This window comes from Zonotrichia leucophrys, chromosome 14, assembly GCF_028769735.1.
Source record: "Zonotrichia leucophrys gambelii isolate GWCS_2022_RI chromosome 14, RI_Zleu_2.0, whole genome shotgun sequence".
Classification (NCBI taxonomy): Eukaryota; Metazoa; Chordata; class Aves; order Passeriformes; family Passerellidae; genus Zonotrichia; species Zonotrichia leucophrys.
The window spans coordinates 9,187,648-9,304,782 of record NC_088184.1 but is presented as its reverse complement, the minus strand read 5'-3'; the positions used below and the strand labels follow the sequence as shown (position 1 = coordinate 9,304,782).

At 42.7% G+C, this 117,135-nt stretch overlaps 6 protein-coding genes and 1 non-coding gene across 13 annotated transcripts; 2 read left to right on the top strand and 5 right to left on the bottom strand.

Moving 5' to 3' along the window:
- Positions 1 to 1,342: 1,342 nt before the first annotated feature.
- METTL9 (methyltransferase 9, His-X-His N1(pi)-histidine) lies at positions 1,343 to 18,950 on the bottom strand. Of its 2 annotated transcripts, none has more exons than XM_064725829.1 (5): positions 18,505 to 18,950; positions 14,863 to 15,053; positions 12,430 to 12,639; positions 11,814 to 11,998; positions 1,343 to 2,069 (listed from the first exon to the last, which is right to left on the bottom strand). In XM_064725829.1, exons 1-5 carry the CDS (start codon positions 18,676 to 18,678, stop codon positions 1,867 to 1,869), a joined length of 963 nt encoding a protein of 320 aa, XP_064581899.1. In that variant the 5' UTR covers positions 18,679 to 18,950; the 3' UTR covers positions 1,343 to 1,866. The 2 variants fall into 2 exon arrangements, with proteins under 2 accessions (XP_064581899.1, XP_064581898.1); XM_064725828.1 differs by having other exon boundaries at positions 1,343 to 2,072; positions 18,505 to 18,945.
- On the top strand, positions 2,761 to 9,100 carry IGSF6 (immunoglobulin superfamily member 6). 2 transcript variants are annotated; one of them, XM_064726160.1, is made up of 6 exons: positions 2,761 to 2,883; positions 4,453 to 4,797; positions 5,698 to 5,804; positions 6,813 to 6,866; positions 7,459 to 7,542; positions 8,668 to 9,100. In XM_064726160.1, the coding sequence occupies exons 1-6, from the start codon at positions 2,817 to 2,819 to the stop codon at positions 8,704 to 8,706; spliced, it is 696 nt and encodes a 231-aa protein (XP_064582230.1). In that variant the 5' UTR covers positions 2,761 to 2,816; the 3' UTR covers positions 8,707 to 9,100. The 2 variants fall into 2 exon arrangements, with proteins under 2 accessions (XP_064582230.1, XP_064582229.1); XM_064726159.1 differs by having other exon boundaries at positions 2,803 to 2,883; positions 4,450 to 4,797; positions 8,668 to 9,098.
- Positions 18,951 to 23,645: 4,695 nt separating the features above from the next.
- On the bottom strand, positions 23,646 to 42,010 carry LOC135454188 (transmembrane protein 180-like). 2 transcript variants are annotated; one of them, XM_064726102.1, is made up of 8 exons: positions 41,825 to 42,010; positions 38,567 to 38,745; positions 37,726 to 37,769; positions 35,665 to 36,355; positions 32,602 to 32,756; positions 30,365 to 30,448; positions 29,199 to 29,342; positions 23,646 to 24,549 (listed from the first exon to the last, which is right to left on the bottom strand). In XM_064726102.1, the coding sequence occupies exons 2-8, from the start codon at positions 38,717 to 38,719 to the stop codon at positions 24,417 to 24,419; spliced, it is 1,404 nt and encodes a 467-aa protein (XP_064582172.1). In that variant the 5' UTR covers positions 38,720 to 38,745; positions 41,825 to 42,010; the 3' UTR covers positions 23,646 to 24,416. The 2 variants fall into 2 exon arrangements, with proteins under 2 accessions (XP_064582172.1, XP_064582171.1); XM_064726101.1 differs by having other exon boundaries at positions 37,726 to 37,808; positions 38,567 to 38,741.
- A 275-nt stretch (positions 42,011 to 42,285) lies between these two features.
- CDR2 (cerebellar degeneration related protein 2) lies at positions 42,286 to 57,583 on the top strand. Its single transcript, XM_064725559.1, has 5 exons — positions 42,286 to 42,548; positions 47,664 to 47,776; positions 52,338 to 52,486; positions 52,648 to 52,812; positions 53,904 to 57,583. Exons 1-5 carry the CDS (start codon positions 42,470 to 42,472, stop codon positions 54,769 to 54,771), a joined length of 1,374 nt encoding a protein of 457 aa, XP_064581629.1. The 5' UTR covers positions 42,286 to 42,469; the 3' UTR covers positions 54,772 to 57,583.
- POLR3E (RNA polymerase III subunit E) lies at positions 57,099 to 84,787 on the bottom strand. Its single transcript, XM_064725558.1, has 21 exons — positions 84,633 to 84,787; positions 80,663 to 80,744; positions 79,544 to 79,594; positions 78,810 to 78,887; positions 77,198 to 77,313; positions 76,836 to 76,918; positions 76,003 to 76,110; positions 75,506 to 75,555; positions 75,083 to 75,202; positions 74,448 to 74,533; positions 73,554 to 73,598; positions 73,382 to 73,473; positions 72,555 to 72,675; positions 70,936 to 71,017; positions 68,759 to 68,818; positions 67,658 to 67,815; positions 67,321 to 67,385; positions 65,444 to 65,940; positions 61,028 to 61,105; positions 60,099 to 60,224; positions 57,099 to 57,924 (listed from the first exon to the last, which is right to left on the bottom strand). The coding sequence occupies exons 2-21, from the start codon at positions 80,696 to 80,698 to the stop codon at positions 57,868 to 57,870; spliced, it is 2,109 nt and encodes a 702-aa protein (XP_064581628.1). The 5' UTR covers positions 80,699 to 80,744; positions 84,633 to 84,787; the 3' UTR covers positions 57,099 to 57,867.
- A 52-nt stretch (positions 84,788 to 84,839) lies between these two features.
- On the bottom strand, positions 84,840 to 84,921 carry TRNAL-AAG (transfer RNA leucine (anticodon AAG)). Its single transcript has one exon. It is a non-coding gene; the product is annotated as a tRNA-Leu (tRNA).
- A 3,012-nt stretch (positions 84,922 to 87,933) lies between these two features.
- EEF2K (eukaryotic elongation factor 2 kinase) lies at positions 87,934 to 114,196 on the bottom strand. 4 transcript variants are annotated; one of them, XM_064726072.1, is made up of 19 exons: positions 114,084 to 114,196; positions 110,411 to 110,730; positions 108,524 to 108,574; positions 106,690 to 106,790; positions 105,077 to 105,137; positions 104,217 to 104,254; positions 101,899 to 102,070; positions 100,634 to 100,783; positions 99,010 to 99,142; positions 98,217 to 98,344; positions 97,630 to 97,831; positions 97,311 to 97,363; positions 96,506 to 96,583; positions 95,655 to 95,717; positions 94,267 to 94,401; positions 92,758 to 92,946; positions 92,263 to 92,387; positions 91,511 to 91,689; positions 87,934 to 90,917 (listed from the first exon to the last, which is right to left on the bottom strand). In XM_064726072.1, the coding sequence occupies exons 2-19, from the start codon at positions 110,651 to 110,653 to the stop codon at positions 90,808 to 90,810; spliced, it is 2,211 nt and encodes a 736-aa protein (XP_064582142.1). In that variant the 5' UTR covers positions 110,654 to 110,730; positions 114,084 to 114,196; the 3' UTR covers positions 87,934 to 90,807. The 4 variants fall into 4 exon arrangements, with proteins under 4 accessions (XP_064582142.1, XP_064582144.1, XP_064582143.1 ...); XM_064726074.1 differs by lacking the exon at positions 95,655 to 95,717; XM_064726073.1 differs by lacking the exon at positions 108,524 to 108,574.
- Positions 114,197 to 117,135: the final 2,939 nt, after the last annotated feature.

Genomic DNA, 117,135 nt, shown 5'->3' with positions numbered 1-117,135 from the left:
AAGTGTAAGAATACTTGGTTAAATAGAATGAACAAAGCAGAAAACCATAAGAAAGGAAAAAAAACCAAACAACCCTATTGTTTACATTGCACCTTCTGTTCCCAAACGTCTCAAAGCCATTACAAACTGAGATCCTCAGTGACAGGACTAAAAAATGTGAGACATGAAATGCAGTGTCTTGTGTGATTTTTAACATGTGGGATTAAAACACTTAAGTACGTTTAAAGAAGTTTGTCTTACTTCATATTTGCTACCTTAACCTAAATTAATGACACATTAAAAAACATCTTCCCACTACTAGATGAGTATAAAATGAAGGTAGCAGAAGATAAATTAATGGATTCAGTCCAGAGCATACACAGCTCATTTTCCCAACAGACAAATCTGATTGCACTACGTGCCAAAATGCAACAGCACACCCTGAAATGAGAATAACACTGAGTCTAAATTACTGTTGAGAAGTAATTTGAAATTTTCAGCATCCCTTGCCCTATACTACAGAATACTATACCACAAAGATGACTGACAACAAAAAGCTAATAAATTGGCAGGAGAAATCATTAACCATCAGCTTGAGGTAAAGCTAAAATGACATTGTTAAGCATCCTACCTGGCATAAAATCACCATTAATTATAAAAACCACAAAAAACCCACAACAGACAACTTTTTTAGACTTCAAAAGCAACAGAAGTCAGTTCTTACTTTACTTACCTGAGGCTTCTCTGCTCTCTCACACTTGCACAGCATGACATACACCTGCCAGGTCTACTTGTGATGTCTCTTGTTTTAAAGAGAAGTTATATCCCAACTGCCACTTTATCCACTTAAACCGTTTTTAAAACAAGACATGTTAAAATAAATAGCATTAATTTAGTGTTTTTGAAGAAAGGAAAGTGTCTCAAGCTAGCTAAAATGAAAATTATCAAGCCCCTACAGCCTGATCCTCACAGGCAGTTTGACTCAGAAAATTTGCAAGAAACCACCTGCAACTTTTTAAAGCTGAAAACATTTGGCAACAACTTGCTTAGAGGGTTTGTTTTTAAAGCCATCAGCTTAAAGTGCAGTTTTGACAAGTTCTACCATAACCCCATTAGCTGGAAAATGGCAAATGCAAAAGCAATGAGGATTTATGAGGCTGTGATAGGGAAGAACATGAAGGAAACCCAACCAAAAGTGATACATTTTTTGTGCACTGTTATCCCATTAAAGAATAATTAAATGCTGTTGAAATAAATGCAAGGTTGTATTGCTACTGAAAGCTTGATTCTCAACACAAACAGCAGTTGCTGCAGGCAAGCATGGCTATGGTTACAAAAATGAACACAAAAATTAATGCAAAAGTCATCTCAAAAAAGTTTATTAGCATGATTAAAAACGTGAAGAATGACAGTAAGAGAGAAAGTAACTTAGCATGGAAGATTATCCATTTCAACAGTTTTATTCAACAAGGCTTGAAGTGAATGGATAACTTTATTGCCAGATTTTGCTTGATTTCTTTCACAACAGTTCACACTGTCAGTTTCACCATGATCAAGACTATTGCTTTTGTTTGGATATGATCCCTGTTGCAGGTAATTATAAAAAAATATTCCCCATTGCTGCTGGATTGCAGATTGCAATGTTGGTTTAAGAGCTGGTAAAAAAGAAATACTCAGCTGAGGAGTCCATTTAAAAAACAACCTTTTCTTCCCCCCCCTAATCACACTACAAAGAAATACATTATTATTTTGGCCTTTAAATTTCTTACATGGTATTTATTTAGCATGGCAATCCCAAAATTCCCTCCCTTTAAGTAACCATACATCAAAATCCTCTTTCAGAGGCTGCTTCTTGGGTTAGATTGTGGAGCTTTACTTCACCCAGGCCTACACTGGCTTGAGGACAAAGACAGCATCATCCAGCACGTAGTAGTCATTGTACATGTCACCTTCACAGAGGTAGGGCAGTCTGGTGAAAGCCTCGATGGCAAAACCAGCTTTACTGAAAACTTCTGGCAGGCTGTTCACCTGCTCTTCCCAAGTGTGCCCTTTGATTTCCAAAACTTCTGAGGGCTTTTCCCACTTGCCACCTACTGAGAAAACAGAACAGCTTTGTTTTAATTATAAAGAAAACTTTATTGTGTGCAGCATTTTCCTACAGAAAGCATAATTACACTAATTATGTTTCATTCCACTCCACACAGGAGGTTGCCACACCACTCACAGACCTGTTGCAAGATCAGTTCCAGTTTATCCCTGCTGTTCAAAAGCAGCTTCTTTAAGGTTATCTTTTGTTACATTTTTAAACTGGAAGTGCCAGGAATGGCTAAAAGGTAACTGCCATTAGTGAGTTTGGTGTCCAGCAGACAGGCACAGAGGAAATTACAGTAATTAGAGCCAGCAAGTTGAAAACTATGATTTGCTGTGAAGCTTTCACCCCATTACAGTGGATGGCTACTTTGTGCCTTCAGTGGCCACCTACCAGCTGATCTGCTAAAGGCTGCTTGGGGTCACATACAATTAAGAAGCTGATTAAGTAGCATGCTAGAAAATGTCTTGTTATTTGTTATATCCAATGAAATAATCTGAAGGATTATAGGTACAACTCTCAGGAATTCTAAATTTAAAGTTCTTCACTCATTTTCCAAGTAATGTCATCCACAACAAACAAAAGCTTTCTGTTTGGTCTGTACCTTTAACCAGTTTGCTAAATGCAGTAGTAAACACCCTTCTAAACAGGAAGTTCTATATCTTGTGATTAAGACAGTTCTGCAAATCCAAACATTTCCTAAGTTCCTCTTCCTTCAAGAAGATTCATTTCCACAGAGATACAAGAAATGGCATCTTTCAACAAATTTAAAAACGTGCTAATGCTGGCGTTTGACTGGATCCTGTATGGTGCTGGTAAGACTTTCCAATAATTTCTTACATTTTCTCACTTAACAGCAGTTAAACAAGACTGAGAATTTTGTGGTTATGGTTTGCAGCATGGCTACAAAAGAAAAGCAGTGAAAAGTTTTGTTGAAAATCTGGTTAATTTCTGCTGTTGTCATGTAACTTCCAAGGTACACAACTGCTAGCAAATGCCTTTTTCTTCCCTGAAAAAGAGAAGAAAAAGTCTGAAACGCTGCTGTAACCTGTAATTTCTGGGTCACCTGGAACACTCCAGCAGCAGCCTGCTTTCAGAGCACTGTGTTTGTTTGGGTGGAGGGTTTGGGAAGCCCAGCAGGCAGCACCTGAGGCCATGGAGTTCTGCCCTGCAAGGACACCAGAGCCCCTGGAGAAGGTGGAAATGAAAGGGATCAGCTGCAGCAGCACAGGCTCTGCCTTTCATCACACAGGCTGCAAGTACACCCACAACTCACAATCTTCAGCTTGCTGTAGCTGCTGTGGAATGGCTCTGCTATGGACCTGACACAGAATCACTTTCACTTTATTCCTGTACAAGGCACAGCCACTGAATCTGATTTGATTTAGTGACAAAAAGGATGAAGAGACAATGCTAATTGTTCACCATAGGCAGGTTTACAAATTGTGTCTCAGCAGTACACTAAGAGATGTCAGTTTATTTATCTTCTAGTTTATTTTCTGGCAAGCAGAAAAGGATGTTATTTAGGTACTACCTTTATTCTCACTGCAATAAGCTCAATGCCACAGTTTAAATAACTACACTATTTATTTGAATAAAATTAAATATATTAACACAGAATTCACATGGATTTCAATAAAGACTTAAAAAAAATCTTCCAGACTAGTAATACTAAACCACACATTTTAGTTCCTTAATTAGAATGCTCTTCTCTGATTAACCTTCTTGTTTTCTCTGCACACAGTTTTAAATGTCAGGACTAACAAGCACTATTATTCTTAGAAACCTAGAGTCAATACATGTGATGAAGTGGAAGAATATCTAGGAACTATTGTGAATTCTAATCAATGTTATGAAGTTGCTAAATTATAAATGTCTTGATTTATGACATTTCCACTGCCTGCCCTCAGCTTGTCTGGTTTGACTCAGACCAGGAACAGTGGAGGAGAGAGAAAGCCCTGCAGAACTGCTCCCCTGAGCAACTGCACTATGTCCCACAACAGCCACCCCACTGGCCAGTACCCCCACAAACAGCCTAGAAACTGCACAAAGTATTCTTCTGCTCTTCTCCAGTGCCAAAGGAGAAGACCAGACATGCACATGGCTTTGGATCTATCAATCTTCCCTATTTTGTCAAAAAATAGAAAGCCAAGCACTTCACCCTGTAGATAAAAGTGTTAAATGAGCACATGTGCAAGCTGTAGAACTATCTAAAAACAAAGTTTGCTGAAAACAACTGTAATCATTTCAAGTTTGAAACACAGTTGTTTTCTTCCTTTCTGCCCACCTTTCCCTGAATGAACCAAAAGCAGTTGTTTTTCCTTTTCAGACTGTACCTGGCTTTCTAGCTGTCCCTGCCATCACCAACTGTTCCCTCCCAGCAGGTGTTGCAGGTCAGTGCCGCGTCACTGTGGCCCAGCCCAGGTTTCAGCAGGCTGACTCCTCCATGAACGTGTCCCTGCCCTGCTCCTTCTCTGCCTCTGGATGCTCCTCACCCCAACCTGAAGTTCTGTGGTTTCGCTTTTTAACTAACACACATCAGGGTTTGTGTACTCCTGACTGCACAGATCATCAGAAGTATAAAGTACATTCAGCAGGAAATAACATCTTACTTCAGATCAAAGATCTGGCTGAAGATGACAGCGCTGTTTATATCTGTGGAATAGCATTTTCAGACTCATCACCCCTTTCGAAACAAACAGGAGATGGAACAGTACTAACAGTAACAGGTCAGTTGATTATTCCTTTTTAATGAAGCATCTTAGAAGAAATAAATTATCTCTTCTAAATACTCTCTTTATACTTTCAAGAATGACATTTAAGATGGAAATACCAACAAACCCATTAGGAGTAGTATGGCTATATTAAGATGTTATAAGTAAAGCCAGAGGGATTCCACAAATAAGCATCTCAACCTCGTTTGCTAATTAGGCTGTTCTGTCATATGATAAAGATGACTCTAGAGTTCTACAAAAGAAAGAAGTTTTGCACTTATTGCTGTCAAACCACACTTTACATCCTCTTACAGAAAGACTTTTGTGGCTGTCAGAAAGAAGTATCTACTAGAAAATGGGAAGTAGAGAAACCAACATTTAGTAGAAGTTGCCAAGAGAGTGCAGGGCCTCAGACCTGGGGATTCACACTGGCAGCCTGAGAAAAATGCTCCAAACCTTTCTATCACTTGCCTCTAGTTAAGACAGTGATGAAACTTTAGTAACATTTCAGTTTTACATGCCTAAAACAGAAAAAGAAAAAAAAACCAGAAACACTCAGTTGGATTATTACTTTCTTTATATTCCTTCCTTTCTCTAATTCCATTTCTGAACAGAAGTCTATGAGTTTTATTCAGATATACCTTTACAGGAACAGAACACTGGATGCCATTCTCTTTCTACCCCTATAGGAAAGGTTTATAATCAAAACTAACAGGTCTCCATTGCCCTTGCAAACATATGAATGAACAAAAGGAAAATTATCTCATTTAGGAATTTAGACTGAAAATTACCCAGAAAAATATTGCTGGTAGATGGTTTTTTAATTCCTCAGAGAAAGGGGGTTGGAATGCAGAGTCTTAAAAAAATTAAGTGAATCAGAACTGCCCTTTATTCTAACACTCATTTTTAATAAAGGATCAGGAAAGCAGCTCAGCCATGGAAAACTCATCTCCATGACCATTGCTTCAACTTTACTGTTCCTGTACAGCTCTGCTGTGCTCATTTCCTTTGTGGTCTACAAGGTAGGCTCAGAGTGATTTTCTGGTTTTGTTCATTTGTAAATCAATGCAGTTTTAACATCTCCATGAGGGGAATACAAACACATTTCTAACTTTCATAACTATTATGGTTAAGTTTTAAAGAGGAGGTTGGTTGAAGTCCATGTGCTGCACACACATCTGTGAACCCCTGTGTGGCACATACCTGGACTCTCAACAGGAACCACATTTACTTTCTTCAGTAAAGTGTCTAAAATAAAAGGTATTCTGAAGTTAAAATTATCCTGAGAGTATAAATTTCCAGTAAAAGTATAATAATTTAAATTCATGTAAAAGTATTTATGAGCTGCAGTAAAGTTACTGCAGACTGACCTCCTCATACATGTACAGAAGGGAAACCTTAGTAAAATTTAAAAATATCAGAGACTTGGAAATATTTTTATGCTTACAGAAACAAACCCATTAAAATGCACATGGTTAACAGTTATGTAATTGTTGGGGTTTTTTTTAAATCTAGAACAAAATTTGTGTTTAGATAAAAACAGAGCTACAACAGGAATCTCTACATGATAATGAGACTTTGACAGGAGAATCAGGATTTCACAGTCCTTACTGGTATGATATGGTAAAATGATTCCTTCCTGTAGTGATTACTGTCTGAGCATAAAGACAGGACTGGCTTTTTCATTTTTGTTTTTCTTTAGAAGTGAAGGTACAGAGTGAAAAATACAGTGGGAAAAATTCAACAAGCCTTCTTCAGGGGAAAAACTGGATCTGTGATGCCATTGGTTTATTTTTGAGAATTAAGTAGTGTTTCAAGCAGGTCCCACCATGCTCAAAGCAAAAACACTTGCAGTATCTACTACCAGAAACTGCAAAAGGCTTCACATGTGAAAATCTCTGTTTTTTCCAATGGTATAAGCTGACCTAGTGAACACTCACCTACAAACTGACACTGCAAAAGGACAACAATTTTAACTACTCTGCTAACTTCTCATCTTGTATTTTAATTGCTTTTTTCCCTCCCTCCAGTTAAAACCAAAGCTCCAAAAGAAAAGTGGGAAAGACCAAACAACAGAGAACTGTGTATGTTACCATGTTATTTGCTTTGTCTGTGAGTCAGAGCTTCTTCTTGTCTTTTTGAAGTATATTTGGCATCAAATTTGTGATTAATTGATGATTCCATTAAAGAGACATCTGAGCTGCTAAGGCTTCACTTTAGATTTGTACAAAATTAGTTATCAATTTATATTGAACTAATTTTAACAAATCAGGTAATTTATTTTTAACACATTGGATGCATGGTAAAGTTAATCTCTGTAAAGGCCACCTCTAACACGCTGTTTCCTTCAGGTTTTAAGAAAATTTTGTTCAAACCTCTGACAATAACAGGTTTTGCTATCAATCAACAACAACCTCCACCACTACATATCCTTGTATGAAAATCAGAATCCATGCATTTAAAGAGCCATTAAAGAAGGTGTATATGTTAAGTAATGTAATAATAATGTAATTTAAAAAAAACTTTGTTTGCCAAACTGCATGTTTTTAAAATGCTACTTAGTAACAATCCCAAAGACATATCCAGGTAAAAAACCTAATTTAGGAAAGGTAGAAAAGGATGTTTTCTCCAACTCAAAATGTTGCACTGAATTAAAATATTTTAAATTATTTGCAGAAAATAAATAGCGGCCGAAAAATTTTTCAAGCAATTGCTCAAGAGCTTCAAAAGCAGAGATATGCTCAACACCAACAACAGCCTGTGAGTACCCACCCACCAATACCTAAATTTATGGGGAAAAAAGGAAACCAGAAGGTTTTAGGAGTTTACTGTATCTATTTCCTTTAAAGTTGATAGAGATGTAAAAAACGTATTCTGAGTGACAGTCAAGGACATTATAAAGCATTCTAAATGGCCAGATGCATACAATTACATATATTTATACATGTATAAATGTACACACACCCCTTTTTAAATGTATGCTTGTGCATTTAAAATTAGAACTGCCATAAATTTGCATTTTGCCAAGAAGAGGTCTGGTTCTGTTTGGTAAAATGCCTGGAGCTGTCAGGAGGTTATGTTTGCAAAGCACTCAAGTTCTGCTTCTTCAGCTCCTCTTGCTCCATTAACCCAGAGCAGGGGACACAAACATAACAAAACTATTGCAAAAGCTCTGTGATGTATTTAAAGGTATTTCCCTTCCTCCAACACACAGAGCCTAAACTAAGTATTCAGCATCACTGGGTAAAGCCACACAACTTATTTCAGCATTCTAAATTTAAGCCATTAAGTCTTATATGACAATAATTTTACACATCATGTAACTTATTAAAAAAAAAAACTCAACAAACAAAACCAAACTACACATCTTTAGAACTCACACATATTTGCAAGCAAAGAAAATTGCTTCAAAATCTTGCTTCTCTTGAGAAACAATGTTAATTCTTTCCTATTCTGAGCACAGAGATCATTCAGAGATGCAAGGAGGAACCAAATGACACACAGACCAAAGTCAAGCACTTCTCCTATATACATTTCACCTCATTTATTTCCATACAGCTCCAATCACTTTCCTGTGTAATTATCCCTTTAAAGCCTTCCAGTCCCTGCTGACATGGCCTGGTCCTTGGTTTGACCACCAGATATGAAAATATGGGCTGTGTTTTACTGCCCCCGTGCCCCCTGGAGATTAGGAAAAGCCAACAGGGTAAGAAACATGTTCTGAAGACTGTAGATACCACATGGACAAAAACAACTGGACAAGAGGGGAGAAAGGATTTTACTGAAACACTAAAGGGATGGAGCTTGCCTCAAAAAAGAAATTCTGCCTTTATTAAAAAAAAAAAAAAACAAAACAGCTCAATAACAAAACACTTCTGTCCCTAGGAGGATTTGGAAGATGACACTGTTTATCAGAACAGATGAGCACGTGCAGCACTTCAGATTTGTTCAACACTTCTCCTGCATGCAAAGGAGCAGGTGAGGAAGTCAAGCTTCTTCACAGACTTCTTTGCTTCAAAGGAAGAGGAGAAAACCTTGCAGGGCAGTGTTCTTCAGGAGTATTTTCTAAACAGATCACCAAAACCAAGTTCATTGTACCTTACATCTGTGTTACATATTCCATTTTTCATTTCCAAGAACCCTGAGAAAAGACTTCATCTTTGTAAGACAACTGCTGATGCTTTATTTTTACTTTAGATTTAATTCTTTTTTTTTTCTGTTTATATAAACTTTTATGTATTCCTGTTACACGAAACAGGATGTGAAAGATGTTTGACAATTGACAGCAACAGAAAATAAACTCGTTTCGTGGGTGAAATTCTGGATTTGCTCATGTTAATGGGGTAGTTATTGATGTAACATTTACAGACCAACAGTAAATGAGCCTTAGAAGAGTTTAAACACAGCAAAACCTGTGTATTAGACAGGCAAGCAGAAAACACTGACAATATAAACACTATCCTGGAAAAGCTCATTTGGGATGGGAGCATCTTCCAAACCTGTTTAGGAAAGTAACTGTCATTGTGCAAACACTGCTCCTCCAATACTAAAATTCACCTGCTGGGCTGACAACCCCCATCTCCCAGCCCCAGCATCCCAAGTCAGGAACACCTGGAGCACCACATCTTGCCTTTACAGACCTGTTCAACATGGACACAGCACAAAAAAGAACCACACTATCCAGTGTACTTTTAAAGTACCTTTTCCAGCAGTTACTACCTAGCCAATCTGCAAAATCAGCACTTTTACAAGGTACCTGCTGGTATCAGGCATTTTCCATTCTAAAGAACAGCTGCAGCTTTTATCATCATTTACATAAAGCAAGGCTTTGTTTAACAAATGAAGTGGCATTTCTCACTTCTGCAAGATGAGAACTGACAACTGAGACAAAGCAAGGGTCCATCTCACACACTACTGTGTTTCCAGTTCAATTAATGGTATTTCAGGAGGACAGAATACACACCTCTGCCTTCTCATCCCTGTCAATTCATTACAAGGCTATGAACACACTCAACAAGGAAATGTCACACTCCCAGGCTCCCAGTGTTCACTGCTTCTGAAGTATGGTATGACATTTTATTCTAGAGAAACTTACACCAGTCATGTATTATCCAATAATGATTTTTTCTGTCTATATTAGGAAATACAGAGGATTCTTATATGACTCTGTGAGACACCTATTAAAAATGAAGTTGTGGTAACACTTGTTCTTAGTGACTGGTCTAATACCTGATGATTCATCAGCATCTCTTGCCAGGTGAGACACCTGCAGTAACTGCATTCCTGGCTGTCCTGCATGTTGAAATAAAACTGGAAAGCCCCAGAGAGAATTTATGACTGAGCTCCTCTGGACTCTAGGTGTCACTGTCATTCCACAAACAGGGAGCACAGATCTGTATTTTAATTTCTTCTCCACCTTGCTTTGTTCTCTTAGAGCAGGATTTATGTTATTCACATAGCTTCCACCATTGCCAGCCCACTATACTGCATGTAATAACCCATATATCTCATTTTGATTAAAGTAATTTCTCCACTTCAATCTATGGAATTATCACTGGATCAAACACCTTACCTGCCCCAACACTTTTCCATTTGTTCTCCTCCTACAAAATTAAAAAGTTTCACTACATGGGTCCAAGCTGGTTTTAATGAGCTGCTACAAGAAGTTACTTGAGCTGTGGAATGTTCTCCTCTTTGAATGTTCCAAGTATAATTTTGTTATATATAAAACATATGTACATATCTATTTTTAAAATGCATCATGTAGAACAGCTGAATGAAAATACTGAAATTCTAAAATGGTTTTTGCATCATGAAGACAGTCTGGCAGCTAATTGTCTGCTTCTTTAGCCCACAGTTAAATTGATCTTTAGTGGGAAAGCTGTAACTTTTGTGTGTGCTAACCTGCACTGTTAACAGTTTATATGGGCCCATATCCATAATTGTGGCAAATAGTGGCAAAGGATTTCTACAAGGAGAAGCCATATTGTTCCATATATAGGAACAACAAGTTGTAACCAAATATGCTTGAAATACTTTACAGATGCCAAAGTCAAACACCAAATCTAATTTAAGACTCTACTTTTCAAAATAGTTACAAAATTGCAAGCTCAAATACTGTATTATAAGTAATTCTTCACCTGATGGCATTCCTTCTTATGCTTATTTTTCTCCCTTCAGTTTGATGCATTTGTGATTGCCAGAACATGATTAGTTCTGTATTTTCTGGGCATCCATGCCTCCCCACAGACAAGTCTTAACACTCAAGGAGAACCAGAACAATGCCTGATGAACATCAGCCTCCTGGAATTCAAACCACCTTCAGGGTGCTTCAACCTGAATCCACAATCACAGGCATGTAAAGAGGTTCCTAGTCTCTTTAAAAGTTTAGTCATAAGGACAGATTCATCTGAAAATCTCATATATTTCTTTAAATTCCAAGTAGGGTAAATAATTTTGGCACTTAATTTTACTTTTTTATTCCCGTTATTAGTACAATGTAAATTCATACAATATTAATAGTGGTTGATACTTTGTATTTGTAGGGGTCCATATTTTACTTTGAGACCTCATGCTGGAAAGTGAAAGTTATCCTTCTATGGATTTTCAGGTGGGATTCATCTGGAACACTTGCAACAGCTTGACCTGAAAGGCTCTACTCAGCATTAGACAGTTCTGGGGGTTTTGCTCAACTGGTCACTAGAGAGCTGGGGTAAAGGGCCCTAAGCAGGGACCAGTTTTCCCAAGTTGCTCCAACACAGCTGAAATGTGCTAACTTGCAAAACAGGATCTGTGACTTCAATATTTGAGCTTTTTGTTGGTGTCAACAATGTATTCTGTGGAGTTAAAAAAACAGCTTACATCCAGTGGCCTGTTTACCTATGATTTCATACTTCTGAACATGCCCTCTACTCGTTATTAGTAAAAAATCAAATACAAACATGTCTTTAATGAAACACTTAATCTGAGGATACTAGATCCTACAAATGTTTTCTTTACCTGCCTAAAGAGCTGTTAATCTGTGCACTTACCATTTTCCACATAGGGGTGAAAAGGCAGAACCAGTGCTAGGATGACTCTGCCTCTGGTTGGCTCCAGTACACTCCTAATGTCCTTTAATACAGTCAGTGGTTGATCACAGCGATCCAGCAAATTCAGACAGCTGATAACATCATACTGAAATCCTGTGTTCTGCCATTCATTCACACCAAGCACCCTGGGAAAGGAAAAAGAGATACAATCTGTTAAATAAAAACAAGCTGATTTCAGACACAACTACTGAAGAGAAAAATTCCCTGTGGACGTGCTGGTAGTGCAGGTAAGGTCAACCATTTAGAGAAGAGACAGACCTGATCCTTCTGCTCTTTTGGAAAAGGAAACTAAATCAATGATCAGCATGGCTGCATGTCCAGCCCTATGAACCTTTACACTGTCTGATAAACATCAGGTAATAAAGGAGACAAAAACCACACTGCTAAGAGGGATCATCACATGTGTTTGGTTTTCTGCTTTTGTACAGGCTAACCTTTTGCATAACAATCAAACAATAAAGGAATTGACTGAAAATACTGAACATTCATTAAATTACAAATAGATTGCTTGCTGTAATTTCTGATATAAAGGATGTAGGAATTATTCAGTCAATACCTGTATTTCTTCTTCTGAAGCTGCCATATCATTGTTTCAGACAATTCAGTGGCATAGATTTCTTCAAAGTGAGGACTCATAACTTTAGTGACTTCTCCATCTCCAGCCCCTAAATCAAGAAGTCTGTGGGATTTCCATTCAGGATTTATTTTAAGCAGTCTTTGAAATTGTTCTGGGGAAAACACAAACATTGAGCCTCTTCCCAGCAGCCTAAAATGTAAAACAAGAAATTATCAATTTTGTACAAACTTTAATGGACAGGCAGTGAAGAAATTTAGAATGTGCTTTGGCAGGAACCAGTCATACATAATAGTAGACAAGGTCACTGCTCAGATAAATTTTAAATCCAGTTCAACTTGCCTTGCATTTGTAAGAGATCAAACACAGAGCCACATGCAGTTACAGTGGTTAAGACTCCAGAAGGAATTTGATTAGGTAAGGAAGAGCTCATGGGGTGCAGCTCAAGAAAATGATTGCATTATAAAAAAAAAAAGGGAGAAGAGAAAGAGTAGGAAAGATAAAGACTGAACCTTATTTGTCACGTCTGCAGATTTGAATCTCTGCTACCTACCTTAAAAAAACCCAACAGGATGAAATAACAGAGGAAATAAAATGGCTGCAGACACAGAAGTATGCACAATGAATGAGGAATAGGATGTGGAATGAGGAGGGAAGACAGAAAACAGATTTAAAGAAAGCATGGGGGTAACGCTGCTGGAGGGGCAAAAGAGATTTTTAAAATTCTGTGTTACAATGGCTTTTGCTGCTGTCTGCAGATCCTGCATTCAACATGAAAAGCTGTGGAACAGAAAATAGACAACTCATTAAGGAATTGGGTAGAGGAGACAGTTGGATTCCTTATGGATCAAGTCGATGCCATACCCGCCCATAACTGTTTGAAGACTACACAGTGACACGTTCCAGCTGTCACAGCAGAATTCAATGATGAAACAGTTACAAGAGCAGGCAGAGGGAGAAGAACTGGTCACTAATAGACTGCAGGTAGATAAATACTATTCTTTAAACTCCTGTTGGATAGCAGGTTAAACTTAAAGACAATGAGCAAGGAAAAAAAGCAAACAGGAAAAAACATAAACAGAGACAAAAAGACTCAAAGAATAAAAAATGTGAAAAGGAGCTGGCCTAGGAAAGACTGAATACTAAAACCGAAAGAAACAAAAAGGACAGAGTATACAAAGTCATAGAGAAGAAACTAAGCAGGATATCAAATGTATAAAAATAAACACACTACATCCAATTTAAGTAGAGCCCCCTTGCAGCACACATGTGTCAGTCCACACTGTATAATTGGCTCATAGCTATTATTCCTAACAGCATTATGAGGTGTTATTCAAAGCCCTGAAGAGCCTTTGAAAAAAAATGGAAGAGAAAGGAAGAAGAGACCAAAGGAACCTTTATATAAAGCTACACATAACTAAGAACACCACAGGGAAGCTCATAAAGTCATCTGAGTAGAAAATAAGGAAAAAGACTATTTTTCTAACCCCAGTAGACAGCTCCTATTTTGTATCAGACTGTGCAGAAGTATGTAGCAGGTGCAGAGGTGGGGATACTGGAGAATTGGCTAAATGTAACAAAATACATTTTTCATAAGGTCAAAGCTGATAAGCTGTTAAATGTGTCTGAAGGGGGTAAGGTGAGCAAAAAAGAGCCCTGCCTTGTTTGAAAAAAATACTAAAGCACCCATGAACAGCCAAACTCCCCTGCAACTGGTGCAATAAAGAAGAAATAAATAAATAAATAAATAACAGAAGAATGCTGTTTTATCAGCTTATGTTTTCCTGCTTTGCTGATGGTTCATAAGCCAAACATGATCCATCAGAAGTCACCTGTTCCAGGGCAGCTTGCACACAAATTGAGGTGGAATTTCTTTTAGGGAAAGGACAATATTCCACATTTGTGTTACCAGGCACAGCACTTGGCCAGCTTTGCAGTGCTTAGAAATGTGCCATGATTTGCCATGGACAGCAAACACTCTCCAGCAGGAAGAGTTTTAGGTACAATAATACAGAACAGTCTGGGTACAGCCACCAGCACAATCACAACAGTAACTGATAAAAATGGCAGCAGGGAAAGGGCAAGGTGGGAGGGGGGAAGAAAGCTGAGGGAAGAGACACAAAGAACACTCTCTTAGGAGAAAATTAACACAAGTAATTGTTATAAAATGCAATCAGAATCCTCCGACTGCCTTGTATTAATTGTATTACCTCCTATGTCCCCCCATACTGGAAATGGTGTTCACCACTAAGAGGGCTGGGAATGATGAACACAAGAGGGTGTTTCACATCTGACACAGCAGCAAAAGGAAATTTCACATTTTGAAAAGCTGGCAGATCAAGGGGTAGGGCTGAACACTTGAAAACTCTAAATCCAAACTGTATTTAGCTTACCCAAGATTGACTTTTCACTTACCCATTGATAGATGTTCTAGACATAAAAAGGCTAAAAATAGAGGACACAAAAGAGTGGTAGAGCTGGATAAACAGCCAGCCTGACTTCTCAATGCTGTTGTTTAAGAAGATCTGTGTTCCTTGGTCAAGGTAACTCTGGACAAAAATAGGCTGAAGGGATTCAGACAACTGTTCAGTGTTGCAGACATACCACTAGAGAAAGAGATAAAGGATCATTTTAAAAGTTCAGCAATGTAAGCCCAGAAGCAGTCAAAATTAATACATACAAAATTATTACCAATTTTCATAAATGCAAAAATTCAGCTTTTCCTACAGTCTTTCCAACAAACTTCAGGGTTAAATTAACTTAGAATTGTAACAAAGCGAGGACTGATTGCTTGCTAAGAAACAGTGGTTTTAATTTTGTCTTAATTACTACCCTGTACTTGGAAGAGATCTACAAGGAAAATTCCCTAGAAAGCCAACATAGGCAAAAGTATTAAAAAAATTCAAATTTCTTTCTAATGAAGAATATCACTATTATTTTTCACTCTCCTACATTTACATGGAGTTGGTGCCAGTCCTCATAAAAAGCCATTGTGTCTACATTCTACCATTAAGAATTATTCTCTACAGCCAACACGCTCTCATCTCTCTCTTAAATCTTCCTTAATGTTCCTTAATCTGGCTGCATGTGCTCATTGTGCAGATAGGGAGCTTTAAGTATCCTAAAGTGAGATGTAGAGTTTTAGCAGAACCTTGTAAAACATGCACATGGAAGGACAGAAACTGTCAGCTGGGGTAACTCCCCAAAGATTTAACACACTTGTGCTCAAACCCTGATCCCATCACGTTTGTTTGCCTTGTTGGGAGTGGAACAGACACTGCAGGCAGGTTTACACAGCACTGACACAGTGGAACTTGGAATCATCACTGCACTGGGACAGGATTGTCACTGCAGTGTGTGCAGTGCCAGCAGCAGAGGGGAGCCCCTGTGCCACATTCACGACAGGGGCTCCATCAAACACTGGCCCACAGCAGAGAGGGGAGACCCCAAGGCCCCTCAGCTGAGCAGCAAACGTGCCTGCTGAGGTTTGCAAACCTCCTGCATTTCTGGCAGAATCAGGCTCTGGTCTGCACTTTCAAACACACTGCTGGGCAGAACGAGTGAGTGATCCTTTCCTCTGAAACCCAGATTCTGAGCCTGGCACAGGGATCCCCAAAACTGCTGATTCACCAGTTCAGGTCTCTTCTCACTGCAGCTCAGCACTTGTTAAATAAATCAGGATAGGCCAGTGATTCCCAAAAGGAATCCTTAGTGGCTCCTGAAAAACCACCAAAGCAGCAGCTTGTGTACTTGGTCCATTCGTTCAGAAGCCAATTCCAAGAGTGTGGCAGAGGCAAAAGATCCCAAGGAGCTGAGGAGCAGGCTGGGATGTGTCAGCTCCACTCTCAAGGCAGGTTTGGCGTGGCTCAGGTGATTTGCCTTTTGCAATGTGTTGCCAGGTTCAACCCAGAAGAAAACCTTCACAAAGCCTTGGGAAACAGAGGCTTTGTTCCATAAGCAGCATGACCACACCTGAGCTCATCCACCTCAGGGCTCTGCACTGAACTCTCACCTGCAGCTCCACTGAAAAACAACAGTCCTGCAATCCTTGTCTTTAAGACTTCTAAATATTGACACAACCACTGGCAGAAGGATGATGGTGACAACTAACAGAAGCTTGTTTCCAAAAACTGGGTGTTGTTCACAGATCTCCAATTTCTTCTTCCCAATATGGTTTAGTGGGTATGGTGGTATTTGGTCAAAGGTTGGACTTGATGATCTTAGAACTCTTTTTCAACCTTAATGATTCAATGATCTCTCATGGTTAATCTTGCCAATAAGGTTATTGACAACTACCTGTATAACACTGATGAATAACAGAAATTCTGACACATTATAAGAGAAAAAAAAAACCTCCCAAAAACCCCAATCTAAATTTCAAATTTAAAAAAAAAGGTGAAAAGAAGCTTAATTCCAGAACTTTTTCCTCAGAACAGAAACTGCTTTTGTTTTCCTACACATACAACCTAGGAAAGGCCACTAGTTACGTGACAAAGTGTGGGTCAATCTCTTATGCATTTTCAGATTGTTGTACTAAGACCTTTGTTATAGCAAAAATTACAAACATTGCAATTCTTGCCTAATATTAGTAAAAGGATGAAAAAGTCTTTTAAATAATTTACATAAAACTAGTTAAGTCAGTAAAACCACAGAGTCAAAGTACCAGCAGTCTGAACATCCAACCCTTGCTTACCCCACAAACTCAGTAACCATGAATCTTACTGAATGTACTAAATAATCAATACCTGCATTTAAAATCTAGATCAAATAAAACAGAGATGAAGATTATCCACTGCAGACCATCTACCTGTGAATGACACAGGCACCTCCACAATACATTTCCCTGACTTGTCTTTCTACTACAGCTTTTAACAACACAAAAGACTTCCAGATTTTCTTTGTTCACCAGAAGGAAGTTCTTCCTGTAAACCTGAATTCTGCTTCTCTTTGTACTTATGTCCTGAATAATCCCAACAGCAGACCACAAGCACTAAATTGCAGGGATGCATCCACCCAACAAGGTTCTGGATGCCCACCCAGAGCAGTAGGAAGGCTGCAGAAATGGATCAGCAGGAAGAATTATGGTCTCCCTTTGTACAGCAGTCCTCAAGCGCTTATACTACATCTTCGTTAGCTTGGTTCTGCATATTTAACCTAGATTAAGCTGCCAGCCTCCTTCTGCACTAAGACTTTTTATTAGCCCTTCTAACTCCTGTCAGATTTTCAGCAGCATTTCGCCAGAATATAGTGCGGATCTGAAGGTATTCCAAATGAAATCTATCATGTAACCATTGCACTGCAAGGGCACGGCCCCTAACTTCTCCACAAGGTACCGACCCATGTGGGCACACTGCCCTAACACAGCTCTAACCTTTTATCGCAGTCGGATCACACTGCAACAACTCATTCCCAGTCTGCCACCCCCTACTGCTCCAAGGCCTCTGTGGGAGTCTCAGCTTCCCACTTTTTTTTGTTTTCCTCTAGACGCACCGGTGCTAATTACAAACACCTCTGTGATTACAAACCCACCCCCGTCAGCAGCACCTGCAAACTTCCCTGGAGCGCTCTCACAGGGCTCACCGGACAAAGATCTGTGTGTGCATTGAAAAAACCGGGGTGCACATCCAGAACCCGGGGTGCCCATCCAGAACCAGGGGCGCAGGTCAAGAACCCGGGGTGCCGCTCTCCCGGGAGCAGCTCCGGCCCCGACCCGCCCGCTCCGGGTGCCGGGACAGGCTCTGCTCCCCCGCCGGGCTCTCCGCGCCTTCCCCGCGGCGCCCCCCGAGCCCGCAGCGCCGGGAGCGCTCGGCGGCGCGTTCCGCAGGGAGCAACTTTCTCACCGCAGGACAGAGCAGTTCCCTCTCTTTGTCTGCGCTGCCCGGCCCGCTGCCCCCTCAGCCCGCAGCGGGCTCCCCGCTCCTCCCGCCGATCTCCCCCGCCGGATCCCCCGCCCCTGCCCGGCGGAGCTCCCCGGGGATCGGGGGTCCCTGAGCCGCCCCCGCCGCCCAGCCCGTGAGGGAAGGGAGGGGAAGGGAGGGGCGGGCAGCGCGGCTGTACCTGGTGGTTCTCCCTGGCGTCCGGGGCTGGCTGGCGGTGGCTGCCCATCATATTCACGTAGAGGGACCTGGATAAAGGGCTCCGCAGGTACCGGGCCGGGCCAGCCCACATCGTCCTCCTGAGCACCCACAGGAGCAGGGTGTAGCAGCCCAGCCAGCACAGCCACAGTCTCATGGGGAAGGGGCGCGATCAGCCCCGCGCGCCGCCGCCGCCCCCCCGCTCCATGGCAGCGGCGGCTCCGCTCGGGGCCCGTGCACACGCTCCGGGCGGAACGCGCCGCCGCGGCAGCGGGGCCCGCCCGGACGCCTTCGCTGAGACACGCCGGGGCCTGGCGCGCACTCCCTCCCTCTCCCTCGCCAATGGCCGGGCGGGGCCGCGCTGCGTTCGAACCGGAGCGGGCCCAGACAGGGCGGGCGGGCGGCAGCTCGGTCGGGCCCCTCAGCCGGGCTCCTCCTCCGTCCCCGCCCCGGGCCGGCGGGAGGGCGGAGGCCGCCTCGGCGGTGTTGGCGCACGTGCTCGGCACCGCCCTGTCAGGCGCGCGTGCGCAGAGCGGCGCGGGCCGAGCCTCGCTGGTGAGGAGTCCTCAGAGAGCGGGGCCGGCCCTCAGAGCGGGTCTGATGGCTGAGCCCGAACATTGATGGTGAGGGGCCCTCACAGAGCCGGGCCCAGCCCTCAGAGCGGGTTTGGTGGCGGGTCCAGCCCCTTCGTGTCATGAGCAGGGTGGCACTGGCAGCCAGACCCCTCTGGGATCCTGGGTTTTACCTGGAACCTCGTCTGAACAAGCACTGATCACATCCAACCTTGCCTATCCTGGGAAATCAGCAAAACCAGAGCAACGACAGAACATTGCCAGAGCATTGTTGTGTGCAGTTCATTTTCACTGATGTTATACCCCCTTGAGGAAGGTTTTTGACTTGAGAGCTTTAGACAGTTTTCCACTGAAGATTGATTGGGGTTTTTTTCTCTCTCCAATAGCTAGATGGGCTAGAATGCCTTTTTGGTCTATTTTTATTTGGCTTGGGATCAAGACTCTCCTTTCCATGCCTGTTCTTATTTGTATAGACAGACTAGTTTATTTTTTCCCGCCAGGAATAAGACAACTTTGTAATCAAAATCTAAAACGACAAAAGATAAATTTGCTGCTTTTTAAACAGGCATCTGCTCACAATATTATAAACCAGTAAACAAAATTACTTCAGCTTGGTTACATGTTGTTCACAGGGAAATTTATCTTGGTTTTATCACATTTAAAAATACAGATAATTGATTGCATACCAAATAAATCAGGAAATTTGCTAGCTTTTGTCTTTGCATTGTTAGCATACAACATGGGTGTGTTTTAATGGAATTTTTCAAAATTCCTACCCAGTGTTACATTTGTCATTAATATTCTGATGCAGTAGTTGTATACTCAGCATATTTTTCTCTTGACAAGCCATAAAGAACTCACTATTCATGCATATTTAGGTAATAATTTTGATCTATAGTCATTTGCATATAAGCTGCTGGAGTTGTAACCAACTGCTGGACAAGCTCAGCAAACCCTTTGTGGGGTAAGCCAGCTTTGTCATTCAGTTAGTGTGCTGGGAAAATATAAATAATGGAATCACTTTTTCTGCTTTCTGCAACACTATTTGGAGAGTGTTTTTTCTTTGTCTTGGTGGAAAATTTCCATAATCAACTGAATCCCTGGAGTAGAGAAGGTCCCAATCCCAAAGGGTTGAGCCCAGCCGTTGTTGCTGTGTGCTGCCCCTCAGGGGCAGGGCTGCCTGCACAGCCTCGTCTAGTCTTTGATGTGAATCCTCAATTTTCCCAATAAAATGTGATGCCTCAGGTTTTAACTTTTATATTTTTAAGATTCTGTACTGCTTTAGTGGGTGGGTCTGGGCTTCATATGAGGGGATGGTGAGCTCTCTTCACAGAGTGGGTAGACAAACAATTCCTTCTCTAGCTGGACACCAAGGACAAATGATCCAAATCTCAGGCCCAGGAGCACAAACAACATGGACAGAAGAGAGAAAAACAAGAAGGATGGGACTTCATAAGCTAAAGCTGGAATTAGACAATTAACTCCAATATGCAAATGCACCAGAACTTATAAAATAGAGAGCTCCCATGACTGGTTGTGCATTTTGTGACCATTTTGGGTTCACCTGGGGTGAACCAGGGCTCGCCCTGGCTGAGCTCTTGTGCTGCCCAAGGTGGATTTACTGAGGCCTCCTAATAAATCCCTACTTTATTCTTTAACTCCATCCAGTCTCTGTTCTGGGTCAGCCTTCACAAGGCATCAAATGCAGTGATAAAACAACTTTCCCTTCTATTATTGAAACATTAGCAAGAAAGGGATTACCAGAAAGAGTCTTTAAGGTAAACACAGATATGTGAAATCCTCTCCCTCACAGGTAACCCAGGAATCCCAGCTGTGGATCTCCCCAGACCTTCAGGACGACTCCCCCCAGTCTCAGCTGCATGTTCCTTTACCAAACCAGCTGAAGTTTTTGCCTGCCTGCACTAGTGAGCCTTTCCCCCCCAGGCTGGCTCAGTTATGGCAGGAAGTACTTGTGGAGATGTGCCTTATCTGAAGTGTTCCTTCCCCTTCCTGCTTGTCTTCCTGACAGCACCATTAGGCTGTGGAGCTGGATCCAAATGTAAACATTCCTACCAGCCATGTCAACACAGAACATCCATGAATTACTGAGCAGTTCCAAATTCAGGGCAGCAGGAGACTGGGGAGGTCTTTTGGTACAACACCAAACCAGAAGTGAGCATGTCAGCTCCACAAAACATCATTTTTCCTCACTTAAAATTAAATATGCTTTGCTGTCATTTATTCAATATTTTCACTCTATCACTGACCATATATTATATTACCACTATATTAGACTAACATTCTTTAGTGTCTATTGGACAACATCCTTTTAGTCTAGCAGACATTTCTGCTTATTGATTTTCAATAAATAAAATTCATTCAGTGTATTAAGTTCCATATTCTCAGAATTTATAGTGAAATTCTAAGAATGGGATTCAAGCATCACATTTCTCCTCCTCTGAGCTTACCACAGCATTTCATATTTTATACTATACACACACTTATAGCCTCTTTATCAGTTATGAGACTATTTTAGACACTCTTAAATTATCCAGATTAAATTGAGGCATTTTTCCAGCAGTGGGAGTTCAAGCTCAGATACTGCTGGTTAATAAGGAGAGAAAGCAGGGAAACCAGCTGTTGTAAGACACTGAACTTTTGCCTTTGATCATCCTTTCCTTGATTCACAGCCCAAACCAATCATGTAGGTTTAGCAGAAGATAACAAAGTTTAGTGGGTGCCAGAGAAATGGAGAATAAGCAATGTCAGTCACAGCACAGTGCCAACCCTCTATTCCCAGAGGGAGATCACCTCCCAGATTTAAAGCACCCTTCCAGTCCTCTTTGGGATTGACTGTTGATGCTCTAAAAGACATTTCTCTAGCCCTTATAGCAAGGGAAATAGGACAGACAAATAGGAGAATAGTGCATAATAAATCTGGGAAATTATTAATATTTTACGTATTAAATAATTTGAATTGTATTTCTCAGATTTTTTTCTAAACTGGTTTATTCTACAGTTAGTGTCTTCTGTATTCAGGCTGTCTTGCTTAGAAACCTTTGATTATGTACATTTCCTGTAGGAATTCTAGAGATGCAGCAGATTATAGAGCATATTCCAACAGTACTTGAGTCAGATCACTCCTTACTCCTTTCTTATTTCAGCAAATTAATGGTAACTTTACCTGACATTTTCCAGAAAAAAATAATTCTGATGATTCCAATGAATTCTTGATGTAATTTTGACTCTTAAAACCACTTATTAGATTTCCTGTTGTATAGCATGGTACTCTTCCAGTTGTACACTATTTTCTAATAAGATTAGAAATAACTAACACAGTCACCTAACAAACCTTATTTGTGGTACAATAATGTTATTTTATTGTATATTTTCAAAGATATATTCTATGAAGATAGGATAAATATGGGAAATTTAGGAAATACAGAAACAATAAAGAAAAAAGAGACTATTTAATGTTATTACCATTTTAAAGGAACTGTCAGGGAGAAGACTGTTTCATATAATGAATCAAAGATTATATTAACTTAAATTCCTTTGACTTCTACTCCTGCCTTTCAGATATGAAATAAATACATCCAATGCAGGAAATCTTTTCAAATTCCAACCCCAAACACCCAGGCTGTATCTGCTCTGGTGTTTGGATTTACCCATCCCCAGAGCACACAAGTGATGCTCTCTGTGCACATAATGCTGTCAGCATGCACAATGCAAATGGACAACAGTGTCTCTGACAAGACAGATAAAAACCAGATAAGGCAACTTCAAACTTCACCACAGTTCTGGATTCTTACATTTTAACATAAATCTTCATATTTCTATCAAAGGATTCATTTGGATTTCTAAATATTTAATGATGATCTCCCTCTTTTTCATTCATCGCCTTGAAAGCACTTCACACTTCAAAAAAGGCAAGGAAATGATGTTATTTCTGCCCTGCAAATGTAAAAGCCAAGGCACAAATGAATGGTTTTTTTCAACTCTGGTTTTTCAAATCTCAAACTTCATTAAATTATGCTGGTGCCCACCAAGATGCAAAGCCATTTCTTACACTCCTTTCTGTCCCAAGTTACCTGTCACAGTAAGTGCAGAGCCTTGAAAATCAGCTTGCTCAGCCTTTTAACACTGGGATCCACACAATGCTCTTGTATTTTCAAGTGGCACTCCCTAAGAAAGTGCCACTAAAACTGTGTTTGCCCAGGCAAAACAAAATACAAAAATGCAGTGACTGTATTATGCTAAAGGTTTATCACTGCACTATTACACTGTGGATATATTGGAGGAAGAATAACATTGATTCAATGGGAGTACTGTAAATATGCTAATGTGTATTATCATTACAATGTGTGAAATGAAGAGAGGACTCAATATTTCTAAATTTTGGTCAAAACCCCTTTATTTTATAAAAATCAAAGGATTCATTGAAAAAATCAGAAATTAACTAATTTCAACTTGATGATTCAGAAATTAACTTAAATAATCACACACCAAATGAGTTAGCCAACATAACAGCAGTGAACAGGGAGAGCTTGGTTTAGTCACTGTGTGTGCCTCCATGTGTCCAAGAGCTGAACCCTACAGCCACAGACAGATGCTGTCCTTGCCACAATGACATTCTGTATGAGGCACTATCTATAGCATACCTTCAAAATTATTTTCCCATTTAAAAACTGCACTGACCTTTCACCAACCAGAGGTTCTGAAAGCCAGTGAGGACTTCCTGAGCTTTTTCCATACTGAACAACACTGAACAGCATCTGAATCCTCTTCTCCTTCAGCCTTACACAGACTTTCACAGGGTAGTTAATTCTCTTGGTAGCTGTTAGATTTGTCTTGACACTGGCCACCTAGACACCATCTAAATTTTATCTCCCTGCCATCCATGAGGGATGGATCCACTGAGATCTCCCAGATTAACTGCAGAGATCTGCCATTTCATCAGCATGGCAAAATGAATCCACCAGTAGGCTTCAGAAAAGACAGCTCCCTGGAATTCCAGGTGCTGGGTTGGGATCCCTTTCCCTGATCTGCCACATCCTTTCTTCAAGTGAGTTAACAGGAATCATTAGATACCAGAAATTACTTTAAATAAAGTAATTAAGGATAAAACCCATTAACAGAAAGCAAGTGAACCAGGAAAAACTTGTGTAGGCTCAGCATTAGGGCTGAATATGAGTCACAGTCTGTAGAGACTGAATGAAACAGCTCAGACTGTGTTTCATCTTGCAATTTTGCTCTCTCACATGAAAAACTTACTGAACTGTCTTGTGGTTCAGCAGGAGAAGCACTGACCACTGTTCCATATTTACTGTGGAGCTGCCAGGTGGCTGTTCTGGATGGAAAAGGGAGTCCAGGTGAGGATCTGTAGGAATGCAATGCAGAAGGGAACCAGACAGACCAGGTAGAACATGGCATCATGGAGATCTAAAAATGACCTGCTGGAACAGATGAGAGCACAGCTTTCAATATGAAGATTAACTGCCATGGTCACTAAACAAGTTGTTTTTAAATCATTCCCATTATAAACAAAGACATGCTACTTTACTGTCAATTCTAAGTAAAAGAAATAGAAATATCTTGTGTATTTTCTAATTCTACATACAGATATGTATTATATATTGTTTTCTCTAGGTGGGAGGAATTCAGACAATTAGCATAGAAAGAGTTAATTTTAATACAACCTAAGAAATCCTGTTCACAACTTTCCTGATTATGTAATATAGAAATCAATTAAAGCAAATTTCATCCAATTATAGAACAGAGCGTCCAAAAAGCTTTAATAAGATTGAAAAATTTGGAAGAGAAAGAAAAGTAGAAAATGGAAGCAAACATTTGAACATGAAATTAATTTATTTGAGTTGAAATCTGTGCTCTAACTATCCACAGTGTGATGTTTTAGATGCTGAATGCTAGATAGAAATAATGATAATTGCACAAAATTCAGGTGTGGTTTCAAGGGCAATTTGAAATATCATGCCTTAGTTCATTTGGTTTTAAAATAAATGATTACAAGATAATATAAGCCATAGAAAGAATAAATGTGAAATTAACACTAGTTTTCTTTTTTTGTAATGAATGCATGGCATTTCCTCATTTAAATCTTCTCTAATGAAAAATAAATAAAAGCATCAGCAAATATGAATGAGGCAAGAAAATACAGGAATTAAATGAGCTCCCTTTTATGAGCAGCATGGTTTCTGACAGCTCAAAGCATGCATTTTGGCATTCATCTAGTAGGAACCATTATCTACTTGCATTCTGTTAATTATGGGATTCTAATTACTTAAATATCAGGAAAGTCAAGTCAAGCTGAGAAACAGCCCCTAAGTGAACTTTCTCTCCATGAGGCAGTTTATGTTCTTTTCTAATTTCTCCTTAGTATTCAGGGATGAGATAAGAGACTAACAGCTATGGATATGGTCCAAAAAACCTGAAATCTGTGAAAAATCCCCCAAATCTTGAGCAGGTTTTGGAATAAAACCTAAGAGCTCCTCTGAATCATGAAAGAATCGACTCACGTCTCGCTCAGTTTAACAGAAAAAATGTTTGCAACCTCCAACAAAGCCCAGATTCTGTCCTTAGCAGCGAGCCAGGCTCAGAAACGAATCCAGTTTATCTCAAACCATGTCCATGCTGATGCTCCAGGAGAAAACAAAAGGCCCAGGCTCAGGAGTGAATCACTCAATCACTCGGGCAATTGCATTTGTGGCTGGAAATGTTCACTGGCAGCCACTGGGCCACGGCCAATGGCTATTGGCAGGGACAATCATTTCCCGTGTGGAGCTGTTTGCTGGCCTGGATCCAGGTGCATTTCCAGGGCACCTCCAGGGCAGGAGCCCACACCGTGCACAGCCCAGTCCCAGGGGCTGCAGGAGCAGTGCCACAGGAGCCCACACACACACGATTTAACCACCTCATGAGGAGAACAGGACTCAGACACAGTGAACAGCATTGGGCCTGCTCTGCACACTACAGAGGATTGCAGTTTTCAATGCTAACATTATTCCACCTTTACACACAGAACATCTGCAAAATCACTCTCACTGTGCAGGCCTGATTTGGTTTCACTGGAACAATGCTGATTTAAGAAAGTAATATTACCTGCTGTACTCTAAAACCTTAAGTTATTGCAGGAATTATGAAAAAATATAATACAGAAAACAAGGAATGGAAAAATATTTCATTAAGGGACTGGGATAAATCAAGAGCAGATCTTGGATTTTATCACAATTACAGCTGAACAAGTAACTTCAGAAATTTCCACATATACCTTTTTTTGCACACACAGGAATAAAACATACAATGCTTCCCTAAACAGCCCTAAAATCACTCTGAACAGAATGTCAGGTAGTTCAGTAATTCAATATGAAAGCGCTGACAGTTTAAAGTGCCTTCAATAAATAATGAAGAATTGCTGCCAAATAACTTCATTCTGAAGAACGAATTTGAAAAGCACTCTCAAGAGAAGCTGGTGGTAGTTGCAGTGGCTCTCCAGAAGAGGGAGGTTTTAAACTAGGCATCTTTTTCATAGCAAAGTAAAAAAATCAAGCCAAACTGAAAAAAAACCCAAACCCAAACAAGAACAAAAACCACCTCAAGCCATACAGGGCACATACTGCTTTTGCTGTGATGACAGAAGAAAGGAAAAATCAGGATATTCCATTCTGCAAAGTATTGCTCAAATTTTCAAGACATTAAAAACTGCTTTCCATGACAAAGTGCTTCACTTCTGTGCAGTGCCCACACTTCCTAAGGATGTGGCACAAGTGTGAGCAGAGGGGAAGGATCACCTTTGCCCTGCTGCAGGACTTGGTCTAATTCCAGCCCATTTCCCCAGCCTGCCAGTGTGACCCTCTGTGCCCGTGCCACAGCCCCAGCTTTGTGTCATCCCCAAACTCTCAGATCAAGAAAAAGTAATAATTATTAGTAAAATCCATTATTAAAAATAATTCAGAATGCAGCAAATAGTGTATAACTGGATACTCTGCCTTGTCCCAGTAAACAACATTGCTGGAAACTCTTCAGACATTTTTATTCAGGGCCCAAACATTTTGTTAATGCAGAATAAGGGTCCTCTGTACTATCTTCACAATTCACTGCCACTACACCTAATAAAGCAAATGCCTTCCAAAGCACATAATAGATTTTGCCAGCTTTGGAGAAGGAGGAAGGACAGAGCTGAGATTATATTGGTATGGGTCATAATACTTCATTTTATACAATTCACATGTGTGAAAAGCTTTTTTCCCCCAAAAAAAGTTTGGGTGTATTTTAAACAATCTCTTTTATTTAATTTCTGTTTGTTCTCAAACAACTTGGTCCTGAGGCAAGTGTATTTTAACTGTCTGCCTATGGCTGAAATATGAGACCAGCCAATAGGTTATATATATATAAAAAAGTAGTTTTAGCTCAGTCCATGGTCTGAGAATAGTGCCAAGGGCAAAGTGACTCCCTAGAAACAACTTTGAGCTTTCTGGTCTTCATGGATTGTGTATCAACCCTGTACTCCATTTGGAAGCAAAGGAAACCCATTCACACACCAAATGTACAGGAAACACAGGCAAACTGCTTCATATTTAAGAAATTACTTTTGAAAGGATGGGCAAGAGAAATATATATTTCAGGTGCTCAGATTCAATAATCTCAGCTTTGTATGTTTTAGGCTGTTCCTGGCCTGAGTGAAATAAATAAAATTTCAGCATGACTCAAGTGAAAACACAGGATTTATAGACTAAGCATTCCAAGTATTTCAACCTCTATATAATAAATTTATTGTTGCTATAGTCCAGGGGCTATTTACCAGGCAAAAAAGATTTATGACTACTGGGATTTAAAATCCATCCACAAAGGGATCATTTCTCTGATTGAAAGGGATCAGAACTGCAGTTTTTATGTTTCAAATCTGAATTTCTCTGAATCATCAAGATGAATATATTCAGCCCTCTCATATCCACATCCAGTTCAACCTACCAGTCTTCTGCAAAAATCACTCATCTTATTTGACATTATAATGAGGTTCATGTCCTCTTCCCATCATCTCACTGGCTATCTAAAAAATGCATTAAAATAAGCTGTTCTCACACACAGCCTCAAACTTAGGCTGCCTTTGCTTCTGTCTGGATGCATTTCTGAAGACCACCTGTTGTTCTTTTATGTCATGCTTGTCCTCATACATTTTTTTTAGAAAATTCCTCAAATATGGAATGTTCTCCTAACCTTAGGTGTCTCATAACCAGGCTTCTCTCCCTCAGGAGCTATCTCCACAAAAGTTCATATAAAATTGTGTTTATTTGTTCCTTTAGGTTTTTACTAAAGGTTTAGGAGAGCTGTGTAGCTCTCAGGATATTCATGTTGTTCCTTCAAGTAAATCCTAATCAGCCCTGAATTTTCCATTTAGCCCTGACTTCAGTTATTCCTTCTGTTGCCACTTCCTCCTGATGGTCATAAATACAGCCTGTGACCCTTTCAGTGTAGTTATTCCCTGTTAATTTATTTTTATAAAAGCCCACACATGTCCAACTAACCAGCAAGCAGAGCTTTCTGCTGTATTAAGGTCTCCAGGGGCTGCAATGGAATCATTAGCATTAGAATGGTAAGGGCTATTGGAGCCAAAATGCTCCACTCCTGCTCCAGGCAAAGTCTCTCCCTCCAGTGATTATACTGCCTTCTCTCAAAAATAAACCAAAAACCAACAACAAAAATCTGATTAACATTTTCTGTTATATATTTAAGGAAGTAGGTTTATGAGGTAAACAAAATGCAGATGCCAGGACAACATGTATCTTAATAAGAGCTATTAAGTGAGCTCAAACATTTTCTTCTTTTATTGCAAAAAGCCAGGGGATGAAAGGTATCCTTTGCTTTTCAAAATAGGTAGATATCCTCATGTACATTGTTTAATAAATTATTTACTCTTTAAAAAACATTTGTACTTCTACACAGACAAAAACAACTGATAAGTATTTTTTAAATGTTAATGTTTTTGAAGTGCAGTTGATGCAAAGTAATTGCTGATCAATTTTATTTTTAGATTACAGGAGTGTTTAATGTTATTTTCTAAGACTTAAAGTATTTCTTTTGAACCCACCTTATATCAGGACGACCAGGTACATTATTCAGGTTATAATATCCATAATGATTCAGTATTGTAAGCACAATCATTGGAGCCAAAGATTGGGCAGGCTTGGTAAATAAAGCATTGGTACCAAAAACCATAGAGGAAAGTGGTAATCTAAAAATATTTGGGAAAAAAAACCAAATTATTGCACAACATAAACTTATTAGTGTATTAATTACAATTGTGATTTTAAAAAGCTTGAATGTGCAAATGCTAAATGTCATGGTCCTTAGATTTATCTAGCTAACACATTATAGCAAACAGATCTATTCTCATAATGAAATTTAAATTTATTTGGAAATTAAGAATTACAAACTTCTACAGGGTGTGTGTATGAGTATATATATATAAAAATATATATACACACATACATAGATAGATACAGTCTGGCCCTAATTCTGAAGTGACTCATACTTAAATTCAACTTTGTACACTTTGAGTAATTATTGAAGTTAACTTAGACTGAACAGTGCATGAAGAATTAATTACAACTGAAGATTTTGCATGCATAGGCCAGAAAATGAGGTAATTTTTCCTCATGAAAGCAACAGATTTGAGGGGCAAGTTCTTCAACAGGAGTGAATCTACACTTCCCTAACAACTGACTGAACCAACAGGAAGTTCTGTGCACTTTGATAAAAATCCAAAAGATCAATGAGTTGCAATATGCTATTCTGCAGCAGGTTTTATCACTTTTATTTCAGGAGATAAAGGAACCAGTTAAGACTTTGAAACCTGCATTTTACCTAGCATAGGCAAAGCTTTCTTAACACCTTTTCCATCTTGGAAAGGCCTCATTCAGAAAAATTCTATACATGATTACAGATGTACCTGGTTACAAAGTAATTAAATTAAAGCTAGCAAAAATAAAGCTAGAAAAAGTGGAAGGACTTGGCTTACATTATAGTATAAGAAAAAAGAGAAATGAGCTAATAATCTGTTTAAATGACTCTACTGAAGGAACTGCAGGAAACTTTACTCAGGTTCTGATCTTCACTTGTGCTAAGCTGCTCTCACAAAAAGCATTTCTGTATCAAGGATCCCAGATCATTTACTGTCTTTACTTTGACATAATTTATTACCAAAGAGTAACAAGGCAAACAGCATGTTTAAAAAAACTGTAATGACTGACTTACCTCCTCTTGTGCTTTATTAAATCTGCATCAACAATATCTGCCAAAGGCAAATTGAACAAGCTAAATGAAGCTTGCACAATTACCCTAAAGAAAACCAAAATATTTTAGATGTTCATAATTCTTAAATTTACTTTATAATGAAATTGTAACTGACATTCAAACACAAACACAAATATTCTGCAAACACACAAAGCTGAGATGTTCCTTAAAACGTGGTGATCTATCTGAAAGCATTACCAGATCTGTTCTTAGTTGAGAATTAGAAACCAATATGCAAACCTAAAAGTGGGGAGGTTTTCTTCTTTTTTTTTTGCTGGACATTGGTGTAAAAGGTCATGGACTCTTTGACAATAAATTTACACTAACAGTAAATGTCATTTAAAATGATCAGGAGAAAAGAAACACCTCAGAAAAACGGGAAACTGAAAATTTGCTCTTGAAATCTGGAAAAGACATGACCATGTGGAAGATAAACTTCAAGGTGGAAGAATTAGAACAGAAAGAATAGTTTACATGCATTCCTAGATCTGAATTTATGGTGTATATAAATGTGTATGGATTTGCAACACACACATAGAAACACACACATACAAAGCTGATTGTTAACAAATAACCAAATGAAACAATAAATTAAAATGTTACAATTTCTGTGTCATTAAATTTTGTGTGTGATTAGCTTTTACTATCAAGGTACTTTGAACAACTAGCACTTTAAACATATAATCTTGAGGTACCTCAGAATTTTTTCTTGGAGAAATCAAAACACATCTTCATCATTTAAAACATGCAGATAACGAAATTCAATTTATTGTTCACACAATTCAGTGTTAGAGTAGGCCACGACTGCAATACTGAAAATAAGAAAGAAAACGGGGTGGGGAGGGAAAGATGAAGAAAAAGAGGGCAGGAAAGAACATGGAGAAAGACAACAATGAAAGAGAACATGAAGAAATAAAACCAAACTGCTGTAACAGTATTCTGATACAAACAGCTCTTTATCTTGAAATAAGGTTTCCCATGTATCATTATGTACTTATGTGAAATTACTGCAGCTTGGCATCTTCCACTGAGCACCAGAGGAACGGGCTCAGTGCTGGGCACCCAACCTGAGTTACCCAGATCTGCTGCAGTGCAGCACAACAGGGGCCTGGGACACAGGTGGGTGAGGGCTGAGCTTCCCTAGAACACAGTGAGGGCTGAGCTTTGCTAGAACACAGTGAGGGCTGAGCTTGCCTAGCACACAGTGAGGGCTGAGCTTGCCTAGCACACAGTGAGGGCTGAGCTTCGCTAGCACACAGTGAGGGCTGAGCTTTCCTAGCACACAGTGAGGGCTGAGCTCTCCTAGCACACAGTGAGGGCTGAGCTTTGCTAGCACACAGTGAGGGCTGAGCTTTGCTAGAACACAGTGAGGGCTGAGCTTTGCTAGAGCACAGTGAGGGCTGAGCTTTCCTAGCACAGTGAGGGCTGAGCTTTGCTAGCACACAGTGAGGGCTGAGCTCTCCTAGCACACAGTGAGGGCTGAGCTTTCCTAGAACACAGTGAGGGCTGAGCTTGCCTAGCACACAGTGAGGGCTGAGCTTTGCTAGAACACAGTGAGGGCTGAGCTTTGCTAGAGCACAGTGAGGGCTGAGCTTTCCTAGCACACAGTGAGGGCTGAGCTCTCCTAGCACACAGTGAGGGCTGAGCTCTCCTAGCACACAGTGAGGGCTGAGCTTTCCTAGAACACAGTGAGGGCTGAGCTCTCCTAGCACACAGTGAGGGCTGAGCTTTCCTAGAGCACAGTGAGGGCTGAGCTTTGCTAGCACACAGTGAGGGCTGAGCTTGCCTAGAACACAGTGAGGGCTGAGCTTTGCTAGCACACAGTGAGGGCTGAGCTTTCCTAGCACACAGTGAGGGCTGAGCTGTCCTAGCAAACTCCCTGGGGACAGAGGCTGATTCCTCTGCTGAGCTCTTGGTGAGATTCTCCTTCCCTTGCATCTCAGGTTAAAGTACTGGAGGCATGTGCCTGCAAATTGTAATTGCTGTTTGCATTTAAGGTATTTTTTATTTCAAGCAGAAAATAAAAGCTAAAAAAAACCAAAAAAAAGTTTTAACTGGAGTTCCAACTTTTCTGGCAAGTGAAACAGAATGAAAACCATGAAAGCAGAGGCAGAATCTTCATGGTAAATAAAAGCAAGTGTCTGCTCTGTTAGAAGTATTTCAGCTGTGTCTATGAACAGGGGAGTGAATTTACTCACATGTTTGTTGTGACATAAACTGCCAGCAGATAATGGTGTTCTTGCCCTAGAAGACACATGACAGCAGCAGCTACTCCTTCATAGTAAAAGGAAAATAAGATGATTCTGTAATAACCAAACTTCTTCAACCAAGCATGACTAAGAAGAACAAGGCACTGAAAAGATAATATACACACATATAAGATGAAAAGGTACAGTACAGTGTCTCAGCATTAGGAGAGCTATAAAACACAGACCTGACATAATTAATACCCTTTAAAGAAAAGAAAAAGCAAACAATGACCCTTTCTAAGAATTTCAACAAAATAAAAAATAGAAATTGAACAAAGACAACTCTCTACTGGCTCATTCTATGCCACTTCTACTAGGTACAGTCTCCTTTCACTGAAAAACCAGCCTGAGAACTGCTGTATCCTGAGGGAAACAGCTCCCCACAATGCCTAACTATTATTTAATGCTCATGATCTTTACTTCTGTTATTTCTTAAAGTATAAGTTCTGCAGTATGGTAACTGTAAATCAAGCATCTTGCCCCGTAACTGCTGAAAAGATGTATTTTCAGTCATTGCTTTTTCATTGATATTACTATTTTCATTGACATTTACAGAAACCAAACATGATTTTTAAGCTGTCAAAGCAAGCTCACCAGGACAGCTTTAACAAAGCAAGGTAGAGGCTTTGCTAGCAAGCACAGAAAGGCAGAGCCCAGTGCTTGTGCATGGCTGAGTTTGAATTTTGCCAATCTTGGCAAGGAGCAGATTCTGAGAATCTAATGACTGGCTAACTCATGAAAATTATATTAAGTGCTGATTAGAGTATGAACAAAATTTAAGTTCTACATTGCTCCTCACTTTTCAGTTTCAATAGGACATTCTGTAATGAATTATGTTATTTTCATTATATGGGCTTTTGTCACCATCTACATGTCCTCATCTCTGTCACAAATATACAAAAAAAATCTGTGGATCTGTATAAAGATCCACATTTTCTCCTTTCTTCTTCACAGAGATGAACTGGGTAATATTCAGATGAAAAACAGGGAAGAATTTTCCTTGTACAATTGTTCCCACACTCACTGCTTTACCATAACAAATAAAGCCAGGATGCTATGGTCAGACAAGGATTACCATGGCAAATGCTATTGTATAAAAAGCTCAAGATTTCTACTTGATCACAGAGGTAAAACAAATCTGGAAAGGTGGTGTAAGAAAAATATCTTGATATAAGAAATTTAAAACCTACTTCTCCCCCTGGCTGTTTTCAGGGATTTTGCTGAAAAGTGCCTCCTCTAGAAATACTAAGGGATCATGTAATGCCTGCTACTGTAAACACCATGTTCCTGTCTCCCTGTAATTGCAAAATAACCCTGTCTCAGGAAGTACTTATGACTTAGAAAATTCCTCACTACTTGCACATCTTAAGGACTGTGTGTTTGTAAGGAAAATACAAACAATGATGCAAATTCAGAGTTGTTTGTCTGTGTTACAGCAGCATTTTCCTTGTGGGCAGGTTGTGCTCCTCACATCCACTACCAGAAGGAACCTAAGTCAGAAGCTGAATTCTAGCAGAGGCCACTGAAGCCGAGTTCATAAAAAGGAGCTTTATTTTACAAGGGTTGGGTGTTTTTCCAGTAAGTGAAGTTCAGGACATTGCCATCAGAGAATTCTCTTATTGTATCTTGAGCTCAAAGGGACAAAACCTGAGAAAAATAAGGTCACAGCAAACCCTCCACGGTTCAGTGACCTCCTAGACAAAGAGTCTCTGGGGAGCAGAGAGGGATGCATTTTCTGAAAGATTGTTCTTTTCACACTGTCACACTGATTTTATCAATAAAAGTGATTGCTATATATTAAGTGTAAAATTATTTAAGCTTTCCTAACTTCTGTAGCTTCTGATTTGTTTCCAAAGTTCATTACCTAACTGCCTGAGGTACAGGGGGAAACTCCAAAACTATTAAAGCTGTGATAAGGACAAAAGTTGAAATTATAGATAGTTAGGAGTTATGGAACAGAAGGTATGTTCAGGATCTCTGTGTTTTATATGCAAAAGCCCAAATGGGAACTGAAATTGAGCTGTGAATTCCAGTTGCATTTTCATCTATCTTCTTATACATATTACTTATCAAAACCCATTACAATTGAATGAATATAACAGCCTGATTTTAAAAAATTCTCAACACCATCAGCACCTATGATGAATGTCAGGATACTCATATTTTGAGTATCCTATCTTTCAGCATCCAACAGGTAAAAACAGAGAAAGTTTTTAAAGATCTAGAGAAAGAAGTTAGAAGGCAATGAACAGAGGAATTTTTAATTTACTGCTGAGAAGTATGGTCAAAATTTGTGGGATATACTTTTGCTGCTTCTTTTCACACATTACTCTTTTGGTTTTCTTTCTCTTTTCAGTTCATTATTCCTCCCCTCATCCCTGACTGGGCTCTTAAAAGGATGTCTCTTCCCCATAAATACTGCTGACCAAGAGACCAATCCACAAAATAAATGGGAATGTATTTTCCTCCAAAAGCAGCTATTTAGAGTTTTGTTTGGTTTCCATGACTGAGATACCACATATTTTAACAATGCTTTTCATACTTTAAAATTTTTTCTGGTATTTTGAGCATTTTATTTCCGAAACTTCCTGAAGAAGAGCCCAGTCTTTCATTTGTAATACACAGCATTGGAAAACAAAACAAAACAAAAAGGAATTCAGAATTCTGTAGATTTTGCTTTAGAAGCATTTGATCTTGGCCATGTTTTTCATTCCTTTATGCTTATGTATTCTAAGTGCTGGAGGATACAAAACATTCATCCCTTGCCTCCTCAAGTCTCACATTGTCTTAAACACATGTTCCACCAGCCTGTCTGTCTGCTCCCTCTACCTCTTACACTTGATCAGCCTGCACTGAGATATTTTCTTCTTCTAGAGCACTGGGGAGTGAGATTTAGTACTCATTTTGTAAATGCCTTATGCCAAATACAGCATTTTTTCAAACATTAAATGGATACTGTGAACTACTAAAACAACAGGTTTTCATATTCAGAAATAAAGCATAACTACCTACCTGAGGACAAATAAAACCTGCTCCATACATGATACTTCTTACTGAGGAAGAAAGGACATCCTTAGGAATGAGATTATCCGCGAAGATCATCATGAAATTGTTGTAGAATGCTAGGTGGAAGACTTGGAAGAAGTTCATTGTTACAAAACACAGAAAGTTCTTCTCTGTCATGATCTGTTTGGTCAATGAAACCACTGAGGCCAAGGAGAAAGCTCCATTACCATTTTCCAGATTAGCACCCTCCATGTGACCTTCCCTCTGCTCATACTGACTCGTGCTGTATTTACCTGTGCAACACATACAAGCTGTGGCCAGCGCTGCGACCAAAACAACGAAAACCTGAAAATACCCAAAGTTTTCCATATTATCAGATATGAGCCCACAGAAGAGCACGCTGGTGGAGCCCAGCAGCGTGGCCACCTGGCTGTACTTGATGAGCCTGAGCCTGCTGTCGTGCCGGGGGCAGCTCTCGGCGAAGAGCGCGCACTGCGCCAGCAGCACGAAGGTCAGCAGCCCGTCAAAGGCACACAGGGCCACGATGAGGTGCAGGCTGCAGAGCCAGTCGCCCTCCCCATAGAGCCTCCAGGGGAACCAGGGCAGCAGGAAGGCCAGGCCGTACAGGGGGGCTCCGTACAGGATGGAGAACTGGCGCCGCGCGCAGCACTTCAGCCGGGAGTTGTCCTGAATGTACCTGGGCAAAATGAGGATTTTATCATTGGCTTTTCTCAAATATTAACATCAGTATTATATGTGCTGTGTTAGAAATTAATGCTGTATTAATTCCTGTCACCCTGATTTTTTAAGGTTTTCTAAGCCTTCTGATGTTTACATTCTTGTAGCAAACTTTCTCACACACTTTCTTTTTGCATTCTTTTATGGAGGAGGAAAAATTTGACAGACTGCTAGTTTGTCCAGTGTCACTGGAGAGGTGGCACTGTCACCCTCCAATCCACTGTCACTTCTGGAAAACTGAGAATGTTGGAGTCAGAAAATAAACTTCCCTTTTTCTTCACCTTGAGAGCAGCGGTGTGTGCGCTCATGTTGTTTCATGTCCTACAGCGACATATTCTCTTAAATAGTGTGTTAAATATAGTTCTAGGTTATAACAAAATGTTAAAATAGAAACTATGCTATGTAGGATACTTTCTTTCTAAAAGAAAGGACTTGCAGCAAGACAGCAGCCACAGGACACCTACATCTTTCAGATGGTGTTTGCAGGGGTCCCAGGACGAGGGAAGAGATGAGAATCTTCACTCCATGTTTCAGAAGGCTGATTTATTCTTTTATGATATATATTATATTAAAATAAAATGATATATTAGCTATTATTTTAGTTAGAATATTAGTTGTTATTATTATGGAAAATTATATATTAATCATTAATGATATATTATAAATTATATACACTAAAGAATAGAAGAAAGGATTTCATCAGAAGGCTTGAAAGGAATAGAAAGGAATGATAATAAAATCTTGTGACTGCTCACAGCCTCGACACAGGTGGCTGTCATTGGTCATCAAGTAAAAACAATTTCACATGCTGGGTAAACCATTCTCCAAATCACATTGCAAAGCAGCAAAACAAGGAGAAGATTAAGCTTCTCAGCTTCTCAGGAAAAAAGATCCTAACGAAAGGATTTTTCATAAAATACTTCCATGACAAGAAAGAGAATTTATTGCCCCATTATGAGGAGAAACAACTTCTTCCCACCTTGCTCGGGCAGGATGACACTGTTAGGATTATGAGGAAGAAGTTGATGATGACCAGACAGAATCCTGTGTTTGAATGGAATTTATGCATCATGTAGGAGCTGTATGAATATGGAACAGGCTATTGTTTTTAAGGGTTAATCCTCTGTTAACGTGTGTCCTTTTTCAGGTTCGTGCTGCCCAGAAAAAGGTACCCAGACTGTCCTTTAGTCTTTGTTTCTATTCTCATATTGTCCTAATTCAAATTGTCCAAATTATTATTACTCTAATTGTATTACTATTTTTATAACCATTTTATTACTATTAAACTTTTAAAATTTTAAAAACAAGTGATTGGCATTTTTCACATACCCAAAAAGGGGATCATTGACGGCGTTCCAGACCATAAACACGACCTGGCACAAACAAGGGAGTTTGTCACCACTGTCATTCCTCTACAGAGATCATGCAAACACAGCATATTTATTTCAAAGAAACTTCTATTCAGACAACAAATAAATATATAGAAAAGCTACTCAGAGTAGAACAGGTCTTAGAGTCTTAGTACAGCTACTGAGGTCTCAGTAACAGCTACTTGGAGTCAAAACAGACTCTAAAACAAATTCTTATGGGGATTCATAGGTTTATAGAAATTTTGAAAAAATAAGATTGAGTAAGTAGGTAGGTGACCAACTACATGTGAAATAAACTGTCTCTGAGACCATTCTTTCAAAACCTTATATATCTGGGCTTTCATCGTGCACAGCTCAGATATTACTCTCACAGTAAGTTAATTCAAAACATGAGCTGGCCCATTACTTTCAGGAGACCATTTACAATGTGAGTTACTCACATGGATAATGACTTGCAGGATAAATGCAGTATTTAAGTACTTAAACAGTTCATAGGAAAGCACTAATGTCAAACTTATCTATGGAGCTGAGGTGCAAAATCAGTTTAGAAAATTACTTCAAGCTATCAAACATAAAAATCTTTTCAGCAATTAAGTCTGGAGATTTTAACTCTACAGACTGTAAATGATGTGCTTTATGTGTAAGTTCCCTTGTTTATGGATTAACTAAAGTCAAAGATAATTTACTGTTAATTAATTGCAATGATTCCAAAATTAATCTGTCATTAAAAGGATCATTTTGTGGTAATAACACTGACACATAGCACAATATGGCAATCAAAATATTCCATTGTACAGTACCTGTGCCACATGAAATCCTGTTTCTGAAATTTTGTATCGGTTTAGGAAAAGCTTAACATAGTAGAAATTAAAAATGCTGTTCATCATTCCAGCACCTAAGGTAGTCATAGAATAGGCCAGTGCATTAGCATGAATTCCCCAAAGAATCTTCATCTTCCAGGAGTACAGTTCTCTTCTTCCTCAAGTTACAAAAGAGAATTACAACAATTAGTAGAATAATTTTGCAAATTAGAATAACATGGGGGATTTGCTTGTTTCAGAGGTGTAGAAATGTACTATTGGAGGAAAATGTTCCCATTCTTCCTTTTTTGTTCACTCAGAAACACATTTCACTGAGTGATAAGAAACTGAGCCCAGAATAATAAGCTATTGGGTGACATTTCTAAGTATAATCAGTATTTAAAAGTCAATGGAACAAGTAGACAAAAATTTGAAAGAAACCCTTCTTAACTGATGTATAGACTCCACTTAAAAATTTCCTATTGCAAACACTCATCTTGGTGTAGGGTTCAAAGTAATTGCTTACATTTTAGATCTTTCTTGCTAGTTATATATTCTTAAAATTATGGACTATGCTGGAATGAAGTGACTCAACTCCTTATGTATTTCAATGCTGTGAATGTCAAGTGCAGCATGCACGTAGATGAATATTTCTTTCAAAACAAATACCAAGTTTTGCCCTCCTATTTTAAAATACTAATTGTTAAGAAGTCATGGAAGCAATATTTTCACCTAATAAACCATAAAAAATTAAAACAAAACACCTTTAAATTGACATTTTCATGGTATGGAAGGGTGCATGTAAATAAAACATAACAAGTAGCACACACACCATTTTATGTATGCCCACATAGCAGAGATTCAGCCCAAGAATACAGATTTTTTAGATTTCTTTAATCTACCATTCAGATATTCAGCCAACAAATTTTTAAGATGCTGATCTTTTCCATTAATTATTTTAGCTTGCCTGGTGTAAACTATGCCATGAAAGGATCCAGCTCCAGGGAACCTCTACCTTTTAAAGTTGTTTAACAGCTACCTAAAAGTGGCCCTTGACCATACATCATTATACTTGATTCTATAAGCCCAATACATAATTACTCCCAGGTATCTGTTTTTTAACTGAGGCTTTATTCATTTTTACATCTGTTCAAGGAAGCTGTCTGCTATTAATTTTGATTCCTCAAGCTGAAATTTCAGCCTTACTATGCAGAGCTCCACAACCTGCTTTATGCCAACAGTTCACACTTTGCTCCTCTGCATATCAACTATTTCACCGTAAATGCAATTTTCACATATCCATCAAAACACCTGCTTTGAATATCTGCTTGATCAGCAGCTCTGGAAGCAGCTCCTCATAAAAATAACCATGGAAGAAGCAGGAAATGAAAGCCAAGGCTCCTTGCAGCCTTCCTGTGGTTTACAAGGCGGCTGAAGAGAGGCTGCTGTGCAGGAAGGGAGGAACTTCCGAATCCCTGGCAAGGACCACACAAAAGCCACACATCAGGTGGGACTGGGGATGTGGAACAGGCAGTTTTTCCATCCCCCCACCATGGGAAATGAACTCTTGAAGAGCAAATAAAGTGTGGATGCACTTTTGCATATATAAGATGCTGTGATATGAAACATGTTGCAGAGAGTAGGTGACTTCATTTTATAGCTAAGAAAAAAGTCAAGCTGACAAACAACTAGAACCCTAGGATTCATTTCATTAAAGCCAATTTATTTCTGAGAATATGACTGATTTTTTTAAATATTTGAGAATGACCATAATATCTATCTTCAAACTTATTTTTCTACACCTGTTAAGACAATACCATTTTCAGGTGACAAAATTTTGCATTTTTGTAGCAAGTTTGGTTTCACAATCTTTTACTGAGAAACCTAAAATGAAGGAAAAGGTTATTGAAAAGATGTACAATTGAAATGATTATTTTAAAAAATAAGTGTGATATTAATATCAAAGTCATTAGAATGAGTTTGTTATTGGCAAGTGCCACATTTGCTCTTTCAAACCTTCACAAATATACTTAATGAAATTATTTATATGGTGGATATTAGGGCTTTTGGAAAGGTAGACATTCCACTTCTATTTCCACCTGGAGCACCCTGCACAGGTCTTCAAAATGGAGAAATGGGAAACTTTACTTTCCTTCCAATTCCACAAGCACCAGGAATAAAAGTGCTTCACACTAACATTACCAGCAGTCATTTCTAAATTGTTTGACTTGATTCCTTCTGACACAAATAAAAAATAGTCCCCATAGAAAATCTGAAAGACATTTGAAATTCCTTCAACAAAAATCTTCTAACAATGCACAAACTGGTCTCTAGTACCATGACTAATGGTAATAAGCAGGATCTGACACAACTCTACCCTAATTGGTACATCTAGTCATGCACCTTGTTTATGAAATAGGTTCAATTAGAAGTTGAGGTACCACACTTCCTTCCCCAGATGTTCCCTTTAATAGCACTACAATGAAATCATGCATGAGCATCCCCTCCCTCTTCTTAATAGTCAGCCTTTATACTGAGCAGGTTGAAGCCCTGGTGAACATTTTGTGACTCACAGAAGGCAAATCGGTTTCAGAAATTTCTAGTGGTTACAACTGCGTTAATACTCAGAGGCTGAAAGAACAGGCTGTTGGGGCCAGTGAGATGCACTGTGACATTCCCTGCGTTTCTCCCACAGCAGGATGACAACTGCTAAAAGAAATTAGAGCAAGAGTCTAAAGAAGAAAAGTGGATTCCGAGAGATAATAGCAAACGTTGCCTGAGGCGCCCTAGCCAACATCCTGCCCTGCCGTTCTGGGTCCCAAACCGCTGTGCAATGCTCACAGCCCTGACAGACTGGTTGGACACACGGGTCTTCCTCATCCTTCTGACGTGACTGCACCACATTAAGACGGAAACCAGAATAAACGCACTGCTGGTCCCGAGGGGCAGCACCGAGGGGAGGCTCTCGGGGGTGCTCACAGAGGGAGCCGGGCTGTGGCACCGGCCGGTGCCCGCCCGCCAGGCTCGGGGCGCTCGCAGGACTGCACCTTTGCTGTGTTAACAATGGGGAAGTTACGCTCGTTTCTCTCAGCAGGTCCCTGGACAGGAAACACGGCTCCCTCCGCTTTGTGCGGTAAAGAGGCGAGAGCGAGCGGCGGATGCTCGAGCGAGGTGCGGGGATGGAGCCAGCCCTTTGCGGACTGCAGGCTCCCCATTCCGCCCTCCCCTCCCGCACGCCGGCGGAGAGGCGGCCCGCACCTGGACGCCACGCCGAGTCCTTCCTCACGGGCTCTTCCCTCAGCGTTCCCAGCGCGGGGCAACAATAAGCCCCGGCTTTTCCTACGCCAAGTCGCACTGTCCCACCCCGGCCTGTGCCAGCTCTGCTCCGCCACAAGCCGCAGCCGACATTCCTCAGCAGCCGCGCCCCGCCATCAGCACCCCTGAGCGCCGGCGACCACCGCCCCTTCCAGCGGCACCGACCCACCTCTTGTGACGGGAGGCTGCGCACCGCGGGGCGGGGCGGGGCGCGGCTGCCCCGGGCCCGCCCTCTCTTCTCTCTCATTGGCTGCTTGACATGAATTCGCCTCATGATTGGTGTAGCCTCCTTTCGATCTGTGCGGCGGGCGGCTCCCCATTGGCTGCCCGCCGGCGAGGCGAGGCGAGTGTGCTGTGTTTGAATCGCGGGAGGCGGGGGGGCGGGCGGCGGCAGCAGCTGCCACGTTGCCGCCGGCGCAGCCCGGCCAGAAGGGGGAGAGGTTCGGCAAAGTCCGGAACCGCTCGGCAATGGCCGGAGGCGGCTGCTGAGGCGGGGAGCGGCTGCCGGCTCGCTCTGCCCCGTTCGGCGCAAGGGGCATCGTGGGGTGGGCGCCGCCGGCTCAGCCGCCAGTGAGGAGAAGGGGCGCGATGCTGGCCGACAGCCTGGTGGAGGAGTTCGAAATCCGCGAGGATGAGCCCTGGTACGACCAGCAGGACCTGCAGCAAGGTGAGCCGGGGCGGCGGCGGGGGGCGTGTGAGGGAGGGTGCGGAGCGAGCCGTGGGTGTGAGGGAAGGGGCCGCGTTGAGCGGGGCGGGTGAGGCAAAGGGCTGTAGGGACCGCCGGGGTGTGTGAGGGCAGGGGCTGGGCGAGGAGGGCGGCGTGCAAGGGAAGGGGCCGCGGCGGTGCGGGGCGCCGGGCGGGGCGGCGGGAAGGGCGCTCGGGGGCCGGGGGTGGCGGGGCGGCGGCGGGCGCGTCGGTCGTGCGGGCTCGGAGCGCCGGAGCCCGAGATCCCCGCACGGCCGCGCTTCCCGCCGGCGCCGAATCGCTGTCACCGGTGAGGACTGCGGCCGTCTTTGTCTGAGGGGAGGAGGTGCGGCAGCCGAGCTGCTGGTGCCGGGTCCCTCTCCGGCCGGAGGGAGGGAAGCGGCTCTCCGGAAAGTTGCACCTTGCACGGAATATGGAGCTGCCCTGCTCGGGCTGGTGCTGGAAGCACCGGGTCGGATGCGCTATTGCGCCCTGTTGAGCTCTTTGTAAGGGCTTCCAGTCGATGAAGTTGTCGTAGCAATGCTCGATTAGTTGCAGGTCCCTTATTAGAAAGTCTTTAGGTTTTGTTTTTAAAATACCAAATAACTGCGCTACGCCTCAGATATATACATGTATAGCTTCTGTATGTCATTCCATCAGTAGGTCTTAAAACACAACATGCAAGAGGTAAATGCTGTTCATTTCACAAATGAGAAAGGAGCCGTAGGAATACAAGTATAATCGCACTGAAAATCTTTTAACAGGCATGATACGGAAAGAATGTGCCATTTCCTTAAGAGCTTAGTGCCATTTATGACTGGTATTTTCTTAAGTTACTTAGTTCTACTTTTTGTTCTTAATCCCGACTTTGTTTTGAAAGGCGAGTTCAAAGCTGTGGCTTCTGCAAACCTGCTCCAGTCTTACACGTTTTGCTTTTATGTTGAAATACATTAATTCTTGGGATTGGTGGGTGCTGCTCTACTGTAAAGCATAGAGAAAGCTAAGCAGTATTCCCACTGAGATCAGGTATCTGACCACAGAAACTCTTTTTGAGACGGGCCAGGTCTCTCTAATTGTATGCTATAAAAAATAGCTGACTGAAAGCTGTATTTAGGTACTCTTCACCCAAAATTGATGTTTTCCTGGCTCTAGGATACAAACAAATCAGTTGAAGTAAGATCCTGAAACTGCAGTATGCTGTCACAGGGAAGAGAGTGAAAAGTTTGAAGACATGATTCAGTAATGTTTTTATTATGTCAGTGTTTATGGAGTTGAAGAACCTACAAAGAGACTTCACAATGTATAACAACTGACTTCTTGATGTTTCTCTACTTTCATCTTTTAATTAAAATGAGTGAAATAATCACCAGTTGACTCTGCTGTCATCTTTTAAGAAACAGTATTCGATTCTAGAGGATTAGTGCATTTTGGGGATTTGGTTAATGTGCCCCCAACGTGTGGACACAATCTTTCTGGGCATTCTCTCTTTTTCCTAAATGGAGGCAACCAATAGCCTTGCCAAAAGGAAAAGGAGGAAAAGAAAGTGATAGGCAAGTTGAAATGTAAGGAAGAAATTCTTGACAGGAATGTTTTTTAAATGTTGTGCTGTACTTTATTTCTGGACTCGGAAGGATCCTCCTGCTGCTGCCCAGGCTAAGACACACGGGTGTGTGTGTGTAAACAGGGTAGTAAGTGCTTATCAAGGACTCGTGAAACTCTGCACAACCCAAACAATCAGTGCATGTTTAAAAACTGATCAGTATGGTTATGAGAACCTAGGTTGTAAAACATTAGAAAGCACCATGAAGCAAGCTTGAAGTCCTTGTCAGGCGGTCTTTGAGACTTTAATTTAGGGTCGGGGGTTTTGGAAAACCTTGGCAGTCTTCCTGTGTGCCAAAGATTTTTGCCTTGCCAATGGAGATGGGCTTTTCTGGCATATTGCTCATGCATAAAGTGCTCATGGAATTCCTGTAAGGTTGGGAGCAGACATCCTTCTGCAATGTTTTGCTGAAGTATGCTGACCTTTAAAGAAGAATTTTTGTGTATGGACTGCTCTTTTTCATCTTGCTGTCACTCACTTTTACAGAATAGAGGGTATTCCAAATACAGAGCAGAAATAGGAAACTAAGTAGAAAAAAAATTCATTTTACAATTAAGTAAACTTACACTAGCCTTACTTTTACCTCTTTCACAATTAGTGCCTGTTGCTGTTTAAAAGAATAGGCTAATTTTAGATTGAAAATCCTCTGAATAATTCTGTTAGGTGGGTTATGAAAAAGTAGCAGAGAAGGATTTTGGTACTGTTTTTATCTTTTTTTCGATGATGGTAATGCAGTCAGAAGAGATTGTGAAGCACTGGTAAGTGAGGGCTGTTCAGTATTACAGTATCCTTGAAGTCTTGTTTTGGAGATTTCTGATGGAGCTGTTAAACACCAGCACAGCTGATCAGATCTACTAAAACCAAGATCTTTAGATCTGCACATATGCATTTTGCATTATTAAAAACCTCTCTGCTTCCATCTTTATGGTGAAAAGGAGAAAGGCATGTCTGTCAGAATTTAGCTTTGCTTTACATAAATTTACAACAGAAAATGCAGTTTTGCTTCTAGTGTTCTACCATAACTCTCTCCAGAGGAATGTAAATTAATACTTTCCATTTTGTAGCTGGAAAACATACATGACACATTTCCCTTGTAAAATTTGCTCTTTACAGGGCTTCCAGGTACTTGACAATGTAGAAAAACGGATGCAAAAAATTTCTGAATTTTAGAAGAGATGAAATTATTTCAGTACTTGCTTCCTCCAGAGTTAAGGTTTTATTGTATGTTCCTGAGTGCTCCCACTGTATTTTCCCCCTCAGAAACAAATTACCTTAATTATAAAAGTGTTTCTGCCATAGTAACCCATTTGTGCCTCTGCCAGTCTAACAAACAGAGTGAGTGTGAAGTATGACACGAATTCCATTATTCACCTTGCACTCCAAGCACTGTGTGCTATGTGCTCTTTGATTAGTAGGTGAGGGGGCATTTAAGAATGAAGCTATAAACTCCTAAATGTACTTAAACATGAAAACAAACTTTCACTTTGGGAAGGGAAATGATAGTAATTCCATTATGCATTATGTCTTTAACATAATCCTAAATCCACTCTAAAGCTCTTTTTCTACTCTATTAAAATAAAAGAATAGACTATTTAGTCTTTGCTTTGAATGATGCTAGTATTGTTTTAAAGATGGTGGCTCCTAGTGAAGATTGTGCAGTACAAGAACTTGTGAAGCAGGGCTCCATTTTCTATAGGATAATGAATTCATTGAATTTGAAGACTACAGTATTCTGTAATGAGGTAGAACAAACAGCTTGGTGTTTGACTGGGAGTTATTCTGGCCATGGTAAACAATGTGCAATCTGTTTACCAAATGGGAAAAATTTAAGCAGGATGCCTTAAGGTTTCCTTATCCAAATACTTTAAATCCTGCTTTGTAGTGAGTAATGCTACAGTGAAAAAGTGATGTGAGGATAAACTCCTAAGTACAGACTAATATGCCTTGTGATTGTACATCTTTTAAAACTGAAGAACTCCCATGCAGTGAAATTTCTTTTAAATAATTTTATGGCATTTAAGCTCAGAATCTGACCTTAAGGTAGGAAACAATGCATTGTGCCTGTAAAGAATGAGTAAAGAATAGCACAGCTGTTGTTTTGCCAGAATTGGACTTCTACAACTTCACAGACAAATGTTTGTACTGACTTGTCCTTGTAAGTCTGGATTTGGGCTTTGGCAAATGTGTGGAGATGGAGAAATCCTTTTGGACAGGCTGCCAGCTGAAGGTTAGCACAAAACAATCTTGGAGCAGTATTGGATGTGTTACAGTTCCCAGCTGATAAGATAACTGAGGGAGCAGGAAAGAGGGAGCATAAATGTTAAAAAAGGGCATTGCAATCAAATGCAAATGGAATTAATGTGTTTGCTTCTCTGGCTGTAACCACTGATGATGCAATACATGTCTCCTGTTTATTCATTTAAGGCTTCTTGATGTGACTCAAAGTTTTTCTGGACTTTTCTTCTCTTTCTGATTAATGATACAAGTTCTGTGTGAGAACTAACTAGGTGGTATTGCATGCATGCAGGTCATGGGTCATGTGATGGGAAGGAGGTGGAAAATAAGATATTTCTAGAAATCTCTTGGATCCTTGACATGTAGTACCCTCCACAGAGTAACTGCAATTTTAGCATTAATGCCAAGATTTATTTCTTTGTCACATTATGTTAGCTTTTAAATTACACTTGTCTTTCAACATAATAATACAGAATATCGAGCATTTTGATGCTGTTGAGCAAATATCAAACTTCCCTCTAGAACAGAGCTGAGTGTTCAGATGACTTATTTCTTAATTTGCAACAGCTACAGTCACTGCACCCTGGAGGTGATTGAAGATGACTGAAGTGAAATTGAGATTAAATGCCTGAGAACAAATGACATTTAAAGTGATGTTTTGAAACACATGAAACAGTTCTTGTCACCTGAGTTTATGAGCTTGAAAAGCAGAATAGCTGCAAGTGTCCATCAATTTTATGTCATTTGATAATATTGTTTCACCATGAAAAGCATCTGAACCCTTCATTTAGCACTGTGATCCTGAGTGAGCTGAGCTCTGGTGGAGGGGTAACGGGGAGGAGCAGCCAAGTCAGTGCAGAGTCCGTCAGCTTTGGCCTGGGCTGGGCTGGTGAGCAGGCACAGCTCTGCCGGGCTCCTTGCTCTGAGCGCTGGGGAGAGGGTGAGGGCCCGGAGCCCTCGGGCAGAGCTGGTGCAGCCTGGGCACAGACTGGGAGGGGAACATGGCTGGGTGTGTCTGAAGGGCCACGGGGAACTGAGCAACCCTCATGACATAAAAGTGTCCCTGGGCCTCAGGGCTGACAGAGCTTAAACCTGAGGAGAGCATCACTAATGCAGGTCTAACTTGGTGTTGGATACTGGAGATAACTCACAGCAGTTGTAACAGCAATGAGAAAATACCTCAAGTGTTTGATAGCAGGCTTCACAATTAGATTACATCCTTGTTTCTCTCACTCACATGCAAACATGATTTCTTTGTTTAGATCTTCACCTTGCTGCTGAGCTTGGCAAGACACTACTGGACCGTAACACTGAACTAGAAGAATCCTTACAGCAAATGTATGCAACAAATCAAGAGCAACTGCAGGAGATAGAGGTAAAATATCTAAAGGCTCCTTGTGTGAAAACATCTAGAGCTGCATCATACAGTGTAGAAGTTAAGCTCTGACTTTCTTGAGATCTAATGGAAAATACTGAACAATCTTTCACCACTTCTGCTATTTTGAGAATTTGAGAATTAGCATAGGTGGCTCATACTTAGAACTGTTTCTGTGATTACCAGAAGCTTTGTGCCACTAAACGTTGGATTTGGTTTAATGACAAATGACTGGTATTTTTTAGTTTTGTACAGAGAAGATACTTCAGTTATTTTTATTGCTAAACTTTTCTGATCTTTCCAGGTAAAATAACATTAAATTATATGATGATAAAGACATTAATAATTTAAACTGTTACGTGAGAATTAATGTTTGCAGCATTGAAATTTAAATGCTAAGTGCAGAAGTGAGATTTAAGTAAAATCTGAAGATAATTACTTCCAATAAACTGATCTGTAATAAAGGGAGCTAAAGTCTATTTCAATGTAAAAGAAACCTTGTAATGACAAAAAAAAAAAATCCCAGAAAAAAAACCCCATTTAAGTAGTATCTAAATATAGGATATAGTGGATAGATTGCTCCATATTTTCCAGGGAAAAAACCCAAAAACATAACCATCCTTTCAAAACCAGTCATCTTTAGGTAACAGAGTGAAAAAACCTGGCTATTTTTGGCAATTTCTCTTTTTTTAATACTGCCTGTGTTCTTGCAGACCTAGCATTTGTCAGCATAATGAGATTTTTTTTCAGCTATTAGAGGGCAATGCATGGTCTCTAATAATTAAATTATTAAATATTCAGGACTTTGCTGACTGACAACATATTGAAAATGTAGTCAGCATTTCCATTTGGTTCTGGTGTGAATCACAGGGAACAGGCTTTGACTGGTATGTACCAGATTTTTATAAATCTGAGTTCCTTTGTGCTGCAGTACTGCAATTAGAGATGTGCATTTTGTACAGCTGCAATTTCAGACTGAAAATGCTCACTATTGTACTGGCAACAGGTAACTGAAAGAATCCTGACCTTAATAATTACAGAATTATTGGTGTCTTTAAAGTAATCAACACAAATGCAGCATTTTTAGTAAGTGAGGAGGAATTTGTGAGTGCAGGTTTGATTTGTGGGTGTGTTTTTAGAGGTTACTTTTGTTTTGTACCTCATCTGTTGGCTCTTTCTTCTGTTATGTGCTGACTGTAATCTTTGTTACCCTGTTCATTCTGAGATACACTGGTTGGAATGGCTGATGTTTATATTACTGCCACAGCATTAGAGGATGTATTTACTTCTGCAGAGACTGAAATACCTCATTGCCATGAATAGCTTTTATAAAAAGATCAGTTCTTAAGGTGTCGAGAAGACAAACACTTCCAAGGTGCTGTACAAATACTGTACACCAGGTACTTGTATGAACAGCCATGTTTAAGGAAGTGTTTAGCAGAGTTACACCATACCTTTGAAATAACACACCAGAACTTTGTGACAGACAACTAACCTGGCTGATGGAGTGTAGCTGCTTAATGAGCAGCATTTTAACACTGTCTGGAAATGTGGAAAATACATTATTGCTTGGCTACACTGATTTACAGAAACAGTGCAGTGCTGTTCAGAATGCAGTGTCCTATTGGTTCAAGCCAGTTTACTTGTTTAGCTGTTGTGGTGGTTCAGTGTTTGCAGAGGACATGAGAGAGCTGCAGCTCCAGAAGTGTCACCAGAGTCCTTGCAGCAGTGATCTACAGCTGCTGTCTGCAGGGCCAAGTACACTGCAGTCACAAACTCAGACACAACACAAGATTAATTTTTTTCTCTCAATGTCTTGCTCTACCAAGACTTTGGCAATGCTACTCTTTGAAGGCTTCATCTGATACCTCTTCAATCTCTTTCCTCCTCTCCCTCAAGGAGAGTAGCTGTGTGTTGGATGGTCCTATTAGCTCCCTGCAAGAGGAGAGGGAGAGTGGGAGAACACTTTTTGTGATTCTTCTGGTATATAAATAGTGCCTGCACCTTTTCTTTGCCCAGCTTGGTGCACCAAAGGCTGGTTTTTTATCTGCTGTAGTAACATGCTGCCTTCCCAGTCCTATCTCCTGTCTCAGTCTTTTCTCTTTCCCCAGTGCCATTTTAAAGTGTAATAGCAGCACCAAGAAGTTTCTCTTGCACCTGGATTTCTGGCAGGAAAGGGAGAATGAACCCCTTGCTCAAATATCCAGAGAGACCCTCCAGTTGAGGAACTGAATATATTGGCTTACTGGCACAAGGAATTGTTACAGGAATTCACTGAAACAAATGGGAATAAAGTTTGCAATGCACACAGTAATGTGTAAAAATATGCAAGGTATAAAGCAGTTCAGTCTATTATTTTCATACCAACATTTCTGGCTCTTGTGGGATCACAGGATACATGTCTAAATGGCATATTCAGTTTCCATGCTTGATTTTTCCCAATTTTCAAGGGCTTGTCTCTGTAACCTACCTGTGATCATTCAGCTGTTCCTGTAGCTACAGCACTGAATTTCTGTACTACCTTTTTTAGTGCAGTATATCCATGTAAATCTTTGGGACTCTCCCTATTAATTTGGATCTTATGGGTAGCAAAGTCTAGAGCTGGCTGAGAAATCATTCTGAAATACAGCATTGCCTTTACTGGAAGAGAAGGGTCAAAGGCTGTGGTCTGCTTAAGATTACATCTCATCTATTAAATACTAACACATTGAACATTTTACAGCTTTGGATCATTATATCTGACCTTTGTGCTGACACGTGTGCCACTAACTAATCACTGTAGATGTAATAAAGGCTGCATGGAAACAGCAGCTTCATTCCTGCCTGAATCTGTTCTCAGCACTCAGACCTTGGAAATCCTGACACTCTCCAGTTTTCATGTGCTAGAATGAAAGGTGCTGCTTCATGTTAGGTGCTCCATTGTAGGAGACATAGATTAAACATGAACTTCTGAAGTATTTATGACATTAAACATGAACTTCTGAAGTATTTATGACATTAAACATGAACTTCTGAAGTATTTATGACACCATCTTTGGTGGTCTGGTTGTACCAGGCCAACTGGACACCAGCCCTGAAGATGCTGGAGATGGAAGGTGGAGGAAGTTGTGCTTCCCCCCTTCCATTCATCTCAAAGGTCTGCAAAAGCCCATTGTAAAAAGTACCAGCATCTCTTCAGGCACCAAACCTTGGCTCCTGTGCTTAACCACTCCTGTATTGCAGAAGAAAGTCTGAGGATCTCCAGCTCCTTCCTTCAGCTGTAACCAATAGGGAAAGTTAATCTGAAATGGGTCACATTGAGATTCTACTGCTAATCTACCTTCTATTTCTGTGTAAATCCTCTGTCATGTGTGCACAGGCTACAAAAGGATCTAGCCAACAGCTATCATGTTGATCTTCTGGAAGTCTGTATGGAGCAGTTACTAGTCCTAGATTAACTTATTATCTGTTCTTAAATTGCCTAAAATGTAAACCCAACAATCTTCTAATGAGGTAAAAGGTTAAGTAGAATATTAGAAGTTTTGAGTATGTAACAGGCCTATGTAAAGAGAAGTAATTCTGCCTAGGAGTTTGCTGGATGTTCCTGCTCGAAGCTTAGTTTTAAGAAGGTAACATGTAGTAATACAGAATATATTGTAAAATCCAAATTCTATATAAGAACAAAATATTTCACATTTAGGGGGTTAGACTCAAACAGAAAAGCACTGTCTCATGTAAATGCTCATGTCCTGGGTGGGAGAATATAAGACACTTTTTTAAAGAGCTTTAGGTGATGGTGAACTGCTTAGACTAAGAATTCCAAGCTTTCTGACGTTATTCAGGAAACTAAACAGTGTTTGTAGTTAATTGTAAAACCCAAGAGGATTACATTGAGAATATTTTATGTGAGGCTTTATTTTTTAAAAACGGCCATGAGACCTTTGTTTGGGTATCACAGTAACTGGAATAGTTCCTTGTGAGTAATTAAAGATTGGAATTCAATAAGTTATACTGCCTAACACATACTAGCCACATACTGTCTTAAGAGTCACCACAACCTAAATTCTGCTATGCTGAACATAATGCTGCTTCAGACTGGAATAACTTGGGTCAGCTGAAAATATGTTTAATTATGGATGGTGCTACCCAATACTTCAGTTTTAATGTTGAGAAGATTGTTGGGTCATTGCAGATAAGAAATTTCTGTTGGAGCAGACTGCAACCTTTAGCACACAGGGGACAGGTAAGGGCTGTGTTGGAGCCTGAAGGCTCTGTCAGTGCTGACTGCAGCCCAGCCCCATGCAGAAGGCTTGGGCACAGATACAGACAGCTGGCACCTTCCACAGCTGCCCCATCCACCCCACTCCTGCAGGGAAGGGCTGCTCCATCAGCCTGGGGTGGCCTCCATGACAAAGGCAAGCTGCCTGGGTACTGATAGTGTCTCCTCAGCTTACCAAAGCAAACACAGGAATTCACATTTGGAAAACTCAGGAGTTTCTCTCTGAATGTGAGCAGAAATGCAGCACAGGAGCTGTGCCTTGTGTTTCAAGAGCAAACAGTAACAGCAGAACTGTTCTTGCAGTACCTCACAAAGCAAGTGGAGCTCCTGCGGCAGATGAATGACCAGCATGCCAAAGTCTATGAACAGCTGGATGTGACAGCAAGAGAACTGGAAGACACTAATCAAAAACTGGTTGCAGAGAGTAGAGCTTCACAACAAAAGATAATAAGGTAACAGATTTTTAGAGATTCCCTCCCCCCAGCTGTTAATATCAGTAGGAGCAGTCCAGGTGTATTTGTGCAGTTACTGGGTGTCTGTCTGTGCCTAGTGGTGTTCTACAATACTGGCAAATTGAAAGGTTAGTTTTATTTAAAACCTTTTCACCTTTTAGCTTGACAGAGACTATTGAAAGTCTGCAAACACACATAGATGACCTGCAGCGACAAGTGGAAGAGCTGAAGAAGCCCGGGCGAGGCCGGATGAGCCAGGAGAGATCTGAGCAGCCCAGGTCAATGCACAGCTTCTCATGCTTGAAGGAGCTCTACGACCTCCGCCAGTAAGACTTTCTACCTTACAGAGCAAAGAACACTTAACTATTTTAAGCAAAACTTTAAAACCTAAGACACAAGCTGGAGAAAAAATTCCTTGATGTTCACAACTAGCAAAGCATCTCTGCTGTATGGTACTGTCATTACTTCTGGCCTGCTTCTAGACCACACCAGTGCTGCTGCTCCACTTTGTCCCCAGAGCCAGCCATGTCAAATGCTGGCCTAGAAAGCTTACAACAATTTGCCCCCCAGTATTTCCAGTCAGATAAAAGCAAACACACAGATAATCTGAAAAACAAACTCACTAAATGCAAAATATTTCTTGTAACTTACTCTTTTCTTGGACGTCTGTGGATATTTCCTTAGCTTTTTCCAGCTGAAGCTGGGGAAGAGGACACCTAAACTGCAAAAATGGTGCTTGGGGCTGCTGGGCTGCCTTTTAAATGTGGAGCCATTTGACCCAGCTGAACTGCATTAATGGGGCCATCGGGACAATCACCTGGTGAAAGCTCAGACTAACTGCAAGCCTAGAGGGCAATTTTGTAAAGAAGGCACCTCCACAGACAGAACAGGCTCTTGTGTCTACATGGGGGTACTCTAGAATAAATCATAAATCCAAAAAGAAATTATTTTTGACAATTCAGAAGATAACTGAATCCTTCAAGCTGCCAGAGGCTTGTGAAAATACCAGCCTCCAGCATTGTCAATTATGAAGCATGTTTATATATCAATAATGACAAAAGTTATGAGAGTGGAGTGCTGTAGAAAAAAATAGTGTCAGAAAGTACTCTGTGGTAAAGGGAGGCAATGTGTATTCAAACTTAAATTATAATATAAACTTACATTATTCAGTCAGCTTGTCTGTAACATGAAACTGTTAACAAGCTGCCACTCTGCCTAAGCTGTGATCTTGGTTTGATGGCATGTAAGTCCTTACAAACCCTGCTCTGATAACTAAATTGACTGATTGGTTACTGCAATGGCCCCTGTTGTGTGTTAGCACACAGTTTAAATATGCCATTAGTTACCCAGGACAGGAAAGCTTTAGGTGTGGTCAGCTGTACTTCCTATCTCTGATAATCCTTATTTTGTTCTGCAGGTATTTCGTTTACGATCACGTCTTTGCAGAGAAGATTACTTCGATGGACAGTCAGCTAAGTCCTCTAGAAGAAGAGAATGAGAAGTTGAAGAAGGCAGTGACAGTTCTGCAAGCCCAGCTGAGTGCAGAGAAGGAGAAGAGGGTGACCATGGAGGAGGAGTACAGTCTGATGGTGAAAGAGAACTGTGAGCTGGAGCGGAGGCTGGGCGACACAGACCTGTATCGGGCTCGGGCGGAGGAGCTGGAGGCAGAAGTAGCTGAGATGCGACAGATCCTTCAGGCTGAAAACAGCCTCCATAATGCAGAGAAATTGGTGCCAGAATCCTTTTTCATTTCATTCAAGGAATCTCTGGACAGGGAGCTTGGTCAGAGCCTGGCAGATGATGGACTTGTGACAGTATCGGAGCTTGAGAAGAAGGCACTGAAACGGAGCTGCAGCGAGAGCCTGCTGAGCAGCGCGGCCGGGGCAGACATCCTCAGGGGCCACGAGGAAACCTGCATCCGGAGAGCCGAAGCTGTGAAGCAGCGAGGGATCTCTGTACTCAATGAAGTTGATGCTCAGTACAATGCTCTGAAAGTGAAGTATGAGGAACTTTTGAAGAAGTGTCAAGTGGATGAAGATTCTTTGAAACACAAGGCTGTACAAACACTGAAGCAGTATTCCAAAGACCTAAACGTGGGGAACACCCAGTATGATCTTTCAGCTAGCAATCAAGAATTCACAATTGCTGAGCTAAGTGACTCTTCCACAAATGCTCCCCCTGAATACAAAGCACTATTCAAGGAGATTTTTAGCTGTATCAGAAAAACAAAAGAAGAAATAGATGAACACAGAGCAAAGTACAAGACTCTCTCCTCTCAGCCGTAACCTTATCTGTTAGTCAAGAAAACACTTCATATGAATGTCAGAAGACCCCTTAAACTGATGTGTTTCTTAAGCACTCAAAATGAATGTTTTGGATAGGCTGGTGGCCCTGTAGTTAACAAGCTAGTTAGTTATCAGCTAGATTCCCTGTTCCTGTGTAGCAGTAGATTTAATGTTTAGCACTGTCACACAAACCGGTGGTTGGAAAGCAAACAAACATCACAGCTTTATGCTACACTACTACTTCATATTACACTTCAGCTCTGGCCAGAGCAGTGACTGGCACTTGTTTCCTTAGTCCACTTCAGAAATAACAGAGCTAAGAACTCTGAATCTCTCACAAGAACCAGACTCAAGCTCTCCTTTGGTTCACAGGGATGGTCTAGCCCTGTGACTACACTGATGGAGAAAATGAACAAAAGCAAAGCCCCGACCAGTGCCAGGGGCAGCAACTCCTCAGCTCCAGGAGGGGAGCAGTCCAGCTGATCTTGCTTTGGCAGGGTGGTGGAAAGCTGTGCTTGCTTTAAGCTAATACCATGTTTTCACAATCACTAAGTTCTCCCCCAGATTAGTATAAATGTCTTTCTACCAAGAAAGGATTTGATGTAAAGTTTGTGTGGCTTTTTAGATACGGTTTCCTTTGTAGGGCACTTTGTCTTCAGGCAAGATACTGTGAATTGACTCTATGTGTTACTTGGGACCTACGGTTCTCTGGTGGAATGTCTGCAAAGTTCATTTTTATGTGTATTTGGTGAGTTAGAGAGTTGTTATTTAGCTATTTAACTTTAGAAGTAGCATTGACATAGTGGAGTAGTTTTTAATGTTGCATACCACAAACTCTAAGTGCTTGAGGAGACAGGCCAGGTAAAACCTTACATTGTTTTGTCTCTTGCTTCCAGTGTTGGCCTCTCTTAATCTATTCCATGCTGCCTGGGGGCTGCCAGCACAAATCCTGCTGAAAATGGGACCATACTCTTGTTCTCCCTCTCCTTTTCCATTCCCTAATAGTAATTGATACAATAATTTCTGAAAAACAATGAACATGGAGAAGGTTGTTCTTCAGAACAGAGAGAAATTAGGATGAAGGAAGAAAGGCACAATGAAAGGTGACATCCTTCTCCTTGTAAAGGGTCTCATAGCTTAATGTGGCCAGCAGTTTTTGGGAAGCAGCTTCCTGCTGACTTGCTGCAAGGTACCAAAGCCTTGACCCAGAATGTTGACAGTTTCTCACCTTTAGTCCAGCTGCTGCTGCAGCTCTGCTGCCTTACACTGTTCTCTGTTCTGCTCATCCTTCAGGTGCAGTATTAACACTTCATGTTGTGGGAGTTTCTCTAAAACATGTATTGCAGTCTGAAAATTATTTAAAAATGGGAATCTGAATCTTCTGAATATTTTTCTAAGCAAATAAATAATCCAGTCAAGCTGCATGTGTAAGTAGTAATTATATCCATCTGTGCCAATCAGGAAACTGAACTTGGTTCAGCTGGCACCTGCATTATCTAGTCCTGCCATCTTTCCTACAGAACTCAGATAAGAGTTCCCACAAAATTTGTATTTTAGAAGTTATGCTACATGGAAAAGAACAGACCTGTCTAGGACAGAAATCCAGATAGAAGTAAGTAGTTTTTCCTCATTGTTGTGGTTTTTGTCAGTGCTGTTCAAAAAACAAGCCAAGGGTGGGGAAAGCAGGAAAGCAGAAAAGCTGTTGTGCTGTCACTGAGTCCCTGCCACCTACACCCATCTCACCCCAGTTCAGAGACTGGAAAGCAGCACCCTGAGAGAGACACAAAGTGATTCCCTGCCAGTTTTCCTCACCACTGCAGGGATGGGCAAACCACACCTGCTGGGCAGCAGCAGTTCCAGTGTGAGCAGTGTGCAAGGGTGAGAGTGTGCCTGAGTGTGCCTGTGGAATGCTGTAAGTATGGGGACAATATTCTTAGCCAATCTTATCTGGATTAACTATTTTAATCTTCTTATTTTGGTCAACAACTCAACTCAGCCTTTTCTGAGCATAAGTCGATGAAATCAATGGAATCCCCTTTAGCCTCTCTGTGCTGGGAGCTGCAGCAGAGAGCAGGAGCAGCAGTGCCCGCAGCAGTGCCCAGGCTGTGCTGTGCCCACAGCAGATCCTCCTGCTGCCACTGCAGGTGAGGCCAGGTCAGGATGAGCCACCAGAGCTGGGCGGCTCATCCTGACCTGGGTCCCCAGGGAGCTCAGGGACTGCACTCACTTGGCTCTCTGCCTCCATCCTTCCTCCCCAAGCCTTCAGGATGTAAAAGGAGCAGGTGCAGCTTCTATTTCTTCTTGGACAAATACAAGGCGGGGTAGAATTGACCTTTGAGATAAAATTTTATTTAAAAATTACACAAAATAGAGGTTTTACATGGTTGCTGTGTGGTAACTACAGCTGGATGCCTTCCAGAGGGTGCCCTCAGTTACTTACCTTGCTCTGTCACATACAGTAATGCACAAGGTCCCTCAAACCATCCCCACACCAGCAGAAGAAATCCAGTAGCTGTTCCCCATGTCTCAGATGTAGGTGCTTCTCCAGATAACTCATTTCACAGACAACAGGTGAGAACAATGGTTATGTAGTACAGAGTTCACAGACAGTGATTTTGTTCCCCCCTCCCAGGCCTGACATTCCCATGAACACGACTACCTGCTCTCTATGAAGAGGGCTGCAAGGGCTATGACAATGCTCACACTAAAGTATGAGCATCCAGGGATTTAACAAAAACTGGGATGTTTGTAAACAAATTTAATTTATTGGCATTACTTACAAAATAAAGTTTTAGACCATGATTTTCCATCATGTCTGTGTCACTATATGGTTTTATTTTGTCATAACGAAACAGAAGGAGAATTGCAATACATTAGAAATCCCAGATTAATCAAGCTGCAGCCAGGGTCCCACGGTGCCTTCGGGCGGCTCTGCGCCTCGAGGCCATGCAAACTGTGAGTCTGGGCTGGCAGGGGCTGCCCCCGCCCCAGGGCAGCTCAGCTCCCGCCCTGGCTGCCGAGCCGCGGCTGCTGCGCCTGTGCCGCCCGCTGGGGCTCCTCCCGCGGCCCCGAGGCCACCGACACCTGTGCCCGCTGTCAGGACTGCACCGTCCCCTTTAGATACCACATCCCTCCGTAGCTCACGCAGCAGTCCTGGGGAGAGGGAAAGGAAAGGAAGGCTCTGTTAGGCTGCTCGGCCGTGGGAGGCACCACCCTGGAGGTGTGTGAGGGGTGTGTGCGTGGGGCTGGCTGATGGCTCCTGGTCACTGTGCTGCTGCTGCATCGATGCTTGCACTGCATGGGCTCAAAGGTCTCTTCCAACCTTGAAGCCTCTATGATTCTAAAGTCCATAAAGCCTTGGGAATGACTGGCTGGCTCTGGGACAATAATCATGATCAGTGACAAGCCCTTCTGCAGGGCACAGAGAGAGTGTGACCCCAGGGCACAGGGTGTCCCCATCCCAAAGGACAGAGCCACAGCGGGACAGATGATGCCCAGGCAGTGAGGAACAGCAGAGGCTCCTGGGGGAGAACCTGGGGCTCATGGGAAGCAGCTGAGGGAGGGAAGGATGTGTGAGGGCTGGAGGAGCAGGGCAGTGAGGGGAAAGAGGGGAAAGAGGCTGAGAGGAGCAGCAGGACAGAGCAGGAGAGTGAGGGCAGTCACTGGATATGAAGCTTTTTAAGAAACCCTTTCTATGATAATGAAGTGTCAAACCTCAGCCCTGCTGTGACCACGCGTGTGCCTCAGCAAAGCAGCACAGGAATTGGGCTGTCCTGGGGCTCATTTCCTTGTTTCTATTAGGTGAGCACAAAGTCCCTGGAGTTCTGAACTAACAGCTTCCCTTTCTTTTGCTCCAACCTTCCTCTTAGGTAATTCAATGCAGGCTCAAGTACTACTCCAGAACTGAGGCTGTGGAGCTTAAATGTATCTTTGTTTCTGAAGTCTTGGGGCTCATCCTTAACAAAAACAGCAGAGGTTAGAAAGAGGGTTTGCAAAATCTATAAATGCAAAAAATACAAACCCTGTCAGTCTGTTCCTCTGTGTATAAAAATGAGCACAGGCAGGTGGGGAAATAGGAGTCAACAAAACCAATTTCACTTCAAGTGGAATCCAATCTCTTGTGGCTTAAAGAAGCCAGAGAATCTTCCCATTTCATTAAATCATACTTCTAAGTTTTATTTCAGAAACAAAGGTAATTTCCCTTAGTCCTGTGACAAATGTATTCAAGGCAATAAAGCCTGCCACAACACAAGGCTGGTCACCCACTGACTTACATAAAAACAGTGCCTGAAGACTTAGGGGAAAGTATTTTTTCTAGAAATAGGTTATCTGTAGCAACAGCATCATGAAAAACTAATGCCAGTACATTGTCTAGATGTTCCAGGAGGGCTGATACTTGAGCTCATGCAGTCACTGACAAATCCCCCAGCACAGGGAGCCAAAGGAAATATTGTCTAGCAGGCAGAAATGTCTGAGCTTATTTCACTGCTAAGACGATCAGGTTCTTTCAAGCAAGACCAGTTTGTTTATTATCACAGCAACAGATCTGTAGTTCTTCAAAGATGCTATTATTCATTTGCAGATCACAATGTAATAAAGTACTTAAGCACTTGTCTTATTGAAGTGGGTGACAGTGAGCAAAGGCCCAGCCACAATGATTAAAGTATTACATTAGTTGGCAACTTTCTGCTTGGCCATCCTGCATCTCTTTTAAAGTCATGGCCTGTGTGGTCTGTACTTTATACCTTAAATTTCTTGAGCAAGTAAATGGTGCATCTTCAAAGAGAGATGAAAGGATTTAAATAAACATTTACAATGAGATGTGTTAACTACTACTCTGGCTGCTGGTTTTGGCCAGGGTTTTGCTTTGTGCAAAGCTGCACATCCTGCTAGAGAATAAAATCCACTTCCTTCTGAACATGTGGCACTCGTGCTCTTCAGCACTAACCAGCAGCAGTCAGTTGGTAACTCAGAGCACTGGGCAGAGCCCTCCCACCTCCTTAATGTTTAATTCTGCATTATTTAAAAAGAACTCAAGTATCACATTTACTACCCTCTATTCTCTGCTGCTTCGAGATGACAGAGAGATTTGTTGCAATAATACAAAATAATGTGTGAGCCACTGCTCCTTGGAGGGAAAGAAGACAGAGTGAGACAAGTGCATTTTTAAGAAAACAAGCTGAAACAGGCTTTGTCCATATTCCAACAACAACTGTTCTACCATCCTTATCATTTGTCAGTTCAAGGTAAAATATAATCCTTTGCTTAAATCAAGCATTAAAACTGATGTATTAGTTGGCTCAAACCCAAAGTGAACAGAAGCTCACCTTCAGCACTCTATCCACCTCCTGCTTGTTGAGATCCTCCCCACACTCCTGGCTCAGCTGGCTCTGGATGACATTCCTGCGCACTCGGTAGTTCTTCGAAAAGATTTCAAGCAAAACTTGGCGATGCTTTAAAAGAAAATGCACTGTAAGTCCACAGAGACCAATTATTCCTGCTTTTCTATCAAAACTGCAGGTGCCTCAGTCTGTACTAAACATTCCCTGAACTACATCAGAGGATTCTTGCTTCATAATCCTGAAAACATCCCATATGTTCCTGCTCTCCAGCAGTGCCTTATCCTCCAAGGGGTCCCTGCAGACCCTGTGGCCACTCCTGCTCCTGTTCTGTGACCAAAGGTACAAAAACACACTGAGGAAGGCATTGCAAGGTATTCCTCTCCAATGCTTGCATGGGAGTGCACATCACTCCAGGCAAAGGTTGGCTAGTTCTTGCCTGTGTCCTATAGAAATGTGCTCAGTTCATGGAGCTGGGAATTGCACTGCCCACCCACGGGTCATCGGGCACCTGCCTTTCACCTTGATCCCTCCGTCAGAGCTGGAACTCAGCAGATGCTCACATGTGCTGCAATCAGTTCATACTCTTAAGTATAAACAGATACAACAGATACACCTGGTAATCTCTGGCTAATGTTGCATTGCCATCAAAAGGAAAAAAACCTTGCACTGGATCCTGGTCTGAGGCCTGCACTGGAGAATCCTTTCTTTTCACAGGTTCAGAAACAGCCACTGAGAGACTGACATGATTACCAACATGTTATGAGCTTCCTTTCAGCTAGAAACAGTTGGTGTTGAAAATACCAATAGAGAAAGAGAAAAACTATCTGGTGTACTAGTTCCAGAAACATAGATGCAAACAATGCCAAACACTCAATAAAAATATAGTGGGGGAATGTCATTTATTTTCTCTTTACCTGATCATAAGTGTCACCAGCTTCCCAAAGTGCATAGACCTTTAGTTCATCTGGTGAGGCAGCAGTCTGTGGAGGAAACTGAGAACAAGAGGCTGTTAAAAATAACCAGCTATTTAATGAGTTCTGCTTAATGATTCCATGATACTGTATCCCTGGACACCCATTACTGAATCAAAGCTCTGGCTGCCATGGAAAAATAACTGCTGAAAAACCCAATTGCTGTCCCACCCCACACTGGAAGGGGTGCCTTGGCTCTGGCTGCCCTGGGCCTGCTCAGCACCTCTCACAGCCCCAGTGCCAGAGCAGAATCACGGTCTGTGTCACAGCTGTGACCCAGGGAATGGCACCCTCGGGTGTCTCAACGTGCCCAGGTCTGACTGATGGCTCTGCTCAGGTGGGACACCCTGCACAGGGCACTGGTGCCACATCTGTCACACTCCAGCCACAGCTGGGCTTTCAAGGGAACAGCTGGACACACTGGAATCCCATGAACTGTGCATGGGGACAGTTTCCCACTGGTGGAGAGTTGACCACCATGTACCAGAACAATCCCAGGGCTTGGACCCTGAGGGTATCCCATGGCAAGGTATCTGTAGATTTCTCCTGTCAGCAATTTTTGCTTCCAGACCATCCAGAGCAGCTGAGAGCACCAAGTGCACTGCAGGGTCCTTCTGGCAGTTTTTACCTTTACAGTGTCAGTTTTTACAGATTCACTTCTTCCTGCACTTATCTGCTTCACCAATCCCAAATGAGCCTTACTGACAAGCTTCTGCTGTATTGCCATCTCTGGTTTGGGGCAGACTGCAGCCCCAGCACTCAGACTGAGCACTGAGGGACGCTGAACCAGCTCTTTGCTCATTTCAGGCTCCAGAAGTGACAGTGGTTTTGCATGTTTTGTTTTCCCCCCACGTGCCAAGCTAGAGAAACACTTTCATTTTTTCTGAGGCAGAAGCCTCACACCCCTGCAGACAGGAAGGAGCACAACTACCTCTCCCCCTAAAAAAATAAAACACCATCCATTTGCCTTAACATTTCCCCTTGGAGCAGTGACTAATGAGCACTGCTGGAATATGCCTTCACTCTGACATGTCTCTTCCTGTCTGTCACTAACGATTTATTCCTTGCTAACCACCCAGATGACCTAAATCAATCATCTATGAAAAGCTAACAAGCCAGTCCCAATTGTTCCAGCATCCCTCAGTCCTGGCTGCTGCTACAAACCAAACCTTTCTTCCCAGCCTCCCTCACCAGCCAGAAGACTTGTGCATCACAGAGAGAAAGGATCAGCATTCCTTTCATGCTCTGCCTCTGATCTTACTGCAAAGGGGAAGGGTTCTGTCCAGTGGGAGCTGCCTAGTGGGATTAGCAGCTTTGACTTGCAGGTTAGTCCAAATGGCTGGGATATCAGAAGGTTTTACACTTGGTTTAGAGCCAGGATTCAGGCTGACTAGGCTCACAGCACCTGACATAATTCTGCTCCCACGAGGACACTTGCTTTTGAGGAATAACCTCTCTTGTAGGTTTTCAGCAGAGATAAAATCACTTACTCAGCTTCCTTCCACACACCACAGCAGGGATGGCAAAGGGCAGCAGGGCACTGGGAGCACCCAGGCACAACGTGCTGGGCTCCACAAGTGAGCCAGCACAGCCTGGAGTGCAAACCCCTCCTGCCTCAGCCACAGCTGTGTTTATCCAGCCACTCTGGCAGGAAACGGCTCCAAACAAACACAATACTTGGGAAGAAAAACGCACAGAATCTCCTCCTCCCAGCCAGCCTCCCTCTGCAAACTGCTGCAAGCCAACACTCCCTGTCTGCTTGCTCCTGTCACACAGCCTGGAGTGGGAAATGCCACCAGGGATTCCTCAGAAACACACAGCACAGACAGTTCACTGCCTTGCCATCTGCTGTCCCTTTGCTGGTTTATGTCACCTTGATCTCCCCAGCCTCACCTTGATACAGTTCTCTGCTACCTTAAAATCCTTTCTAAAATATTTGCCCTGTGTCCCTTCCTGCTCTGAGCTCCTGGAGCAAGTGCAGGCTCTTGGGAGATGAACTCCACGCTGCCCCAGGTCCCAGGGCTGCCACGTTCAAGTGGAACCTCTCAGGGAGGAGCTCTGGGAAGTTCTCACTCAGCCCTGAGCCACTGCCAGGCAGCCTCAGTTGGAGTTACACCAGATGGAGGGGCTGAGAGTGCCAGAAAAAACCTTATCAGCTGGAGAAATCCTGAAGGTAAACTGCTGATCTCACCTCTGAGGGAGCCTGGCACTGGCACAGCCTGCAGGGCTCTCTGTGAGTGCAGGCTGCACTCCCCTCCCTCAGCCCAGCCAGGCAGGACACACACATTACACACAGTTACATCATTTCCTGAGGCCTCAAAAATATCCTCAATATCCCTGGGCAGAACCTTGCCACTGCAGGGGCCATGGGAAGGGAGCTGTGGCAGCAGCAGCCACCCCCAGGCTGCAGGAAATGGCTGTGAGGGCCCAGGAGCCAGAGCCCTGCCCAGACACCTCCATGGGGAGGGAGAGAGGCTCAGGCACCCAGTCCTGCCTGCCCAGGGCTCCTCTCCTCCGTCTGTCCCCTCTCCTATGGCTGCACCAGCTCAGGATTTGCTCTTTCCTGACCTGTGCTTCTCCCCCACACCTGATGAGGGACAAGCACAGCACCCTGCAGGCATCCCCACAGCCTCAGCTGCAGCTGAGTGGCCTCTCTGCTCCCCACAAATGCTGTTTATCTCACAGCCTGCTGGTGTGAGTTTATCTGTTGGTCAGCTCTGTAACAGATCCTGCATTTCCCTGGTAAGGTCTCAATTGCCATTTTCAGCCACACATTTTCTATAATAGGTAAGCAGTCAAACCAAGAGTGTCTTCACCCACCAAAGAACATCATTTTAATTACCTCAGATCATTGATTTTTATCACCAAAGCACTTCCAATTACAGAAAACTAATGAGTAACTATGAAATCCCACACTGAGCAACAACCCTCCAGGCTTCCCTTGAGCTCAGGCCCTTGTTGGGTTCTGACAAAATTGTCCAGGGGAACAATCAAGAAACACCAAAGTGTCTGAGCCCATGCAAAGAGGAAACCCAGCCCCAGCACCTCTGCCATGTGCACAGAGCATCAGGGCAGGCTCAGGGCAGTGATTTACATTGCTGCCAGCAGTTCAGGCTCATACACAAGAACTGCAGCAAATTCTGAGTCAGCAGAACTAAAACTTGCAGGAGTCTCCTTGAGAGACGTTCTAGGGACCACTTCTGCACCTCTGCAGGTCTCCTGTGGCAGGGTTTTCCACACAGAAGGAAGCTCCTGGCCACCTCTCCTCAGCAGGATTTTATTTTGCTTTTTGAAAAGAGAAACGATCTCACTTTCACTTCTTGTGTGGAATTCTAAAATCCTCAAATTTCCAAAGCAAACAAGCCCCAGCCCCAAGGAGCAGAGCAGGGATGATCTCAGCTGTTCACCTTTCACACATCACAGCAGGTGCAGGGGAGAGCCTGGCCAGCACTGAGACAGCTCCAGGCAGGCACCACCCCAGGACCTGGGAACTGCCAGGAGAGGAAGCAGCAAGCCCCACAGTTGGTGCTCTCCCTGTGACATTTCCAGGCTGTTGCCTGGCTCCCAGGTGCCACAACATGTACTTTGCACACGACTGAACACGTTCCTGCTGCCCCCAGCACTCCCATGCTCCAGGCTCTCCCAGCCCTCCTGCTTCCTGCTCCTTTGAGCACTTCACATGTTCCTTCTCCTCTCTCCCCAAAGGCAGCTGCTCCCAAGCTCCTTCTGCCTGTAACCCAATCAGCAGTGCCAGATGTCTTGTAAAATTAATTTCCTTTTAGGCTCTTTCCCATGATGCCAGACTCCCTTTGCTCTCCTCAGCAACGCAGAGTCTGCCAGCCCTGCTCTGTCTCACGCAATCACCCACATTGTTTCCTTGCAGACAAAGACACAGACACCTCTGCACAGCCCAGAGCAAACAGAGAGGCCAAGGGAACCTGCTGCACACGGGCTCTGTCGCTTCCCAAGGCTCTGCTGGGTGTGCCCTGCTGCTCCCAGGCAGTCAATGTCACCTTTCCCCCCCAGCTGGGTCCCTGTCCCCGAGGGAAGGAGCTTGTGCAATTCCAGGAGAGCTGATGGGAATCTGGGACTGCCCACGTTAACAGGAGCAAGCTGGGACAGCAAATCACCATGGGCCAGCACCTGGGATGAGGAAATGGAGTCCCAAGGACAACAGGGCAGAGTGCAGAGCCTGCCAGCAGCAGGAGCCCAGACAGAATTGCAGCAGCTCCAACACATCCAAGCACATCTCTCCTTCGGGTCCATCAGCACAGGACACAAATATTTCACATCTCATGTTTCACTGCCCCCCTGCTCCAATCCCTCCCCCAAAGCACACCAAGGGATAACCATACTTACAGGCACCAAAATCTGTTTGCAGCCAGTGTCCAACACCATGTCCTGTAACATTTTGTCTGAAATGCCACTGAACAAGGTATGTCCTGGAGGCAGGCTGGCTAAGTGGAGGTTAAATAACCGTTTAAGCTCACTCAGGGTGAGCACAAACTGTTTCTTAAAGGTGGAGGACACAAAGGCCTTCAGTTCCTGGGCGACCCTGTCGATGCAGCCCCCGGGCAGGTGGCCATTGACAGGGTCCAGGGGGCCCTGGGCTGGGTGCAGGCCGTTCACCAGGCCGTTGTTCAGCCCCTCGTGGGCTGAGGTGTCCATGGGCTCCTCCAGGCTCACAGGCTCCTCCTTGATGCGGATGTTGGCAACGTCCGGCCTGGCCGAGCTCTCGTTGGATTTCATCTCTGCCTTCTGCCTCTGGAGCTCCTTCTCCAGCTGCCCAAAGTTCTGCTTGACTTTTGCTTTAGCCATGTTGACCCTTTGCTCCCCAGAAACCAGCAAGGGATGAGCTGGTAAGAAACAAAAGGTACCATAAATCACAGCAGGGCTCACAATGAAATTAAACCAGGAAACATCATCTGCTTATGAAATCTAAGGAATAAACCCAGTCTGTTGATTAGATTTTACATTTTGAGGGATTTTGCTGGATTTTTGAGGGCAGTGTGTGTTTTTCTAAAGCCAAATGTTTGGGGAAGGGTGTTCCAGTCAAAGAATCCAAAGCAAAGTGTGTTTGTTCAATCACCAGGGCCTTCTCCACAATTCAGGAAACCAGGATACAAACTGCTTACACATCTCTGCTTGTGACCCAAATACTTCTTTGTCCAACATCACTTCTTTTTGTCTTTTCGATTCCCTAGTGGCTGGTGGGGGCTGGTGCAGCCCTGCCAGAGGCAGCACCACAGGCTCAGACCCTGTGCTTGGTGGTAGCACGCAGTAATGGGGAGAAAGGGACAGGAAGGAGCTCTCTCCCATGGAATCCTGCCCTTCCTCCCCTCTCCACACCCAGCCATCCAAAGGGGAAAGGAAGGGCTGTGCTGGCAGCAGAGGAGCCCAGTCCCTGCCAAAGCAAGGAGTGCAGTGTCTGAGGCAAAGGCATGCCCAGCACACATGCTGTTACCTTCCCTGCTGTCAGGCTCACTAATCCTTCTGAGCACATCAGACACAGGCTATTGAAATGGATTCATATGCTCCTTTGTCAGTTCTGCTCACACTCCTCAATTGCTCCAGTGTCTGGCACCAAGCCAAATGTCCAGCTAAAACTCTGGAATTGCAAGTTTTCACAATCTTTTAGGATTTTGGAGCAGCTACTTTAATACTCTCACTGGCAAACATAGTGGAGGAGGAAGTCAAAGGCAGACAGCTTCACACCTCCTTACAGCCTCCTGCCATTACATTCTCCAGTAATTGCTTGGCCCTCAACCACACCAGAGAGCCTCCTGCAAATCAGGGAGGTAAAAAATCACCTCACTCACATTAAGTTGCATTAACATTAAATTGAGAGGTGAGAATTATTTGTGCACTGGCTCTGTCTGTCCTCCCTTCAGGAGCTGGTTACACCCCACAAGCTGCCTTAAATGAGCAAGTGGGTAAGAGAACCAGCTGATTTTACAGTGTCAAACAGCAAGTCCCCAGGGCCACAGACTCCTCCTGGCTCTGCTACAAGGATGCCACAGTAGCTGGTGTCACCCCAACCTCAGTCACATTAGTATAGACCAAGATCTGTCTTAAATATTCCAGAGGAAAACAGTAAGAAAGAAAATACATTAAACAAAACCAGTCTCCACCACATTCAAAATCACAGAGGAACTCCAAAACACCACTCAGGAATATGGATGGGCAGATGAATACATGCAAGTGCTTCAGCAAGATCCAAGCACAATTCCATTTACCTGATTGTGCCTCCTGTTTCTTTGGTGTCAAGTGTTCCTTTAAGAGATTATAGACCTTTTCTAATCTGAAAGACAAAGACAATATTCCAGGAGAGTTTCAGGTGTTATGTCTGCATGCAGCCACGCCAGCTTTAGCCATTAGCTGGAACATTCTGTCTCTCCAGGAAGCAGGAATGACTTGAGGGATGCAGTAACACCTCCCACCACACCACTGAGCACTGTGAGGGAGGGACTTGGAGGCACTACAGATCACATTATCTATCAGTGTCTACAGAACCCTTGTACTAAACAGTTCTTTGCTTTTAGCTTTTTCCCCAAAATACAGTAAAATATTTACTTGGCCTGAATGCCCATCCACAGCATCTGTTGCCTCTGAACTATATCTGGATGCTTCTTAACAAAATCTTCATCGTAAGGGAGCATGAACTCCCAACCTTTGTTTATTCTTGCCACAGACATGTGCTCTAGGAAGTCTTTCACATCTTCTGGGCAAAGCTGAAAGAAAAAGCAAAAGCATAAATAGCATGGAAGTCAGTTTAGCCAGGACAGTGCAGCAGTGAGCACTGTGCATGGGGCAGGAGAGCTGGGCTGATCTGTGTGCACGGAGCAGCTCCCTGGGCACACACCCAGCTCAGTCAGAGATGCTCATCCTGCTCTGCAGCACAACACTTTCACACACTGTTAAAGGCCCAGGACTTCAGAGAGCCGTGGTGATTAATCACCCCAGAGTCAAATAGCTCATGGCATGTTTTACAAAGAAAAGGGAGTTTCCAAACTGAGATGAAAAAGCTCTATGGGGAAGAGAAGCATATTCTACAATGTTAATCTTATTTTAGAGCTGCAGGCCAGACATGCTGCACCTACACATGCCCAGCTTTTATGCAGCACTGGTTCTTACATTCCAAAAATAGATGGTCCGTGCATAAACTGACTCATGTTTCATCATTTTAGTGCATTTAAAGAATTTAGGGTTTGTCCTTTTGACTTAATGTTTCTCATTCATTTGCTACTTTTAACAGAATGTTCAGGTGCCTGAGTTGCTTTAAAGTTTTTACTCAGTATTGTAACTGCAAATGCCAACAAAGAGTTGCTCTTGAGACACCCAAAGCAGAGCAGCTTCTGTGGGCTGTGTGAGCACCTGCAGTCAGCTCAATTCAAACTGTGCCCAGCTTTCCACTGAAGCACAGCAGAGGACAGGATGCATTCCAGTCCCTCAGCTCCAAGGCCAGTCTGGAGTTGTGGAAGCTCGTGGGAGCTGCTCAGAATGTTTTTCTCTAGAAAGAGTCTTATCTGTACCTGTTCCAGATGGGGAGCAGAGCAGGCACTGTGAGAAGGAAGGCTCACAGCAGCACCCACCATCTACACCCACACAATGCCCAGCAACATTTGGCCAGCTTATCACCACCTTTGGATTTGGGAAGAAAAGGAATCCACTCACTTTTGTAACTGCTGCTACTTCCTTTCTCACCACCCAGCGGTCCTGTGTGAACTTCCACATCTAGAAGGGAACAAAAGAGGAAAACCTAACAACTGCATGGAGCAGTAGCTTCACTGAAGTTGTAGCAATGAGATGTTACTACAAAAATAGAACCCCCATTCCTTTCAAGAATGTAGAAGTAAGTGATTCTCAGCCAGAGGAAAAACATCTTCTGGCTCCTTCTGTCCTCCAAGGGCCATGAACACAGGTCCAAAAGCTCTGGGAGTCCATGGTGTGCCTTGGCAAACCTATGACTACAAAAGCTACAAGGAATCTCTTGAACTCAAACTCCATTCAGTTTCAAAACAAAAGAAACCCAACAAAACCACTGCAGTGATGCTGGGACCCCAGAAGTCACTTCTCACACACCTCATCATCAGCCTAGAGACTCTCTCCATGCACTCTTACACAGGGGCCTGTGCAGGCTGATGGCTGCTGCCCTTCAGCAGCACAGAGCCCCTACCAAGTGCCTGTGCCCTTCTTCCACCCCCATCACAGTCCCTTAGAGTCATGCCAAGATGTCCTGTCACTCACACACCTGTCCCAGGTAGGGCACAGCCAGGTGCTCTGCACAGCAGGCTGACAGGACTTGGGCAGAACACTGAACATGACCTTTCATTTCTTCCAGTCTCCATGAAATAAGCCACAGCCTCTTTTAGTCTGTGTGTATTAATAATGTTGTTAAGAATCCAAAATCTCATTACTGACAATTTCTTCCTGGCCTACAACACCATCCATGCCTCCTTCTCTCCCATTCAGCTTCTCTCTGCCCACAAACACACAAACCCAATCCACTCACTTGAGGGCACAGGGCATTTCTGTTTTAAAGCACAAGAAGTCCATAAATGTTTTTTAAACTTATTAATTACTTTGCACAAATACAGGGAGATAAAGTTCACTTTTTAAGCTAGAACACATTTTCTCCACAGATCCTATACAGCATTAACTACTATTTCTGAGTCTTAAAACCACACATTTCTCGCTGTCTGAAAGCCAGAAATATTGATCTTTTCTAACATTTAAACTTTTTCCTTCTTGTAGTATTAATCAGCAAATTATTTGCCTTTAAGATCAACACAGATCCATTTCTCATGGAAGGTATATTTGACATAATCCAAATGAAAATAATGTATCTTTTCATCCTAAATATTAAAACAGTATCCCTTACTTAACTGAGCACAATAATTCTGGTCCCTGAACTTTACACAAGACGTGTCACCTAATCTGCTGTGTCCTGAACACTTATGTCACTGGGTCACACCTGAATCCAGGTCTCCATCTGGCAGTGTCTTGGGCAGACATCAAGAGACGAGGAAAAGTCAGCTCCAATCACCATCAGTTTGATCTTACAGTAGTGCTGTAATACCCTTAAAGTCTCTTGCACAGCATTCTCCTGTTCAGAGCTAAACCTCAAGAACAAACTCTGCAGAAACACTCAGGCCTAAGTGAAACAAATGAGAGCTGTGCACTCAGAGCTGCTCTGCTGGGGCGGAAGCCATAAACTGATTATGAACTTAGGAACCACTTAGGACCTTAATTCTTTCCATGGTTAGTGAAAATAAACACAATGCAGAGGTTGTTCCTTTTTGCTGTGGTTATGTGTGTGTTTACAAGACCCATATTCATTTCAACTTCCATGTGCAGCAACTGCTCACAAAAGGTGCCTGGGAACACAGTCCTTTCACTGATTAGCAGCCCTAGGGAATAAAGTCCTTTTTAAAGATCAACAGTGCATGCTCAGGGAGCACAAGGCTTACCCACACTGCCCTCCTGAGCCCTCAGTCCTCAGCCCTTGGAAATAGAGCTGGAGAAACAAGCACTTCATTATCCAGTCCTGGCTGTTCTGCAAGCCCCACACTGAATGGTGGGGGCAATGTGATAGTGCTCTGCAGCATGTGCTAGAAAGGATGAATGCTGCTAATGACAGATGATCTGAACCTGCCAGGCAGACACAAAGTGAGCCTACACCAACATTCCCACAGCAGACTTGTAACAACACCTTCAGGATTAAAGCACAAACAACTTCCTTGGAGGAAACACCTCCCTGCAGAACAGCAGAAGAGTTTTGCAATGCTGTGGCCTCCCAGGCAAGCTTCACCTGTGTTTTCATTAAAAGCAACAAACACTTTTATACTTACAACAAAATCTCTCCCTCTACAGAGCACTTCTGCAGGAACTCCACTATGGGGACTAGAAGTATCTTTTGGGTAGAGAACATCACTGTTAATTAAAAAGGAAGAGAAATTAGTTACTAGGTACTCCAGAAAAATGGGCATTAGTGAAGACTAACATAACAAACATGCCCTCCCTGTTCTGCAGTTAAATTACACCTTTATGCAAAGCGTGGTTTTCATTAAAGGCATTAACATTGGTGTAATTACACTGCTGCAATTACACTAGTGCAGAAAGGCTTAGACCAGCAAAGCACAGCCTTGTGGCAAGCAGGTGTGTGCAGCACAGCTACAAGCTCTGCTTTGTTCTTGCAAAGCCTACCCTCCCTTGGATCCATGTAAACAAGACCAGAATGATCCTAAGAAGTGCTTAGGCTAACTTGGTATGCAGCCTGGAAGGCAGCATTTAGCCAAATGCTGATGTGCAGGCAAGACAGTTTTATTTCCTTCCCAGCAATCAAGGGTTTAACAGAACAATATTACAAAATGCCATACTTGAATCAACAGCCCCGAGACCAGCACTACTCTGTGTCTGTGTCCTTGTCTGCTTGCAGGGCCAGCTGATGACATGTGTTACCAGGCTCTCCAAGCCCCCACAGCACCTCAGGTTCATGATCTTGATCCTACCCAGGCCAAAGAAATGGGTCCCCACTCTTTTCAAAGCTCTGATGTGTGCTGCTCTGTGCTCAAACACCCCATGCACTACAGATCCTCACATCCTCCTCAGACTAGCAGCAAAGAATCAGCTCTAACCTAAGAACAATCTGAATGCTAACATACTGTCTTTTAAGCTGCTCCCAGCTTCCTCCTGTACCAGCTGGAGGGACAGCAGGGCTGCTGTAAAAGCTGGTCACATTGCTAATACAGGCCTGCACCACAATAGCTGAAACATCCTGCTGGCATACTTGGACTGGCAGCTGATGCCATTCATCTTAACACAGCTATTCCAGAGACTGTAAACCTCTGCATGCAGGGCCCCACCCAGGTAAAAAAAATCATACTGCATTTTAGATTTCAGTTCCCAATAGGATGCTCTATCCTAATAAACAGGATGATACAGACTCCAATTCATGTGGTACACTCAGTACCACCATGCTTGATTTACTGAGAGTAGTTTTCAGCTGACAAGAGCAGCAACAGGACTGCACAGAGATCCCTACAGGACTGAATTTTGCTAAGAAATACTATAGCTGACATTGGTTTAATTTTCTGTGTTTCTATTTGATGCTAATCTCTGGAAGAACTCAGAACAGCTCTCTCACAAAAGAACATGAGTGCAGACATCAGAAACCTGTCACAACTCAGATGCACAGATTACATCACTGCTCAGCCACAATCCCACTTGGGGACTGGTACTAAGGCATTATCCTTTCACAGCAACCCTTTGGATACGGAACAGCTGCACTGAGACACAGACAACGTGAAACCAAAGGTTCCAACTGCGAGTTGGGAGCGTGGGTGGGGGACACAAAGCCCGGGGGTCCCGAGGGCTGCCGGGGCAATGCTGGGGCGGTCCCGGGGCGATGCTGGGGCAGAACCGGGGCGGTCCCGGCGCGATGCCGGGGACAAAGGCGGGCCGGCCGTACCTCTTCACCACCCAGTTTCCCTGGACCAGCAGCGCCACCTGCTGCACGCAGCGCAGCACGGCCGTGGGGTCGGTGCCCGAGCCCAGCAGACCCAGCAGGTTGGCGAACGGCATCACCTTCACTGCAAGGCAAACGCAGAGTCACGAACAGCACCCACACACCCAGCAACGGGGATGCAGCGTGTGCACGGGCAAAGATTTATCTTGGGGAAAGAAGTAAAGCCTTAGTTTTACCCCCCTGTGCTGTAGGCATCATATATTCTAAAGTAGCTGCTAGTGTTACAGCAGAGTTGACTGGCTGAACTGGCTCACAAATTAACATATTATTAAAACAATAATTTAAAAAAACCCCAACCTATATCTCTGGCAATATCTGTAAGCAGAGATACCTGACAAGGCAGGCCACTCCTGAGGTAAAACCCTCAGGATTTGCTCTCATCAGAGAGTAACTCTGAAGAGACAAAATCAAATTCCTAGGTGACACTCATTAAGTGTGTACCATTAAAAACTTCCCAGAAAATGCCAAAGTGCAGGCTGTATATGCTCAGACCCCCACATTCCAGGAGATACTTCCTGAATGTGTATCCACGAAGCTATAATCAAATTAGAAGTTCTTCTAAGAGTAAATTTTGCAAGTGTATCAACAGTCAGATAAGCTGTCTCTGCTCTTTTTTGGGAAAGGCTTGGGATTTAGATTCTTCAGAGAATCAGAGAGCCAGACAGTCTGTCTGATGGGGTGACAGAACTGGTAATACTGGGGAAAGCACCTTATCTGAGGCAACTACAAGTCACAAAGTGAAGTGCAAATGTGTTACAAAAGCTACAAACCATTCTTCATCAGGATCTTGATCTGATCAGCAAGGGGTAAAGTCCTCAGCTGGGCCATAGAAAGCACATTGCTTGGAGCCATTGGTTTCTCACTGCAGATAAACAGATTTGCAGCCCATGAAAAAGAGAATCCAGCCAATGTGGACTTTGAACACTATGTACAAACACTTACTTCTCTTCCTCTACGTTTGGAGGCATCAGCATCATTAAATATTCACTAGAAGAAAAGGAAACACATTCTTTAAAATGCTTGTCTTGAGACTTACCAGGTTTAAGTACAATAATTTCTCACTTAGAGTAAACCTGCTTGTGTGAATCTACAAACATCAGCCTGAAAAGAGCTCTCCCTTCCACTCCCACCTCCTCAGAACTAGTAAAAGTTACTGACATTCATCTGCCCAAAGTGAGAGTATGAAGTAAATGTGAGTCAGAATCCCAGCTCTTTTGTACAGCAGAGGTGTCCAAACAGAGGATCTGCACAAGGAAATGTATTAAACACAGCTGCCCTGACAGCCATCAGCAGGGTCATGTGAAACTCCACACAGAGAGAATCAGGCCAGCAAAAAGCAAAATTTCTGTCCCACCCATGCAATTACCAGTGTCTGTGAGAAAGAATCAGATCCAAAAGCCTCTTCAGAAGAGCTATCACTGATTTACTGATTTACAAGAAAAACATGCCAACACCATTACCAGGCCCAGACTCTGCCACTTCACTATTACTTGGGCCATGGCTGTCCCAGGTGACAGAGAAGCACCCTGTTTTAATTTTGTTTTAATTTTCCTTTGCAGTATTCACAGTCCAAATAATGTAGGGCTGTGATAACATACAAGAAACTACAACCCTGAGTAAAAACAAGAGGTTTTAATCTGAAGGGTATAGGGAAACAAAGAAAGCAACCTCAGTAAGATGAAAGCTAGTTTGTTACTGTGTGTTTTAAAACAATTCAACTTTTACCATGAATAGGATTTTCAAAGAGCAGATTTTTAAAGAATATACCTGCTCATTACTCTGAAAACAATCCCAACTAATTAATGCCATTTCTGTAGGAAACCACCAAACTATTACCTGGGAGATTTAATTAATTCTGTGTTTTCAGCAAGGCCATGACCTTGGCTAAATAAATACTGGCGCTCGTGCTCAGAACGGCTATCCTGGAAACAGGGAAAAAACAAGAGTCATTGTCACACACTGAAAATACACAGAATGCCAGAGAGCTGATTTCTCATTCCAAACTATGACCACCCTGTCATCATTTCACCACTCAAATGTTCCACCTCGCTACCTGATGTTCTGCTTTCACTTCCTTGTATGATGCTCATGTGATGTGGGAACATTTCCCTTGCTGTGCCTTTGAAACCTCCTGACAGACATGCCCAAGTCAGCCAAACAGGATTTCTTACACCTGACTGAATGGGTTTCCCAAGTCTTTCACAAAGACCAGTTTATAATCCAAGACCCAAGTGATTCTTACACTCAGACACCCCCTTTATATTTGTCCAGCTCTCAGCTTTGAAATGTGGAGACTCCAAATCATTATCCAGCAGGAGATACAGAGCCCTTCAGGGTCTGTTCCAGCCTACAGAGCTCCTCTTCCTTCTTTTGATGATTCCCTGATTCCCATGGGCCCAGATTTAAAATGGTTCTGGACTTGGCTGAGCCTTCAGGCCCAGGCAGCCTCCTCAGAGCCAGCACTCCCCTACCTTCAAGCCATAATAATGCAGGTGAACCCAGTGCTCTTCTGCCTGTCTCTTCTGCAGGAACTCGTAGGACTGAACACGTCGCTGCCGAGCTTGTTCGGTCTCAGGGCGGGAGAATCGGACCTAGGAGATTTGGGCATCATTCAAAACAGCCCTAAAACCCTTGGAAAAAACCCAAAACCCATCTGCATTATTGATTTGGTGTGTCAGTACCAAGCTAAGGGCCCCAGCTCCAATGAATCACCCCTTGCTCTCAGTGCCATCTTTATGCCTGTGCAACAAGGATGAGCCCACCTGGCCTCCCCCACCCCAGCCCAGGTCAGCAGGACCAGCTGAGGTTTGCTGTCCTTTCATTTCATTCTGAACTGACAAACTTTCTTGTGAACTGTAGCCTGAACCAGCATAAAAAGGAAAATGTGGACATACAGTAATTTGCTTAACATCATCTTCAGCTTCATCCTGGGATGAATCACCACCTGCCAGAAAACACAAAAGTGAACACTCCACTGCAGTGCAAGAGCCCAAGCTGGTCTGGGGGCCCATGCAGGAAGAAAGGACACTGAGAACTCCACAGGCATGGGTTCAATCCCAGCCTGCCACACTGTGCCATGTGTGACAGCAGCACACTGCTCCTGTGATAGATATCCTGCTGCCATGGCCTTCCCAGTGGCAGTGGGGACACAGTGCCCACCACCACCCTTTGTCACTCCCCAGCACTCCCATCCCTCTGCCAATCCCTCACACTGTGCCCATAAAAGCATTTAGGTAAAAAAACGAAAATCAGTGAAACAATCTAAGAAATGGGATAATAATGACTGTGTTGTTAGAACAAACACCTTCAAAACAGAATGACTCTTACCAGCCACATTATAGAGTATTTGTATCTCACCTCCCCTCAGAAAACACAATTGTGGAGAATTTACCTTCATTAGCAGCTTCTCTTTCTCGGTGTTTTGCATCAGCCTTGTCCAAGTAGGTGAAGCTTGGCCTCAGCTGAAGAATTCCATGTAGTGGAGTCAAGTGAAGTTCACCTGAAAAAGAGAATTAATGTTGGTTAAAATTGATTTTTTCCACTGCACAAGGACACAACTTTTCATTATCTCCCTGTCTCTGTAAAGCCACAGCTTCAATTGAGCATAAATATTTAATATAGCAAAACGTAAAAAAGGATTGACGTGAAAAATTCAGCCAGTGCTCAGGATTACAAGGGAATATAAAAGATCAAGACTTGTTTCTGTAATTTTGCCTTTTGTGTTGAAACCAGATCTTGTAGAGAGCCACATTCTGGCACAGGCCTGATCCACAGTCCAGAAGACCCCTAGCAAAATAGTAATCACTGAAAACAATCTACATATTGTCATCTCAAATGACCACCAGACCAAAACTCTGTGATGGCCTGGGCAGTCAAGAGTGGGACAAAAAGTGCAGAACAGGAAAACGAGACAGACATAATTAGATTAAGAAAGCAATATAAATAATAATGATAATTTCATGCTACAAGTGCCTATTATTTCAGGCCACCATCTTGTTAAGATTCTGGAGGCATCTACAAATCCAGGGTGTTTTTACATGATATTTACAATTTTGCTAGACCTACTCAAGGACTCTTGAGACATTGATAAGGGAAAATTTTCCTTTCTTTAAAGACCCATCAGCCAATTAAAACTAGGCCAAAAAAAAGATAAACAGGTCTTATCTTAACACTGAAATGAATATGTTTCCCTTCCCCTGGGAGGGTTAAGCAAAAGAAACTTACCTTTTTTATATACAGCAGCTGCATAGCGGGAAACATTACTGGCAGCCTGGGAAGAGCAGAAAGTTTGCTTGTCCATCAGCTTCCTGCAGACAGAGGAGGGCAGTGAGATGGCATTCCACAGGCAATGTGGCATGCACGTGCCAAAAGTCTGAAAGCACCAATTCCCAAAATGGACTCTCAACAACCACAGCAGACAAATATCCATCACTTCTGTCTGCAAATCTGAATTCATGATGCACCCCAAAAATGTAGGTTACTCTCAAGAATGCTTGCTACAGAAGAGTGTACAAAGCAGCCACTGGTGGACACACAGCTGTCTGTGCTCAGCCCAGACAGGAAAGGAAGGCAAAGAGGACACCTACGAGGAATAGGTGCTGGTTTCATCTGTACAGGTGCCATCCACGTTGAGAGCGATCTGCTCTCCCTTGCTGCGACAATAGTTCGGATTCAAAGTATCGATGGCCATTTCCAGTTCAACCTAAAGAATACCAGGGAAAGACAGCTAATTACCATGGCACAACCTCAAACAGATCAATTAAAACCCAACCCCGCACTTTCTAACATTTCCAGAGGTTTACAGCAAATTTAAGTACATAAGCAGCATCATTCAAATCCACAGGGCCAATCTCACACAGAGCTGGACAGCATATAGGTGGGTTTGGTACAGTGAGGTCATTTTAACAACAAGCTGGAGATACAAAAACTCCCATGTACACAAGTGGGATCAGAAAAAGCAGAGTTCTTTAGGCAGCCCTGAAATACACATTCACTTTGCTGGATTCCTTCCATGACACTATCAGTCTAATTTACTATCAGTACAGATCAGGTGCATAAGCAACCTCATTCAAGCCTCCCCATCACCAAGGAACCATTCAGAATCCCTCATAAGATGGATCTCCTTCTAGTCTGGTACCAAGAATACAACTCTGTCCTCTTCAGAGGCAAAGGCCTCCACTCTGCTAATTTGAGACTGCAGCCCTCAGCACTGACTTCAGCTACTCCTGATTTTCACTTGTCAGAGCACTGTAAAAAGCTCCAAACCTTTAGTTATAAGAACTATTCCCCCCACTACAGCTTTACATTTTAGACCAATGTCCAAAAATAAGCATCCTGCTGCATAATAATTCTATTTATATACTATGACAATACAGAGCATATTCTTCAGGGTGTGTCAAAGCACTTATAAATTTGTGTATCACAGCTACGATCTTATTTTTTCTTTCCCTTTATGTTATTCATAAACTGAACTAGTTTCAAGTCCCTGGATGAGACAGCATATTTACAAAGGTTTGTACAGGGCTTACAGTGCAAATGTTTGCTGAATTAAATAAAAGACTTCGTGAACAAAACACGCATTCTAACTCCAAAGTTCACCAAAGCACTTCCCTTAACCATTTCCCAGAACCAAATTCAAGTAACACAGACATTTACAGCTGCAGTTTTAAAATAAGATATTGTAAAATAATAGCCAGAATTCTGGGACACATTTGCAAGCAAGTGCAATGATTGTGGCTTTGGCTATACTTTACCTGTACTGCCCCAGTGATTTCAAAAGGACTCCTGATGATTCACTGCCAGGCAAGAGAGAAATCAAGACTTGCACTGACACTGAAACAGAGGATGGCTCCAAGGCCCAATCCTTCTTCAACCCTTCTCTGAATACTGCACAGACCTTTTGATTCAAGCTCTTTTCACACAAGCATCCACAGACTGAATTATCATTAGTAACTACATTTCCCTGAGTGATTCTGTTTTCTGTTAAAATAGTGGCTTTCTCACCATGATTTATAAACTTTTATTCTAAACTCTACCTTATAGACACAGTAAAAGAGTCTTCATAGCTTCAAGCACAGAGATCTGGTCCTGCAAGTAGCTGCATGATTAGAACAGCTCAACAGCATAATGTGCTTTTCCTAAGTACATTCTGCACATCATAAAAAAACTTTTACAGACTGGACTCAAATGATGACCAACCTTTTGCTGCTTTGGTTTTATCTTCGCTGACAAATGTGTAACGTCATCGTAGGTCATGGAAGCTGGGCGAATGGGATACTGCAAAACAGATCATTTCATACACCCCTCTTCTCTTAAAGATCAAAGAATTTCACAGAAATCAACTCAAAGTCCCCTGTCCCCTCACATGCAGATCCACTTGCCAGATCTCAGAGACAAGACACCCAGAAAAAACATTAATTGATTGATTTGTGAGTCATCAGGGGATTTGGGAACACGACCTAAAAAGTCTGTTGTTTTCCTCCCAGCCCTCTGCTTTTGTCCCTTCACAGCCCCCTTCCTGCCCCTCACACACCACAATAACCTGTAACACATTAGTCCAGCACAAAAAGAAAACCTTATCCCTCAGCATTAACTCTCTGTAGAGTTAATAGAAGTAAAATATCTGTGGGTATCCAAGTAAATGTTAGTTTAGAAAGTACAGACCACATGTTGCTGATCAGGAGAGCAGAGCCAGGTTCAGCCACATGGGAATGCTGAGAGGACAGTGTGGATCCCAGGGAGATCTCCCATCCTGCCAAAGCTGCCAGGTCTGCACACCCACAGACCCCAGCACAACCAGCCTCACTCCTGCCTCCAAAATGACACCCAAACAGGTTCTCTATATCCCAGACCTTGGCAGACTAAAGCATTAAGTTATGCTCTTTGCATTTATTTTAAACAAACTATCACTGCATAAAAGTTAACAGAAATACCTGAAACAGATAGAGCTTCTCCAGTAGACTTCTGGCCAGGAACACGTCAATCTAAAAAGCAAAACAAATAACTTTCATCAGATGCCAGCTGTAATAAAAGTAGAACCCTTAGAGCTCAAATACTGACATTAGCTTTTCATTATGAACTCTAACATAAAATAGATTCGTGACTCTCCTGTCAGAAGTTTCCTCTCTGCTGAATTTGACATGAAATTCTACATTTGGCCTTTTTAAAAACCAAACCTAAAATCCCACTACAAAGAGGCAGCAGACAGTGGCTCGAGCTGTTTTTCCTCTCTAAGGAAACTTGGCAAACAAATGTGAAAGAGGAATTTTTATCCTCCAAGGATATGAAGCAAATCTGTTATCACAATTATAGAAAGAGGAGGAAGTTCTCAGTTTGGCAGCACGACTGAAAGGTAAAAGTTCCTTACTGGTATTTTATAAAATCTTTCTAAATTAGACAAGGGACACCCACATCTTCAAGCTGGTTCAACACTTGCACTTGGCCATCAGAACTGAAAATGCACAGATGTTTCATGAATAAGACATATGGAAGCTGCCATTTCAGATACACTCCTGACAACTGCCACTCCTTTTCTTGTGGCTTTTCACCCTCTATGGATTTGCCCTTCCTTGTGCTTCTGGTGTGTAAACTCAATATCAAGTGACAAGACACTGTGGCTATTTCTTGGGACTTAAAGTGGTGCTTTAAAGAAGTCCAGACCCAGAACACAACTCCTTACTTCAGCAGAAGGCATGAACACTGTAGATTCATATTTAACAGACCATCAAAGTAATTCCAATTTTTTCAGCTCCCAGACACATGCAATGGAGTTCACTGGAAGCACACAATGGTAGAAGCAAATTCCCCACCTTCTCTTCTGCCATGGACAGATTACAAAGGGTGAAAAACCTGAGCTGCATCTGCCAAGATATTCTGACAAAACAGATACCATGGTCCACACAACATAATGTACAGCCCCAGCCATTGGTTATAAGACAATCACTGATGTTGATGACACATTGTTTCAGCAGTGTAAGAATACTGGGAACTGTAGTAATAAAAATAATAACAAATTCTCATGTACAATCACTGTTACCACAATGCACTTTTACCTCTTGTATAATTGGATCATCTTCTTCATTTGCCATGCTAGGATAAAACAAAGCTTTTTCTTGGCTTATTCCTTGGCACAACCTGAAAGAAAACAGGAATGTCATATGAATCATTTCATCTGTGTCACATACCACATGCAGCCCAAAGTATTGTTCAAGTTGACTTGGTTCCTTTCAGCGATAATCTGTTTATTCTCTATTTTGAAGGAATGTATGTGTTTGCATGAACAGGTCCCTGATACTCAACAATAGGTAAACTGCTATAACTTGTGTGAAAGCTGCAGTTACTAAGACAGCCCTGAACTAGCGCCCTAAGGAGGGAAAGACAGCCTTTGGCACTTGCATAAAGTGTATCTTCTTTACACTGTGTAACAGTAACACACAGGTAGCAGCTGGTTTGCAGCCACAGCTGGCCCTGCAGGGTCCCAGTCCCAGATATTCCAGTCTGGGAATGCCCTGACTTTGATTCCAGCTCCCTGGCAAGCTGCAGCCTTGTCTCCTGACCTGCCACTCTTCAGACTGCACTGCTAAATGAGAGCTCCAGAACACCCTGCTCAGCCTTTCCTGGAGTCCTCCAAAACCAGCAGAACAGATTTTTCTTCATAACTACACCAACCCCAATGAAAATAAGATTCTGATATTAACTGAGGACTGGATACTCTGGAACAAAAGTTCATTATGTTCAATCCAGCACTGGAGTCAGTGCTGTGCCTGGTTCAGACCTCTGAATAAAAAATGATCTCTCAGCTAAATCAACAATAGTTTTTCCCTGCTGAAATCAAACAAAAGGATTTACAAATTATTCAGGATGTCACTGCAACAATGTTATGCTAATCAGCCAGTACTGGTCAAGATAGGCATAACAAAATAAGACCTCTCACAAACTGACCAAGGAAAGTTTTAGCAACAAAGATGATCAGGCAAAGAAAGAAGATCTGTGTTCAAGAACTCTCCCTTATTGTCCTCACTCCTTGAGGACAGCTTACTTCTTTCTGGATCTCCTGTGGAGGAAGAGGAGGAGAAACAAGCAGCATCCAGGATCAGCTGGGAAAGAAGGAACCCAGTATCCATTTTACATCTGGAACAATGGCATTTTTTTCAAATACTCAAGCCACCACACAATTTAGGCAGCTCAGTATATTTCAGCTGACATACAGGCTTCTCAAATATCACACTAATGTACACAGAGGTATCTAAGAAACCTTTCAGAGAGGCTAGACATTCTGGATACAAGTGTTATTAACATCCATTCAGGCTTACAGTGTTTCTGCCATTCCATCTAGAAATATAATTCCCTATTTTTCAGTTACAGACTCTCTGCTACCAAAAAAGTGCCCCTCCCAGTACTGAGCTGGCATTCTCCATTTCCTTATGCACCAGCACGTCCCAGGGTCTTTGTACCATACATTTGTATTTGAAAATTTATGCCTCAGTATTTCAGATTCCTATCTGAAGCTATTTTGTAGAAATGCAGAACACCTTCACAGCAAAAAGCCAGTACCTTAACCACAGGCTGGGCTGTGAGCAAAACCCTGAGTATGTGATATCTGACTGATATCAGTGTTTTCTGTGATCAGGCATCCAGTTCCTCCCAGAAACACACACCGATATGTTTTAGAGAAATGAGCTTTGTCAGTTCCATTTCTGCCTTCCCTGCTCATGTCCCCGGGTGTCCCAACACCTGAGAGCTCTGCAGACATGGAACAACTGCAGCCTGCACCCAGCACAGAGCTGATGGTGGGAGGATGCCCAAGGTGTGTGAGGACACGTGGAAACACCCAAAGGTGGGACACCTGGGTCCAAACCCTCCTTCCTCACACCCTGAGAGATCCGGGAACCACCCTTCCCTTCCTGACAGCCTGCATGCCAAACATCTGCTAGGCTCCTTCTCCCTCTTCTGAGAAAGGTATTGCACTTTTGAGAAGAGAAATCAATATTCCCTGGGCTAAGGAGGGACAGAGAAGCTCAGCCTGAAGGGTCTGGTCTCTGGCCCCACACTGAACACTGCCTGTGCAATTATACACAAAATCTCTTTGTGATTCCACCTGTCACTACTCAGGGGAAATGCTGTGTTACAGAAACCACATTTTTCTCTTAGTCCTGTAAAGACAAAGCATGACTACAGATCCTTTTACTGGAAAGTGAGACTGACACATCTATAAATAGGAAGCAGTGTGTCCCAGCACAACTTATAATACTCATGCAACTGGAAGAAATCCTCTGAATCAGAAGGAAGGCATGCAGACACAATCCTATGTCTGATATATGCATACATAGTGCTAATTTCCACACTTCTCATATACATATATTTATGACACCACAGGAGTTACAGAATGGAATCAAACATCAAAAGACAGCAAATATGGTCAGCAGGTTCAAACTTCTTTTGGTAGAACCTTTTTATTTTAAGGACTTTCCTTTAAGGTGCAAATCAAAGTATAATGTGAATTTTCAGCTCACAGGAGGGCAAGAGATATAAATCTTCTCCTTTCTCCTGCAAAGTGACCAATGCAAGGACCAATCCATGAAACTGCTCATTAGCTGCCCATAACACCATCAACGTAGAACCAATGAAGAAAAATGTTGAAGTTAAAGAACTGTAAAAATCAGTGATGAAGCAACTGATTCCTGCATCTCACTCTGAGCTTAGAAAGGCATTTGAGTATTAGAGATTTAATTTTATTTTACTGCCAAAGACTTAAATATATCTGTAAGAAGATAAATTGCAAATTTGCACATCATTTGACACACAGACTTTAAGTCAGGCCTGTAAGAAATGCTCCAGTATTCCATTTTTACCTAAATTTGTCAGTAATAATGGACACCAAAGTGCTAACACTGAAACCTGAAATATTCTTCATATAATCATGCAATGTGATAGAAAGGCCAAGAATTCCTGCTGGATCAGTGCCTGAAAGCATAAATGCTGAAACGGCAGCATAGAAAAAGTGCCATTTCCTGAATCACTACCACCACTACCTCTGGCACCCGGGGCTCAGCAAAGAAGGGGCTCAGAGCAGCCCTCCAGCTCAGGGTGGCCCACACAGTAAAATGGAACCTGCCAGAAGAAGCTAAAGCACCTTCCATACATTTATGGCAATTACCATTTTGACCCAATTACTTGCTTCATTTTCTCCTCGCCTGCAAGCAGCTTTGCACAGTCATCCCCTGGCAGTGAAGCCAAGAGGGCTCCTCTGCAGCAGGACCTCTCTCTGGAGGTGATGTCACCGCAGCACACCTTTGGGGTTTTACCAGGTTACGCATCAAGCACGAACCTTTCTTTACTTTGTCACCTCACCCCGTGTGCGGCACAGGCCGTGCTGCCGGAGCAGGGGTCACTGTGTGACACCACCGGGGCAGGTCGCGGTGCCCGTCCCGTGCTCCCCGCGGGCAGCGCTCCCGCCGGACGCGGCTCCGCGCCCCTGGCGCCCGCCCTGCCCTGACCCGGCAGCGCTGGGCTGGGGGAAAGGCCCCGGAGAGGGCACAGCGAACCGCCCGAGCCGCCCCTACCGCGGGGACCAGGCGAATCCCCCCGGACGGGACGGCTGGGCTGCGGCCCCGCAGAGCCGGTGCCACGCAGGGGCAGCCGCTGCCCTCCGGGGCGGGTGCGCCGAGTCCTCCCCGGTGGGAAGGCGCGGGGCTGCGGGCCCCGGTGGCATCGGCGGGGCCGCCGCTCACAGCCCCCGGAGGAGCGGCCGGCACCCCCCGGGGCTGCTGCGGGAGCCGAGGGGCCGCGGCTGCGGCCGGACCCGGCCCGGCCTCCACGCACCCCGGCCCGTGCCGGGTCCTGTCAGGGCGCTGCGGCTCCGCGTCCCCGCTGTGCCGAGTCCTCGCAGTCTCGGCTCCGCCGTCCCCCCGGGACGGGCAGAGCCCACCCCAGCCCAGGCCGCACTCCTCCCCCGCCACCGCCCGCAGGGTCCCTTGCGCCAGGGCGCCCCGGGAGGCGCAAAAACGGCGCGGCCCGGCGTACCTGTGTGCGGGCCGGGAGGGCGGCGGCGGCGCCGCTCCCCCGCTCCCCGTGTCGGTGGCGGCGGGGCAGCGGTCAGGCAGCCGCCATGTTGGTGGCCCCCGGGCCGGCACGTGGGGACGCGGCGCCTCCTCCTACCCACAATGCTCTCCCGGCCGCCGCCGCCGCTAGGGGGCGATGGCGCCGGCCTGCGCCGCAAAAAAAGATTACTGGCAGCGGTGGGATTCGAACCCACGCCCCCGAAGAGACTGGAGCCTTAATCCAGCGCCTTAGACCGCTCGGCCACGCTACCGGCGTGATTTCGCTGTGTTCTGGCAACACTTTTAATCTATACCATTTTCCCCCTGTCTCCTTCACATATCTTCATCCCCAGCAACCGCTCTTCCCGCACACCCTTTCTACCCCAAAAATAAAATGCGGGGGGTCCTTTTCAGCCCGTTCCCAAGCGGCGGCACCTGGAGCTGCACGATGCACCCAGGAACGGACGGGCAGGAGCAGCTGTGCCCGAGCCCTCCGCGCCGCGCCCGCTGCCACGTGGATGCCACGGAGCAGCACAGCCCCTGCGCGGTACGTGTGGCACCGCCCGGCCACCCCCTCTGAAAGCCTAACAAAAGTTCTGAATTCTAATTTTCTGTTGCAAAGCCGCAGCTTACTGAATTTGCAAAGTCAAAAGTCAGCAGTTTATGGCTGGGGGGCTGTTTTTTTTGCGTACAGCACAGGGACCGGCACGGCACTACTCGGTACACTTGTGCACACAGGTGGCAGCACACCTCAGCTCCATGAACGTGCCTCTGGGAATCTCTGGCTGCATTTTGCCTGAAAGTCTGAGTTCTCTTCAAGAATTAATGTTATTTTCACTACTTAACTACAACTGAAGGATAGTATTTTGAGAAAAATTCTAGCTTCTCTAGAGTAAGGTCACATAGCCTTAATGCAGCTTGATTTAATTCTGTCCTTGTGGCAGTTCATTTAAATAGGATAAAGAAAATAAACCTGCTGGAGCCCTGCTGACAGCATCATTCAACCCTTTCCCCTGGCACCTCCCACAGCCTGTCCCTGCAGCACCCGGCGGTGCCAGCTCTCTTTCCAGGGAGCTGCTGAAATGGAACCAAGGAATGATTTGGTTGGGGTTGGAAGTGTCCAAAAAAGGTCTGATAGTCGAACTCCCTGCGACATCTTCAACCAGACCAGGTAGCTGAGAGCCCTTTCCAACCTGACCTTGAATGTTTACAGGGATAAGGCATCCACCACCTCTCAGGGCAAGCTGTGCCAGCATTCCAGTTCTCTCATTGTGAGAGGCTGCAGCACTGCACAGTCTTGCCAAAAATTTCATTCACTGCCTACAAGTACTGGGGAATAACAGCACACACATGTAAACATGAATAAATTCCTACAGTGCTGCTACAGTTTCACACCCTCAGCTCGGTGCCTTTTCAGGATGTGGGTTTTTTAAGAACAGAGGGATCTGACTGCAGAGCAGCAGGAGAGGTTCAGGGAGGAGAGAAGGAAGGCAGACCTGAATTGGCTTCACACAGCAAATCACCTGTAACCTGCTCAGGCAGAAAAGTCAGCTTTAAGAGTCTCCAAGCATATGTTTGTGTGCATGTGTGGAGGAGGCTGCATGGAACACTCATTACAAACTGCTCCTTACTGAGTGGGCTGTTCAGTCCCACAGGTCCTTTTGTCCAGGCAGTGCAAGGTCCCAACACCCTCCTGAAAATTGCTTTTCAGCCCTGTCAGAGCTGAGCTCATGCTCCCTCCCTGAAATGTTTGTGTGCCTGGCCACAGAGACATTTCTCCTGAGCACCAAAGGAAGCCTGTGTACCCAAGATTATTCATCTCAGCCATGTGTGACACAGACAGGGGGCAAGAGCACAGGCTGTCCCTTGGGGGTGGCAGTTGGGTCACCAGTTTTTTCATTTCACTGTGCAACATCAGTTACAATGGCAGGACCTCCTCCAAATTAAAAAAGAATTAACATAGAGGAGAACTCCAACATAACACAAGCTACCAGACATATTAAATTGTTTTCCTTGCACAAGATTGCCAGTGAATAGCAAGGACCCAACAAATACTCCCACTCTAAGGGCCAGGCCCAATGGCTACAAAGCCCTGAGCTGTCCCCACACAGGAGTTAGGTCTATCAGCAAGAGCAACTGAGAGATATCCCTGAACTTCAACCTGAAAATACCCTGACTCACCCCTGGCAGCACTGCCCTGCATCCATCCTGAGAGGTTCAAATGAAATTCTGCCTGTCCACATTCAGATGAGAAGTCCTGACTTGACCCATGGTAACTACACTGGCTCTGTCAGCACTCATTCTACTCTGAGTGAAATTACATCTGTGGGGAAGAGAATGAGATTCAAATCAGTCCCACAGACCAGTAATTAAGAAACAGGCAATATACTTATTTACACTTCATAAGCTATAAGAGTTTGCTGTCTCCATGGTTTCTGAAGAAGGCTATTCTTACTTTGTTCCACTGGCAAACACTCCATCTCTGTGACAGCAGCTATATCTAAACCCTCCAAAGGCTATAAAGCTAGAGCAGTGCCAAATTTCACCATTTTTCATCTTACTGACTCTACAGTGCAGAGGCCCACATGATGCTTTATTGTTAGGAAATTCTGTTATTTCACAGTGCCCTTGCTAGAGGATAATTTCACATCGTTTAAATTACACAGGTATAAGAAGTTCCACCTGTCTGAATAAAGCAATAAAAAGGCAACACTAAGAGCTCCCTTTTGAACAGTTTGAAAGGGTCTGTATCAAACAGATTATTCTGGCACAAAAAGGGAAATAAATCATAGCAAGATGACAGTGTATCATTAGATTTGAGGTGGGATACAACATCTAATGATACACAGTCATTTTGCTATGATTTATTTACCACCTCAGATCACAGAGCCCAGGAATTTCCAGCCCATTCTCAGGACTAAACAAATGCTAAAGGCACAGAGAGGCCTCTGTAGCACCCTGCAAATGAGCCTTCCTGTCCTTACATTTCATCCTCCATTACAGACACCACATGTGTAATCAAATGCAAATCAGAGAGCACATCAACCATTTTGTTTTCTGGAGGAAAACGGATTTTGTTGTTGCACATCTAATAATTTCCTCCCAGTTAGTTACTTCTGACTGTTGAAAGGGAATGAAATTGGGAATGGAATAATGCAAACAACAAAGAGGATTTCTGGAAGCTTGCAATAGTAGGGTTGAATTTTGGCAATTTATAAATAAAAAACCAAACAAATAAAAGCATAAGCCCACAAGCAATGAGTAAAACTCTACTGAGAAAAGTGACAAAAAGAACAATTTTATTTACTAGCCAGAATGAACCCAGAAAAGTGAATGAGAGGACTAAGTGATGCAGGCAAGCAGTATTTGCTGCAAGTCTTCCATCTCACTGTCCTTACTCAAGAAATATTCCCACTGACATCTAGAAACACTGAACCCAGGTAAGTTCTGGCAGGCTGAGCCTCAGATTTATTTTCACATTTTTAAAAAATACAGATTTTTATTTATTCATTGTGAATAGATTAAAAATACAGCATAAAGCAATATCATTGCAAAACTCTTTAAAATATACAGTTTTTCCCTTCAAAAGAATGTCACAGAATAAGGTGTGAATATTTCTGTAAACAATTTCCATTTTCATATTATTGACAGTCCCATTTATTGTATGCTAAATCATCTGATACACCTTAGGACAGAAGGTAGTCTTCATCACCAAAATTAATATTTGCAAATAAAAAATTAATTAATTTTGCACCAAGTTGTGTGCACATTTATATACCAGATCTACACAGAGATGTCAGCAACTTTAGCAACTACTGAATTTAGCCAATTAGAATACACCAAAAAGTGTCAATAATTACACTCTACATCCTTTGCATGCACATTTTGGACACTTTCAATCTCCTCCCTACATGGTTAGTGGTGTTCTCATGCTTCCTCCTCAAGGAAAATCTCAAAGATTTGGCATCACCACCTTATGAGGGAAACAAATACTTGTGTCTGATTTATAGTTCCCACACTGTGTAGGTTCTGCACAAAACAGACAATTCAACTGTCTTCAGAGGTGAGGGGCTTCACCTTTCATTGACAGCCAATACCTTAATGCTAGGAACTGAAATAGCAAAAAAAGCCACATCCCAGAGAGGCTTCAGGCATCTAAAGCAGAACTCTGGATAGGCACTGAAAACATTCATCTGAATTGCAGTCCTCTGGTCGTATTTCAGCATGTACAAAAAATATTAGGTCCAAAAATCTGGTCATTTTAGTACCTCACTACCTAAGACCAGCTGAGATCTAGAAATGAGACATTCCTCCATTAATGGGTGAAGAGCTTTGCCCTCACTCTCAAAACAAAACAAAAACCAAAAAGGCCATGGGCACTGCTCTCCCACAACCTCTGCAATCTACAGCAAGAAGATGCTGCCACGTGTTGCAAGGCTGCTCACAGCCACAGCTGCCTGGTGGTTACAGCACCAGCCAGAAGCACAATAACCAAGGGTCACTTTCCCTTCCCTCCTAGAAAGGATTCAAATCTCCCTTAACCACCAGGAGTTCACCTCTTTCAGACAGTGGCAGTTGTTACTGACATCACCCTTGGATAATGTCTAAACAGCAATTCAAGATCCACTTGCCATAAAAAAGAGAAAATGGGAGCATAATTTGATTCCAGTGACAGGCACTTGCACAGGAAAGGAAGAACTGATTTCTGTTCCCTGAACAGTTTCTGCATTTTACAAGAAATTAATATTCCTTGGCTATGCAGGAGAGAAATCCTAATCAATTCTGCATCATCTCCTGGCCTGCTTAGCTTTACACCTGCCTGGCTGAAGAGGTGAGCACTACAGGTCATTCAGCACTTCACAGGAACTGCCCCTTGTGCACATCAATTTACACCTCAGGAGACTGCCAGGCCAAGGAGGCAGGAGCCTCCATCTTAAATCTCCTGCAAAATGACTGTCAACCACAACCCAGGAACAGGAACAGCTTCTGTACTATCCACACAGATGGCACAGCAGCTTGGGAATGAAAGACTGGATTTCAAGAAACTTATCTCTATGCAATGATAATTCAACCTCCACCAGGTATTTGTCCTCCCCTCACTGATTAGGATTAGGCAGAGAACACAAATTCCAGTGTTTTGGGGGGTAATACTGTTTTCCCTTTCTAACCAAAAACTCTTACCATTTAAAAATATACTTAAACCATGTAAATTGTTTTCTGTACATAGAAATAGGTGAATCAACATCTCCTAATCTCTTCAAACTTCCATCTGGAAATGGCGGAAAATGTGTTCTCATTTTAAGTGAGATGATCTAGCTTCACTGAGATTTGAGATGCCACTATAAAACTAACTTCAAATTACCCATATACTACAAATCTTGCTACTGCACATTATTGGACAGATATAAGATCAGTAGACTTTTATACAAATAAAACTTTATATGGTGCAAGATGTGAAAATGAGAGAGGTAGCTGGATGCTTCACCTCATCAGGAACATGAATGATTTTCTAATGGTGTAATATGCAATGCTGGTAATGAATAAAACATTCCACCCTGAAAATCCTCACTGCCAATCTGAATCATCTTCCCTACCCTTCCCCAAAATAAGGATTCCATCTGAAATTCTTTTGAGAATAAGTGTCCAATAATGTCAGCAAAATAGAATGGGACTACTTATTAACATCAGTAGCTGCATCCATAAACAGAAAATTTACGTTCATGTGCAAATTTGGTAAGATATACCAAAAATGATCAAGAAATGCTGAGAATTTAGGAAAACGTTTTTCTGTATGTGGGGAGGCGAAGAAAAATGTAAACAAACTGATCATTTGCTGTGTAAAAAACAGGACATGTAAAACCTAAACAATAAGGCCTTGTTTTCTTTGGTCAAAAAAACTAGGCCCCTCAGTTCTAACAGTAAAAAAAAGTATAAAAGGTTCAAGTGTGTGTGTGTATTACAACTTTAAAACACAAACAGAAGTATGCTATGGCACCCTACATACTACTTACATTTAGATTTCTACCCTCAAAAAAAATTATAAAACTAAAATACGAAAAAAAACCAACCTGGTAACATCACATAAAAATACATCTTTGTAGCTGCAAATGCAGCAAGTCTATAAAAAATTTATATACAAGAACTGCTTCATTTCAGTGTCATTCTTCCATCATTGCCCAAGCCTCTTCTGCTTTTTGGTAGTACTGATTTGCCAGTCTGCCCTTCATGGCTTCCATGGCTGCTTCTGCTGCTTCTGTGTAAAGCTCACCTAGAGAGGAAACAGCATCAGTTATGTTGACAGAGTAAAGAAGGAATATGGCTTTAGCCTGAAGCAAATAAAGGACAAAGGGAGAAATGGGCCGGATGTAGGGGTGTGTTTTAACAGTGTCAGGGTTACAGCAGCTGCTCTTCAAGTTACACAGCTGGCTGCTGGTGGCTCCCCAATGGATCTGGAAGGACTGCAAACAGGACCAGCCTGTAGGAGCCCCCCAGGACTCCTACAGGTTACACAGCAACTAAGAGAATGTTGTGTAGGGCCTGGGAATCATGGGTGTAGCTCAAACTACAAGCAGCAACCTGCAGCTCAGGGGAGTGACCCAGAAGAGCAACCTCAGAGGGAGTGAAGGTGCCTGGCAGTGACTCAGTGTGCCACAGATTGGACCTGGCACCACCCACTACCCTGTCTCTGCCAAGATCTCTTCCTTCACTGTTATCATCCTTGAACACAATTAAATCTGAAGGTATTGACCCTCTCTATGTTTTTTAACAGCCGAAGCAAGAAATCTATTTCTGGGGTACATGCTGAGGGAGAAGGGAAGGGAAGGAAAAGCAAGACTACAGATAACAAAAACAAGGTCTCACCTGATCTCTGGGGATCCTTATCCAGCTTGAACCCTCCCATCATTAACATCTCTGCCTCCCTGGCCAGGAGCAGGTACCGGGGCTCATCCTGAGTGCCATCATATTCACCTCCCTCGTCGTAGTCGGTCATGTTCAGTGCAGCATTGTACCAGTGAAGTGCCTCCTTCCAATCCTGGGCCCTGAAGGCAAAAATAATTTCTGAAGATGGCTCCCTTAGGAAACAAATGTATTTGGCATTGGAGATTCAGCATCCAATTTTGTACTGGCTTTTCAGAGCCTTAATGCTCTCCAATAAAAGCAAATGTTCTCATGGAGACTAACTAACTACACTATGACATTAGGTCACCACAGCAAAATAAAGCTGGGGTCACTTTATGCAGGAAATACAAGAGAAAGTATCAGACTGAAGTGTTTTCCTGAACTACAGAGTCTGAGTTTCATTATCAGCTGTATGGTTTTGGCATTTATATTTGTGGGAGCAACCAATTTAGGAAAAAACCTCAAGGTGCAGAGTTTTGTTTCATAAATACTTTAAAATCAGTTATTTTGCACACTGAGAATGCTCAGTGAAGTTCAATTAGAAGTTTAATGTTATTTGACAGTGGGAAATTTAAAGAGTATCACTGTTGTGCAAAACAGAAAACTCACATAAATAACAAAGACATGCTAAAATACAAAAGCAGAAAAATCATTGCCCCAGCCTTGCCTCAGTGAAGTACCACCAAGTTAGCTTACTCAGCCATGCACAGTACCTGTCTGCACCAAGGTTTACACCTGTATCATATGCTCTTGCTACCAGAATCATGGAAGGTCGGTCTCCAGCTTCTGCTGCTCTCAGCAAGTAATTAAATCCTTTATTTCTGTTCTCCTTTGTATCCTAGTAAAGAAAATAAAACTTTAAAATGCATGCTTCTAAAACCATCCCTTGACCATTAAATGCAGTTTCTAAAAGTCAGCAAGTATTTAGTATGTCTGAGAAATTGGCACAGCCACAAGAAACAAAGCAGCTGAACAGTAGAGGTGGCTCCAAAAGCTTCCCAAAGGCATGCAGTAATTTGCTGGCAAAACCAGAAAAAGGCAGCGTTTTTTTTGCTGCTTTGTCCAAATCCTCAATTACAAAGTAATATATTTTCTCTGAAGAGGCTACAGAACACCTAACTATGGTGTTTGTGTCATCTCCATTTCCTGCTATTCTTTGTGATATTTTTACAATGAACCACAATTCTGCTTTTTGGCATCTTCCATACCTCGAGAGTGACCTCAGACAGAATGTGGTGTGGCAGCTGAGAGCACATGAGGCCCAACCCAACGATGGCTTCCAGCTCCCCACAGTCTGCAGCGTGCTCCAGGTGGAACAGGGCTGACTCCCGATCCCATTCCTGCTCCTTCCCACAGAAGCGCCCGCCTTCGTGGTAGCGAACCATGGCCAGGTGCACCTGCACACAATGGCACAGGAGAGACAGCATGAGGGATCTGACCCTTCAAACCTGACACAGCATGAGGGATCTGACCCTTCAAACCTGACACAGCATGAGGGATCCGACCCTTCAAATCTGACACAGCATGAGGGATCTGACCCTTCAAACCTGACACAGCATGAGGGATCTGACCCTTCAAATCTGACACAGCATGAGGGATCTGACCCTTCAAATCTGACACAGCATGAGGGATCTGACCCTTCAAATCTGACACAGCATGAGGGATCTGACCCTTCAAATCTGACACGGCATGAGGGATCCGACCCTTCAAATCTGACACAGCATGAGGGATCTGATCCTTCAAATCTGACACAGCATGAGGGATCTGACCCTTCAAACCTGACACAGCATGAGGGATCTGATCCTTCCAAAGCCCTGCTCAGACTTTACCAGGTTTTAGAGCTAAGTCCTGGAGTAAGAGGAGGCTCAGGGAAACCTTAGCGCTCTCTACAATTATCTGAAAGGAGGTTCCAGCAAGATGGGGATCAGCAACTTCTCCCAAGCAGCTGGTGACAGAATGAGAGGACAAAGCCTCGAGCTGCACCAGGGGAGGTTCAGGTTGGACATCATGAAGATTTCTTCATGGGAAGGGCTGTTAAACATTGGAATGGACTGCCCAGGGAAGTGGTGGAATCACAGTTCCAGAAGGTGTTCAAGAAACAACTGGACATGGCACTTAAGTGTTATGGTCTGGTTGACAAAGTGGTCATTGGTAAGAGGCTGGACTTGATGATATTAGAGGTCTTTTCCAACCTAAAAGATCCTGTAAAAAACAGGTTTCTTCCCACATCAAAAGGTTTGAGAACACCTAAGGCTCCCAGGATGTTCAGTAAGATTTACATCATGTTTTAGGAGTGGGTTTAAGGCCATACATAACCCCAAACTTAATTAACATTTGCATTATCTGGAATACTCTGCAGTAAGAGTCAGTCCATGCTCCCAGTTTTCAGGAGCTCAGCTCTGCCTATGTGCAAGGTATGTGGGTCAGGCACAGCACACCCATCCCACTGTGTCCTCCCTGTGTGATGCCTCTGGAAATGCAGATTAACAACAGCAGGGTTCTTCCCAAAGGAGCCCAGAAGTTGCAAGGCCAAGAGCAGATGGAATTCATGGGTTCCTGAACTCAGATGTCACTTTACAACATGAGTAGGTGACAGAAAGTATACATGTGTTGTTTTCAACTGCACAAATAAATGCAAACAGGGCAAGACCTCTATGTAAGTAATAAATACAAGATATTCCTTGTTGGATAAAACAGTATCAGCAGACCAATCCCACCTTTCCAAGGACTGACTTCCCAATTTTCTTTTCAAGTTCTAGTGCATTGAGCCTCTGAATTTCTTGGGCAACACAGGACGGTCTGTGGACATGGACTCTGGAAGAGTTGTAAAGATTCCACTTCTCCACACTGACCTGAAATACAAAATACACTAGTATTTATATTCAAAATTAAAATTCCCATCCATATGAATTACCATCCAGGAATCAAAGCCTCTATTAATACTGTTACTTAGTAGTAAATACTGTATTTTAAAACACAGCTTTCAAAAGTCATGTTAGTAGCTGAACAATTGGTTATTACTTCTCATTAAAGAAATGGAGTAAACCCCTCTATTTCTAATCTGAACATCATCACTTTGAAGTATCATCTCAAAGTTCTGAATCAGAAGTTAGTTACACAAATAAGCAACTGAACAGTCACACTGCAAGCACTGAAGTTATCCATGCACAAAAAAGAAGAAACCCATATTTTTCTGCCCAGAAATTCAGTTCCCAACACTTTAAATGCAGCTTACATTCTAGAACTCTAGAAAACTGATATGTAACCATGCAGAAGATTACAGGCAGATACATGCATTGGCATTTCTCATGAAGAGCAACCCAAATGAAGAAATTTTTGAACATAACGGATCAGCGGGAAACAGTAGCTGAACATAATCCTATCACAATTAAGGCCTTTGCAGGTACACAGAGAAAACACAACAGGAAAGGCTGCTGGCACAGAACTTCAGTCTATTAAAGCTGTTTCAATTTTCTGAAATAGGAATATATAATAATTAAAAGGAAATTCTGAAAATTGTATCTAAATAAATTATTGTTGTCAAAGCTCTGCTTTTTCTTTCCTTTCAACAGTAGTTATTTGTTTAAGCTTATACTCAAGACCAATTATCACAGAAGTTGTATTTTCTAAAAGCATACAAGGTCTGGTCTTTCCTAACTCAGTTAGGTGACAGCAGCTCTCTTCACTGTGTATCTGTTTCACACACTGCGTATTTTTAAGAAATCATACAGGGTATGATTTCAACTACAGAGCAACTACATATAGGACAGAATTCCAAAACTAAATTGCAGAAAGGAAATATAATTTAGCTAGGTAGAAAATAAATCCACAGAGCTGTAATTTTTTTTGAAAGTGAGAAACCCACACATAATCACTACTTTATGACAGAGGTGACAATTTGCTTCACAGTACCTCTTTCACAAGAAAACAAAGACAAAACATAAAAGGAAGTAACAGAGTGGTAAGCTGATATTAATAAAATTCTGTAGCTGAAAAGGAAGGGGAACCAACATGTGGTTCAGTGATGTGGTTAGATGGCAGGTGAGTGGAACAAAGGACAAGCAGAGCAGCAAACTCAGTCTGTGAACATTTCTGCTTTATTTACCCTTGCAGAGCTTCCCAAACTGTCTTCATCAGACTCCTGCCTCCGGTTGTTGTTTGAGTGGCCCTACGTTGATGTAAAGATTTGCATCATTCAATTTGCAGCAATTGATGTGTGCCAGACATGCCTCTAGACTATTCCTACCTTCCAGAATTAATAGTGACAGTGAATTTATAAAGACCAAAACTGTTTCCACTGGATCCATTTCTATCAGTGATATCACAATATATTAAGACATACCAAAATGATAAAGAACTTGGCACACATGGGCTTTAATCCCATAAGCAGGAGATGCCATGACAAATACCTTGCCAAAGGAGGTGACAAAAGGAGGGGTATCTCCAGAAGCACTATTCTCTTTCCTGTCTTCTAATTAAATATCTTAAGATCTCCAGGTCAAAAAACATTTATTTAAAAATTTTAGAGGAGTAAGCAACTAACCCCTAGGAATTCTAAAGTTCCATATTATTACCTGACAACATTAAGTTCTGTAATATTTCAAGCCATACAAAGTAGAGAAGGAAATGAGTCTGAAAGCAGATCATATTCATGTATTCCAAATGGCAAGAAGATGGCTACACATCCTAAATGCAATATGTAATACTTAAAAAACCCACACAACAACATCTAATCAAATATGGTATTTGAAATTAAGCTACCCATTACAAATCATGTTTTTCCTGTAAGAGTGCCCTTCCCAATATGAACAAGTAATTTTGCAACGTGGGGGAATTTCTTTGTTTCCTCTGTTTTCAAAGTCTAGATCAGGAAGGATAAAAAAGAAGATTCTTCTACAAAAGCAGTTTAAGTAAGAATAGGCCATACCAACTCTGCTATACCAGTCAGGTTCTTACCCTCTCTCTATGATCCAGATCTTCTGTCTCACTTCTCTTTTCACTGGGATACCCACTGTCTCCACCATTTTCAAAATCCTACAGAAGTCAAGAACAGAACAGCATTAGCATTGTACTTTCTAAGGACCTCAGCTTGACATTTCTCACAGGGTAAATGGTTTGCTCTTTAAATGAAAAATACTGGATGGTTAGACTGGATGAAAGCGATTGTGCTACCTCTGTCAGAAGGAGCAGGACTTAATGATACATGAAGTGATATAAGATTGTCTTCTCACTTACATACATTTAAACAAACTGATGACTTCCATATTTTATCAAATCAAGAATCCACTATATATAGTTTTCAGCTTCAGTAACTGACAGCCCCTGGCACCAAGGCCCAGCACTGGAAAATGCCCATTGCAAACTTCCTGCACCTCCTCAGGCAAGGTTCTCTAACATTCCATGGTACCAATATTTGCAGAGACCTAATCCATAGGGATCCTTTAGCTTTAAAACCACAGCAGCTGGGCCAAGCACCCAAGACATAATATGCAGGCAGGGGAACAGGCACATGCTTTAAGTATCCATTAAAATACAGCAGATGCAAATAAATTTCTGGTGGCAAAATAATGAATACTAAAATATTAAGATAAAATGTTCTTCCTGTACTAGAAAAAGCAAATGCAGAGGTAACATGATCTGCAACAAGAGAAATAGGCAGGTACCTTTATGTGCTTTTAATGAACAAAACCTTTGAGAAGTTCTATAATGAGACATTTTATTAGGCAACTGCAGCCTCATTTTCTGTTGGAAAGACACTCACCCTTTTGTTGTCAAGCTGATCCAAGTTATCTACTTCACTGAACACAGGCCAGTCTAGGAGAAAAAAAAATACTCGCTGTTATTATAAGGATAACATGCTTGAGGAAAAATCTCTAGGTATCCTAATTTTATTGCTGTTTTTTTTCACAGAAGCATCTGTGCATTAATTATCTACATGGAAGTACGTTCAGTAAGAGGAGTACTAGAAACTGTTCTGGACTAAATCAAAGCTGTTGTGCTTAAAAACAAAGACAAAAGCAAGGTAAGACAAGCCCAGTGTTCAGGAACCCGCAGAGGTGATGTATGCGAGGCTCACTCACTAAGCACGTCCGCCTTGTGGCTGTGAGGGGTTGCAGAGGAGGGCGAGCAGGGCAGGGAGTCAAAGGCCACATCACTCAGGCTCTCATCCCCGGAGGTTTCCGACAGGCGGAAGAGCAGCGGGGGGCGGCTCCCGGACACCGTCCGCGCCCGGCGGCTGCCGCACCGCTCCTCTGTGCCACGGAGGATTGTCTGAGCAGATTCCTTGGGAAATCAACCAGAAAGTCCTGTCAGTAATCCTTCTGTGAACTCTAAGCATGCTATACAGGCCGGTGTGAATGTTTATTAGCAGTCCTCTATAAATATACACAGGTATCCAGAAGTATTTGCTTTGAGAAGTTCTACACTGCAGCAAAATATCAAACCCTGACATTTTTACTTATTTAGGACTGAGTTTCATTCCAAGTGTTACATCAAGTCCCACTGCCATCAAAATCCACTGAAACTGAGATCAGTTTGCAACAAGCATCAAATCAGGTTTGTGAGATCCAAAACATAAATTATTTCAGCATTCTAAGATCTACTTGGTCCCAAATATACACTGATTTCAAGGTTCCCTATTAATTAAACTTTTTCATCAAACACTTACAAGCAATTTTTTGTTATAATCCAAGGCATCTTTCTCTTTGGATGAAAGATCAAATGGTGCAAGCCCCATACTTTTGCAGATGTTGTTGCAGAAATGAGAATGAAAGAACAAGGCCATACCTCGAACACCTAAGGCATTAAAAAAAGAAAAGGTTGACTCAAATTTTATATTACAATTTACTTATTAGAAGCTGAAAGTCCCAAAGCTTTTCCTAAAAGTCCAGAGAGAGAAAATGCTTTGTAGCACACACCTAATCCACTTCCATTTCAACACCTGTAAGAGCTTTTTACTCTCTCTGCATGAGAGAGTGAAAGAAGTGAGAAAAATCTTGGAAAGCTACGTATGAACAAGATATAACAAAAACCTAATCCATCACTGAAAAATGTGCCTAAATTTAATCCTGCTTAAACTCGTAGTGTCCTACAAACAACTTATATATAGACACTTAGAACTTCAAAAATACACAGTGCTTATCTCTCTGCATTCAGCTGTATCCACTCCTGCAATGTGGCAAGGAAATCAAAGGCCATGATTATTGTTCTCACAATGTAAAACCTACTTAATTACATTACTTGTTTAGGAGTAGGCCAGGAGACATGAGCCAAGATCAGGTCTCATTTTAAAACTGCCCTTATATGACAGCTAACCTGTACAGGACTCCTCACAACAGGACTTCCCCAGCTGTTTGCAAGAGAAACAGAAATGTGTCAGCTCACCCAGTGCAGTGGCTACTCAGCAGAGCTGGGAAGAAAAGATAAGCACCCCTTAGTGAAACAGAATCACTGATTTTTACCTAGGTTGCCATCTCCAAAATCTGCACCACTCTCTGTATGGATCTGAGGGTCTGTGTAAAGATCTCCAACTCCCTGGATATCAACAACAATGAGCTGGTGGCCCGAGCGCTCAAAGGTGAAGTGACTGAAGGCCTGGAAAGAATTATACAAGATATCTGAGAACACTCTCCCTTCATCTACTGGAAACAGCAACACATAACACTGTGATAAATGGGAAAAGAAGTCTGATAACCCTATCAGTGAAATATAACTGGTATAAATATCATGATGAAAGCAGCAAGAGACCAAAAGCATGTATTATCCTGTCTCTCCAACCTGCTCCAACTTGCAGAGGATAAAAAAGGCAAAGTGAAAAGCAGCAGTGGGCACAGGCAGGGGAAAGGAGACTCCTTAATTCCTCATTTTTGTACTAGAGATTGTTTTCCACTATAGTCTTCACCTTAGGTAGTGGGGAGCTGGCTGGCAGCGAGAAAAACAGTGGGCTCTGAGGCCAGCACAGAATAACTTCTGTGTAAACATCCTGGCCGTGCCTGTGAATGTGCAAGCTCTGCATCTCTGGGACACTGCCTCCTTCTGCCAACAAGCAATAGCCCTGCCACAGTTTGGAGAAAGAGCCCATAAATAAATGTGAGCATCCAGACAAATTCTTCTTTCCCTTTGAGTGATCCCCCTGAGCAACTGCTCTGTGTCTACATTTGTGTATCAGATAATGAAATGTACATCTGTGCTCTTGAAAAAACACATTTCAAGAATCAGGTACAAAAAGCCCTTCTCTTCAGAATAAAGTTGAGATATTAGGAATCTTCTGGGAAGGCCTCCAAAAAAGTGTTGCCAGGCCTGGGGGAGGTGACTGGTGGTGATAGACAAACATTTTAACTGCAGCAAATACCAGGGAACATTTTGTTCCCAACCTGTGAAAGCACAGCACTGATTCAGTGCACAAACGACAGCCCAGAACACAAATTCTCTGCTTACATTAAGCCTCATGACAAATACCTTAAAAACAGTGGGAAAAAATGTAAAGAACAAAGCTCCCAGGGCCCAGTAAAATACCTCTTTTTTATGCTGACCACTTTACATTTTTCAATAATATTTAAAATTTATTTTACAAGATTCAAGAATCACTTGAAATCTGTCCTTGTATTTCTATATGCAATCTCAGATTCAGCTATTCAGAGGCTGCAGCTAGAACAACTGACATTTATATTTACAAATGGACTAGATTTATTTACATGAGTTGGATACCAGCCACCTCTTGGGTATTACGTGAGGAACCAAAAGACTACACAGTACACAGAACATGAGAGATCTCTTCACTGCCTCAATTTGAAGAAAGTTTGTAACATTTTGATGCCTACAGTTATAATTAGAGTTAAAGGGCTTAAGGTTTTCAAAGAGTATTAACCCTGTTCAACTCAACTGTAATCAACTGAAATCCAATAAAGAAACACTCAGAGTTTGAAAGAGCAGGCCCCAAGTAAGGGGCAGGCAAATAGAGAAATTAATCTGGCATTGTACTGCAGAGCCTGCAGTTTCCTTTCTTGGCAGTAATGCAAGACCTCTGGAGAGAGCCCAGAAATTCTCTGCAGCAGACTCCATGGAAAGCATTAAACAAAGCCTCACTTGTGGAGTTAGACGAATGTTGTCGTCTCGCACAAATCCAGAATTCGAGTTGTATTTGATGTATTTGCCCTCAATGTAATGTTCCAGATGAAAGAGAGGCTTTCCAGGCCTGTTCTTCATTTCTATAATACAGGTCTGCACTATATCCACCTGGGGAGGGAAAGAAGATAAACAGTGACTAACAGCATTCTGTCCTCAGATCAAAGTGTGTGTGAATCCTCCAGCTGTGAGAACTTTCCCAATGCAAGAATCTGAACAATTGCAAAGATTCTTCTGTTTAAAAAGGAGGTGAGATAAGAGTCATGTGCTTCTCGAGTTATTGGAGGAATTCCATAAATTAAAAGCAGTCACTTCAAAACAGCTCACTTCTGCAACAAACCCTCTGGAAAAATTCCTAGCAAGTGCTGGCTTTCTATTTTATCTTGTGGGTACCTTTAGAGTACTCTGCAAAGAGTCTGCACCCAGAGAGCAAAACATACAATCACTACTGCACAACTCAAAGAAATGCATTTTCAGAGAAGGGCTGAGGGTATCTGCTGTTCAGCTATCTCTGTATCCTGCCTCACCTTCTCCCTCTGTGCCCCACACATTCCTAAAGCAGAAACCATCACAACTCTCCATTATATATTTTCTCCAACATGGCATTTAAAACTTCTAGATTTGTATATTTCTCTTTGCATGCTTCACTCACTTTGCCATTAGGAGCCAGGTAGTCATTAACTAACCCCCACAGGGGAGGCAATGCAAATATCCCCCATATCAAAATCATTAATTTTGGCCATTAAAATTGCTAAGGCTTCCAGCAGGTTTCCAGCTCTTTTCAAAAATCACTGCTAGTTACATGTTTGGGTGGGTGTAGAAGATTTAAGCATCTACCCTCCTGGAGCACTAACAGTTAAGTGCTTGCTGAGACTGCTGCTGGCAAAAAATTCTGTGACATCTCTGGTTATCACAAAAGCAGCTGGGCACACATCAAAGAGAGCAATACAAAGATAATTTGATTTTGGATTTCAGTCAACAGCTAAGGACAGTCAGACATTCACAAACACACAGCCCCTAGTCTTGGAAAAAATAAAGCAATTTCTGTATTTACTCCACTCAAAATCAGCTATCATTTAACAGAAAACATAGAAGGGCAAAAGAATCTATCCAAGCATTTAAATGTGATGGAATGTGAACAAATAATTCCCTCTAAATTATGTCTGAAAACTAGCCCAACAGAAGAACAACACTGCATTTTTGTTTAACAAGATCTTTGAACGCACCTGTTTGGGTGGCTTGTGCCGGTTGTACTCTTCTCCCCAGAGCTTTGCTTCCATCTGCAGTCGGACATCCTCAAAATAAACATCCCTGCTCACACTCTCTATGTATTGCTTGGCAACATAATTATAGGCACCTTTCCAGTTCTGAGTGTGTAAGAAGTTGGACAGCTTTTTTCTGAAAGATAAATCAATTGTTGGTGAAAGGAAACCCAAGGATTTTAATTCAATCTTTCCCATTTCCTTGCCTGCATGGACAGAGCCAGGCTCCAAAATGGGAATTACCCTCACTCATTTACCAGGTATTTCACCTGAAATGTGAAGCACAGGAAAGGGACAAGGGAAAATGAAATATCCCATGGGAATGGCTGGGATGTACCAAACTGTTTGGTTTAGCTGCAGCTACTTGTGCCCTAAACTTTCTCCTTTTCTCAATCCCTTTCCCTTCCTGTTCCTCTCAAACCTGGAGTATGAAGGGTTGGTGCCTTGTCAATAACCTGTTCTAATGTCAACAATTATTTTCTGCAGAAATTACCAGGGAGTGGCCTTTCAAACATGAACTGAGAAATCTCTCCTTGGACAAAAGCAATCTGCTGCTTCCCAACACACAGCAGTGACTGCTCAGTAACCCACACACTCCCAGAAGGAAAAATGCACCTGACAGTTGTCATGATGCAGCTTTTCGCTATTGCTGATGTGCAAATCTTTCATCCACAGATCCCTCCAAAGCAGGGGGGCTGAGGCAGGGGGTGTGGTAGTGTGTAGCACAGAAAAACTTTGATAAGAAAGGATCTGCTGGCTGCCAACAAATGCATTAGGCAGGTGCTTTAATTAGTAGCAGCACCCAAACACTCAACCCTTCCCCCTGGTCCTTCTTCCTCTCCCTGCCAAGAACTTGTGCAGAGGTCTTGGTACAGGGGACACTCTAGAGGCAAAGCAAATTCATGCTGCCCAGGGATGGGCACACAGTCACAGCAACAGAGGCCTTGGAAAGAATCAACAAGGAAATGAGGTAAGAATTTCAGCCAGACCCCAAATCTTCCCAGTTCTTCAAGGAACTCACTCCTCTCCATAAAACAAGCCAGCTCATGTTTTTCTAAAGTCAATATCCTCACAGTGGTTCATTGGGCCATGGGCAGCTGTCTTAACTAAAAACTTGCAGAGTTACAAAAATCTAGGAGAGAGCTCCAGATGGGAAATATCCCTGTACCACTGACACACATGGGAAACCCAGCAGTAGAAAGCTGACATTCAAGTTATGCTTTTTTAGTACCAGAGGTTAAGGCAAAACTGCTAACAAATTTCTGTTTATGGCATTACTCAAAATATTGTGTAATGGGGAGTTTGGTTAATAACAAGCACTGAAAGCAATGTCAGCAGGCTGAGATTTGTTATTTCCTAGGCTTCATTCACCACTGTATCCAGCTGGCTTTGCAGGAACAGAGCCACCAGCATGAACTGATACTGAAATGCCAATGCCAAACTGGAGCAGTGTGGGGTTACTTTTCTTCCTTTTTGCTCAAGTTCAAAACATTGTATTTCCTTCTTTCAGGAGTGCCTGTCATTCTAGAGCTGAAACCACACATGAAGTGCAGTTTCTCTGGATTCTACATGGGGGAAGAAGGGGGAATGTTTTTAAACACACACTCCCTGACATTTTCCAGGAAACATTTATTTCCAGAGCTTGGAAGGGGTGGGGTAATCTCAGCACACACCCATTTATAGCTGGATGCTGATCCCCACAATAACATTTGATACCACTCTCCAAGGAAGGAAAAGTTCCTCCTCAGTCTTCCCCCACACTTTATCTTTCTGGGAAGCACAACTGTTAGTGCTCAAGTTCTGCCTTACTCAGAACATGATACTGGTATATGTGATCCAAAGCAAACTCTAGGAGGATAACCTTCTTTACCAAGGGAGGCTTTTCCAGTTGAGACTGCACCAAGCAGGCATTCATTCTTTCTCTTTTCTGTGCCTAACTACAGGCCTGAAGTTGGTCTCCAGGCTGCACACACCTATGACCTCATATCAAATCTCAAGATTTTTAGTACACAAGGAACACAGAAATTAAGTGGCTGTTACTATACTTTCATGAATATTTTGCCTCCCAGGGATGGTTGAAGTACAACATTCAGAGAACATTCTCCTTTCTGAACCCCACTCCTGCAGGTAGAGTCACACAAACTGGGATAAACCCCTCAGCAAAGCCTTTTAGAAAGGACTACAGCTTTACACAATTTCCACTACATTTAAGTGAAATTCCAGTCACCACAGAAAAAAATACTGCAAGGAGGCCAACAAAGATGAAGTGGGCAGATACTCACGTTCTGAAACACTCTCGCATTGCTCCACGGCCGAAAGGCTGGGAAAAGAAAAGAACAAAAACCCAGCATTGCCATTTCCACAAAGTTCATTTCTACCCAGTAAGAGACACAACCATGACTTCCTCTTTATACCATGCAGAAAGCAGTTTTCAAACAGGCTCTATAGAAATATTTCATCAAGGAAAAGTGAAAACCATTGGTAGGGTAAGCAGGTATCTGGGGAAAAGGCATTTGGATGAACTCCCCCTACCAATATCCCATGGAGAAGAAATGCTAGGTCTGTTAAATAAACTATTTAAATTCTCTCCCCAGCTGGGATTCAGCTCTGTGTGACTGCCTAGAGAAGCTTCACAGACTTCATGCCCTCTGCATTTGGGCTTCCATAGAGGATGTGCCAAAGGGAGCATCATCTCTCCAGATGCCAGATACTTGCACAGAGCAAGGCAACCCCGACACACAAACCCACCCCAGGACTTAACTGGGAAACGACAGTGCCTGCTACCCTCACATACAGAAAATTCAGTTGGTTTTCATTCTAACAACAGAAATTATTTGGGAGCACACAAAATAGCAGGACTACTGCCAGGCAGGGAAATGGTGCCAGAAGGAAATGGGAGGGGTGACATGGAAGGGAAATCACTGGGAATGGAACAAATGCCTCATGTTGCTGACAGGGAAGGTCTGACTCCATTTTCTACTCTATTCTGGAGAGAAGGATACAAAGAAAAAGAGGTAGGTGAAAAGAATTACACTGAGACTTCAAAATTTCTACAAGGAAAACATCTTGCTGCCACTATTCAGGAACAGAAAGGAAATTACACACTTGCTGTTAGTAAACATGAAGGACAGTGTGATCTTACTTGAGATGCCATCTTGATAAGGACTTCATCTTCAACCCAGTCCCCAGTAACAGCATTGTACCTGCAAAATCAGGAGATATCTCAGAAGAATGCAAAGGGAACCCAAATCCTCCCATTTCCAGCACCAATCCTTCCTTATCTGTCACTGACTCTGGAAAGTGCTGCTGCCACTCCCACACAAAAGCTTCCAGACTTCCCACTACACTCTGGCCCTCCTCATTTTGGGCAGGCAAGGAGAAACACATTTAGCTCTTTGAAGAGACACTGAACACTGCTGTCAATGAGCATTCTAAAGCAGAAACTGAACTTCTGTAACACTACAGATCAGGCTGTATCTGCTTTGAAGTTAAACCCCCTCTGTGATGCCTGGGCAGCACACTGGGGGCAGAAAAGGCCTCACCAAGCCCTGCACACTGGACAGGTTTGCCTCCCCCAGCCCTGAGCTTGCATAAGCCTGGTTCTGGCTGGATATTTGCCTTGGGGCTGTGAGGAATGTGAGCAGCACCAGCTGTGACACAGTGGGGGCAGGAGCTGCCCAACACTGTGCTGAGGGAGGAGCGAGTCCCTCTCAATCCTGTGATAACACAAAGAGTACAGCTGTGGCTGCTCCCCACCCCCTGAGCTCCCAACACAGAGAAAGCCAAACTGGGAACCACAGCAGCTGAGTCATCAACACATGATTGTTTCCAGCCTGGTTCCCCCAACCTGCACAGAGGAATTCATGCATGCAGACTCCCCATATACTCACTTACATATTATTTGTATATATACCCCAGTTTGCAGCAAAGAAAGAGGTAAAAACAAGAGTATCAGAGGCATCTCTTTTTAACAGGATATTGAGTAGCCCTCCACTAAATTATCACTTATTTGTATTTTAAAATATGCAAACTATTTCAGGACTGTGTGGCTGACCAAGGAGAGATGCAGTCCATGGGGAAGAGCAGCACTGCATGACTGGTACGGGGTTGGAAGGGGAGGCTCCCCAAACACTGATGCTAAGTGGTGATTAAGTGGCCTCTAACCCCTAACCCTTCCTCCCAGAAACCTGTGTCAGTACAGTAAATATTTTGGCAAAGCTCAAGTTAAAGCACTGAAACCAGTTCCAGGGCTAAACTCCCTTTTAGCACGTAGACCACACTGAGCTATTCTGGGCTTTATAAGGATTTAAATTCCAGCTACGTGCAACAATACTGCATGGAGTAGCAAAACTGAAACTGCTATTTTGGGAAAGTTGTGGGGGTTATTTTGCATACTTAGTTTAAATAGTTTGGGAAAGAAAGCTTCCTCTTAGTTGGGACTAATTTCCTTATTAGATTACATTTATAGCATTAACAAATCAACCAGAAAATACTTTTCAGCCTTGTTTTCTGTCTACACAGTGGAAGTCCTAGATACTCCTTAAATGGAAGAAAAAGTGTGGTGATGGTTTGCTGAAAGGTTTATTTTTGATGATGTGCAGTATTTATGTATTCCTGGGAGATTGAGTTAAAACCCACTCACTTTGGGCATTATGGAAGTTCTTCAGCCAGATACTCTGCACTACACAAACTCAGCCCTTGCACAAACCAGCAGTCCTACTGAACATCAGCACCCAAAGCAGGAGACCCACAGACCTGTAACGAGTGGCGTGCTCCGTCTCAACGTCCTCCAGATGAAATTCTGCCCAGGGGTCAGGCATGTGCTTGGCTTTCTCAATAGCATGCTTCCAGGTTTCCTGAAGAAGGTACAGATTGGCACTTTATTTATAATCAGCAGCAGCTCACAAAACCAGCACTTTCTAGAGCACATCAGGATCTCAATGCTATGGAGAGGTGCAACCACACAAGCCCCCAAAGCACTGCTCAGAGCAGGGACCAAGTAGTGGCAAAGACAACTCTGACATTTTAATAATTTCAATTCTAATGAAACCCAGCTTAGATACATAAAGCATAGATTTCAATTTCAGTTCAATTTGCACCCCTGTACAGTTACTGAGAACAGAACTGGCACTGTCTATACCAGATACAATTTACAAAACCTGTGGTAATTTACAGATATCTCTAGCATGCTCTGCAAATGGCAATAAGGCACACCCAGATGATATTAATTCACTTTTTCTGTTTTGATTTTTAGCTTTTCACATGTAGCAGCATATGCTGGTTTTGCACACATAAGAGTAAGTACAAAAAAGTCCATTAAAGATAAAATCAGTATGGATAAAGTAAGAAGTTCTGTGAACCCCAGGGTCCCAGACTGTGCTCAGTATGAGAAAGAAGAAATTAGAATGTTGTAAACATTGATTATTATAACAATTCCAGACAAGTAGCTATTTCAATGTTCACCAAGTCAAGAGTAAAATATCAAAGCAGTTTTCTGGAGTACAAACAGGCTTTCTCTACCAGCCAATTTGGATGCTTTACTCTTAACATTTTGTTCTCCCTCTCTTATATTGTATACTTCCAAGAAAACTGGAGATATGATCCTGTGATGTGCCAAATGCCTTCTGCAAAGTGAGCAGGAGAAAAACCACTCTGCACCCTGCCAATAAAGAAGTATTGAGCTCTGAGATATTATTACTGCCTCTCTGACTGAACCCCAAGTGTGCAGAAACAGTAACTTTTAAAATTTTGTGATTATTTTGTTTTTTATCTTCAGGAATTAAAATTAGTCCTTTTTATTAAAAAATAGACTTAAAATTTGTGTCAGCAATGGCATCAAGGAAGGTTTTGAAGCAGCTAAGCTTTAAATGTTCATGTTTATTTTGAATTTCAGCTTTAACCATGCATACCTTGCAAACAATTTAAATGCACCTCTTTCTGACAATAACACAAAATGAAAACAATACTACATTAAAGAAAATGACTTTAAAGGACTTGTTGAGAAAGATTTTCTACATGTTTCACAAGAAAATGAAGTTGCCTCAGGTCATGCAATGACAGCTCATATGGACCTGAGAATTTGCATACTTAAATACCTATGAGAGAAATAAGGAGAGACAGCAACAAGAACTGCTTGGTTGATCAGCTGTATCAAAATGTTCTTGGGCAGATTCCCTCCCCAAAAGGTGATTTGTGTTCATGTTAGGTGATAATTTAAATAAGTTAATTACTTGTGCTTGATCTCTTGAGGTGCTTTGTACAAAAGCTGTACCCTAATCTTCAAACAAACACCAGTTGGATTTCATGGAAATGGTGCTAACAGGGCAGTTTTTCTCCTGCTGGAGGCATATGGCTGCCACACAGTGAAATTTCAGGGCAGAGAACACAGGATGGGTTTTAGTCCATTTAACAGGTACCTCTTCTAGTTTTGACTTGATGACTCTTATGGGCTGAGGCAATCAGTCCTCCCAAACAATAAAATAATGAACAAAAAAAAAAAATCAAAGGAAATAAAAAAACCCAGCAAAACCAAACAAAAAATCAAAATGCATCTATTAGATATGGTGTTGACATTTTCTTTTGAACCTACCCGACCATGGTCAACCACAGAGCCATGCTTAGAACGATGTTGTGTGTCATTCTAAAGGATCCATGAGAGACATGAAAGCAGGAAAATACATGTGATAAGACAAATGATTGACAAAGAGTCTTGGTTCTCTTTGTTAGTAAAAAAACCCCAAAAAATTCCAGTTAAAAGCCACTCTTCCATTTATATTCCCAACTGAAGTTCCTTCTTAGAACACCTGTGAAGAAACCTATTGAGGTAAGTTGGCAATTTTTTAAATTGGAAAGTATTGCCTATTAACTAGCTAATGAAACATTGCTGAGTCCTGTTAAAGCAGAGTTAACTTAAAAAATAGAGTTTAAAACATTGAGTTAACTCTCTATCTGGCTCTGCCTTTCATTATCAGTGGCCCACACTGCCCTGCTTTAGCTTTGAGGGCTGGCAGGCAGACTCTGCTAGGCCAGGCTGTGGCTCAGGATGCCACCAGCCCTGCCTGTCTGCTTCACTGTGCTGGAAATCACCATTCCTGCAGCTTAAACACCACATGGGCACTGGCTTGCTCTCAACACAAAGCAATTTATCTGTGATAGGAGCTACAGTTCCAAACTAGACATTGTAGAGACCAAAACATGGGTACAAACATTCTGCAGAAGCACAATGACAGCTTAGGAAGGAGGAAATAATTGCAATTTCTGAAGTCCTTATCAGTTTTATCTCAGACTGCATGAGTCAGAAATTGCACTGCAGTCCCAGAGGCAAGTATTGAGTACATGTTAAAATGCACACACAAATGAAGACTAAGCTCCCTACCAAGCCTTAACTTGCTTAGTTTAGCATACACCAACATCTGTCCCATTTCTATACTAAGCTTTTGCTCCTCATCTTAGGCATATGTACCTTTTAATGTTTCTATTAACCAGCTTTGGCAAAAATGTTCCTGCAGACAAGACACCCTCACTTTCAATGTGTTACTCACTATGTTATCTGACTGAAATAATCCCCAGTATTTTTGCACAATTAAAGCATGCATTAGGCATAACCAAGATTTTAGAGTATCTGTGAAATAAATGTTAATATCTATAATAAGAAATGTGTTAATAAAACACATTAAATATAGGAAAATCTAAGAGACATGCCAGTTTAGCATGTAAACACCAATAACAAAACACAAACTGTGTTTATTTAGGATATGTAAGTTACAGAGTGGATGTCACTTGAGGCTCCATTGCCTGGCCTGATCTGTGTGAAGGGAGCAGAGTGAAAAAGGACACACTGCCAAGGAAGGACACACTGCCAAGGCAGCACCAGCACAGCCCCTCTGACCTCCCTGCAATGCTGCAGCTGCTGCTCATCCCAAAATGGTCAGACACTGCTTGTGCACACTGTCAGGAGCCACTGCCAGGGTGATGCCTCAGGCCCAGCCATGAAAGTGTCAACATGTCAAAAGCTCCCTAAGAAGGAGCTATAACATAAAAACTTACCATTACAATTTTATAATTTACAATTTTATTTGTCCAACTAAAAATATCACAGACTAGCAAAATTCATAATAAGTTATCTTCTGACAGGCCCCAATTTTTCTTACACCATCTTGTGTGCACCTTGTAATACATCTTGTATTATCTTTTGAATCTCCCAATCAACATACTGCATTGCAAATGGTTTGATCCTAATGGCAGTGAATTTTCTCCTGGACTGAGTGGAGGAAGATCCCCCACTAAACTGAAAGGGACAGTAAGCAATTCCATGGCAGTGTCAGACTATTGGCTTAATGGAATTAACTGCAGGTCTGGAAAAAAAATATTACTATCTTAATTGAAAAGTGTTAGTTACAAGAGATGGAGCAGTTAGAAAATGTATCATGCCAAGTAAGTAAACAAAACATTAATGAAGGCTGGAACCAATACTCACCTTAAAGCTAAAGCTTCTGGGAGAAGAGCTTGAGCTGTACTGCTCAGTTTTTGCTAAGCTGCTGTAATAATTGTCTACTTTGGTATTGGCAGACTTGTTAGAAACTGGATCATCAGTTATTGGGCAGATAAAATAATTGTCTTCATCATCACTATCAGCACCAAGATAATTCCCAGAGTCCACTGCAGTTGGTCTGGCATTGTCAATGCCTTCCATACGAAAAATCAGGTCCTCGTCTGCCATGTCTGCAGGAGGTTGGTTCAACTCCTGCCAGGACTGGAACACACACCCCTCCAATGCACATGCAAACAGGGAAAAGGCTGGGTGAGAGGAGAAAAGGAGAAGGTTGTTATTAAAAGAACAAATAATGCATGACACTGATGCCAGCACACTGGCAGAAAAGAAATATATTTGCATCTGGCTCTGTAAAAGTAATCCTCAAGCACCTACATGTAGTTTTGACACCTCTGCTGGAGCTGCTGAGAAGCAACATTCTGGCTTTAAACTGCTACAGGACAGAGAAGATCCTAAGAAGGAGCTTAGTATCCTTGGTTATCTCCTCCTCCAAATGTCTTTATTCTTCCTTACATGAAATGCTGAGTTTCACAAGACTAATTTTAGAAACTTGAGAGAGTTTTACCTCAATCACCACAGTCAAATTTTCAAATCTTTTCAGGACAAGATATTTGCACAAATTATCAGTCAAATGAATTAGACAGTAAAGAACAACACAGAAAAAATTTCCACCATCCAGAAGACTTAAGATGGCTTTTAGCTTACATACAGCCAATGGCCCACAGGTTGCTGAAAATGTAGCACACTGCAGAAAAATGAGGTGGAGGAATGACCAAAGCCCTTGGAAGAGGTGGAAGTTTACGCAGATACTCTGGAAATACTGGAATGTACAAAATAGAGGATTAGTCAGAACACTCAAAATTTGGCCCTGATGCTTGCTGAGCAACAGGATTTAATTTAAAACAGACACTTCTAAGTGTCACATTGTTTAGTTCTTCACCCACCCAGCAAAATTAGGGATTTTCATACAGCTAGTTTAATAAAACAACCACACACCAAGGTTTTCAGTTTTGCTTTACAGTTATTCCTCAGCCCTTTGCGTTTTCATTCTTTCTGTATGAAACAGGAAGATGAACAGACTCCTACAGAAGTATTCATAGCTGCTGACCTCACTCCCCAGTTACTGAGAAAGTGCTCACCACAGAAACAGTGCCTTAACAAGAGGCAGATTTCACCAGCAGCATTATTTTGCTGGTTAATCTTCTGATGGGGGCAGCATTCCCACACTGCAGGCAGCAACACAGCAACTCCAGCATTCCATCAGCAGCAGCTGATGTTTAATTTGGGAGTGTATGTACCAATAATCATACTCACATAAAATGCTCTTTAAAGCAGAATTCAATAACCACATTTTGAACTATACAAGCACTGCTCTAAACCTCACAGTTTGCTTGACAAAAAGTCTTATAAAAAGCCTGAGCTTCATCCCAAGAGTTATATTCTGTGCTTTTGCATTATAGCACAGAAATTGTACTGTATAGGACTTTCTGTTACTACTGCTGTTGTGTTTTGATCATTTAATCTTTAATATCCATTACAGAAGCATTCCTAAGGCTAAGCAACAAGGAGAGTGAGACTGCACTAAACCAAGCCTGCCAGCCTGCATTATCACACACAACCTGTAATTTTAACTACCCACTCCAACCCACTTTGAAAATTTATTCCATTTTTTATCAACCTTATACTACGTGATTCAAAATGCAGATAATTTAAAATACAGTACGTAATCTGCTCTACTCTGTATTTATTTTTGTTTTTCCTTCTCTTGGCTTTATTTCCAAGAGCCACACGGTCAGGAGAGGCAGGTGAGTGGCAAGGACAACATGCAAATATGTGAACACAGATAAACAGCAGGGAAAATTCACATCACAGGGCTGTTAGAGCATGACTTGTTTCTTGTGGGTGTCTGTTGCTACAAAGCACTGCTGGGTTTAGTGAGACTCTTGGCTGAGGTTCTACAGTGGCCTCAGCATCTAAACCTGCCTTAATGCATCCCAAAGAGTTGAGTGATAGAAATGCTACAGTCAGCAAAAGAGGGGACAACTGGAGCATCTCCATTTCCTTCTAATTCACTGCTTCAGCTCAGACACAGCCCCCTGCAACTCCTTAACACAGGACAGGCAGGAACTGCCCTGTAACAGAATCCCAGCTTGTCTTGTGGAGAAGCATTAAAGCAACCATGACCCAGCTCTCCCTGGTATAATACTAAATCCCTTCTGGTTTAACACCATATCAGTTAAAGCCATTTAACAGGATACCTGTAAGAGTAACAAATAGGTTTTTTCTTAAAAGAGAGAAATCACCTTTCAGATTAACATTCTTTTAAATTCCAGATACAAAATTTAACCTAAGCAACTATACAGACTATGCACCCTAAAAAGTATTATCACCCTTATGAGATACAGACCCAAAGCTATATAAACTTGTCCAGAACAATCCCACTAGCTATGTTAATGTCCTGTAGCATATTGCAGAGTTATGTGCTTTCCAAACACCCAATGGACACCTGCAAAGTAAATGTCTATTCTCATCTGCACCACACACTGCAAGAAAACAGGTTTAGTGAGTCCAGGTAAGAGCTGTGATAAAAAAACAAGATAAAAAAACCCCAGAGATATCTCAGCTTGCAGTCCATCTTTGAAAACGCTGTCTTACCAAAGACAGATTTCTAATGAGAAGCCTTTAACACAGGTCCCTTCCAGCGTATCATTACTGCAAACACCATGGCAAATCCCATTCAGTTTGCCTGCAAGCACAGCTGGGATAATTATTTTATTAATCTGAGTGTTAGAAAGCAGCAATGCAAAATTCATGAAACAAAGGCTGAGTTCAACTGCACCACCTCAGAATACGAAGCATTTGAGACAAAACCCTGTGCAAGGAAACACAGCACGGCTGCAAACACACCAATGGCTTTTAGAGCTGCAGGCAGTGAGGCACAAGAACAGCCCTTCCCAGTGAAATCCACCCGGCTGCCAAACAGCACATAAACACTACGGTAAGAGCATCCAAAACACGGGGCTTGAAAAGGACACAAAAGGAACTTCCAAGACAACTTTAAAATATCCTTCCATTGCCATTAATAGACCTGTCATTTCAACTGGCTTTAAATACTCTGCACAATTGGCTATCGCTGACTTTTCGCAGGCATTTGCTCAGTACCTCACTTTGTTAATTAACTCCATGCTTTATGCGCATTGAGGTATTTGAAGAATTCTCCGAACACGAACCGTCCTGGAGCCGTCCCAAGCTGTCAGGGCGGACTCAGCCCCGTACACAGCAGCTGTTCCACGGTCACAGACAGCACCTGGCACTTTTCAACAGCCTAAGCACCAAATTATGCGCACTGTCGTGGAAACATAAATGCACGAAACGCCAGCTTTCAGGTGTGAGGGCAGCACTGCTGCCCAATGCCACAAATCAGGTTATTTTTGGGCCCGTGCAGAAGCTTACCCGCCGGCCTTTCGCAGGCTCTGACCACCCCAGCGATCGTCATTTTCCGCAATTAAAAACGCCCTTCCCGCGCTTCCCGCCGCGGGCGGCGCTCAGGCAGCTCCCACCGCCGCCGGGCCAGGCCCCGCACCGCGACGGCACCTACCGGCTTAGGAGAGCCCAGATCCGCCGTGCAACCCGGTACGGAGCGATCCCACAGACCCCGCACCGCGTTCCAGCAGCCGCCCTGCTAAGGGAAGGCAGGCGGTGGGAGGAGAAGCTGACCAGCTGATGGGAGGGAGGAGGCGGGAGCCGGGCAGCGGGGCCGCCCCTCACCGCCCGCGGTCCTGCCAAGGCGCCGCCCCCGCTCCCTCAGCGGGTGCCCGGCGCGCCGCCTCACAGCGCTACGGCGCCGGGATCCTGCCAGGTGCTTTATTCCAGTGAGAAAACCGACAAAAATCGGAGCTGAACCCCCAGCTAACACCGTTAGGTATTAGCGACGGGGAATCCCGGGGCCAGGAAGGAGAGCGGGTGTGCAGGTCTCACAGGATGGATCTCACGGGTGGCCGCTGCTCACACGAGAGCCATCCAAATTTGCTTTCATTTCTGTTCGTGTTGGGCACGGAGCTGAAAGGAGGGGGTGTCCTGGGCAGGTGCTCCCATGGGAAGCATCCCTGGCACAACAGCTCCCGAAGGTCCCAACCCTGAGGGAAGGCACAGGGAGCAGCGACCATGGGGCCTGCCTACCCTTCAGGTTGGTCTTTGGAGCTAAATTAAATTGCGCTATTGCGCATTTCCCCATAAGAAATGGCAGTATTATGCGCCAGATTTCACGTTCCAAAGTCCGTGTTTCCTCAAAGCAGCCACATTTGAATTTGTCCCAAAACACTGGCTTTCTGGGTTGAAAATGCCCATGTTTAAGCTTTTCCTCAAGCTAGAATTTTGTGAAAAATTTAAACAAAACTCCTTATCCTTTCATGAGTTACATGGAAATTAATGTAAATAGGTTTTGGCTTAATTGTATTACTTGGCAGCCTGCAAAGAATCTGCCTTTTTTACTGCTGTTCAATCCCTTACTCATGTAAATAATCCTCATTAGTACTTTTTACCATGAGCAGAGGTTACAGAACCAAGACTGGAAGATGTGAGTACGTCCTTTGTGACAGATGGATGGTCTCTTGCAGCACCACAGACAGAAAAATGCACAATCCCGGTGCTCTCCAAAGAGAGCAGAAAAACACTGCTGCTGAGATAATCTTCAGGAGGAAGATTACCAATATTTAATTAAAAACACACAGAGCAGATGCTCTGACTCTCTGCCAGGAAAACCCGCCATTAGTTACATAAATTAAACTGTGTCTCAGCATGGGGACTGGAGGGAGCAGCACACATGCTGGAACACCACCTGCCATTTGACAGTACCTGTAATTTTGTCACCAATTTCCAGCACCACGCTGAGGCTGCAAGCCCTGGTTTGAGAATGTCAAGCAGACACTTGACTGAGCCCCTCTTTAATGCTGCTTCCTAAGGGCACATTTTTTCTCAAATTCATACAGTGTTTAAACTGAAACACATTTGCAATGTTAGTGATTGTGCAGAAAAACTCATTTCCCAGCTGCAAATCAGCGTGGTAAATCTTAGCAGTTATCAATAACTGAGCACTTTTGCCCCAGAGCACCAGAACCTGCATTTATTTCTTCATTTTGCACTCTGCTGACAGCCCAGCTGAGCACCCTGAGGAGAGCAGCACCCAGCAGGGCTGATGTTGGGATGCTTCAAGGCAGGGCCTGGGAAGAGCACAGACTCATCCAATGAATTCTGAAAGCCTAGGAGAAGCCAGATGTGTGGTTCCCACTGTGTGAAATTGTGTAATGGTTAAAAAATCACCAGCTGCCATGGTAGGCTACTGATAAAGGTGGAATACTGTAACTGGTGTGATCCATGAGCACAGCTGAACTCGTCATGAGAGCAGCTTGCTTTAAACTCAGGCAAATCATGGATCATTAGGGTTGCAAAAGACCTCCAAGGTCAGGACCAACCTTTCACTGAATCCCCCCACACCCACATGACCCTATCACAAAGTGCCACGTCTACTTGTTTCTTGAACACTTCCAGGGATGGTGACTCCACCACTTCCCTAGGCAGCCTGTTCCAATGCTTAACCCACTCTTTCAGTGGAAAAGTTTCTCCTAATATCCAACCTGAACCCCCTGAATGCAGCTGGGGGCCATTTCCTTTTGTCTTGTTACTTGGGAGGAGAGACTGGTCCCCATGTTGCCACAATCTCCTTTCAGGGAGTTCCAGAGAGCCTGAACACCCCCAGCTCCCTCAGCTGCTCCTCACAGGATTTGCCCTCTAACCCTTCACCAGCTCTGTTGCCCTTCTCTGGACACAAAATACTTTGCATTATTTTGGATTAAAAGGAGCCCCACAGCTGCCTTCTGCAATAAATCCTCATGGAGAATGTTGTGCTCTATCAGGAACACAGGTGATGCCTTGTCAAGCTACACATTTCTCATGCTTTTAAATAACCCAGCTCTGCTACCCTGGTGCAAGGGTGTACTTAATCTCAGGTTTAAGCCTGGGGCTTCTCTTCTCTGTTACATTTTTTTAAAAGAACAATCAGTGATGATGAAAAACTAAAGACATGTTGAAATCAGGGACTGGCCCAGACATGCTGTATGTTCTAGTTTTAGTTTTCTATTTATACATTATGTGTTTTATCCTTTGCACTTAAAGAGTTTGAGTCACTATTTTTGTTGTTTGAAAATACTAAAAATTAAATTCCAAATGGCAACCTAGGGAATCAGTGACCTGCAAATCTAGTATGTTATTCTTCCATTGAGTATGTTCAGCACTGCATGAGTTTTTTTCCAAGAGCACTATAGCTTGTAAAGTTTCAGTATGCTCATTTTAAATAAGGTTTCCTTTAGAAATCATTGTTCTAGGGAACTGTGGTTTTTGAAAGGAAAAAGGAAAGGACACCCATTATGATATTAAGTTGCAGAGCAATTTTATTCTGCATTTGTTTAAATCTGCAGATTTAAACATTGCCTTTAAATCAATCAATTTCCTGACAATTTTTGCCCTCATACTCCTATGACAATCTGGTCTTACAAGGTGAATCAAGCTGGTCATAAACCTCACTCCAGTCTCATGGGAGGTGCATGTAACACACACCTAAAACTTCCTGCAGCACCAGTGCAAGAATTTCTATG

Bases quoted from the DNA above. Each gene is read 5' to 3' on its own strand.
- CDR2 (XM_064725559.1), top strand. From the start codon at position 42,470: ATGCTGGCCGACAGCCTGGTGGAGGAGTTCGAAATCCGCGAGGATGAG. The intron at 47,777-52,337 runs GTAAAATATCTA...CTGTTCTTGCAG, and splicing joins AGCAACTGCAGGAGATAGAG to TACCTCACAAAGCAAGTGGA. The intron at 52,487-52,647 runs GTAACAGATTTT...TTCACCTTTTAG, and splicing joins TCACAACAAAAGATAATAAG to CTTGACAGAGACTATTGAAA.
- EEF2K (XM_064726072.1), bottom strand. From the start codon at position 110,653: ATGGCAGACGAGGACCTGATTTTTCGTATGGAAGGCATTGACAATGCC. The intron at 94,402-95,654 runs GTAAATAAAGCA...TTTGTATTTCAG, and splicing joins GTTTGGGAAGCTCTGCAAGG to GTCAGTGTGGAGAAGTGGAA. The intron at 92,947-94,266 runs GTGGGATTGGTC...CATTGTGTGCAG, and splicing joins GGAAGTCAGTCCTTGGAAAG to GTGCACCTGGCCATGGTTCG.
- LOC135454188 (XM_064726101.1), bottom strand. From the start codon at position 38,719: ATGAAGATTCTTTGGGGAATTCATGCTAATGCACTGGCCTATTCTATG. The intron at 37,809-38,566 runs GTACTGTACAAT...TGATCTCTGTAG, and splicing joins CAGGATTTCATGTGGCACAG to AGGAATGACAGTGGTGACAA. The intron at 24,550-29,198 runs GTGGGTTCAAAA...CATCTGTTCCAG, and splicing joins CCTGGTCGTCCTGATATAAG to CAGGTCATTTTTAGATCTCC.
- POLR3E (XM_064725558.1), bottom strand. From the start codon at position 80,698: ATGGCAAATGAAGAAGATGATCCAATTATACAAGAG. The intron at 71,018-72,554 runs GTACGGCCGGCC...TTTAATTAACAG, and splicing joins GGAAACTGGGTGGTGAAGAG to TGATGTTCTCTACCCAAAAG. The intron at 67,816-68,758 runs GTGAGTGGATTC...TTTTTCTTTCAG, and splicing joins AAGTAGCAGCAGTTACAAAA to CTTTGCCCAGAAGATGTGAA.
- METTL9 (XM_064725828.1), bottom strand. From the start codon at position 18,678: ATGAGACTGTGGCTGTGCTGGCTGGGCTGCTACACCCTGCTCCTGTGG. The intron at 15,054-18,504 runs GTACAGCCGCGC...CTCTTTCTCTAG, and splicing joins ACGCCAGGGAGAACCACCAG to TGGTATGTCTGCAACACTGA. The intron at 11,999-12,429 runs GTATTGACTGAA...TTCCTTTCCCAG, and splicing joins CTTCAGAAGAAGAAATACAG to GGTGCTTGGTGTGAATGAAT.
- IGSF6 (XM_064726159.1), top strand. From the start codon at position 2,817: ATGGCATCTTTCAACAAATTTAAAAACGTGCTAATGCTGGCGTTTGAC. The intron at 6,867-7,458 runs GTATGTTACCAT...AATTATTTGCAG, and splicing joins ACCAAACAACAGAGAACTGT to AAAATAAATAGCGGCCGAAA. The intron at 7,543-8,667 runs GTGAGTACCCAC...TTCTGTCCCTAG, and splicing joins CTCAACACCAACAACAGCCT to GAGGATTTGGAAGATGACAC.